At 40.1% G+C, this 144,179-nt stretch overlaps 1 protein-coding gene across 1 annotated transcript; it reads left to right on the forward strand.

Annotated features, from left to right (window-relative positions):
* The first annotated feature begins 9,377 nt into the window (after positions 1–9,377).
* Positions 9,378–113,919, forward strand: Pth2r (parathyroid hormone 2 receptor). Its single transcript, NM_031089.3, has 13 exons — positions 9,378–9,669; positions 20,082–20,184; positions 37,075–37,185; positions 37,300–37,415; positions 51,951–52,048; positions 57,651–57,840; positions 58,990–59,143; positions 62,903–62,963; positions 68,012–68,075; positions 79,962–80,056; positions 108,781–108,919; positions 110,761–110,802; positions 112,843–113,919. Exons 1-13 carry the CDS (start codon positions 9,595–9,597, stop codon positions 113,233–113,235), a joined length of 1,641 nt encoding a protein of 546 aa, NP_112351.2. The 5' UTR covers positions 9,378–9,594; the 3' UTR covers positions 113,236–113,919.
* The last annotated feature ends 30,260 nt before the right edge of the window (positions 113,920–144,179 follow it).

The raw sequence follows: 144,179 nt of genomic DNA on the forward strand, positions 1-144,179 counted from the left end.
GAGGTCAGGGCTTTTAACTGCTGAGCCATCTCTCCAGCCCCGACCTTTGATTCCTAATGTTCTTTAAGTCACATAAATCATGCATAAGACTAAGCTCACCATCTTAGGTGTCCCATTAAAAATGTGAGTTTTGGCTGAGTTAATCCCAGCACTCAGGAGGCAGAGGCAAGCAGGTCGTCCCATGAGCTTTCCCATATTGTTCTGTTCACTGTAATGAGCCACGGTGGAGGCCATAACAGATGCTGACTCCCGAGTTCTCATCACCCAGCCCACAAGTAGTGATCCTGGCCCTCCCCGGTGTTGAATGTTTATGGAGCGATGTATTTGAGGTCATGCTCCATCCCTATAACAGCCTTCTCCCCAGTAGACAGTGGAACTACAAATGTTTATGCTAATGCCCCCAGCCCTTCGTATTTGCTTACGCCTCTCTACAGGGGAGGCTTAAACCTACCTTAATTGTCCTGAAGAAAATAAAACTTTTCAGTAGGCTTTCAGTTTTTGTCACCTGAAAAAAATTAAACTCTTCCTAAAACCCATCATATTGGGTGATTTGCGGTTTTGCAGATCATGCCGAAATATGGGTTAATAAAATAAACACTATGTCATGGTTAATACATCCAGAGACTGGCGACTTTTTTTTTTTTTTTGCATTTGAAGACAGAAGGAAGTGTAAATTTTAAACAGCAATGCCTCCAACCCCCAAATGTCACCTGGAGTGGGTTGTCACAGACATTTCGCTTTTTCAATATGGTGCTGTAATGTCCTGAGAAATGCTGAAGCATTGCACCGTTATTAACTTAGTCATCTGTACCTCTCTTTGAGACTGTGTGCAGTGAACTCGTGTGTCTGCCTATGATTCAGGGCTGTGTGCTTTTGTTTGGGGCATAGTAGTAACTATTAGCATTGCTCTTTAGGATAGCTACTTAGATGCCAATCTTAGCCAGGTAATCTAGTAAATTGTGCTACTCAGATCACTAAGGGATGGATTAAAATGGATCGTATTTGTGGTTATTTTTTAAAAATATTGCCTATTACTCTTAAAGCCGCTTTCATGGATTCATTTTAACCCAGAGAAAGTTATTTTAGAAATGGAAAAATCAACCAAAAGTTTATTTATTTATTTTGCTTTTTTTTTTTTTTTTTTTGGAAACAGGGTCTTGCTATAGCTTAAATTGGCCTGGAGGTTCTTATGTAGTACGGGTTGGTCTGGAATTCATTCTGATTTTTCTTCAGCTTCCCAGGGAGACTGCTCCTATCCATGCCTGAAAAATCACTCATTTAATCAAAATATTTTGCAGTTTTATCAGTAAGAATCCAATCTATAACTGCTAGGCACCGTCTCTTTTATTTCTAAACTATATTTCTATTTTTCTGGAGATGTAATTTAGGTATGTTATTGTCAACTGGTTAAGATATTATTTTTTCAGGAGATTTGGTATTATGGAATTTATACATTTCAAATGTTTCTCTATAAACAGAAAAGCTTTATTTGTGAAGAAAATAAAAGCAAATTTCATAGCAGATCTCAACAGATATTTGACAATAGTTAACCTCATAGTTCGAGACTAGAAATCAGTGGGATTCAATACAGTCAGGGGACCTGGTTCATAAGCATTATACTCTTCAGCGCATTGAACTCCAGCAAGCACTTATGGGATTACTCTAGCACGTGCTATGGTACGAGACTTTAGATGTATGTGTATATATGTTCTATGAGGGGAGATCACCCGTATTGTTTCATTCACTGGGCTTAGTCAAAGTCTCACGATCAATTTCAAAGTCTTTATTGAGTGTCTATTTTATCCCCAGTCTTCAATTTTGCATTCTTCGAGTCTTCAAGTCCTCTTTAGCTTGGCACCAGTGTGTTGATGGAAGGAGTTAAGTAGATATTGTGCCCTAAAGAAACTATACTTCTTCTTGAAGTGGTACCTATTTTAACATAGCCGACATCACTAGCATTCTTTTGGTGTCTGTTCTGGCTAGCTTTATGTCCTTCGGCATGAGCTAGAGTCATTTAGGAAGAGAACCTTAGTGGAGAAAATGACCTCACCCAACCTCACAGACTGGCCTTTGGGCATTCCTGTGGGGAACTGTCTTGATTGATAATTAGTGTGGGAGGGCCCAGCTTCCAGGGTGCTTCAGTTCCTGTCATTTAATCCTGTGTTGATTTAATGATACTGGGATGTGGAAGTACAAGCAAAATCATCCTTTTTTTTTCCCTCCAAGTTTCTTTTGGTCATGGTCAAGCAACGGAAAGCTAAGACAGCATCAAGACTAACAAAGCGTTTAAAGTATCATCTTGTTTTATCCTCTTGAAAATTCTTTCATCCTTTGACTTCCAATGTCAGTCAGACCAGTCCTTTCAGCATTTTCTCCCATATCCTTTCCTGTCTTTCCCAACTTATCTTTATTCTCAGAGCTTACCTCTCTTCTCTTCTCTGTTCCAACTGATATTACAGGATCCATCACGTTCCTCCAAGTTCTCCATTTGCAAATGCTCTTCCCTTTATCTTGAAGGCCTCTTCAGGATCCGGTGATCCACCCACAGCCACTGTCTACATTCAGTTCTGGTATTTCCTCTGGAATTCCTCTCTCTTACCCACACAGGGGAAAAAGGATGCTCACTGATTCCAGGGACCCCTCTTGCAGGCACACTGGGAAAGAACAGACACCTTCTCCTTGTTGGCGTTCAGTGTACAGTCTGGTGTGTTGTGCTTATGATCACAATTCCTTCTTTTGGATAGCTGCTTCTGCTCCACTGGGATCTGGTCTGCAAGAACAAATGGAACAGGCTTTCTTACAAAGGGAAGTTCCTTCTTAGCCAGGCAACAAGGGACCTCCAGCTCTTCTCATCTTGTTCTTCCAGACATTGAACTTGCCTTTCTGTTTTTACACTATGTACAACATACTAGGCTCAATGCTGAACTCATGCTTTCTGGGAAATGCACTCCCTTAGCACACAATCTGAGAAGCGTTTCATATCATCTCCATTTCCTCTTGGAAACTGTCTTAGTCACCGTTCTACTGCCGTGAAGAAAAGCCATGACCAAGGCAACTCTAATAAGGAAAGCATTTAATTGGGCTTGCTTACAGTTACAGAGGTTTAGTCCATTAGTGCATTCATGGCACCAGAGGGACAGCTGAGCACTAGCTTCAACATCAGGCAGAGAGAAACATGCATGGCTTGGCTTTTGAAACCTCAAAGCACACTATCAGTGGTACATTTTTTTCCAACAGGCTACACCTCTCTTTCCTTCCTTCTCTTCCTTCCTTCCTTCTTCTCTCTTTCTCTCTCTCCCTCCCCCTCTTTTTCTTTCTTTCTCTTTCTTCTCCCTACCAGTTTTCCCTTCCTCTTCTCCTCCCAGTCCCTGTCTAGTACCTTCCCTTCCCTCCCCTTCTCCAACTCACTCCTTCTCTCTTCAGAAGAGGGCAGGCCTCCTGCCCATGGATATCAACCGGTCATCGGTCATCGAATATCAAGTTGTAGTTAAGAGTAAGCACCTCTTTTACTGAGGGTGGATGAGAAAAGAGTCCCAAAAGCAGGCTACAGAGTCAGAGAGAGCTCCTGTTCCCACTGCTAGGAGTCCCACCAGAAGACCAGCTATATAACTGCTATACATGTGCAGAGGACCTAGGTCAGTCCTATGCAGTCTTCCTGATTGAAGGTTCAGTCTCTGAACCCCTATGGGTTCAGGTTAGTTGATTCTGTTGGTATCCTTGACCCCTCTGGTTCTTGTAGTTCTTCTACCCACCCCCTTTTCTGTAGGATTCCCCAAGCTCCACCTAATGTTTGGCTGTGGGACTATGTATCTATTTCTATCCATTGTTGGATGAAGCCTCTCTGATGACAATTGGGCTAGGCATCGATCATGAGTATGACAGAATATCATTAGGGAACATTCCATTGACTCTTTTTTTTTTTGCCAGTAATGTTTAGCTTTATCCTAGGTTTGTTTCTGGGCTATCCAGCCTCTGTATCTTGGCTCTCCATGACAGGAGTGGGCTCCCTCTCATGGCATGGGTCTTAAGTTGGTTGAAGGTCATACCTCTTAATCCTTTCCGAGCATTGCCACTCCCTAGTGGCATTCAAATCTATGAGCTTATGGAGCCCTATTTACTTAAAACACCTCAGAAGTTTCAAACTAACCTGTCTTCCCTCTGTGCCACACAGCTGTGTTTTTAAGCTACATTACTTTGTTCATGTTGATAATTATTCTTTATATAATAACCATTATAGTTCATTGTTTATCCCTATTCATTTCTTATAGTGAGCTCTTTTTGTGTCTACAAAGTACCTTGTATAAGTAGTTTGGCTCCTTAAGTCTTAAAAATCATAATCAAATTATCCTTTTCAAGGCTTCCTGAACATTCTTATAAAGTATGATAAACAAGTAGATTGTTTAGTGTTCTATCTTAATCTGTCTTCACATTCAAGGACTGTTACTTTTGTAATGAAGTTAATTTCTCCTCTCAGTGTTATTGGATACATTATTGGGAGCATATGCCTACCTGTGCTGAAAGACTCAAAAGGAATTACCCAAGATATGTCACACTGCCTGAAATGTGACGAATCCTTCAACAAAATAAGAAATCTCTTTCTAAGGGATGGTTTGATTGGTAAGTTATCTCTGTTGGGGAAATGAAAATTTGAGTGAGGGGGCACTTTCCACCTTTGTGAAATTCCTGACAAATGTTAAGGGTAGCATAAGGTAGGAAGTCAAAATGGTGGTCAGGGCTGAGGTATTCACCTCCTGTTGTGTTCTATCTACAAGTCACTGCTTTCTCAGTTGAAGTTTTCCTATGTAAATGGGTACCGCCACTAAAGTAGAACCTTGGTTTACTTATATTTTAGAGGGTTTTTTTGGGATAAAGTTATCTTGTTGATATGTTTTTCAAAATTTATGCTTATAAAAGAAATTTCTAAAATAAGAAAACTTGAAAGTATGAGGTAATATTTTGGTCAGCCATTTAACCTCTGATGATTGCTCATTCAAACAAATTTTCATGTAAACTTCTTTTCTTGGGAGATTATTCTTATCCTTAAAGGTATTTTTATGGCAAAAGGGCATAAAAAAGGGCAGGAATGATTGAAATCCTGAAAGTTGAGAGCTATTTCAAGCACTAATATTCTAAGATTATGGTGTGTGTGTGTGTATGTGTGTGTGTGTGTGTGTGTGTTTGTGTGTGTGTATGTATTTGGGGGATGGTTCTATGGCTCATAAATTCTGGATAAAGAATGCATCACCTCTGAGAAAGTCATATGATTTTAACAAGAAAATCTGGAGTTGAAAGGATGCACAGAGTGAACTTTCTGCCCAGCCAACACTGGACAGGACTCACCTGGCTGCAGGTGGTGTAACGATTAGGAAACCACATTATTCTCATGGTCTATATTAGAAGACAGATAGGCTCTTCATACCATGAGGAGTTTGGTGGTGGACAGCAACTAGTCACCTCTGCTGTCTAACACACAACCTCCAAACTTCACGGGGCTCAAAAGTCTATGATTCAAGCAGAACTGATGCTTCCCCTGGCATTAGCTGAGGCTGTTCAGTTTGAACTAGAGGATCTATTTCCTTTCATTTTGAGTCATTTCATATGAATGGATGTTTGCTTGCATATATGGATATGTACCAAATTTGTGCCTGCTGCTCCCAGAGGCCAGAAAAGGATTCTGTATCTCCTACAGGGGAGTTATAGATGATGTGAACTATGGGTACTGGGTACTGAACCCTTCCTATGGAAGAACAGCCAGTGCTCTCAACCTCGGAGTAAACTCTCTAGGCCACAGAGATTCACTTCTAATAGGGCTGTTCTGTGGCTAATGGATTGGTGCTAGTGATGTGTGGCTAGAGATCCACACATCTCCATATTAGGATGGACATATGAGAATGTTGGTTGTCTCTATTTGGTTTCTCTGTGGACATTTTCCATTTCCTTGCAGCATGGTCATGAAAGACCCATCATGAAAGTGGATCCTAAAGGTTCAAGTTGGAAGCTGATGGTTTTCGTATGGCTGGGCTAAACTCTACTGCAGTTTCAAGTCTGAGCAATCTTAGAGCTCAGATGGGGAGGAGACTTAGACCACCAGCTCTCACAGTGAGGTGTGTGTTGGAGGATTTGGAGGACATACTTGAAAACTATAGATGGAGAATGAAGGGGAAGCAAGGCCTTCTGAGGGGAGCCAGCTTGAGGTATCAGATGGCTTGTTAGCCAGTAACAAGAGATTTCTTACATAAATATTCAAGAAACAAATCCAAGACTTTTGTTATTTCACAAGTTAGGGCAACTATGGATTGAAGGGAGGACTGCCAAATGCACACTTGTCTAACTTTTTAATTTTCCTCAGGCTTTATCTTGGCTGAGTTGGGCCCTGTGTTTATTAGTTATGTCCTTTAATCCCCAACAGAGAAACTTTAAGATTTGCTATGGCTTCCTTTTCATTATGTTTTCTAAAGCTACAAGTTAATTACTGAGTATTTTATAATAGGCTTGGTAAATTGCTAATTATAAGTTGTATTTGATAGGCTGTACGAAGGTATTGACAGACAGTAAGCTTGCTGCCATCTGGGTAACTGCATGGTGAAGCAGGCAGTCATTTTTGATGGCCACCTTTCCAGATGAGAAAAAGGCATTTGCCTGTGAGCTACTCACATCAGTATGGACTCTAGACAGAAGCATTTTCCTTGTGGAGCCCCCTTTCCTTACAGATAGATAGACCTGGCCCATTCCTTCTTTTAAGTGCCTAGGATTCACCCTGCTTTTTGTTGCTGTTGTCTTTTTCCAGAGCTCCAGGCAGAGAACCTCCAGGACAAAGGCTCAGATATTACAGTGAGGGAACTGGCAAGCTATTTGCTAGAGGTCTTTGACATCTGGGATTGATGAATGGGATCCCTCTGGGTAAATGGCAAGAGGCTCTGCTCACTCAGCTGCAAATCCCACTTAACCCTTCTAGGGAGCTGCAGTTGGGATTTAGAGGGTGCTATCAAACTTTTATCCTTCGAAATATCTTCCCCATTAAAAAGATAGATTCCTCGGCTAAGAAGACAGTTTGGCTGGCTAAAGGAAGCATGACAACCCCCAGAGCTCATGTGGAAAGGTCTGGGAGGGATGGTGTGTACTTGAGATCCCAGTGCTCAGGAGATAGGAGACATGTGTGTCCTTACAGCTGGTTACCCAGCCAGTTTGGCCTTCTTGGTGAGCTCCAGGCAAATGAGAGACTTTGTTTCAAACAAATACAACAAGAAAACTCTCTCTCTCTCTCTCTCTCCCTCTCTCTCTCTCTCTCTCTCTCTCTCTCTCTCACACACACACACACACACATGCATGAGGAGAAGGAGTCATCCTCACATAAATGAATATGCATGCACACCTATACAAGAGATAGATTCTCTAATAAATGATGCTGTATTTATTCATTAGTCTGATAGGTTCTTTTTAAAAAGCTGCCTTTTTTTTTTATTCTCCAGAGCCTCCAGATTATTTGCATTTTGCTGCTTAGAAAATCCCGACTTGTGAAGAGCGGAACCATAGATGGAGAAGCCAGAGCTGTGTGCAGTAGACCACAGGTCTGCACTAGCATTTGTGGTGACAAGATAAAAGTGGGCTTCATGCACCGCTGGCTCCCATTGCCCTAAGAGTTTTAAAGAAGTTGGCACCATAATCTTACAGAAAATCTCCCCACTTTACTGAAATAGCAGAATCTTCTGGAAGACTTCTTGCCCCTTTGTAGTCTGACTACTTAGAGACATATTTTATTCTATGACTTAAAAAAAATCTTCTCGAAGAGATGAAATTTTTTGAAGAAGCATGTTTCCACTTCCTTGAGTTTAATCTCGGTGTGTGTGTGTGTGTGTGTGTGTGTGTGTGTGTGTGTGTGTGTGTGGTCACTTGTATTTTGGTCAATGAGAAACTATTTTGTTATTTCAAAAATGTTACATTTTTATGTAGAAAAATTTTTGGTGTCCAATGTAGGACAGTAGGAGTTTTACATGGATACTAAGTACTTAGAGAACCTGTTAAATTGCCATTAAATTGAATACTTTAAATAAGCTAATCAAAAAATTATAAATGGTACAAAAGAGTGAGAAACAATGTTTGATGAAAAGATTCTACATTTTCCAGTTTATGCAAAAACCAAGTATGCAATATTTTGGCATAAAATCAATAGAAGAAACTATAAAGTGGTGAGTTAGCTCAGTGGTAGACTCTTACCTCGCATCTGGAGGCCCTGATTTGATCCATAACATTGCAAAACAAAACACTGATAGATTAAGATACACTAGAAAGAAAAAAAAAACACTTGTCATCGATTAAAATATTAAAAGTTAAGGTGAGAATAAAGGTGTACAACCATAGCAGCAGTTATACAGAATATTGCAAATATAGAAAAGATTCTTCTGTTCACCATGGTCCTTTGCCCATTCATAGATTAAGTTGTCACAACCACCACCACCACCACCACCGCCACCACCACCACCACCAGTATTAACCATAATAAATACACTTAACTGAGCATCTCCTTTGGGAGTTGACCATCAACTCCGCAGAACAAAATTACCATCAAAGCGAGTGCAAGAAGCTAAAGATTTTGGGAGTATTTGCCTTTGCTTTGAGCACACCTTCCTGAGAGCTGCATTGAAGTGATTGAAAGCAATATTTGATGATTGATCGACACAAAAAACCGTGTTTGAGGACAATTATGACAGTGCTTCGGTGAGCTCGAAGGAAAGGAGCTGCATTTTACTGCACCATTCCGTCCTGATTAGAGACTACCAAAAGACCCCTTCCCCCCCCCAAAAAAAAGAAAAAAGAAAAAAGAAAAAGAAAAACGCAAAACAAACCAAACAAAAAGTCAACAACTCAACAAAACGTTGCTAGAAATAACTGAAACATTTGTTTGGGACTATGAACTTTCTCAGAACTGAGTCCTTTTCTCGTCAAAATGCTATTTCTCATTAGTAATGTGTGTGGAAAACACACACACACACACACACACACACACACACACACACACACACACACACACACACACACAGAATTCACCACCCCTCCCATACCTACCAGCCTCCATCCCTCCCTACTCTGGGCATATCATTGTAGTGAGGAGAAAATGAATCAGAGAACTTGTGCAGTGAGTAGCTGCAGAGACTGACCCTACAGGCCTCGGAAGCCTTTGTCACACTGGCGTCTTGGTGGCAGATGGTCAGTGCGCATCTGGGTAGGAGGAAAGTTTTGGGCCACTCCTCTGAGGACTCAGAACCCAGTGCAGCGAAGCAAACACATCAAGAGTCAAGCCTGGCTGCAGGGATCGCAAGGCATCTGAGCTTCTGGGTTGCGGACTGAGTGACTGCTAAAAGATTCGCCCGGGTCCTCCGCCCCCTCCCGCAGCTGTCCTCTGTAGAAGGCGGGACCACCCAGAGCCCTCAGGACCGGGATTCCCAGACTCCGGGCGCAGGCAGCCAGACCCCCGAGAGTCCTGGTTGTGCCTCCAGCTGCCCAGCGGCGCCTCGCTCCCCATCACAAGTTTGGTCCATACTGGATAAGTAAGCTAGTCTGGGATACCGACTGCTTGTGCCTTAGGAGGGTTTGGACATGCCCTGGCTGGAAGCTTTACCCTACATCTGTGGATGGCTGATTCTCCGTAGCTGTCTCCTGGTTGGAGCGCAGGTAAGAGCTGGGGTACCGGAGCCTGCTTCCCCAGCCGGAGATGCAAGCTCAGGGCGCGCCGCACTACACACGTCCACATCCTCTTTAGGCGGGAGGTCCCAGCTCAGGGCGTCGGACCAGCATCTGGCGTTCAGGGATCCGGGAGTGCACAGCTGGAAGGGGAAGAACTTTGTTCTTCCATATAATCCCCAGGGTACTCGCTTCAACCACTACATTGTTTGTTGTCAATCCACCATCGGATTTGAGAGCGTAAAACTTCTTGAATCGATGGTACAGCGTAAAAGTGTAACTGTTTCTCTCTCTGATACAGAAGCATGCATTTAAGCAAAGGAGCTAGACAGAATAATACCTCGTTAAATACAGCTCGGGTCTTAACGTTGAATAGCAGTGGTTGTAATTTTCTTATTGCCACTGTCGCTTAGGGGTTTTCTGGGAGTTCTTTCACAATGGGTCTCTTTAATGTGCACGGAACAATTCATCCTCAAATTTAGAAGTTGTAGAATATGTAAGGCTCATCGTTTTATTTATTTATTCATTTTTCAAACGAACTGGAAAGATACTTGCAGTGGTGTGTGTTCTGTGGTTTGAGTCCTGTGGTTTAAAGCATATTCGAGGTTATATATGTCCGGTTCGATAGAGGGCGCACATTGACCGCCAAATAAAGATTCAACTGGTTTTTAAAAAATTCCTTCCACAAAGTTAAAAGCACCCATGACTGTGTTCCGGTGGTACTTAACATGATGTCTTATCTTTAAATGACCAAATTAAATTTTAATCATCATTCAAAAGATACAGTTGAAGAAAATCCCAATCTTCCTTAGTAGTAACTACATAGAATCAGAAGGTAATTTTAGGAAGTATCTTTCCTGAGAAATGCTAATCTTACTTAGCAGGATCAGGGCATTTCATGCAGACTTATTGTGTTATGAAAAACGAATGAGTAGTGTATCATACAATGGGTGCTTAAAAATAGGTTCTCTTAAGTTTGAAAGACGCTCCTAAAACAGCAGAAGGAGCACACATGTGTGAGGAAAAGCCTTCTAGATTGGATGACGCATTTCCATTAGAGTTATAGAACCCTGGTGATCTCTATGGTGTCGTCTACATTTCTGTCTCATGAGTCCTTGGAAACTATGTTAAAACCACTACCTACCTGTGTAAGCAGATCTGCTCTGACCATTTCTTTTTACTCAGTATTCTAGGTTGCTTTCAAGAAATTCACGATGTTAGTTAGCACAACGAATAAACAAATCACTGTGAAGTCATGAGCAGATTGTTTCAATTGCCTTTCGCTTTCAATAAAACAAGTAGGACCTTCAGCCTGGGCACTACAGCCTTTTTGGGCCACATACCCATTTCTTTTGGGGTTGTCTCCTGTGGTGACAGGACATCCAGCAGAGGCTCTGTACTCTGTCCACTAGAGGCCAGTGGCACCCCCTTGGCCCTTACAGTAGCAAATATTTGCAGATATTGCCAGATGTCTTTGGGTGCTGAAATTCCTCCTGGTTGGGAATTATTTTTTAACACTGATTTTGATGTCTTTTTTTTCTTTCCCTTCTCAGTGTGTGTGTGTGTGTGTGTGTGTGTGTGTGTGTGTGTTTGTGTGTGTGTGTGTGTGTGTGTGTGTGTGTGTGTGTAGGAATTCAAATTTTCATAGCCTGCAGTGTGATGACATCATATACTAATTTTTTAATCTTTAAAGAAAAACTGTAGTTTTAAACATATTTATATGTCCTCTGACTTTCGGGTTTTCATCTTAAAAGAACTATATTGAACTATTTTAAAGTAAAAATTTGGTAACTCAGCTTATTACTTTAGTTTGTGGTTGTCATACACTGAAATTTCATTAGTTACTTGGAAGAATTATAGAGATGAAATGCACTGTGGGTATTATTTATCCAAGTGTTACCTATTGATTCTATTAGCTAAAGCATAAGTGATGAGGTGTTTTTGAAAAAAAATGAATGATGAATATATTTCTAGCTATGCATATATTTAAAAATTATAAGACATTGAAAAAATACCAAATAAGAATCATCTAAAAAGAATGAACTGGTATAGAATAGATGTTTAATAGTCAATTGACATTGGCTCACATCACAAAGTAGGAACCATAGACCAGGGCTCATCAATTCTTATGAAGATGGCTATGGGTTTTGTAAAGAACTAGTCTTGTTTGAAGGCACAATTCAGTACCCATGCATTCGTACCCTGATGTCATTACAGAGTCTGGCAGTGCATGTCTTAAAGCCAGATGATCACATGACTTTGTTTCCTCTTCTATGCCAGTGAGCTCTCAGGAAAGAGACTTTGAGATGAAGATAGGGGAGTAAGGCTTGTTGAGGGAGGGAGTGGTGTCTGTGGAAAATGAAAGGACCAGGAACAGGAGAGCGTTCATATGTGATGCTGGCTCTAGGTCAGACTGTGCACAGCGTTCATTCTGTGAAGTGGATATAGAAGATCATGGAGTCTAGACAAAACTTCCAAAGTAGCTCATTCCATGGAAGGAAGTATGTAAGCCTGTACAGTACACGGTGTGAGCAGAGACCAATGTGCTGTTTCTATTTATTTATTTATTTATTTATTTATTTATTTATTTATTTATTTATTTATTTATTGTGGCCGCTCTGAATGGGGTGCTAGCATTGCTGTGGGCGTTCTCAGGGGTCAGAAGGAGGGAGAACAGCCTCAGGAACTTGGAGAGCTGCATTCATATCTGTCTGCCTGCAGTAAATCCTCGTGCACATACCTGGTTCTCTGTATTTTAATTGTCCCCTCTTGTGCAGTGAGACAGGGGTCTGTGAACTCTATTGACCTACCCTGAAGATGCAGTCTCCTGGCAGGTCAAAATACAATAGTCCACGACTCCATTTCCTCAGTCACTAAATGTCCAATAATAGTATTTTTTGTCTCCCATTTAATTCCCACAAGAACTCCATAAGACAGGTGCTGTCATTACTTACATTTTTATACATGAGGAAAGTGGCTGAGAAATGTCAGAGAATGTACAAATGCAGATAGCTGTCCTTAAAGCATTTACAGTCTGGCTTTCAGAGCTCCCATCCCCTGCTGTGAGCTCCCATTGTGGAGGGCAAGGTAGCACAGCTCAGCTAATTTCTGTGCCCATAGTCCCTCTGTCCAGTAATGCTCACTCCTGATATGTTGTAGCCCGTAGAATTTCACATTTTGGTCTATAAGGAGCACCAAAGCAGGACTATGCTGCTTTAGAATTGGGCACAGCCTGAATGTTCATAATGGAGCACTGTGCATAGCAAGAAGCAATGGGGTTAAATGTGCCCTCACCAGTTTGATGTTACAAAGCAGGAGATGTGACAGAGAAGCCATGGGCGAATGAGGAAATACCATTTACATATGTTAAAACACATATAATGGAAAGCAGTAATGCACGCTGTATAAACACGTTCAGATAAAAATGTATGTCTCACATAACACATGTGGGGGATAGCGAAATGTGAGTGGGAAATAAGGAAGAGAGAGGACAAATCAGCACATGTGGTCACTGTGTACTGTGCACCTCAGCCTCTGGGGGGCGCTGTAAGAGATGGAAGTATCAAGGAGGCATCACTGGTAGATAGAGCCATGAGGAGAGCCCTAGGATGTGAGCAGCTAGGGCACTCTTTTTAGCAAGATCAAGCAGAAGTGTGACTGCTGATTATCTCCCCATTGTGCAGATTGCTATAAGCTCAGTTGCAGTTAGGCAGGGGAATTTTTTTTTTATTTTTGGTTTTTGTTTGTGTTTTGGGTTTCTTTAATCCTCCCATCAACAACCAGAACTCTTGCCTGGTAACTTCTGTTTACAAGGAAAACTGGTGACCCTGGGGGGCGGGGGGCAGATTCTGGTGGATTTCCCAATGGCTATGCTAACTCTGGGCCATCTCTACAGCTTAGTAGCCCAGAGGCAGAGATGGAAGGGAGCTATACTTTGAGTTTTCTTGGTAATATATCAAATTATTTTTAATTTCTGAGCCATTTTCTCAATTTCTTGGAACTAAATCTCTAACATTCCCAGGCAACACCCACACACTGTTTACTTTCCTGTCTCTGGCCTCAGTTGAGTTGGTCATCAGCAAGGACACTGGTTTGTCTTTTCTCTTTCTTTTTCTTGTTACCACTCTGGGTCTCTCTCTCTCTCTCTCTCTCTCTCTCTCTCTCTCTCTCTCTCTCTCTCTCTCTCTCTCTCTCTCTCATCTTCTCGGGTCCAGATGCCTGTACTCCACTGCTGCTGCTGTTCTTGGTGGTCATCTCATGGTACTGACATCTCCAAAATACTGTTGCCCTCCTCTGCAACTAGGCTTCACCAATAGCCTCTCACAGGCTCTCTTCATGGTGTCAAACCTCAACTCCTCTGCATGACTTCTTCAGTCCTGGGCAACTGAGTCGTTTGCAACTGAGGTGGCACTTTCACCAATGGCCTTCCATGGCCTCTCACAGTGCCGAGACTCAGCTGCTCTTCATGACCCTTTCATGCCTTTAAGCCTAGTACCACCTGGGTTACTCTTACACATTACCAAGTCCAGCCATAGCACAACCTTGGCTATCTCTGGAACACAGACTCTTTGTGCTTTCAGAAAACACTTCCCGGAAGATTTCACCGCAATGATGCTGGTCTCTTCTTAATCACAATCTCTTCTTTTCACAATCAAAAGGAGCAACAGCCCTGATAAAAGTCTTTAATCTTCCCTCTGAAATTTCACAAGCTAGGCCTCCATTGTTGTACTGTTCTCAATGCTATCTTCCAAACTCTTACAGATCATCCCATAGAGCTCTTAACACCCAATGGCTCTTCTAGCCCAAAGTTCCAAAGTCCTTCCACAGTTCTCCCCCAAACATGGCCATGTTTTCACAGGAATACCCCACTCCCGGTACCAATTTGTTTTAGCCAGGGTTTCTATTTCTGCACACATCATGACCAAGAAGCAAATTGGGGAGGAAAGGATTTATTCAGCTTACACTTCCACATTGCTGTTCATAACTAAAGGAAGTCACAACTCAAGCAGGTCAAGAAGCTGATGCAGAGACCATGGAGGGGATGTTATTCACTGGCTTGCTTCCCCTGGCTTGCTCAGCTTGCTTTCTTATAGAACCCAAGACTACCTCCAGGGTTGGTACCACCCACAAGAGGCCCTCCCCACTTGATTACTAATTGAGAAAATGCCTTACAGCTGCAACCTATGGAGGCATTTCCTCAAGGGAGGATCCTTTCTCTGTAATAACTCCAGCTTGTGTCAAGTTGATACATAAAACCAGCCAGTACACTTCTAATTCCTATGTTTCCCCTTGGCAGCTCAGGACCCATTTGTGCAGCCCTCTGGGTTGTTCTTTCTTGGATCAGAGCCCAGGGCGCTCTCCTTGCTTCTCTACACCTCTGTGTCTCTCCTCTCTCCACACTCTCCTAAAGCATGGTGGAGATCACTTCCTTCTCTTGCCATCCCCAAGTCCAGGAATCCTAAAATCTCTCCTTTCTCTGTCCTCCCCAGCTATTGGCTGCTGGCATCTTAATTTACCAATGATTTAAAACCAAAATCATATTTGCTTTTTGTGTAGATTCTGGAAATCTGAGAGTACCTTCCTAATAAAATACAAATGCCAACTCATGAAAGTTCAACTCAGCAGGTGCCCTGAGTGCCTCTCATACTCCAGTCTGGGAGAATCCCTGGAGACAAAGTCAAACACTGGACCATGTTTCCCAAAAGATCAGGTTTAATATTTAAAAAGATGCTTCTAAATTTGAGTCAATGCCATAAACAAATTTGTAGTGATGACAGTTCAGTAGGAGGGGAGATGAAACCAACCCGTGTCTTATTCTCAAATTGCTACCTCTTGTGTATTCTCTCTCAGTCTGTATAAAAGTCTGGGTCACAAATAACACTTATACTTTACAATATTGGCCAGTGTAACATTTTACCCTCATTTGGATCTGACTTTGCTGACAACACATAGATTTTCTCTTTTAGAATCCTTCGCTTTTTCCCAGAACTGTTGACTAAATTGCTTAGACATCTGATCTATTCTAAGAATAATTTCTGTTTGACTTCTTTCCTTTCACTCACAAAGGCTGATAGTCATATCCTTATATTGGAAAATGTGGGAACTAAGGCATCACTCCTGTGTTCAGCATTAAAAATAATCTATGTACTTACTTTCTCTCTCTCTCTCTCTCTCTCTCTCTCTCTCTCTCTCTCTCTCTCTCTGTTATGTCTTTGTTGAGTGTATACCTACATGTGTGGGGAGATGCATGCCTCTGGCTACACCTTGAAAGATCCCCGAAGGGAGACCCTTACTCAAGTCTCAGGAAGTAGCAGACCCCAGACACAAAGAGACCATTTTGGATGTAATACACAAAGGTGAGGTTTATTACGGAGATCTATTACGGAGATCTATTATGGAGATCTCCAGGTCGACACATATGCCACGCAGAAGACAGAGGTGTCAACCCCGAGTGGCTGGGAGAAGGGCTTTTTAAAGGAAGAAGTCACAAGCTCCAGGAGATGAGGGGATGTCAAAAGGAAATACCAAAAATGTCACAAGGGGAAACTCTCAAAATCACAGGACTGTTCTTAAGACTCTAGGGTTTAAATCAGGGGAAAGGTCAAGCATTCTCCTGAAAACAGATCTTGATTGTCCTTTAGGGTAAATGTTTGTCAGAGTTGATGAGGATCTGCCTCTGAAACACATCTGGTTAGGCGTGGCTGGCAGGTTTCCTGGAATACTCTCTGCAGGACACAATGGCCGGAGGGCACAATGGGGGCTTGAACAAACATCACAGGGGCAGAACAGAACCCATTACTCATTTACTCACATCCGGTGATAAGTGGGAGGGTCAGTGAGTCTGAACCACTTCTCCTGAATTTTTAACAATCTGTCTTCCTGAGTCAGATCCTGTTGCTGAGTTTTGAGCTAATTTAAAACTCTATCTTTCAACCTCTAGATGTCAGCTGTCCTTTATGATTCTTTATTTGAAGCAGAGTTTCCTTAGACTCAGGTCTTTCATTGTCTCTTCTGGGTCAAAAGCCGGCAAGTCCCAGGGGTGGTCCTTCCCTACTCAGAGCCATGGTTGCAGGTGTGAATAGGATACCTCTCTTGTTGCCTCGGTGCTGGTATTCAAACTCAGGCATCCCAATTGCCTAGTAAGCACTTTGAGTGATCTCTCTAGCCTTACTGGCTTCTTTTAGTTTTTTTCAAAGACTGTAGAAGACTATTTAATTTTCAAGTTCTTATGCTAAGTTTTTCTTCTGTTCTTAATCAACACACATAGTTGTTACTATGGTGGGTGTACAGAATTTTCATTATTGTATACAAGTTTATAGTTTGGTGACTATATTATTAATAATGATTTTAACTAATTGCTTTCAAAATTGACCTTCTCATTTCTTATTGATATCAGCCATGTTAGTTTTCCTAGTCTCTACTTTCCCCTAGGATGGCACAACTGTGCTTGATGGCAGATGTGTTGCTTCAGGGTAGCACTAGTGACAAATGGCTTGGCCATTGGCCATTGATGCTATTATGTGCCCATCTATAATTTGGCCCACACCCTGATTCTGTAATCTCAAATTCTGTGAGCTAACTGCCTGAAGGAAATGATCTCCTTGACAATTTACCATGTCTAAAATTAGGTCAACATTGTTTGTATATTAGTACCTATTGACTGTCATTTCCAAATGGGACGAACTTCATGGTCATAGAGCATATCAGTAATCACCATGAGTAACAGAAGGAGCTCCATAAAGTCCTCTTGGGAGTCCATATCTTTCCACAAAGTAACTGGGTTGCAACAGGCATGTGTCTAACCGCTGCATTTCATTTTTTCCCAGAGCAACAGTAGAAGGTTTTGAGCTCTGACATAATAAAGGACTCAGATTTCTTTGGGCTACCCATACATTTTCTTTTTGCCTAAATCTGAGTCCAAGACAAAAATGGTTTACATCTCCATTTATTATCTATCTATGTTAATGTTAAGCTAATATATACTTTTAGTTATATGATATGTAAGATTTTATATATTAAAACTCTCTTACACACAGATACACAGAGAGAGAGACAGAGACAGAGAGACAGAGAGACAGAGAGAGAGAGAGGGGCTGATAACTTGAAATTGTTAGATTATGGCAAATGAACTGAGGGCCACTGTTTTGGCTCTTGAGCTGTCTTGAGCATGCTACTCTGTGATGCTGTCAACACTGTTCCAGGTGTAGCTGCAGAGAAGTAATTGTTATAGAAACTTTAAGAACTAAGCCATCAGGTGACAGCCTCCGAATACAGTCAGATATCCCTGGTGTTCAGAAAAAAAATGGGCTTTTAGGAGTGAGAGTATCTAAGAAACCAGCACTTGCAAATGGTAAAGTAAATTAGGTCAACATGGGATTCAGTAGCATAAGAACCACACTTAAATAGCAGCATTAATGTTGATATACTAGTTTTGAAAATGGTTTACATGGGGAATGTAAAGTATTGATGAGTTTGATCATATATCATTTTCACATTTCTGAAGTGTTCTAGTACTGAAACATTTTTACTTATCAATTTTATCTAATTAGCTACCTTGAGTAATTTCACAACTAAAACCAAACATGCATTCACTCTACAGATTACATTTGTGATATAAATGGTGATGGAGTAGTACATCTTACACAGGTGCATGTCCTGAAGCATTGCCCTAACTATTCCCTAGGCAACAGCCATTGAAAATACCTATTTTCTTATATATTTTGTATCTTTCATCAGGCAGTGAAGGCAGTGCATAAAGGTAATTTTAAGTTAAGATAATTTAAATTCTCAAACTTTATTTTAAAACTTCATTCACTTAAACATAAATTGAGAAGCTATTGTCTGACATCCAAATATGACCTATAACCTACTTCTTTCTGTATATAGGTTGAAAGCTATGAACATCAGCTTTACGTTTTTAATGTTTGAATAAAGATCAAAGGAAAGATCTAGGTTAACTTCAACAATGAAGCATATTGATTCTAGGTGCTGTTGCTATGGTGCTTTATGAGCGGTGCCTCACTTCTGTGGTCTTCCATTTCTAAATATGTTACTTCAAGCCAGTCTCAATCAAAAACTGGATACATCATAACTAAGGACTTTATGTAAAATACCCAATCAATGCTTCTCACAACTGTGAAGATAATTAAAAATGAGGAAGTGCAGAAGCCTAAGAAAACATCATGCATTATGCTGTGTATTTTGATGAGATGCTGGAACATAAAACACTAAGAGCTGTCAAATAGGGGTTTCTCTTAGACTTTAGGTCTCTGACACTGGAATTCAATTTTATTTCAAGTCACAAATGGTCACAACTGCCCAGAACAAATGACTGCCTGTTTTATTAAATGTAGCACTTTGTTGTGGATGCAAGTTATAGACACTGAGGAGGAAGCTTCGTGCCTATGTTTTAGCTACACTATCAGTTTCATGTCACTCTGAGGTGAGGAACGGCGCTTGCATAAATGTACTCTGTGTCCTTGATAGTATGTGCTCTTCTTCCTTCATAAAGCATGTTATTTTCATATGAAAGTAATAAATAAGGATGAGATGGATAAGGGATACATGGGTGCATATATTACCATTAGAAAGTCCCCAGTTTTAAGGCAAGGAGGTAGATATCATTTAGAGTAACCTATTTCTTTCATAGACAAATAAACCCAAAGTCATGTTGCATGTTGTATCCAGCTTTCACTGATAATTTTTATGATAGAGCTTCTATTTCTATGTAACATAACTGCCATGCTGTGAAAGAATTAGTGATGTATTATGTCCTGATAATGTACTAGGTATTTTCACTGTTTATTATTTATTCTAGTTACATGAATTTTTAATTACAGTTTAGAGTTTCCTTATGTTTTCTGGTGGCACATTTAAAATTTTCAAAAAAGCGTTGATATATGAATTAGTTATCCTTTTATTACTGTGATCAAGCACCAGACAGAACACACTTAAGAGAGGACTGATTTATCTTGGCTCACAGTCTCAAATGGCTTGGTTTGCATGGTTGCTTAAATCCTGTGCAATCTGGTAAAACAGCACGACACCACAACCCTGTGGTTGTTTTGAGATGTTCACTTCACGGCAGACTAGGAAGCAGGGATGAGTTAGGAAGTAGTTATATAGATAATATACTCCTAAGGACCCACCTTGGGTGACCAACTAATTCTTTCAGCTCTACCCCATCTGTTAAGTTCTAAAGTGTCCCCAAGTGGCACCATCATCTGGGACCTAGCCTTCTTTAGTTCACGGGCCTATGGAAGACAGTGGATATTTGAATCACAATAGTGTATTCTGACGGGGGACTGTTTCTGTTAGCTTGATTGGGAATATCTCATCATCAGGAGGGCGCTATCCTACCTTTAAGATGATGGGGGATGATGGTGTGTCCTTTGCTTCCACAGCTGGATTCTGATGGCACCATCACTATAGAGGAGCAGATTGTTCTTGTTATGAAGGCTAAAATGCAATGTGAACTCAACATCACAGCTCAGTTCCAAGAAGGAGGTAATGATGCCAAGAAATGTCTTTTCTTTGCATTCTTCACCAGCACAAAAATCACAAGAGTCCTCCTTACTGTTAGGGAGGTTCTCATCAATCATCTTCTGTGTTTCCATGTGGAAGGTATGTAGAAAGAAGAAAGCTCTCTGTCTCTTTACCACACACACCTTCCTCTCCTATGAAAGAAAGGACTGTTCTGATTAGTGAGTTTGGGAGTATGTCAACTGGGTATGTGCATATCTGCCTGCTCTATGGATTTGTCTATTGTGCGGGTTGAGTGTGTTGGCTTGCTCTTGACTGTGCAGTGAGTGGGGAGGAGGAGGAGGAGACACAGCTCCTATGGATACCATCTCGTCGTAGGTTTGAGATTGCAGCTCAGACCAGCCCTGAAGCCACGTTCTACTAAAAACTTTTAAAATAAAATGATAATTTAACTTTCAGGAAAATGTATCACTTTCTGAGTTTTCAAGTCATCTCTTACTTATTTCTAAATTCATGTCCGAAAAGGGGGTTGATTTATTGAGGCCGCTAAATCCCACCTAACTGAATAAAGCAGTGTCTCTATAGCTATCCATACCTCATGTGGTTTTCAGGTTAATATCGGCTTTACTGGTTCATGGTTTGCAAATGCTCAAAAACTGTGACTGAAAATTTTCCATTTATCATGATCAAAAGATGTAGTCTGCGTGATGGTGACTTATCAAAGTGTGTTGAGACTTGGTGACCTTTACTGTAGCCATTCTGGATGAATGATCTATGTGGTTTTCAAAGGAATGTATGTGGTCCAGTTTCCACTGGTGTTTTATCGGGTCCTCCAGGTTAAGCTCACCAGTTATGGTGTTCATATATCCTGTATCGAGAATTATCACTTGACCTATTATTTCTTAAGATATATGTTTTTATAATAGCATGATGGTGAAGTTTTCATTGAAAAGTTCATTGAATGTTTCTCAATTCACATACTTTGAAACTGTTACTAAATATGTTCAAGTTTAGAAATTTATTTCTAGTGCTTAAACATGTTATCAATATAAACAAGGCTTCTACAACTCTATGGATACTTACAATTGGAATATTAAAATTATATATACTTAAACATTCACATTAAATTAGTAATATTTAATCAACAACAATTTATTTCTTGCTTTGATAGTTTAGTGTAACTTTTCCAATCCTTTAAAAATGTTTTAAATGTGCTACAATGTACACAACTTTAAACTTACCTACATCTAAGTTTACTGTTCAAGTACTAATATCTTCTTTTTGTTTGGTTATGAGATAGGATTTCTCTATACAGCCAGGAACTCACTATATAGATCAAGCTGACCTCAAACTCGTTGAGATCCACCTTCCTCTGCCTCTCAAATTCTTGGATTAAAGGTATGTACTATCATACTCAATTAGGAATATTTTATGTAAACAGTTCACACATGAATTTTTCCTTATTTATTCTGATAATCTTGGTCTATTAAATAAATAATTTAGTTCAATTATCTTAATTATGAGTGCTTATGTGGAACATTTGAATTTAACTCTACCATCTCATTTGAACTCCAGAACCCCTCCTTCCCATTTCTTCTCTCTAATCTTCTTTGGAATTGACTGGATTCCACCACACATGTGCCTTGTGCCTGTGGAGTTCAGGAGATGGCCTCAGACCACCTGGAACAGGAGTTATAGGTGATTGTGAACCATCTCTCCATCTGTACTTCTGCTTTCTTTATTCTACCCTTCCCTAACCTCTACAGCTAATTATTAGGCACTTAATTTCTTTAGTGGTTACCCTAGAATTAAAAGGTGTATATTTAATTTAGAAAGTTTAAAAGTTACCCTAATTTCTTCTTTCCATATAGTATCAGTATATTGGGGCACTCATTGTTTTCAAATTGTAAGCTATAGTCACACAGGATTTTAGTTTGACCTTAATTTTATATTATTTTCCTCTCTTCCTCATGTATTTTTGTCTTATTGGAATGTGCTTATTGTGTTCTGAGGTTTTGCTGGCTTAGAGATGACTTTTTCAGTTATAATCTTAATATATATATATATATATATATATATATATATATATATATGGATCTATGATTCTTGATTGAAGTGCATCTGTTAGTGTTTGAACATACTATCTTACTTTTTTTTCCATTTCTTTTTTTTTTTTATTAACTTGAGTATTTCTTATATACATTTCGAGTGTTATTCCCTTTCCCGGTTTCCGGGCAAACATCCCCCTCCCCCCTCCCCTTCCTTATGGGTGTTCCCCTCCCAACCCTCCCCCCATTGCCGCCCTCCCCCCACCAGTCTAGTTCACTGGGGGTTCAGTCTTAGCAGGACCCAGGGCTTCTCCTTCCACTGGTGCTCTTGCTAGGATATTCATTGCTACCTATGAGGTCAGAGTCCAGGGTCAGTCCATGTATAGTCTTTAGGTAGTGGCTTAGTCCCTGGAAGCTCTGGTTGCTTAGCATTGTTGTACATATGGGGTCTCGAGCCCCTTCAAGATCTTCCAGTTCTTTCTCTGATTCCTTCAACGGGGGTCCTATTCTCAGCTCAGTGGTTTGCTGCTGGCATTCGCCTCTGTATTTGCTGTATTCTAGCTGTGTCTCTCAGGAGCGATCTACATCCGGCTCCTGTCGGTCTGCACTTCTTTGCTTCATCCATCTTGTCTAATTGGGTGGCTATATATGTATGGGCCACATGTGGGGCAGGCTCTGAATGGGTGTTCCTTCAGTCTCTGTTTTAATATTTGCCTCTCTCTTCCCTGCCAAGGGTATTCTTGTTCCCCTTTTAAAGAAGGAGTGAAGCATTCACATTTTGATCATCCGTCTTGAGTTTCATTTGTTCTAGGCATCTAGGGTAATTCAAGCATTTGGGCTAATAGCCACTTATCAATGAGTGTATACCATGTATGTCTTTCTGTGATTGGGTTAGCTCACTCAGGATGATGTTTTCCAGTTCCAACCATTTGCCTACGAATTTCATAAACTCGTTGTTTTTGATAGCTGAGTAATATTCCATTGTGTAGATGTACCACATTTTCTGTATCCATTCCTCTGTTGAAGGGCATCTGGGTTCTTTCCAGCTTCTATTATAAATAAGGCTGCAATGAACATAGTGGAGCACGTGTCTTTTTTATATGTTGGGGCATCTTTTGGGTATATGCCCAAGAGAGGTATAGCTGGATCCTCAGGCAGTTCAATGTCCAATTTTCTGAGGATCCTCCAGACTGACTATCTTACTTTTGTTCTAGATCCTGTTGCTACTACTGTTGAGGCAGTTTTCAGTCTTTGATGGTGATCTGTTTCTCTTCTTTGCTTTTTAAAAGAACTTCTCTTTGACTTTTATGTTTTCAGTTTCACTCTGTATCCAGGTAGGAAGTCAATGGATTTTCTGAATATAAGAAACTGGGTTACCAAAGATTGGTTCTATAGGCAATCTTCAAAACGTTTGGTCCTGGACTGATGGCATTATTTTGATAGGCTTTGGAAACTTGAGGAGGAAAACTTAGCTGGCAGAAGGATGTCATTAGGCATGTTTTCTTGCTGTTGCTGTCTTCCATTGTTGGTGTCCCTATCCTTCCACTGGGGGTTCTGTCTGGCTACAGAGGGTGGCCTCCTCAGGTTCCATATCCCCATCGCTATTCTTCTCAGCTAAGCTCACCCACATTGACTCCTCTGAGTATCTCCTATTCCGGGTCACTGACATCCTAGAGATTCCTACTCTCTGACACCCCACCCCACCCCCAGCTGTAGACTTCCATTGCCCTCTGGCCTTCTCTTCTGTCTCTCATCACATTTGATCCTGCCCTGCCCCATCTTCCTCTCCATCCCCTCTCCTACCCACATTCTTCCCTTCATCTGCCTCCTATGGCCATGTTATTCTCCCTTCTAAGTGAGATTGGTCACTTTTGTTTTGACCTTACTTCTTTTTTTTTCCATTATGCTTCCATTTTTATTTTCATACATATTCATTATATGTTGATGGGTTCCACCATACATCAGGCTGTTTCACTGTATTCACCCCATATCTTGCTCCGCCCACTCCTACCTTTTCAGTTTTTAGTTGCCTTCAATTCCCAGACAACTTCACTTCAGCCTTTGTGACATACATTCATAAACTATATAGTCTGTATAAAAGTAGGATGCACAAATGATAAAAAGCCTGCAGCATCCACCTTTCTGAGTCTGGCTTATTTCGCTTCACAGGGGAACTTGTACTTGAATCAGTTTTTCTGCACACATGATGCTTTAGTTTATTACGGCTGAATCTCACTCCTCTGTGGCATGCACACCCCATCTCCTTCAGATGCTCATCGATTATGGATACCTAGGCTGATCACGAGACTGGGATGCCGTGAGCATTGCCGCCATACACATGTCTGTCCTGTGATATCTCATAGTCCTTTGGGTACAGATCCAGAAGTCCAAGTGATCACAAGGTAGTTCTAAACGACAGTTGTCTGAAGAACCTCAATCTGACTTCCGTGACTGCTGCGGTAACCTACCAGGACTTACCCTTTCCTAGCCACTCTGACCAGGGGATAACGGGATTTCAACTTAGTTTTAGTTTCATTTCGTTGGTGAGGAAGCAGTTTGTTTACCTTTTCAGAATCACCTTCAGGTTTCATTCGCAGAACCGCCGATCAGATTGGTTTTCTTTCTTTCTTTTTTTTTAATCTGTATATATATATATTTATATTTATATAAAAAGACCAATAATAGCAGTGTGTTATGCATCAACAGCAGCAACAGCTTTTCCAGGTTCTGCAGTCATCTGAACAAAACTGTAGAGACATCCAGCACACTCCATTAAAAAAAAAAGTAAAAAAACAAAACCCGAGAAAACAGCACAGTTGTGTTACTCTTGTGGTACCTGGCACCATTTTTTTTTAAATTAGCTTCTCAATCATCATCTGGAAAGAAAACATTCTGAGCAACATCATTAAAAACAGCTCTGATAAAGCGCGGTCACTACTACGTGTCATAAAGCAGTTGGCCTTACTTCTTGTTTAGCTGTTTTTGGGTCTGTGGAGTGTAGTGTGGGTAATCCTGTACTTCATGGCTAATATCCACTTATAAATGAGTACATATCATGAGTACATATCACATCTCATGACAGTGATGGAGGACTTTAAGAAGGACATAAATAAGTCCCTTAAAGAAATACAGGACAACACAGGTAAATGAGTAGAAGCCCTTAAAGAGGAAACACAAAAAATCCCTTAAAGAATTACAGGAAAACACAACCAAACAGGTGAAGGAATTGAACAAAACCATCCAGGATCTAAAAATGGAAATAGAAACAATAAAGAAATCACAAAGGGAGACGACCCTGGAGAAATAAAACTTAGGAAAGAGATCAGGAGTCATAGACGCAAGCATCAGCAACAGAATACAAGAGATAGAAGAGAGAGACTCCGGAGCAGAAGATTCCATAGAAAACATTGACACAACCATCAAAGATAATGTAAAACTCAAAAAGCTCCTAACCCAAAACATCCAGGAAATCCAGGACACAAGGAGAAGATCAAACCTAAGGATAATAGGAATAGAAGAGAGTGAAGACTCCCAACTTAAAGAGCCAGTAAATATATTCGACAAAATTATAAAAGAAAACTTTCCTAACCTAAAGAAAGAGATGCCCATAAACATACAAGAAGCCTACAGAACTCCAAATAGATAGGACAGGAAAGGAATTCCTCCTGTCACATAATAGTCAAAACACCAAACAAAGAAAGAATATTAAAAGTAGTAAGGGAAAAAGGTCAAGTAACATATAAAGGCAGACCTATCAGAATTACACCAGACTTCACACCAGAGACTATGAAAGCCAGAAGATACTGGTCAGATGTCGTACAGACCCTAAGAGAACACAAATGCCAGCCCAGGCTACTATATCCAGCAAAACTCTCAATTAATATAGATGGAGAAAATAAAATACTTTAGGTAAAAACAAAATTTATACAATATCTTTCCACAAATCTAGCCCTACAAAGGACAATAGATAGAAAACTCCAACATAAGGAGTTAAACTGTACCCTAGAAAAAGCAAGAAAGTAGTCATCTTGCAAAAAACCCAAGAGAGCCACACAAACAGAATTCCACCTCTAACACCACCACCACTGCCACCACCAACACCACCACCAACACCACCACCAACACCACCACCAACACCACCACCACTGCCACCGCCAACACCACCACCAACACCACCACCAACACCACCACCAACACCACCACCACTGCCACCGCCAACACCACCACCAACACCACCACCAACACCACCACCAACACCACCACCACTGCCACCACCAACACCACCACCAACACCACCACCAACACCACCACCAACACCACCACCAACACCACCACCAACACCACCACTGCCACCACCAACACCACCACCAACACCACCACCAACACCACCACCAACACCACCACCAACACCACCACCAACACCACCACCAACACCACCACCAAGACAGGAAACAGCAATCACTGCTTCTTAATATCTCTTAACATCAATGGACTCAATTTCTCAATAAAAATACAGAGACTAACTGACTGGATATGGAAAGAGGGCTCAGCATTTTGCTGCATACAGGAAATACACTTCAGTGACAAAGACAGACACTACCTCAGAGTAAAAGGCTAGAAAACTATTTTCCAAGCAAATGGTCCCAAGAAACATGCTGGAGTAGCCATTATAATATCAAATAAAATTGATTTTCAATAAGAAGTTATCAAAAAAGTTAAGGAAGGACACTTCATATTCATCAAAGGAAAAATCCACCAAGATGAACTCTCATTCCTGAATATCTATTCTCCAAATGCAAGGGCACCTATATTCATAAAAGAAACCTTACTAAAGCTCAAAGCATACATTGTACCTCACACAAGAATAGTGGGAGACTTCAATACCCCACTTTCATTAATGGACAGATCATGGAAACAAATAGAGACACAGTGAAACTAACAGAAATTATGAATCAAATGGATTTAACAAATATTTAGAACATTTCATCCTAAAACAAAAGAATATAACTTCTCAGCACCTCATGGCACCTTCTCCAAAATTGACCATATAATTGGCCACAAAATGGATCTCAACAGATACAAGAAGATTGAAATAATCCCATGCTTCCTATCTGATCACCACGGACTAAGGCTGGTCTTTAATAACAAGAAAAATGACAGAAAGCCCACATATACATGGAAGCTGCACAATGCTCTACTCAATGATAACTTGGTCAAGGAAGAAATAAAGAAAGAATTAAAGACTTTTTAGAATTTAATGAAAATGAAGCCACACATGGTTAATGAAAATGAAGCCACCCCAATTTATGGGACACAGTGAAAGGAGTGATAAGAGGAAAATTCAGAGTTCTGAGTGTCTCCAAAAATAAGCTGGAGAGAACATACCCTAGCAGCTTGATAGCACACCTGAAAGCTCTAGAACAAAAAGAAGCAAATACACCCAAGAGGAATAGACAGCAGGAAATAATCAAACTCAGGGTTGAAATCAACCAAGAACAAACAGAAGGAACTATACAAAGAATCAACAAAACCAGGAGCTGATTCTTTGAGAAAATCAACAAGATAGATAAACCCTTAGCCATACTAACCAGAGGGCACAGAGTATCCAAATCAATAAAATAAGAAATGAAAAGGGAGATAACAATAGAATCTGAGGAAATTAAAAAAATCACCATATCCTACTAAAAAAGCCTATATTTAACAGAACTGGGAAATCTGGATAAAATGGACAATTTTCTAGGCAGATACCAGGTATCAAATTTAAATCAGGAACAGTTAAACCATCTAAATAGTCCCATAACTCTTAAAGAAATAGAAGCGATTATTAAAAGTCTCCCGACCAAAAAGAGCCCAGGACCAGATGGGTTTAGTGGAGAATTCTGTCAGACCTTCATAGAAGACCTAATACCAATACTGTCCAAACTATTCCCCAAAATAGAAACAGAAGGAATACTATGCAATTCCTTCTATGAAGCCACAATTATGCTTATACCTAAACCACACAAAGATCCAACAAAGAAAGAGAACTTCAGATTAATTTCCCTTACAAATATTGATTCAAAAATACTCTGTACAATTCTCGCAAACAAAATTCAAGAACACATCAAAACGATCAACCATCATGAACAAGTAGGCTTCATTCCAGAGATGCAGGGTTGGTTCAATATATGGAAATCCATTAATGTAATCTATTATGTAAACAAACTCACATTATAATCTCATTAGATGCTGAGAAAGCATTTGACAAAATTCAACACCCCTTCATGTTAAAAGTCTTGGAAAGATCAGGAATTCAAGGCCCACACCTGAACATAGTAAAAGCGATATACAGTAAACCAGTTGCCAATACCAAACTAAATGGAGAGAAACTTGAAGCAATTCTACTAAAATCAGGGACTATACAAGGCTGCCCACTTTCTCCCTACTTATTCAATATAGTACTCGAAGTCCTAGCCAGAGCAGTAAGACAACAAAAAGAGGTCAAAGGGATACAAATTGGAAAGGCAGAAGTCAAAATATCACCTTTTGCAGATGACATGATACTATACTTAAGTGACCTGAAAAGTTCCACCAGAGAACTCCTAAACCTGATAAACAACTTCAGCAAAGTGGCTGAATATAAAATTGACTCAAACAAATAAGTAGCTTTCTTCTACTCAAAGGATAAAGAGGCTGAGAAAGAAATTAGAGAAATGACACCCTTCACAATAGTCACAAGTAATATAAAATACCTTGATGTGACTCTAAGCAAGTGAAAGGTCCATGTGATAAGAACTTTAAGTCTCTGAAGAAAGAAATTGAAGATCTCAGAAGATGGATAGATCTCCCATGCTCAATGATTGGTGGTATTAGTATTGTAAAAATGGCCATCTTGCCAAAAGCAACCTACAGATTCAATGCAATTCCCATCAAAATTCCAACTCAATTATTCATAGAGTTAAAAAGAGCAATTTGGAAATTCATTTGGCATAGCAGAAAACCCAGGACAGCAAAAACTATTCTCAACAATAAAAGAACTTCTGGGGGGAACCATCATCCTGACCTCAAGCTGTACTACAGAGTGATAGTGATAAAAACTGTATGGTAATAGTACAGAGACAGGCAGGTAGATCAATGGAATAGAATTGAAGACCCAGAAATGAACCCACACAACTATGGTCACTTGATCTTTGACAAAGGAGCTAAAACCACTCAGTGGAAAAAAACATAGCATTTTCAACAAATAGTGTTGGTTCAACTGGAGGTCATCATGTAGAAAATGCAAATCAATCTATTCTTATAGCCATGTAGAAAGGTCAAGTCTGAGTGGGTCAATGACCTCCACCTAAAACTAGATACACTCAAACTAATAGAAGAAACCAGGATTGCAAGCTGGTAAAACCACTCTGGAAATCAGTATGGAGGTTCCTTAGAAAATTGGACATAGTATTACCTGAAGACCCGCTATACCACTCAAGGGCGTATACCCAGAAGATGTTCCAACATATAACAAGGACACATGCTTCACTGTGTTCATTATTTTAATAGCCTGAAGCTGGGAAGAACCCAGATGTGCTTCATCAGAGGAATGGATACAGAAAATGTGTACATCTACACAATGAAGTACTACTCAGCTATCAAAAACAATGACTTCATGAAATTCATAGGCAAATGGATGGAACTAGAAAATATCATCCTGAGTGAGGTAACCCAATCACTGAAAACCACACCTAGTATGCATTCACTGATAAGTGGATATTAGCCCAAAATGCAATCCACAGATCACATGAAGGTCAAGGAGAAGATGTCTAAAGTTTGGATGCTTCAGTCCTTCTTACAAGGGGCAACAAAAATATTCATAGGAGGAGATTCGGAGACAAAGTTTGGAGCAGCAACTGAAGGAATGGCCTTTCAGAGACCGTTCCGTCTGGGGATCCACCCTATATACATACAGCCACCAAACCCAGACAATATTGCTGATATAAAGAAGTGCATGCTGACAGGAGCCTGATATAGCCTGTTTTCTGAGAGGCTCTGACAGAGCATAACAAACACAAAGGTGAATGATGGCAGCCAACCATTGAACTGCGAATGGGATCCCCATTGTAGGAGTTAGAGAAAGGATTGAAGGAGCTGAAGGGGCTTGTAACCCCATAGGAAAAACAATAATACCAACCAACCAGACCCCCACCGAGCTCCCAGGGACTAAACCACCTTCCAAAGAGTACACATGGACAGACTTATGATTCCAGCTGCATATGTAGCAGAGGATGGCCTTGTTGGGCACCAATGGGAGGAATAGCCCTTGGTTTTGCCAAGGCTTGATCCCACAGTGTAGGGGAATGTCAGGGTGGGGTGGGGTAGGAAGGGGTGGTTGTATTGGTGGAGGAGCATCTTCACAGAATAAGGGGAAGGGGGACGGGATAGGGGGTTTATGGACGGGAAACCGGGAAACCAGGAAAGGGGATAACATTTGAAATGTAAATAAAAATATCCAATAAAAATATGAAAAAATGGGTAATTTATAGATAATAGACTTTATGAATTAACTTATTACCAGTCTTGAGAAAAATGTTCTTTATAAAAATTTGACTTTCTAAAACACTTAAATAAGAATCATTTCAAATAAATAAGAGATAAACTTAATTTAGACAACTTATTGTTTAGGCTTGTAGTTACACCATTTTTGATTAGAATTTTCCTGTCACTCTTTCTTACTTATCTCTAAGTCTCTCTGAGTTTAAAAATGAGGGATCTCTGTTGGGAATGATAGTTTTGTTTCACATTTACTCATCAGTGTTTGGGAGCATCTTTTGAGGATATCGACTTTATAGCAGGATGCACCATATCATACTTGTTTCATAGCTTTATCATGTCCTAGACTCGTTGTTCATTACTCAAATACAGTAAAAAAACAGCTTAGTGTAGCTTCTCAGTTAAGCCCTAAATACAGGGATCAATGCCCCTACAGAATACTTTCTGTCCTCATATTTATTCCTTTTACTTTATGGTCCATGATATAGGAGAGAAAATTGTTTTTTATATAAATTTGACTTTTATATGCGTCTTACAAGACAAGTGCTGGCTCTTCCTTCCTTCCTTCCCTCCCTCCCTCCCTCCCTCCCTCCCTCCTTTCTTCCTTCCTTCCTTCCTTCCTTCCTTCCTTCCTTCCTTCCTTCCTTTCTTTCTTTCGACAAGGTTTCTCTGTTAACAGCCCTGGCTATCCTGGACTCCATTTGTAGACCATGCTGGCCTTGAACTCATAGAGATCTACTTGCCTCTGCCTCCCTACTGCTGGTATTAAGGGCATATGCCACCAAGCCCAGTGAGGAGTACATTTTCTGAAATGTCACTCTGAGAGTATCCCAAAGGGAAACGTTCAATTTACCATTAAAGAGCACTCAGATATACATGTCTATTAGCAAGAAGTAGCACATGAAAGAACTTGAAGAGTTTATTATTAGTATGCATGAGGGACAAATGAATTGTTTTCTATGAGGTCTCTCTGAGTGTTGACTGTAATATATTAGAGATTATCTAGCCTATCCCAATCTTCTGTGTCTCTCTAAACATTGTATGAGTATTACTGTGTGCATCCAGGGTGTAGTTTCAATAGTAACCACTGAAAACCATGGTTAAGATGTTATTCTTTGCCCTGTGGGCTTGATGGGTTTCATGAGAATGGTAGACATACTTCAGAATGGTACATAATTTTAACAGTAGAGACTCAACTGTGAAACACTTGCACACATCTCAATCAGTGAGGGGTCAGACAAAGTTTCTTGGGCACATAATCACCATATCTTAAATCTAAAGGGGTAAGAGTTAGGTGAATATAGCAAAATTGATTTAATCAATCAATCAATCAATCAAACAAACAAGCAAGCATTCTAGGAAGAGGGATTAGGGCACAACGATTAGTAAATATAAATTAGTAGCAGACTATAGAAATATCACATAGAAGATTAAATTATATGAATGTATTAATCTGTGTAACACCTGATATTTGTGAATATGTACATTATGTACATGAATAAATAGTAAAAGAGAAGATCTTATTTTACAGTCTTTCTCCATACAGAAATAATATAGAATGAAATGTGGTCAAACTTTGGCCATCTTTCAATGAAAATACTTAATTATATGTATAATTAATTAAAACACTCTGCACTTTAATGTTAAAATCTAGACTGACATTTTGAATTTATTAGCTAACTTAAGAAATTTTCAGTTTCAGTGATCTTAAAGTTGAAAAATGGATATAAAAATATTTAGAAAGAGGCTGTTAATGTTACTTATAACCATTGTAAAGCTATATAAAAATCATGAACTAAAATAAGTATTATAACACACCAACAACTATCAATTCTATGTTATAAGTGTATAGTATTATTTTTTTATTTCTGAAAAAAATTTGGGACTGGCAATATGCCTCATAGCTTAAGAGCTGTTTTTGCAGAGGACTCAAGCCCTAAGGCCTACATAATGACTGACAAGCATCCATAACTCTAGTTCAATTCTTAGTGCCCACATAATGGCTCACAACCATCTATAATTCTAGTGCCAGGGGGTCTGAGCCTCTTCTTACCTCCTTATGTACTGCACATATGTGGCTTACATTCATGTGCCCCAACAGACAGACAGACACTAAATGTTTAAAAAGTTTATAGTAAGAACATAAAAATTCAAATGTTTGTGAAAGGTAAGTGAACTGTAAATACAAATGCCTAGTCCTAAAGTTACTGGAGATTTAAGAACACAAAACAAAGGTTTTATGACCTCTGGTCCTTCTTCTAAGTATGATCTTATTTTGTTATGAGTAACTCAAGAGCTAAAAGGAGAAAAGCTGGATTTTCTGAATTTTAGACCATTCTGTGTAAATATCATGACTGAACAAGCTTCAGCAATAATTAGCTTTGCTTGGGATATAGAAGGGAGTGAGACTTATAATAAATGGTGTTAATTTATAAAAATGAGAATGATGAGGGATTAGTAATTAGTGTTGTGTCAGATAATCCAAGTATTTCTCACAGGATGACCAAGGAGAAGACATTAATTAAGGGATCCACATTGGATGCTTGAGGCGGAGGCTTCCCTAGTCTTTCCAACCTTTTGTGAATATTTATTCTTCTTCTCGTCAAGGAGCCACCAGAGACATTTACATGTTCTGTAAAAAATCTTGTTTTAAGGGCTGTTGGTTTTCTGAATTTGGGGGAGAGATCTGAGGCTGTGTTCATTCATCTATGGGGTAGCCTTTTGTAGAAACCAGAAAAATTTCTTAAGACCTAAGAAAATTCCTTTTCATGGCTGTTCTAATACTGAACAATTGTACAATATACTGACCCATAGATTTGACACTTATATGAAGACTTTAGTTCATCATGTAACTGACTTCAAAACAGCACATGATATTGCAGCGTGCATTTTTCCAGACAGGAAAATAAGACCATGCTTCCAGGTCCAGTTTGTGTTGGCCGTGAAGTGTATATTAGGTACATATTGATTGGACAGAGTAGTGTTAACCTTCTGAAACAGTAACATACAACCAGGTGAAATAAGCTTATACAGAAAAAAGGATTATTTTGCCTCACAGTCATAGTTTTATTCTATGACTGCTTGCCTCATTGCTTTGGGCCCATGGCAGGAAAACAGAGCAGAAACACATTATAAACCAATACTACTCAACTCCTAGAAAGAGGAATGAAGGAACCCTGGTCATGTCATCCCTTCCAGGGCATGTTCCCAATCCCCAGAAGATGCACTGCTGGGCCTCCCCCTTTGAAGTTCCCACTGCTTCTCAATCACATAGCTATGACTAAGTTCTTGCAGCTTTGTCAGGCATTTAAGATCCAAACTTTGGCAATGGCCCAGCTTTGCAAAGACACATGCCTTACTAACAACAAAACAAATGGGCGGGCAGTCATGGAATTCTATCATAGTGTAAAAGAAACTGATGGGAGATTGAGTAGTTAGTCACTGTGACCAACAAGAAAAATCAAAGGGCCATTACCACATCCAGCAACAGCAACAGCGTAAGAACCACATCATCATCATCATAATCACCACCACCACCATCATCACCATCATCAACATCATCACCACCACCACCACTATCACCATCATCAACATCACCACCACCACCACCACCACCACCACCACCACCACCACCACCACCACCACCACCATCACCACCATCACCACCACCACCACCACCACCACCACCACCACCATCACCACCACCATCACCATCATCACCATCATCATTAGCAGCAGCAAGAGCAGATGCCATAGGAAGAGAGGCAGGAGCAAGAGGCACTGGGATGAATTCCCGGGTTGCCTGTGGTGTGTGAAGTCAGGCTGTGATTGTGTGAGGGGAGTGAGGTTGCTTCCACTATTCTTCTGTGAGAATAGTGTGGGTGAATGAAGACATTTTCTTTTCTTATCCCTTCAACAAGACACAAAGCAGATAGAATGTTTTTATATGACAAGTAGACCCTGAGAAATTATTCCAGGCTGCTGCTGAATTATTATCGGGGATGTCGGTGTTTGCATGAAGCTCTGTTGGGCTGACCTTCAAACCAAACAACTGGATATGAGGAGTGTTAACTAATACATGTGATAGCAGAATAACAGAGTCCCTAACTAAAGATCTCCACTGCTAGCCCCTGGTGGTATGGCCATGTATGCTATGCTACATAACCAAAGGGACATTGTAGATGGAATTAAGCCTATGTACATTAAAATGTGGAAGTTATTCTGGATTATCTAGGTTGGCACAATATAATCATCTGGTCCTTGCAGAATCAAGGCCAAATCAGTTGAGTTGTAAGTAAAGGAGAACTGAGAGAGATTCAAGATGCAAGAAGGATCCAGTCTACACTGTTGACTGTAAAGAGGAAGGAAGGAGGTCAGGAGACGATGTCACCTGCTTTCTGAGCCTGGGCAAGTCCACTGCTAACAGTCAGAAAGACATCATTTTTCCAGTGGAGGAACTGAATGCTGCCCACTATTGAAACGAGCAAACAAATATGCCTACCTTCTGAGTCTCCAGGAGAGAGCACAGGCTGTCAGCTCTTGGTTTTGCCCTTGTGAGTTCATAAGCAAAGGCTGTACTGAGCTGGGGTTCAGACCTTGTTTAAAACTGTGAAATTTGTCATGGAAAATGAATGCGGCACTCACAGCAAGTGTCTCTGTTGGGGATGTGGGGGTGTGAGCTAGCTGACAAGCTTTCTTCTTGGTAGTTCAGTATATGACCAAAGGAAAGAAGCCCCGAAGAGCACAGCATTGATGGCAAGCATTGGTTAAACCCCACTCAGTGTCAGGGGTTGTGCCAGGAACATGCGCTAGACGAAACAGACAAAAGAGCTCCACCCTCAGGTTTCTTCAACTCTGTGACTTAAGAAAATGATAGAAGAAAAAAAGAGACCCATATAACATTGGGAGGTGTTGAGAACTGTGGAAGAATGACAGCAGGAGATGGGGTGCAATTTTAAATTGTGAATGTTTACTCAGAAGTTAACATTTAAAAAAGAGTCTGGAGGAGGTAAGGGAAGGAATATTGAGGTAAAGAGGAGGAACAATGTTGAAACCCTAGAAGAGTAGGCTGAGCTGAACCTGGACATGTCAATGACACATCCTGGGGAAGGAAGATCCTTAGTGTCTTCCGACACAGCCAGGAAGTAGACTGTGGCTCAGTGAACTACGGGCGGGGGTTGGGGGGGGGTTGGAGGTCAATGTGATAAGAGTAAATGTGAGTGCATTATTAGTACCAAGAGTTTGAATCAGGTATCATAGAACACTCAAACATGTAACAGGGAACAGGAAGTAGATTTACCTGCTAAGCAGGCAGAAAACACAAGAGAAGCTAAGAATTCATTATGAGCCTGTGGCTTGAGGCTTGTGCTTAGGAACACTCTGGGGTGTATAGACTCTCTACTGCAGACTTAACATTTTCCAGACAGTTGAATCACCCTAGAAAGCTTCCTACCCTGAAACACAACATATTGCAGGACCTTCCTGTGTCGGAGAGGGAGCCGAACACTGGCTAGTCTTTTGAAGTCAGTCTTCAGCTGTATCCTAACCTGCTGAATTCCCACACTTTACACAGCTAATCATAAGACTCACAAAGATGGTGGTGGGGATGACTGTAGAAATTTTTCCTCCAGGAGGCCAGTTGTCTTCCAGAGAGGGTTAGGGGTGGAGAGAGAAAGAAGAGGAAGAGGAGGAGGAGTGGAAGAGATGGAGATAGAGAAGGAAGAGGAGGGACAGAAGGAGGAGGTGGAGGATGTGAAGACGAAGGAGGAGGAGCAGGAGGAGGAGGGAGTGGGGAGAGGGAATATGCAGTGAGACTGGTTTGCTGAATACTCATCCAGTAACTCTAGGGGTGTGGAGTACTTGGGAGGTTGTAAGAATGATGGGATTGTATTCATCTTGAGAAGTGTAGATCTATGACAGTTGTGCGTGAGGTGAGCACAAGACTAACATTGGTATAAGCCTACACCTTGAATCACTTTTATGTACCACGATCTTCAACAGCAATTAAAAAAAAATCTCAGGTAAAATTGTACCTACTACCTGGACAGTTGGAAGAAATATGCCACAGCTCTTCACAATGTTTCTTGAACATTAATTGCCATTGCTTCTGTACTGAGTATACTGGAATGATTTAGATACTTTAATTTAGCAGATCAAAGACTCCTGCTAAAGTGCCTGAGAGGAGACCAAGCAGGTGATTTGGGGGGACACTTGCATCTCATCTTCTTCTTTAGTTTCTAAACTTGCTGGTTTGTTTTACATTTTACCCCAGGGACTGAGCTGAAGTTTTCTGTGTTGAAAATATTTGTTCAATGTTGTTTTCTTGTCTTTCTTTATTTCCTTTTCTCATCAGAGGGCAATTGCTTCCCAGAATGGGATGGACTCATTTGTTGGCCTAGAGGAACGGCGGGGAAAACGTCAGCTATGCCCTGTCCTTCATATGTTTATGATTTCAATCACAAAGGTATTGCACGTTTCTGGGCTGATTGATTGTGACCGGACATTTACTCTTGTCTTTGCTGTTTAATAACAGACATGTGGGGAACCTGCAATCTCAGTGTCTTTCTTGTCTTTCCAGGAGTTGCTTTCCGGCACTGCACTCCCAATGGAACGTGGGATTTTATTCATGGCTCAAATAAAACCTGGGCTAACTATTCAGACTGCTTTCTGCAGCCTGATATCAACATAGGAAAGGTAATAATGTTTCTATGTTTGTGAATTCCCAAGGAGAGCAGAACAATTTTTTAACACAATTTTTGCTTGTCAACCATTATATACAAAATCCTTTTTATTTAATGATGGGAAGATTATGAGAGTTAGAATCTCTGTTAGAGTCCTTTCAGATGTACTTGAACCTTTCTGCTGTTTCCCTTATGTTTGAGTTCTCTCTCTCTCTCTCTCTCTCTCTCTCTCTCTCTCTCTCTCTCTCACACACACACACACACACACACACACACACACACACTGTTTATTATGTTACCTTGTTATATTATATTACCTTGTTATATTATATTACCTTGTTATATTATATTATTCTATATCATGTTATAGTGTATAATATACAAATAGGTAGTGAGCAACATGATTCATTCTTAATTAACTATGACTGGCCAATCCCACCTCACTATATTCTGAAAGATCTTTTGATTTTAGTGAAGTGTGTTCCATCTCAGCAGACTGTGGTTGATGGTTTCATTTTAAGTGACAAATCAGAGTTGTGCAGTTATACTGAGCAAGGGTCAGCATTATAGGTCTTCTAGTACAATACTGTCCTATCACAGATGTGAGTCAACTGTGAGTCAGTGGAACAGTGTGGGCCCGGGGGACAATTTGCTGATGACAGGGTAGAAGGGCTAAACTATAGTGTCTTAGTTTCCTATTAGAGTAGTTTAGGGCAACAACCATCCATTAATGGGAAAACATTATATTTGGTAGTTTAAAAGTCTCAAATAAATTCCATTCACTTACAGCTGATGAGCAAAAGTGTGTGGTGACACATGCCTATGAAGCTGGGAATGACTGTTGTAAGCTGCTGTCTGTACGAGAGCTTTTATGAGGACCACAGACCAGGCCGTCATGTAGAAGCTCTGTGAGGAGAAAGCACTGTAGAGGGAAGTGTTTGAGGTGAAGGACTCTGTGCAAATAGAGCTTCCTTTCTTCTCTCCTATGAGAGTCACCACCCCACCCTTTAGTTTTGTACTTCTAGGTTGAAGCTTAACCCATGCTGACACTGAGGTGATTAATATGAGATACTACAAAAATCATTTCAGTCCTTGACAGGGGAAATAAGTCCAATCACTGATAACTAAAGGTAAAACCACCAATCAGATAACTGATGGTGCTTTTAAAATGCCGATAAAATGACTTGAGTGAGAAAGAAAATCAAAGATGTCATACTGACAAGTCCTGTGCCTGTGCTCATCTTCTCCTGTGGATGAAGCAATGACAAAGGCCTATCTCTCACAGTTCTTACATGGCCATCCATCAACATGACTTTATTTGCGCAGAGCTTCAATCTTTCAATCATTCCTTGTGAACAGTTCTTACGTGGCTGTTCATTGATGTGGCTTTATTTACACAGAGCTCTAATCTTTCAACCATTCCTTGTGATTACAGTGCTTTTGAAGAAGTATAATAGTGAAGGGTGTTTAAGGAAAATAGATAAATACTATTTTCCTCCATTTTCATGTGTGTGTGCATGTGTTTATGTGTGTGTGTGAGGGGTGTACACATGCTTGTGCGTGCCTGTGTGTACTTGTGTGCCTATGCATGTGGAGTTCTGAGGTAAGTTTTGAGGTACATCCCTAGTCATTCACCCACTTTCTTCATTGAGTCTCGCTCTCGCAGTCAAACCTAATGCTCACTCACCCAGGGCTTTTAGGGATCCAAACTCTGGTTCTTAACACTTGTCCAATAAATGCTTCAAACACGGAACCATTCTACAGTCTACAGATGTATTTTCTACTTCACATGAAAATTACTTGAGTTTATTAGGAGGTAAAGAATATTGTGAGCATTAAATAGTTATGTTTATTTAATAAAAAATGCAGAGGATTTGGCTAGGAAGAAGGCTCAGTGCTAAAGGACTTGGTTCATGATGACATACTTTGGGTCTCCAGCACTCTGGCTGGGGAAGGCAGGATGTGTCATAACTCAAGTGCTGTGGATTGGAGACAAATGGATCCTTGGTGCTCGTTGGCCAAACCACTGTAGCTAAAATGTTGAGCTCTAGGTTCAGATTATATCAAAAAATTACATATATGAAATTAGGCAGAGCTTGGGGAATCTTGTGGAAGAGAAGGAGGAAGGATTGAAGGAGCCAGAGAAGTCAGGGACACCCCAAGAAAACCTACAGAATCAACTAACCTGGGCCCAGAGTGGCTCACTGAGACTGAACCACAAACAGAGCATTCATGGGACAGACCTAGGCTCCTTACACATATTTAACAGATGTGTAACTTGGTCTTCATAGGGGACCCATAAACAGGGACTGTTTTGACTCTGAGTCTGCCTTTGGGTCCCATTACCCTAACTGGGCTGCCTTGTCTAGTCTTAACAGAAGATGATGCACTTCTATTGTAACCTGATATGCCAAGGAGGGTTGATATCCCTGGGAGGCCTCCCTGTCTAGGAGGAGAAAAGGAGGGAGGATGGAAGAGAGGAGGAGAGAGGGAGGGACTGGGATTGGGATGTAAAGTAAAGTAATTATTAATGAAATACTTACTAAAGAACAAATTTAATTAACAAAAGAATAATTAAACTTAATTGTTTGAAAAAAAGAATTCAAGAAGACTCCAGACACCAACCTCTGACATCCATGAACGCATGCAGGGGTTAGCTATTCCTGTTAGAGCCTGGTGTATTAACAGGAGCTTTCTGTAGAAAGCATCATGTAAGCTATCTTGTCTAATAGCTATATCCAACTTAGAATGCAATTAGCAATTTATATTAAACATCTCAAAGGGCCGTCATGAATGCAGCTTTCCTGTTATTATAGAAGGTGTAGTCTCACAGCAGAGTTCCTGGTCTCCTTGCTCTTAAAGTCTTTCTGCCCCCTCTTCCATGTTTTCTGAGCTTTAGTGCTCGAGTTGTGTTGTAGATGTTTTTACGCGGGAACAACATGGTCGAGTAAACAGAGCTGGAACAATTCCAACACCAGCTGACATGTCAGTGTCGATGAGGGAAATCTCCTAGGACTGCACTCTTAGATAAAGAGTGGCAGAGATTGATAACTTCTGAGCGAGGGAGGAGTAATCTTCCTCAGGGATGACTGACAATCTGATACCAGCCCTAGATGGTTAGCCCTAGAAACATACGCGCAGGCAACAACACTGAATGAAGCCAGCAGGTTGTACATATATGCTTATTCATTTGTATGTATAGTAGCAACAGTGGTTAAAGAAGAAGGAGCCATGAATTTTAAGGGGAAGTGGAAGGAATGTGAGGCAAGAGAAGGGGGTAAAAGATGTAACGATATTTTAATTAAAATTTAAAAAGTAGAAACAAAATCTCAAAGGGTCATACTCTTAGATGTCATAAACTAACTTCTGAGATTGATGATAAAGAGTTGAGTAGGGAAGTTGGTTTGAAAAAAAAAACAACTTCATCAAAGAGTTAGTTGTTATACTGTTTATTATGAATAACTTAAGTTGTACTCCAGATCAGCAGTTTGTAGAACCCTCAAGAGACTGGAGGCCCCAGGAAGTTTAGAGGTCTGGTGAGGTGGCTGGGGTGGAGACATCCTTGTGGAGACTGGGGGGTTAGGGTGGGAGAGGGGAGGAGGTATGGGATGTGGAACAGTACGGGCGCGGGGTGTGAACAGGGAGGGAAATAAAATCTGGAGTGTAAAAATAAATAAATAAATAAATAAATAAATAAATAAATAAATAAATAAATAACTTTTAAAAATTAAAAGAAAAAAATGAAAAGAAAAGGAAGAGGCCCCTGGGGCCATTTATCTGTGGGTCACAGTAAAGAAAGCAGGAAAGGATAAAATCATTCAAAACAACTTTTAACAGACAAGAACCGGTGTAAAGGCTTAGAATTCCAAGGACTAAGCCCTTGGGGCCTTTACCATGTGGAGCACTGAAACTTGCCAAAGGCTGGGGCAGTGACAGATGTGATGAAAAGTCTCTCCAGATACACACAGGACTGACACAGATGAAAGGTTTAAGTTCTCTAAAGTCATGGGGACAGAGCACAGAAAGTGAGAGGGTCCCTTGGGGCACATGAAACTCTCATTAGGTATATGATGATGACTGTGTAGCAGGTAGGACGCAGGAAGAAATACTCAGGCCACACATACAGGGCTTCTTGAGCACAAGACTGAAGCCTGACAAAGGAGCTGAGAAAGGTTTTCATATGAAACAAGACAATGGCTGGCTAATGAGTGTCTCAGAGCAGCAGGTGGACAAAAGTCCCAGATGCAGAGAGAATATGAGGCTGATCTCTGATGTCTTCCACTTATTTTAACTCTGGACATTCTAGCAGAGCAAGAAAGGACGAGATAATAAAAGGCATACACATCGGAAAAGAAGTATCTTTGCTTGTAATTGCAGATGATATAATCTGATAGAAAAATCTCAGAGTCCAAAGAAAAAAACTACTAGAGCTAGTGAATGAATCCAGTAATGTTTCAGGCAAAAAACAAAAACAAAACAACAACCCCCCCCAAGACCCTCAACAAAACAAAACAAAACAAAACAAACGAACAACCCAAAATGCTTTATACTGAGGGCTTACCTACATTGATAAATTACCCAAAAAGAACAATAACAAAATCTTATTTCCATTCACCATCTGACATGAAATAGAGATAAGTTACTCAGGGGAGTTTAAGAACTGTACATTGAAACTCTAAAATGCTCATGGAAGAAATTGAAGGTACAAATAGGTAGAAAGGTAGCCAGTAGTCATGTATTAAATGAATTAATATTATTAAAATGTCCATAATAACCAAATTGATTTACAGATTTAATCAGTTCCTATGAAATTTTTAGTGACTTATCTTTTTACTCTGTAAATGGATGAAGCTATTTTAAAATTTATATAACCTAACGAAGTACCCCAGATAGCCAGACTATTTTGCCTGATAACAAAGCTAAAATATTTACATTTTCTAACTTTAAAATGCATAAAAAAAACTTAGTGACCAGGGCTAAATGATATTGGCATGAAAACAGACATACAGACCTATGGACTAGAATAGAGACATTAGAAGTTAATTTGCATATTCTTGGCCAATTAAGTTTTGAGAAAGGTGCTCAAAAACACATAATGAAGAACAGACAGTCTTTTCAGTAAATGTTGTGGGGGATGTTACATACCACCATGCTGAAGAATACAAGGGCTATTATCTTGTATACAAAAAGAAAGTCAGGCGAGCTGACTGTGTAACGCCTGAAAGTGTGAACCTAGTAGACTAGCAAAAAGGGAGCAACTTCATCAGACTTATAGGGAAAACGAGTTTTTAAATGGAGCTTCCAAAACCATAGACAATAGCAATACACACAAAAGAGATCCACATAACCAGGGGAATAATTAACAGAACAACAAGACAACCTACAGAGTGGAGAGCACGCGTGAGAACCATAAGGGAATCTGTCCATCCAGACATGGCATGGCAGACTACTATTCCCAGCATTTGGGAAGAAGGGATAGCAGGATTATGAGTTCAAAGCCAGCATGGCCTATGTAGTGAGGACCTCCCCTGCCAAGGGCAGATCAAAATACATAGGGAACAAGGACAAGTCAATGTAAGAAATAAGCAATTATTTTGCAGGCTAATGTGGTGAATCGACATTTCTCAGAGGGCAAGAAGCCAATGTAAAATGTAGTGATTTATTATCAGTAAATGTAAATTAAAACTACAATGGCAGATATTTTGTATTTGTTAGAACAATTATTACCCAAAAGACAGAAGCTTAAGAAAGGGGACCCAGGTGTACTGTTCATTGGTAGGAGTGTAGATTAATATAGCCATTATAAAAACAAGCATGGCAGTTCCTTAAAAAAATTAAAAAAAAATCAAATGTTACGTTTTCCAGAAGTCCCACTATGGGTACATACCCAATCATATACTGGAGGGACACTTCTCACTCATGTTCCTTCTAGCCTTAGCTATCTGATTGTCAAGCTACAGAACATCTTCAGAGTAGCCAGGAAGCAAAAGCTGTCAGAGCAGGCATGAAAAATACCCATACTCCAAGCTGGACTTAAAAAAATACCATTCTCATACACCGTACAATAGATTTTCTATAGGCTGTCTTTCAGACAATGGGATTATATTGACATTATAGACTACTCATTAACTCAAAAGTCAAAGCTTTGACAGCACACACCAAAGTGTCATCAAGATAGAATAGAAATTAGTCTAAAAAATAACTCTCCTTAATTTCCTTGACTGAAATCCTAGATATGTTTTTGATTCTAAAATGATTAATAATTAAATCAGTAAGTTCATGAACAGCTATCAAATAGTTGAAAGTTGCATGACTCACAGCAAAGTTCAAACTGAATGAATAAAAGTGCGAAGTATATGAAAAGCCAAATGTGAATTTAGAAAGTTTTAATATTGATGGCCTACTTAGGAAACAAGATTATTGAAAATTTGAGGTTTTTCCCATGCAGGAGTACAGTTTCTACATTCAGTTGATAATGTTATATCTAAAACAAACATTAAAAATACTATGCGAAATAATAAAATACATGGGCCCTGGACCAGTCCATGTATGCTTTTTGGTTGGTGGCTTAGCCTCTGAGAGCTTTGAGGGGATCTGGTTAGTTGATATTGTTGTTCTTTCTACGGGGTTGCAAACCTCTTCGGCTCCTTCAGTCCTTTCTCAGACACTTCCATTGGGGTCCCCAGCCTCAGTCCAATGATTGGATGTAAATAGCTGTCTCAGTCAGCTGCTGGTAGAGCCTCTCAGAAGACAGCCATGCTAGGCTCCTGTCTACAAACACAACATGGCATCAGTAAAAGTGTCAGGCCTTGATGCCTGTGCATGGGATGGATCTTGAGTTGGATCACTCTTTGGATAGACTATCTTTCAGTCTCTGCTCCGTTTTTGTTCCTGTATTTCCTTTAGATAGGAACAATTCTGGGTCAAGAATTTTGAAGATGGGTGGGTGGCCCTACACCTTGAATGAGGGCCATGACTATCTACTGGAGGTGGTTTCTTCAGGTTCTGTCTTCCCACTGTTGGACATTTTGACTAAGGTCAACCTCAATGGATCCTGGGAGCTTCTCACATTCCTGGTGTCTGGGACTCTAGAGGTTTTCCCCACCCTCACTCCCCACTACTGCATATTTCTATTTATTCTCTTGACCCTCTGGGCTTTTCTCCCGTCTTCCTCCCCATACCTGATCCTTTCCCCTCTTACCTCCCCCTCCCCTCTCCCACCTAGGTCCTTCCCTCTCAGTGCCTCTCATGATTATTTTGTTTCCCTTTCTAAGTAGGATTGAAGTATACACACTTGGACCTTCCTTCTTGTTAAGCTGATAGTCTATGAGTTATATCATAGGTAGTCTGAACATTTTTGCTAATATCCATTTATCAGTGAGTACATACCATGTATGTCCTTTTGAGTCTGGGTTACATCACTAAGGATGATATTTTCTAGTACCATCCACTTGCCTGCAGAATTCATCATGTCCTCATTTTACTAACGGAGTAGTAGTCTGTTGTGTAAATGAACCACATTTTCTGTATTCATTCTTCAGTTGAGGGACATCTGGGTTGTTTCCAGTTTCGGATATTATTAAGGCTGCTATGAACATAGTGGAGCACATGTCCTTATGATATAATGGAGCATCTTTTGAGTATATGCCCAGGAGTGGTATAGCTGGGTCTTTAGGTACAACTACTTCCAATTTTGCCAGACTGATTTCCAGAGAGGTTGTACCAGTTTGCAATTCCACCAGCAATGTGGAATTCCTTTTTCTCCACATCCTCACCAGCATGTGCTGTCACTTGAGTTTTTGATCTTAGCTATTCTGATTGGTGTAAGGTGGAATCTCAGGGTTGTTTGCATTTTCCTGATGATGAAAGACATAGAACTTTTTTTTTTACGTGCTTCTCGGCCATTCGAGACTCCTCTGTTGAGAATTCTGTTTAGCTATGTACTCCATTTTAAAATTGGGTTATTTTGTTTTCTGGAGTCTAACTTTTGACTTCTTTGTATATTTTGGATATTAGACCTCTATCAGATGTAGGGGTAGTGAAGATCTTTTCCAAATCTGTAGGTTGCTGTTTTGTCTTATTGACAGTGTCATTTGCCTTGCAGAAGCTTTCAGTTTCATTAGGTCCTATTCATCAATTGTTGATCTTAGAACTTGAGCCATTGGTGATCTGCTCAGAAAATTATTTCCCTGTGCTAATGTGTTCAAGGCGATTTTCCACTTTTTCTTCTATTAGATTTAGTGTATCTGGTTTTATGTTGAGGTCCTTGATCTCCTTGGACTTGAGCTTTGTACAGGTGATAAATATTGATCAATGTGCATTCTGCTACTTGCAGACTTCCAGTTAGGTTAGCACCATTTGTTGAAAAGGCTGTCTTTTTCCCACTCAGTGGTTTTGGATTCTTTGTCAAGGATCAAGTGTCCATAGGTGTGTGAATTTATTTCTGGGTCTTTGAGTCTATTGATCAACGTGTCTGTCTCTGTACCAATGCAATGCCATGCATGAGCCATGCAGTGTTTTTTTTTTTTTTAATCACTTTTGCTCTACAGAACAGCTTGAGGTCAGGGATAGTGATTTCCCTTGGAAGTTCTTTTACTGTTGAGAATTGCTTTTGCTATTCTGTTTTGTTTTGTTTTGTTTGTTTGTTATTCCATGTGAAATTGAGAATTGCTCTTTCCATGTCTGTGAAGAATTGAATCACAATTTTGATTGCTTTGAGTCTGTAGATTGCTTCTAGTAAGATGGCCCCTTTTACTATGCTAATCCTACTGCTCCATGAGCGTGGGAGAATTTTTCATCTTCTGAGGTCTTTGTTCATTTCTTTCTTCAGAGACTTGAAGTTCTTGTCATAAAAATCTTTCACTTGGGGTTGGGGATTTAGCTCAGTGGTAGAGCACTTGCCTAGCAAGCACAAGGCCCTGGGTTCGGTCCCCAGCTCTGAAAAAAAGAAAAGAGAAAAAAAATCTTTCACTTGCTTGGCTAGAGTTACACCAAGATATTTTATATTATTTGTGACTATTTTGAACGGTGTTGTTTCCTTAATTTCTTTCTTGGCCTGTTTATCCTTTATATGAAGGAAGACAATTGATTTATTTGCGTTAATTTTACATCTAGCCACTTTGCTGAAGTTATTTTGGGGTGGAGAGGGGGAAAGAAGGGTTTATTCAGCTTACACTTCCATACTGCTGTTCATCACCAAAGAAAGTTAGGACTGGAACTCACCAGGTCAGGAAGCAGGAACTGGTGTAGAGGCCATGGAGGGATGCTTGCTTCCCCTGGCTTGCTTAGCTTTCTTTCTTACTTTTTTTGATTCTTTTTTTTATATTGGAATTTTAAAAATTTACATTTCATATGTTATCCCCTTTCCTGGGTTTCCTCAGAAACCTACTATCCCATCCCCTGCACTGGGGTATTGAGTCTTGACAGGTCCAAGAGCCTCTCCTCCCACTGATGTGGGCCATCCTCTGCTACATATGAGGATGGAGCAATAGATCCATCTCAGTGTCCTCTTGGGATGGTGGTTTAGTCCCTGGGAGCTCTGGGGAGTTTGGTTGTTTGATATTGTTGTTCTTCTTATGGCATTACAATCCCATTCATCTCCTTCAGTCCTTTCTCTAACTCTTCCATTGAGGACCCCTTTCTTAGTTCAATGGTTGGCTGCAAGCATCCACCTGTGTATTCGTCAGGCTTTTGCAGAGCCTCCCAGGAGACAGCTATATCAGGCTCCTGTCAGCAAACACTTCTTGGCATCAGCAATATTGTCTGGGTTTGGTGGCTGTATGTATATGGGATGGATCCCCAGGTGGGACAGTCTCTGGATGGCCTTTTCCTCAGTCCCTGCTCCATTTTTTGTCCCTGCAGTTCCTCCCATGAATATTTTGTTATTCCTTCTAAGAAGGACTGAAGCATCCACACTGGTCTTCCTCTTGAGCTTCATGTGGTCTGTGAATTGTATTTTGGGTCATCTGAACTTTTGGGCTAAATATCCACTTATCAGTGAGTGCATACCACATGTGTTCTTTTGTAATTGGATTACCTTGCTCAGGATGATATTTTCTAGTTCTATCCATTTGCCTATGAATTTCATGAAGCTATTGTTTTTAATAGCTGAGTAGTACTCCATTGTGTAAGTGTAGCACATTTTCTGTGTCCATTCCTCTGATGATGGACATTGGGGTTCTTTCCAGCTCCTGGCTATCATAAATAAGCTTGCTATGAACACAGTGGAGCATGTGTCCTTGTTATATGTTGGAGCATCTTTTGGGTATATGTCCAGGAATAGTATAGCTGGGTCCTCAGGTAGTACTATGTCCAGTTTTCTGAGGAACCTCCAGACTGATTTCCAGAGTGGTTGTACCAGCTTGCAATCCCACCAACAATGGAGGAGTGTTCCTATTTCTCCACATCCTTGCCAGCATCTGCTGTCACCGGAGATTTTGATCTTAGCTGTTCTGACTGGTGTGAGGAAGAATCTCAGGGTTGTTTTGGTTTGCATTTCTCTGATGACTAAAGATGTTGAACATTTCTTTAGTTGTTTCTTGACCATTTGATACTCCTCAGCTATGAATTCTTTGTTTAGCTCTGTACCCCATTTTCCATAGGGTTATTTGATTCTTTGGAGTCTCTCTTCTTGAGCTCTTTGTATATATTGCATATTAGCAATATGCAATATCAGATGTAGGGTTGGTAAAGATCTTTTCCCAATCTGTTGGTTGTTGTTGTCCTATTGATGGTGTCCTTTGCCTTCCAGAAGGTTGGCAGTTTTAATGAGGTCCCATGTGTCGATTCTTGATCTTAGAGCATAAGACATTGGAGTTCGGTTCAGGAAATTTTCCCCTGTGCCTATGTGTTTGAGGCTCTTCCACACTTTCTCTTCTATTAGTTTTAGTGCATCTGGTTTAATGTGGAGATCCTTGATCCACTTGGACTTGAGTTTTGTACAGGGCAATAAGAATGGACCATTTGCATTCTTCTACATGCTGACAGCCAGTTGAACCAGCACCATTTGTTGAAAATGCTGTCTTTTTTCCACTGGAGGGTTTTAGCTTCTTTGTTGAAGATCAAGTGACCATAAGTGTGTGGGTTCATTTCTGGGTCTTCAATTCTATTCCATTGATCTACCTTTCTGTCTCTGTACCAATACCATGCAGTTTTTTTTTTTATCACTCTTGCTTGGTAATACAACTGGAGGTCAGGGATGTTCATTCTGCCAGAAGTTCTTTTATTGTTGAGAATAGTTTTCACTATCCTCAGTTTCTTATTATTCTAAGTGTATTTACAAATTGCAGTTTCTAACTCTATGAAGAACTGAGTTGGAATTTTGATGGGATTTGCTTTGAATCTGTAGATTGCTTTCAGCAACGTGGCCATTTTTACTATATTAATCCTGCCAACCTGTGAGCATGGGAGATCTTTTCATCTTCTGAGATCTTCAATATCTTTTTTCAGAGACTTGAAGTTTTTGTCATACAGATCTTTCACTTGCTTGGTTAGAGTCACAACAAGGTATTTATATTATTTGTGGCTATTGTGAAGGATGCCTTTTCCTAATTTCTTTTTCAGCCATTTTATCCTTTGTGTAGAGGAAGGCTACTCATTTGTTTGAGTTAATTTTATATCCAGCCACTTTGCTGAATTGTTGGTCAGATTTAGGTGTTCTCTGGTTGAATATTTGGGGTCACTTAAGTATACTATCATATCATCTGCAAATAGTGATATTTTGACCTCTTACTTTCCAATCTGTGTCCCTTTGACCTCTTTTTGTTGTCCAATTCCTCTGGCTAGGATTTTGAGTTCTATATTCACTAGGTAGGAAGAGAGTGGGCAGCCTTGTCTGGTCCTGGGTTTTAGTGGGATTGTTTCTGGTTTTTCTCCATTTAGTTCGATGTTGGCTACTGGTTTGCTCTATATTGCTTTTACTATGTTTATGTATGGGCCTTGAATTCCTGATTTTTTTCAAGACTTTTAACATGCAGGGGTGTTGAATTTTCTCAAATTCTTTCTGAGCAGCTAATGAGATGATCATATGATTTTGTTTTTTCTTTGAGTTTGTTTATATAGTGGATACATTGATAGAATTCTGTATATTTGAACCATCCCTGCATCCCTGGGATGAATTCTACTTGATCATGATGGATGATCATTTTGACGTGTTCTTGAATTTTATTTGTGAGAATTTTATTGAGTATTTTTGCATCGATATTTATAAGGCAAATTGGTCTGAAGTTCTCTTTCTTTGCTAGGTCTTTGTGTGGTTGAGTATAAGAGTAATTGTGGCTTCATAGAAGGAATTTGGTAGTGTTCCTTCTGTTTTTTTTTCTTGTGTAATACTTTGGACCATATTGGTATTAGGTCTTCTATGAAGGTCTGATAGAATGCTGCATTAAACCTATGTGGACCTCAGCTTTTTTTGGTTAGGAGACTTTTAATGACTACTTCCATTTCTTCAGTGGTTATGGGACTGTTTAGATGGTTTATCTGATCCTGATTTAATTTTGGTAACTGCCTAGAAAATAGTCCATTCCATCCATATTTTCCAGTTTTGTTGAGCATATGGTTTTTTAGTAGGATCTGATGATCTTTTGGATTTCTTCAGATTCTGTTGTTATGCCTCTCTTTTCATTCCTAATTTTATTAAATTGAATAATGTCTGTGTGCTCCCTGGTTAGCCTGGCTAAGTGTTTATCTCTCTTGTTGATTTTCTCAAAGAACCAACTCCTGGCTTTATTAATTCTTTTTATAGTTCTTTTTGTTTTTACTTGGTTTATTTCAGCCCTAAATTTGATTATTTCCTACTATCTACTCATTTTGGATGTAGTTTCTTCTTTTTGTTCTAGAGCTTTCAGATGTGCTATGCAGCTGCTAGTGCATGCTCTCTCCAGGTTTTTTTTTTTTCACTCAGAGCTATGTTTATGTAGGCTTTTTGTTGTTATTGAAGAACAGCCTTAGTCCATGGTTATATGATATGATGCATGGTATATTTTCTATCTTCTTGTATCTGTTGAGGCCTGTTTTTGTGACCAATTACATGAAGTGTTGTATTTTATTAAAAGCCTTTTCAGCATTTACTGAGATGATCATTTTTTTTTTGTATGAGTTTTGCTTGAGTTTGTTTGAATGGATTACCTTGATGAATTTTTATATATTGAATCATTCCTGCATACCTGGGATGAAGCCTACTTGATTGTGTGAATGATCTTTTGATGTATTCTTGAGTTCGGTTTGCGAGAATTTTATTGAGTTGATTTCATCCTTTAAAATATGATCCAACTGTGTACTATTGATAAGAAACTAATCTGAGTATAATAATTTACGTATGTTATGAGCATTCCATGGATATTACTCAGCAATAAGTGAGTAAAATCAAATTAGTGACAGACATGACAACTTGAATATGCCTCAAGGCCTCTGCATTTAGTCTTTTAAAGTCTCAGTTGGCTTACACAATACCATAGAACACAAAATTGGAAAACAGATTTGTAGTTCCCCAGTGTTTGGATGCTGGAGAAGAGGAGGCTAGACATGGCCACATATGAGCAAGTCCTTTTCACTGATGGATGTGTCTTGATTTCAATGTTAGTCAAAAAGTGTTCACATGTAAAGAGTAGGTCCAGCTGATCTAAAGTTTCAGGATCTCCATGACACTGGACCACAACAGGATAACCAGGAGGAGTCTCCATGAACATTGGTGAGTTGGCAGAAGCCAGAGGCCTCAGACCAGACCAATGATTCATTGAAATGAACATTTTCAAGAGAAGATGTGTGGACAGAAGGATATACTGTGGGACACACTGTGACATAGTACGGCTTTTGTTTTAATTTTTTGTCTGTGTGTTTTTAGTTTCTTTTGTGGGGGAAGTTGCAAGGGCAGAGGGCAGGTACAAGTGGACATGGAGATGAGTGGAACTGAGGTGCAGGATTTGAAGCTCACAAACAGTCAATAAAAAGTTGAAAAAAATGTAAGAATGTGTCCACATGTGGTAACATTACCTGTGATATCACTTGGTACAATGCAATTATGTTGAATTTTTGGTTTTGTATCTTAGTATAATTATGTTAGATATAACATTAAAGGATAATGGATGGAAAGTACATGAATTGCCTTTTACTATATTTTCCATTTTCTTGATTCTACCATTTTTAAATAAAAAAAATAAAAGGAAATGAAATATAAAAAACATGAAACGGTATCGAAGATTATGAAACACATTTTGTTGACAACAGAGCATACATTTTATAATTTTTAGGCCTAAGAACACTCTGGAAGAATATGAAGTGTGTGAAGAGAGAAAGCTAATTTGTAGTGACAGAAATCGAAATTGTGGTTGTGGGTGGGTGGACAGTGGGTGGCTTTTTCACTAGCAAGGGGTTTGAATGAACTTGGTGTGTTAAAACATGTCAAGTAGCTTGTCTTAGATTTGTCCATTTTATTGCATGTAAATTACAGCCCATAAAAGCTAGAGAGAACCAGACATAATATTCCAAATAGGATGTAATTGTTTTCAATCATTTTTCTTTTACATATGTTGACTGTCTTCTCCCCCTATAGCAAGAGTTCTTTGAAAACCTCTACATCCTGTACACTGTCGGCTATTCCATCTCTTTTGGCTCCTTGGCAGTAGCCATTCTCATCATTGGCTATTTCAGGTAAGTAGCTGCAGTTGCTTTCTCCCAGAAGGAGTGTTCTAATGTCCATCTGTAGAGCACATACCGCATACACAATCTGTGGTCTCTAACCTTTTCCTATAGAAATTTGTTTTTTGAGCTAAAGTCTCATGTAGCCCAGGCTGACCTCAGATTCACTGTGTGACTGGTGGTGATCTGATCCTAATCCTGCATGCCTCCACTGGGATTGTAGTCTATCTACATACTATACCTGGTTTATATGGTCCTAGGGATTGAGTCTCAGACTTTATGAGTGCCGTGCAAGCAGCCCGCCAAGAACAACTTCACTCTTTAGCTAGTATAAGAAGTTTAGAGACACCCACTGCTAATTGTCTTTGACAATTCATTCTCAGTTTTCTAAAATCTAAACGCATTAAGTGTGTGAAGTCTTTGTGCTAATAAATCTTTATCTCGATCTATTGGTTTGCAAAGTGGTTGGTACTGCATGCAATTTTACAATAACATTCATTCTTGGAGGAGTAACTCATTTTTCCAAAATTATTTTGATTCAACTGTATGAAAGTATGTTCTTTTTAAAAAGAATTTGAATATATTTATATTTACTAACTATGAAATTTGAAAGAAAGTCTATTTAGTGATCTCTGCTACTGCCTAATTGGTTTTTTTCATTTTTTATTGGTTATTTTATTTATTTCAGTTTCAAATGTTATCCCCCATCCCAGTTTCTTCTCCACAATCCCCCAATCCCCTCCCCTCTCCAGCCTGCCTCTATGAGGGTACTCCTCCATCTACTTCAACCTCAGTGCCCTAGCATTCCCCTACCATAGGTCATTGAGCCTCCACAGGACTGAGGGGCTCCCCTCCCAGTGATGGCCAACATAGCAATCCTCTGCTACACATCCAGCTGGAGCCATGGGTTGTCCCCCACCCTCCACTGTGTACTCTTTGGTTGGTGGTTTAGTCTCTGGGAGCTCTGGGGTGGGGGAGGGCTCTGTTTGGTTGCTACTGTGTTCTTCCTATGAGGTTTCTCCTTCAGTCCTTGCCCTAACTTCTCCATTGGGGTCCCTGTGCTCAGTCCAATGTTTGGCTATGAGGATCCTCATCTAATTGGTCAGGCTCTGGCAGAACCTCTCAGGACATAGCTATATCAGGCTCCTGTCAGCAAGTGCTTCTTGGGATCAACAATAGTGTCTGAGTTTGTGGCTGCAGATGGGATCGATCCCTAGATGGGACAGTCTCTGGAGGGCCTTTCCTTCAGTCTCTACATCGCTTTCTTTTCCTGCATTTCCTTTTGACAGGAGGAATTCTGGATTAATATTTTTGGGGTGGGTGGCCTCATTCCTCAAACAGGGGCCATGCCTATCCACTGGATATGGTCTCTATAAGCTCTCTTTCCCTTTTGTAGGATATTTTGACTAATGTCCTCCCTGTTGGGTCTTCTTGGTTCTGTGGCATCTGGGACTTTCTGTGGCTACCCCCCAGGTCCCCCTCCCTCACTGCTCCATACCTCCTTTCAAAATCCTGACACTCTGTACTTCTTCCCCATCTCTTCCCTTATCTGTACTGCTCCCCCATTTTCATTAGCTTCCTCTCTTCCTTTCAGATCCCCCTCTCCTTCTACTTTCCAAGATTATTTTCTTCCCCCTTCTGAGTAGTACTGTAGCATCTGTGTTTTGGTGTGGTCTTCTTTCTTCTTGGGTTTCATATAGTTTGCGAGTTGTATCATGGGTATTCAGAGCTTCTGTTTAGCTAATATCCACTTATCAGTGAGCAAATACCATGTGTGTTCTTTTGTGATTGGGTTACCTCACTCAGGATGGCATTTTCTAGTTCCATCCATTTGCCTATGAATTTCTTGAAGTCCTTGTTTTTAATAGCTGAATAGTATCCATTGTGTAAATGTACCACATTTTCTGTATCCATTCCTCTGATGAGGGACATCGGGGGTTCTTTCCAGCTCCTGGCTATTATAAATAAGGTTGCTATGAACATAATGGAGCATGTGTCCTTGTTATATGTTGGAGCATCTTTTGGATGTATGTTCAGTAGTGGTATATCTGTGTCCTCAAGTAGCACTATGTCCAGTTTTCTGAGGAACCTCCAGACTGATTTCCAGAATGGTTGTACCAGCTTGCAATCCCACCAACAATGGAGGAGTGTTCCTCTTTGGCCACATCCTCACCATCATCTGCTGTCACCTGAGTTTTTGATCTTAGCCATTCTGACTGCTATGAATATCAGGGAATATGGGTGATTTCCCCCAGAAGATTTTTATTGTTGAGAATTTTTTGCTATCTTGAATTTTTGTTATTCCAGATAAATTTCAGAATTGCTCTTTCTAACTCTGTGAAGAATTGGGTTGGACTTTTAATGGGGATTGTGTTGAATCTGTAAATTGCTTTTGGTAAGATGGCCATTTATATTATGTTTATCCCGCTGATCCATGAACATGGAGGTCTTTCTGTCTTCTGCGGTCTTCAGTTTCTTTCTTCAGAGATTTGAAGTACTCGTCAGTCAGATCTTTCACTTGCTTGGTTAGAGTCACTCCTAGGGATTTTATATTATTTGTGACTATTGTGAAGGGTGTCATTTCCCTAGTTTCTTTCTCAGCCAGTTTGTCCTACTGATTTGTTTGAGTTAATTTTGTATCCAGTCACTTTGCTGAAGTTGTTTAACAGCTGTAAAAGTTCTTTCATGGATTTTTTGGGGTCACTTAAGTTTACTATAATATCTGCTAATAGTGATAATCTTGACTTCCTCCTTTCCAGTTTGTATCCCTTTGATCTTTTGTTGCCTAAATGCTCTAGCTAGAACTTTAAGTACTATATTGAATTGATAAGGGAAGAGTGGGCAGCCTCGTGTAGTCCCTGATTTTAGTGAGATTGTTTCAAGTTTCTTTCCGTTTAGTTTGATGTTGGCTATTGGCTTGCTGTATATTTCTTTTATTATATTTGGGTATGGACCTTGAATTCCTGATCTCTCCAATACTTTTAGCAGGAACGGATTTGTGTTTTGTCAAAGGCTTTTTCAGCATCTAATGAGCATGTGATTTTGTCTTTGAGTTTGTTTACTTAGTGGATTTGTTTGATGGACTTTTGTATATTGAGCCATCCCTGCAACCCTGGGATTAAGCCTACTTGATCATGATGGATGATCATTTTGATGTGTTCTTGGATCCTCATTTCAAGAATTTCATTGAGTATTTTTGCATCAATATTCATGAGGGAAATTGGTCTGAAGTTTTCTTTCTTTGTTGGGCCCTTGTGTAGTTAGGTATCAGGGTAACTGTGGCTACAAAGAATGTATTGGGTAGTGTTCCTTTTGTTTCTATTTTATTAAATAGTTTGAGAAGTGTTGGTATTAGGTTTTCTTTGAAGGTCTGATAGAAGTCTGTACTAAAACCATCTGGCCTTGGGGATTTTTTTTTTTTTTTTGGTTGGGAGACTTTTAATGCCTGCTTCTGTTTCCTTAGGGCCTACAGGACTGTTTAGATGGTTTATCTGATCCTAATTTAACTTTAGCACCTGGTATCTGTCTAGAAAATTGTCCAATTCATCCAGATTTTCCAGTTCTTTTGAGTATAGGCTTTTCTAGTAGAATTTGATAATTTTTGAATTTCTTCAGTTTCTGTTGTTAGGTCTTCCTTTTCATTTCTGATTTTGTTAATTTGGATACTGTCTCTGTGCCCTCTGGTTAGCCTGGCTAAGGGTTTATCTATTTTATTAATTTTCTCAAAGAACCAGCTCCTGGTTTTGTTGATTTTTTTTGTATAGTTCTCCTTGTTATTACTTGGTTGATTTTTTATTATTTCCTGCCATCTATTCCTCTTGGGTGTACTTGCTTCTTTTTGTTGCTGAGCTTTCAGATGTGCTGTCAAGCTGCTAGTGTATGCTATCTCCAATTTCTTTATGGAAGCACTTGGAGCTATGAGTTTTTCTGTTAGAATTGCTTTTATTGTGTTCCATAAGTTTGGGTATGTTGTGTCTTCATTGTCATTAATTTCTAAAAAGCCTTTAATTACTTTCTTTATTTCTTCCCTGACCACATTATCATTGAGTAGGTAGTTGTTCAGTTCCCATGTAGATGTGGGCTTTCTATTGCTTATGGTGTTGTTGAAGACCACCAGCCTTATTCCATGCTGATCTGATAAGATGAATGAGACTATTTCAATCTTCTTGTATTGGTTGAGGCTTTTGTGTCCAAATATATGGTCAATTTTGGAGAAGGTACCATCAGCATCAGATATTGAGATGCCTCTTGCCATCTGATTATCTCTGGTGTTAGCTGTTCTTGCTGTTCTGAGATCCTGGTGTGTCAGAGCTCCTGGGAGTCAAGCTTTCTCTAGGTGTTGCAGGAATGGGTAGGGAGCCAGAGTCCTGGGTCCACTTCAGGCACAGGTGCAAGCCAGAAGGAATGTTTGCCTTTGGGTGGGTGGGCGTTCCTGCTTCCTGGTTCCTGTGGGGGCCCCAGTTAAGATGGGTTTTGGGGCAGATATTTTGGCCTCACCTATGATCCTGGGTGTGTCAGAGCACCTGGGAGTCCAGCTTCCTCTAAAGTATGTTCTAAATTTTTTGATATCTGCTCAGCAAACTGTATTACATCTGTGACCAACAAAATACTATATACTTTAAATTGACACAAAATTTTGAACAACAAAGTTGAACTGTGCCACAGAACAGCATGTATAGGATGGTTCTACTACATACACACAGTCAGCTGTGAGTCTACATCCACACAATTGGCTATGAGTCTACATTCGCACAGTAGGCTGTGAGTCTATGAATCGAGGAAAGAAGTAGTAGATTGTACTCTAAGTGCCCCGAAGGAACACACAGTGATTTGTACAATGTGAACCAGTGTGTAGTAGTTTGGGAGGATAGAAGTGGGAGAAGAAAAGTGTCCTACTGAGACCTCAGTGATACCTAAGTATAAGATGTAAGCAGAGATCAGATAGGGTAAGAATAATCCAACTATGTCTAAGACAAGAAATAGTTGGTTATCCGACTGGTGAAATCCAAGTTAAGAGTGGCATGAAACACACACACACACACACACACACACACACACACACACACACACACACACACACACACAGAGAGAGAGAGAGAGAGAGAGAGAGAGAGAGAGAGCGCACTCCCGCACTGTATTGATACTATAATATAACATAGGCTGATAGTTTAGCAAAACAAAAATTGGATTCCAATGTTGGTAGGTCAGAATATATTTGAAATGAATAGTCACAAAGTTACATTTTAATTTTAGAATCAAGCCTTTTTTTCTTTTCTTCTTTTTCTTCCTTTTCCCCTTCCTCCTCCTCCTCCTCCTCCTCCTCCTCTTCCTCCTCCTCCTCCTCCTCCTCCTCCTCTTCCTCCTCCACCTTCTTGGGGGTGGGGATGTCAGGCTCAATCCAAACCATTTTTCTTAGAAACCCAATAATAAATTTTCACTTTTGAGTTTACCATGTTTTCCTGTGTGTGTGTGTATGTGTGTGTGTGTGTGTGTGTGTGTGTGTGTGTGTGTGTGTGTGTTCATGCACGCATGTGTGTGTTTGGGCTCATTGTGGGTATTTTCTTCTTCTGTTCTAATTCTATCCAACCTAAGTGATTAATGTTTTCTCACATAGGCGGTTGCATTGCACTAGGAACTATATCCACTTGCATTTGTTTGTGTCCTTCATGCTGAGAGCCATGAGCATCTTTGTCAAGGACAGAGTAGCCCAGGCTCACCTGGGAGTAGAGGCACTGCAGTCTCTGGTGATGCAGGGTGACCTTCAGAACTTCATTGGAGGACCATCTGTGGACAAATCTCAGTATGTACGTGTTCCCGTTTTCTCTCAGTACAGAATTTTTATAAATAAGTTTCACATCATACTCCACCAAACAAAGATTTATTAAGTCGTTTTGTGTTATTTTGCTTCTTTAAATTAATTAGATAGGCTATATTACATATATATTGTAAGTTTATATACATATCATATATGTGTATGTAATATATATATGTCAAAGAAAATTCTACAAAATGCTTGTATGTAATGGAATCTGACGTAAGGGTCATGGTAGCTGTCAAGGTTACCTTTAAAAGTAAAATCTCATTAGCAAAAACAGAAGCCTGAGGTTTAAAAGGCTACCATATTCAGTTCCCATATTCTACTCTTGAAGTCTTGACACAACATAAAACTCCAAGGCATGTGACTTTTCTCTTAAATATCCCAGTCTTAAGAGTTTAGAGTCACACAATAGTTCAGTAAATTTGATCATGGGGGGTATTGGGGGTGGGAATTAGGCACTTAATTATAGTAGGTTGATTTTCTCCATAATCCCAGGGAATGACAATCTGTAGCCCTGTTTCCCTTTTGACTTTGTGTCCTGTTGTTTGATACAGGCCTAGCCTGTGATTTGTTTTTCCCAGTGTTGTGTAGTCAAGTGTCAGGGTACTGGATGAAGCAAACTGAGGTAGTCTAGTGAAGGTTAACTGAGCCCACCTCAGCTCAGCAGAAGTGTCAGCCCTTATATCAACCCTCAGATGTGAAATATTTACTGGTTTCTGTTATTAGTACTTGGTGCAATTAATTTTGCTAGGGTAGTCACGTGAGAAACCCAGAATGAAACAAATTTGTCATAGAAACATGACTAAGACTAATATTTTTCCTCATTTTTTATTCTTCTGTTTTTTCCTGATAAAAAATAACTATGTTATCTTTATAAAAAGAAAAATATGAAATTTGATAGCCACTAAAAGAAAAATATGCTATTTTAAAAGCAGAATCAAGTCTGTAGTCTGCAAAGTCCTATGTTAAGACAACTTGATTCTGATCTTTCCAACATTCTTAGTGTTCTCATGAATTAAGATGCTTTTAATTATCAGAAGGTAAGTGGAAGAACTATTTATTTTAGGGGTCTCAGGGTGGCATCCAGCACAATAAAATGTCCTAATTCAATGCACTTCTGGTTCATTCACAACAGGTGGGGTGCAAGATCGCTGTCGTGATGTTTATTTATTTCTTGGCTACAAACTATTATTGGATCCTGGTGGAAGGGCTCTACCTGCATAACTTAATCTTTGTGTCTTTCTTTTCTGACACCAAATACCTGTGGGGCTTCATCTTGATAGGCTGGGGTAAGCACTCGTGTCCCTTTCCTTTTACTGGTTATGGAACTGAGTACATCATGCCCTGTCCACCACCAGCCCTCCCCCAGCTATTTCTTTTAAAGAATCCCACTCATCTTACCTTATTACTTTTCTTTTATTTAATTGTTCATTAATGAAATTCACTTTTTAACATCAATTCTATCATTCTCCTGGTAGTAACAAACTTTTCAAGCTTAAATTGTGGTTAGTGTTTCTAGGCCAAGTTCTAGCTGTGGAGGAAGCTGGGAAGACTTGTTAGCTGTACTCTGTTCACTCCATTCAGGCCCGTGCCTTATGCCAGGTCTGGTCTGTTAATGATTTCCTCCTAACAGTTTTGAAGTTTGAATTTATAGACTATAGCAGTATCTCTGATTTGTGTTTCTAGGTCAAATAATGAGAGTGTCACAAAAGCATATTTTTACTTCATTGAACACAGAAAGATACAAACAAATTATAGAGCCTTACAATTCATGGATGGTGATTATTCAAATTACTTTCAGTAGAGTATATTTAAAACATGATACTCAGCTCACATTTCCCAAGTGACTTACCAGGGCCCAAGCAGTTATTGGACCTGGCAAGACTTCAACATGAGACAGAGAAAAGGATTTTGTGCACTTGTTAAAATTTTAGGGTAAGGAAAGCTCAGAGAAGCACCCCGGAGATTTAACAACTGCAGACAGACCTAAGCTGCTACATTAGTGTCTGAATTATGAAGAGCTCAGCAGAGAAGAAGAGCACAATTTAGTCTCAGGTCTAAATTGGAAGACTTTTTTCCCCCCTCCCAATGAAGCAGGAACACTCCTTTGCCCATTTTGCCTTAAATTGTCATGGCAGCTGAAAATGTGAATTACTGGAAAGGAAACGTTTGGTTAACTCACTGAAGGTCTTTAGGGTGACAAAATGCAAAGCTGTGGTCATTTTGAGGTGGTGTTTGTAGATATGTGAGTTCCTGAAACCAGCTTGCTTGTTCACTTTCTGAATTTCTACGTCGATCATGTGCACTAGAAGTTCATGTTTCTCTAATTTCTTATGGCTCGATAAGAAAGAGGTTCAGGTCTCCCCACCAGCTCTTTACCTGAGCTCGTAACACTCAGGGCAGTTCACCTCTGTTCAGTTACATTTGGGAATTCATCGCAGCCAAACCTTGGTGGAGTGAAAAAGAATCAAGGTTTCCTGTTTCTCTTCTACTTTTTATGCAAGTGTAGGTGTCTAAATTTCTATTACAACTTTTCTTAATTTTCTCACGATGGTTTTCTCATTGGGACGATGCCATAGTAAATAAGCGAGGTCTTTTGAGATCTCCATATCATGAGGGAGGTTTAAGTACACTAAAGTACATAGGGTCCTCACAGACACCAATACATGAGCATCTTTTATCCAACATTAGGTTGATTTAATCTGCACAATGCCACACAATTATAAATTCTGTAGCTAGTATCTCTTCTGACTCTCTTTACAATGCCAGTCCTTAAAAGATATTCTCGATCAGTGGTTCTCAACCCTCCCATTGCTGTGACCCTTTAATGCAGTTCTTTATGTTGTGATGACCTCCAACAATAAAATTGTTTTCATTGCTACTTCATAATTCTAATTTTGCTACTGGTATGACTCATAATGTAAATATTCAGGACATTTGATATATGACCCCTGTGAAAGGGATTTTTGATCCCCAAAGGGGTTGCCACCCACATGTTGAGAAATATTTTTCTAGGCATATTTAATGGAAAGAATAGCATTAGCCGTCTAAGACTGATTCCTGGATCCTAAAGCTAAACTCTTAAGAAGTTCATATCTTGTTGGTTAACAGATTGTGTCCTCATGATCTTATTTTTACAAATCCATTCTTCAATGCTTGAAAACATGATGGTGGCTTTGCATGTAATGGAAATAATTCACAGAGAATCTAATTGCATATCTTCTCTCAGTGACATGATATATTGGCTTTATTGTAGAAGGGAACTTGACTGCTTTTTGTTTATTGTTCATTTGGGCCAATTATGGTTTTAGATTCTCTCCAGGTAGGCAAGTACTCAGAAACCTAGAACTCATGTTGTAGTGATATTGGGCTACTCTACTTACATTAAGGTTTTAAAATACTAATTTTAAATGAGGCAAAGGAAAGTTTTTAATCTGAAGAGGAACCAAGGCTTATCTGAGTGTTACTTTTTAATCTAGTATTGGATTAGATAAATGTTAAAGTGATTGCTTTTATACTGAGTTTGATTACAAAGTTGTAGAAAGGGGCCTGGAGACTGACCAGCAGTTAAGAGCTCAAATCCTTCTTCCAGAGAACCTGAGTTCAATTCCTATTACCCATATCAAGTGGCTCACAACAGCCTGGGACTCCAGCTTATAGGGACCCAATGCCTCTGATCTCTGCATGTACCCATACACACATGGCTCATGCCTTTACATACACATGTTTACACAGTTAAAGACAAATCTTTATAAACAACGCAGAGAGGAGTAAACATAAATAACGACCCCTTTTCTCTTTTAACCCCACAATCCTTACTCCTCTCTGTCCTTGCTTCATTTTCCCCACAAATGATACTTTATTCTTCTTTCCATTCATTCTTTCATCTATGTATCTTTCTACATTTTAATTTTAAATTTAGTGGGTTTCATTCTTAGCTTTCACCATTATGAATAGGATACTTAGCTTTTATATGCTTAATTTTCAACTGTCAAAAGAGGTGCCAATGTCTGTTTATTAGTATATAAAGTACTTATTCTAGTTATTCGATATGCTTGTGGACATGTTGCCATCCTTTCATTGTAGAACATATGCACATCCCGTGTTCCTTTTGAAAATCATCAGCAGGTATAAATACTTCACCACCTGTACATAATGTGTTTCCTGTGTACAATGTGACCTCAGTCTAGCAAGTGGTTTTCAAGTGTTCGTTTGGTGGTAAATTAAATATGGACGTATCTGCGGACATCCCTATGTTCCTTTTGTGTCCAGCAGCCAAAGCTGGATAAAGATAGATGGAAGCAAGCAAACAATTCTGGAGATCTGGGAGCGCCTGCTTCGGGTGCAGGCTTCATGGCCAGTGGCATGGTGTTGGAGAGTAGGTTATGTAAGAGCAAGCGGATGCTGAGAAAGGAAGCCAAGGATACCCGTCTCACTTTATAAATACCTGTTTTCTGAGTCGTCAGTTCAGTCTCTTGAGTGTGGACAGATGTTTCTGTTTGGAGTTGGGGACTTATTTGGAGCCAAGAAAGGACAAACTTTCTGAAGTTCCTGATGTCAGAACCTTTTGGTAGCTTCTTCTTCTTCTTCTTTAAGAATGTGGAAACATTCTAAATGTACCATTGATTGAACAGTACAATGTTTTTAAGACTACAGCTTCTCCTATCGTTTCTCTGTCCTTGTTGACATGTTCCTTGAAAGCAGGCCTGCTTGTGGCTAGTCAGAGTGGACTATCCTCTGCATGGTTATGGCTCTGTGAATTTCAGTGTCCTTGGAGTGTGGTTTCCTCCTCCATCCCTGCCAGGGAAATTTAACGAAATGTCATCACCCTCAGACTTCCGGGAGCAATTTGCCCTTTAGGCTGCCACTCATTCCTCTAATGAACAAGGGGGCATTAAGAACATGTTTCTTATTGAAAACAGTATTTGTCGTGTATCTATTTATTAACTGCTAATATTACTGTCACATGAGAAAAAAAAACAACAAGCAAACAAAACAATTTTTGATCTGAAAGTAAATATGGGCTCCAAATCTTTTTCTGTTTTCAGGATTTCCAGCGGTATTTGTTGTGGCCTGGGCAGTAGCACGAGCCACTCTGGCGGATACCAGGTTAGTGGAAATCAAAATGGGGTGGGGCTTTTTGAGGACTCGGTTTCTGTGGACTCTGGCTTTCACTTGGCTGCTCGTGCTGAGGCTGTGATCCTTTGAGGGAGTCAGGCGAAGTTGCCTGTATGCAGTGGGAGAAGCTCACGCATTGCTGGGAAACTGGAAGCAGTTTGGCAACTAGGTTAGAGGACAGAAAGGCTCACAGACTGGATTAAGTTGCTGAAATTCATGCTTTATGTAATTGATTTAAAAACTGTGATGACCCAAACATGACAATGCCCATCTTTCTTAACATTCCACACTCAACTTCTGAGTTTGCATTTTTGTATGTTTATGTGTGTGTTGCTGAGGCTTGAACCCAGCCTGGCTGTAAAGTACACCTTGAACCCTGAGCTGGAGCTCTTGATATTTCTCTGCATCTTGTTTATTTGGAAATAAGCACACCAGACAAATTTTCAAAAGGTACTTGGAACATTACTGGAAATACAAAAGAAGTCTCTTCCTGCCTTAAATTCCATCAAGTGTTACCAGACTAGGGGAAGTTATGCTAAGTGATAAAATTGCAAAACCAGTGCTTGGTTCTATTTACTTCCAAAGCCAGCAACACTCCACCAGATACTTGAGTTGGTTAGTTTTAAACACACACTTGCTCTAACTTTCAGTGAAGAGAGTTCTCACTGAGGAATTGTTTTGAGAGGCCAAATCTACTTCTTGGGATCAGTCTCCATCTTAAAGAGAAACTTGACCTGTAGCTGATCTCAGGCTATACTCAAGCACCAGGAAGGACTCCATGGCCAGAGTTACTCCCTAGTTACTTCTTAGCAGCAGTCAAAGACTAGTTTGATTGTTTCAGACGTGTACCAGGCCGTTCACAGTTCTGCTTGCTCACCATGTTCTATATTTTGTCCCGATGAGGACTCGGGGCTACACTCTCCTGTCCTACCGAGTCAGAGGCAATGCAGCCCAAACTCAAGTTTGTAAATAAAGACCGTGGTGCGTCTTTTGGGGCTCATGAACACTTCCAGGCACAACAGCTTAAATTAGGTTGGCCCAGGAGCATGTCTACAGGAGATTACCTTAATTGATGAAGGAAGACTCTGATGACTGTGGGCAGCTCAATTCCTTAGGCAGGGGTCCTGAACTATAGCAAAGAGAAGAAATCTAGCTGAGTATCTAGCACACAAGCGGGCAGCATGGGTCCATTTGTTGCTCTCTGACTACGGATGTGATGCGACAGGCTGGTTGGATTCCTGCTTTGGTTTTTCCTCATTGATGAACTGGGACCTAGACATGTGGTTTATTCAGCTCACACCCTAATATCAATCGGGACCACAAAAATGGAATAACCTAATTGTGGCACCAGTCTGCTCTCAGAACAGGCTTTTTATAAGAAAAAATCAGGATCAAAAGTTTAAAAGGCAAGGAGGGGAGCAGTACTATGTTTTGGCTTACTAGACAAAGTACTGTCAGCTAACCTTTATCTGATCGGTCCTGAGTGCGGGGTGGTGGATGGGTGGTGAACAGGGGAATTTTCCAACACTGAGATAACAGAGCGTGAGTATTATGATCATAACTTTTGGCTTATTAGTAGCATTCTTCAGTGTCAGCCACAAAACCCACAGTGAGCTCATAGAGAGGTGTAGGAGGTTCTGAACGCCTGGTGGTCAGCTCTGACTCAAGCCATAACAGTTCACAGTGACTTTTAACTTGATGGGTCCTACATAAAGCTTTGTGGGATTCCTTAAGAGGAACAAAGCTCTGGATGTACAGAAGAGAATATAATAGGATATGTGATCAGCATGAATTTGTTCTGAGTCACGTCATTTTTCCGTGTGTCAGTGACTGGCAGGCATGGAACAAAATGGGTACAGCTATTCTGGGGGTGGGGGTCAGGCCACAACAAAACATTTTAGCATTTGCATAATTTCCAGGGCCTAGTCTTTCTTCTCTTCTCTATTTTTATTTAATATGGTGGAGAGGGAAAGGGAGGGGCAAGGGGAGAGGGAGAGAGAGACAGAGACAGAGGAAGAAAGATTCACTCACTAGTTATTTATGGTAGGATGATACAGGTTTCAGTGTTGGTGTAGAAATTCCCACTGTCTTGTCAAACCTTTGAGCCTGATACTACAGCATTCAGAACTTTATTTCCTAGAGTGTTAAGCTCTATTTAAAAACATCTGAACAGAAGTTAGTCCTCAGCTGTGTATGATGTGGGGCATTGAAGAATTAATTTAAAATAGTTATAGCATTTTCTTGAAAATGTCTGAAATCTCACTTGCCTCTCCTATTGTGTCAAAAAGAAAATTTGAAACTTTGATACCCTAACCTGTAGAAGTCAAATTTTTGATGTGTTTAGAGACAGCCAATTTTGACCTACTTTCAAATATAGTAATTTTTTTAGAACTAGAATTGTGTGCTTGAATCTCATATGTTAGGAGACACGGTGGTAAAATGTCATCGAGGCAGAGAAAAAAAGATTGTGAGGATATTATCAAATGCTCAAAACTGGAATGAAAATGTACGGAATCCCAGCTTTGCAGCTGGTAGAGCACGACTTTTGTCCCTGATGAAAGCTTCTGAGGGTAATGCAGCCATGATCTGGGCAGCTCAGCTAACAGTCTTTTATCGTTCTTGTGTATTGAGTAATCTGAAAGAGAGACACCTGTATACAGTTCTGTAAATGTTCAATTTGATGTTCAGCATCACAATTCTGTGTCTTGATTTCCATGCCAGTAAGCTTCCAAGTTCACTGGCTGAACAGACTTCAGCTGGGCGGGGCCAGAATTAGTTTGATGTGGGAGTCTTGTTGGTCTGCAAGTTACAGTCTTGTAACAGAATACGTGTGACTGATACCAATATAGAAACCTACTTACGCACTTTCATATGCATATTCAAAAGGAAAATAATTGCACAGCAGCATATAAATTACATCATTTTTTTTGTGAGTTAAGTGAGTTAGTGTTTTTGTTCTGAGACTTGTGTTTCTTGCTTCTGTGACTAAATGCTAAGAAAGCAGGAATTACTTTGGTTCACTGAGGGACATGCTGCAAAGGTGGGTGCCATGCTTGCTCTCTCCTTTTTATTCAGTTCAGGACTCCAACCCATTGAATGATGCCAGTCATATTTGGGGAGGTCTTCAGAATTGAATCACTCAATTGAGAAATGAACAGGCATGACCAGAGGTTTGTCTTGTAGATGATTCTAGATCACATCAAGCTGATAATCAATATTAGTCAACACAGCTTTCTGTTACTGGGGATTAATACTCAAGACAATCAACTTAAAACAGGAGAAAGTTTATATTGGACTCGGAGAAGAGGTTTTGATCCATGGTTGTTTGGCCTTGTTGGCCCTATCTAGTCCATAAACTAAATAGGCTATTTAGTTTATGGTATCTGGAAAGAAAGGGGGCACAGGCTTCCAGTTTAACCCTTAAAGACATTCTCCTAATAAGTCAACTTCCTTTCAGTAAGTCCCACATTGTAGGGATCCTATCACCTCCCAGTAACACCACACTGGGCCTTTAACACATGGGGTTTTGGAGGGTAGTTTAAAATCCAAAATACAGCAATAAGTGAAAGTAAGACTTTTGAAGGATGTTTGATGAAAGATGTTTGTATTCATTTGGAAATGCATAGGCACTATGAACATATTTAACAAAATGAGAGAACGTGGGTAAGGACAAACCGTCTCAGTATCTGTCTTCTATTTTATGGGTTTAGAGGTGGGATTGTATTAATTATACATGAAATCTATGCTTTAAAATATATAGTTGTTAGTTATGGACTGAAGATATTTTGCCTTTTAAAGTTGTTGAAATAGCATTTCATTGTCTATAACTTATTTATAAAGTATAATTTCTCAAAAAGTTTATCATCTAGACTTTGAAAAAATTAATGTTATGTACTCCAAATTCTTCATACCATTTACCATTGGTATGATCAATACTGAGTTTTGTCTGAGTAGAAAGAAATGCAAGCCTTTTATTTACATGTCTATAAGTTTAAAATAGTTGTTTCAAGTGTTACACTAAACTTTCAAGTATAAGTAATAATGAAAACCCCGTGTGTACTATTTAATCTAGTGTATGACTTCTATGGGTACCACCAGATTAGGTGATGTTGAGCTAAATTTGAATTTAATTTATGTAATTCAATAAAGCAAATATTTAATGGCTGTATGTATTCTCTATAGTGTTCTAGGCCCTTAGGGTACCCCACCTTCTAACATCTCCCCACAATGATCTCTGCCCATGTATTATTTAAATTCTAGTTAGGAATTAGAAACTAATTCTAACAAGTAGCTAAATTATGGGGTATCTTTTAAAATTAATGCTATTAAAATAAACTGTAAAAGTGAAATATAAAATCATAGGTCATATACAAATGTGAAATGAACAACTACCAAAAATTTAACACCTTGGTAATGAGGACCTAGGAAGATGTTAAATTGGTTCAAATGAGGTATCAATGAGCCATTTATATTCATGAAATTTAATACCGAAAATTTACAAATAAATGCAAGAAACTCAGCAGCATTCAATAGGACATAATGAGTTATAGTCCGTCAATGACAGCTGAGTTTTTATTCCTATGAAATTTTTGTTCAATTTTCTGACGTGTTTCTATAGATAATAAGCTACAAAATAAAATTGCTCTACAGAATAAAATTGCTCTAAATTCTGAAAGAGGTTTTTTTTTTTTTTGCCAACAACTTTAAAGTTATTATGTCTTATTTCAGTGCTAATTAAAGCAAAGTACCACCGTGCCACACTTAGATGACTAATTGTTTTGTGGGTTTAGAAACAAGATATTGGACCTGACTACTATAGAAGTAACGCTCTAATGTTATAAAAACTCGTATATAAGTTTTCTCCCAGTAAGGAAATAAATGGGGGACCTATAGTGTTTTCACTGGTCTGGGTACCTCATGATAAGAATTTTAATGCTCTGTTTGTTTCTCCAAAAGAAGCTGGGGCTAGCACTGATTCTCATTTATTTAGTTTGGCAAATTTAATCATTAAGGTTCTTTTTTTTCCCTTTTCATCTTAGGTGTTGGGAACTTAGTGCTGGAGACAGGTGGATTTACCAGGCTCCAATCTTGGCGGCTATTGGGGTAGGTGTAAAGTTTGTGTAGCTCTAATGAATAATAAATGAACAAATGAAATTGCTACTAAAACTCTGGGCAAGTTTGCCTGTTGCTTTACTGTACAGTAGGATTTGAGGAAATTTCACAACGTGTCACAATAGCTCGGAGACGCAGGGTTGGGGGTCAGACCCTTAGTTGTGGCTGACACTGAGACGGGTGCCGAAAGTGCTTGCCATTGTATGAATCAGGGTAACTGGGAAGCTCCTGGAGACAGTTTTGAGGCCCGATTACGGATGTTGTGACTATTTACATGTATAGGAAATTTTAAGGCCCTAATTTATAGCTTCCTTTTCATCAATTGCATCTGGATGTAATGCTCTCAACACCTATCAGTAAACTGAGGTGGTGAGGAGGAAAGGGTGGAATGGTGGAGCAGGGGAAGAAGAGGATAGGATTGTGGGAAATTTCTGTTTGTTGCCCTTGCTCTGTGGAGACTGTTCGATTCCTCAGGAAGAGATACTCTCCAAGACCCCGTCTACCAGGTAACAGGGAAAAAGGCTAGCACTCGTGTGTTTTGCGTGAGACCTGTGTTTAAATGTTTCTACTGTGTATTGCATCTGGGATGCAGTGAAAAACAAATTTATACAGCCGGGCCAAGAAGACCCACTTTTCACGAAGACTTTATGGCATCAGCCTTTCTGTGGTTTGATGAAGATTTGCTAGCCAACATTCTCTTGGTGTTCTTGTATGTTATCCAAGATGGTAAAAACACAAATGCTCAATAGATATTAACATATCAGAAAGTAACGTAAAAGCCCAGTTTCTTCGTTTACCCTTCTCTGATCATGTTTCTTCTCTTTCTCTGTCCCTCCCTTTCCCATTCCCATCCTTTCTGCCCCCTGCCCCGCTCCCCTTCTTCCTGACAAGTGACCTTTCCCGGCCTATGACCATACTGAATCCAGATGAGGTGCAGTTGATATGTCTGGTCTCTTCTAGACAATCAATAGGAGTTTATTTTGCTTCAGGAAAATTGGAAGGACAGTAGCACAGATCAGAAAGAAGCCTCGCGGGAGGATATGGTTGTTTAGAGTGGGAAGCGAGATGGTGCAGGGATAGGTTCAGGAAGGCAGTTCTTAGCTTACTTCCATGTTGACAAACAGACCTGCGTCTTAGCTCAACAACTGTGTCTGGATAAAAGAAAGAGTGACTTTAATAACTCTCACCTTTTACAGTAAACTCAATGGTGCCCTGTCAATCCAGTGACACCTGAGCTGCGTCATGTTTCTGAAACAGCATCTGTAACCTGAAGGGAACCATTGACGGCCTGTTCTTCTCTGCTCTGACTTCTCTTTTCCCACCCAGCTCTCTGTACATCTACATTGCCAACCTTTGTCTTGCCCATGCTTCAGTTTCTTCTCTGAGCATTTGTTCCTTCATGTCTTACTATTGTCTTTTTGAGAAGTGACAATGTCTCTCTTACTACTTTTGTTCTTTCAGTTACTGTCCCAAAATGGACCTGTGTTCCATACAGCAGCCATTTGGTTTTTTTCATTTAAAAAAATGAAAGGCATACTAAGTCCAAGAACTCTTTATAGAGTTGTTGGTATTGAAGTAAAAAATAGTGAGCTACTGAGCATTTTCTTTTTTAAAAAGTTGTTTTATTATTATTATTATTATTATTACTATTATTATTATTATTATTATTATTATTATTATTTTACTTATTCACTTTATGTCATGCTCACTGCCCTCCTCCTTGGGTTCTTCAGTATGTTAAAAGACCTATCTTATATTTCAGAGATGAGAAGGTATTTCAACATCTTCTTAGGTAAGTGGTATGAGAAAAAGGAGGAAAGGAGACTCCCCTTCATTTTCCCACCGAGAGTGAAGTCATTGACTTTTATTTGTTCATATTCTTACTCCTAGCAGAGTAAATATAGGCCTTCCAGGTAGTTTCAATGCAAAACCATCTTTCAGAGACTTCTAGGGAACTTTCCTGCAGACTTTTCTCCTGGGTTTCCAGACTTTCCGTGATTTCTGTGCCAGGCATCCCATGTCCTATAACCTGTAAAAGGAAGAGTGAGTCCAGAGTTCCCTCATGGGGCTCACAGTCTCTGAAATGCCTTAGTTTTTAATACACCTTGAGAGCTTCTTGGAACACAGTAGCCATTGGATCAACGGTAGTCGAAAGAACCAACCACTCATACAAAGTAGATGTCCTTGGGGACTGAGGCAGAGGGAAGGCAAAATAAGTGCAGGCAATGTAGAGGTTCCCAGTCTGTTTCAGGAGACCATTTTCTTTTTTCTGTCTAGGAAGGGAAAGGACAGTCCTGCAGATAAATGTCATACAGCCTCACGACACAAACAAAGATCATACCCTGTATTTTGACTCCATATTTATTTCACGTGCACACAAAACATGCCAAATTCTTCCTGGAGAAATTATTGGGAACACAATCTTTCCACTTCAATGGGCACATTTATGCTTTAAAAAATATGTTAGCTTTACAATGTCATGTTTGTTTTCTTTATGGCCTAGCATCAGAGTACAAATGGCATTATGCAAACAGTCATGCTTCCTGTGTACAGCCACACAACTACAGCACAGACTTTCCCGCCCAAATTGGCTCCCTAGCCTAATTCTGCATTTGGCTGTTGTAACAGTGCAGTTTCTCTTAATGGAATGCTTGTATGTCCGAGAGTAGAGTCAGCGAGAACGAGGTCAGAATTTCTCATTGGCATACCGAGCAAACTAATTTAAGGGAATAAAGGCATTCTGGGAAGTCAGAAGAAGTGTATCAGAGAACCCAGGCTTCCAGACGAACACTGACTTCAGCATGAATGTGAAACCATCAAGTTGATTTTGAAAGGGTAGGACTGAAAAATCAAGCATTGTCCTGTTCTGTTTTATTTTCCCATTCATTAAAATGATTAAGAGAGTCAGTGAGTCATTTGAAAATAATGCTGTGGAATGAAAATGAACATTCCCCAATGTGGCAATTGATTATTAAACCCACTGTTTTAATGTTGATGAGTATGGTTTTAGAATTATCCCATATAATAGCTCCAAAATACATGGGGAATATGTTCTAATTAACAGCAGATAGACCAGGCATGAAAATGGTACTCACCTCTAATCCTAGCACTCTAGGCTGATCAGGAGGATCAAAGTTCAAGGTCATTTTCATTGGGCTTGATAACTCAAGGGTCAAAGTTCAAGGTCATTCTTGTTGGGCTTGATAATTCAAGACCAGTTTGAGATACATGAGATTGTGTCTCCAAAAAGTAAAAGCAAACAAGCAAACCAGAGCAGGATGTATGTGTAGATTCTGGGCTTTCCAGAGCTTCGTCAGAAGGCTCAGTAATGCCCAACCGGAAGAGGAAAGCAGCAGGCAGGGCCAGGCAGGCCTGGAAGAATTGATGAAACACAGTGATAGATTCCATAGGTACTCAATAAGATGGGGCTCTCTGAGACACCAAGTCCTGTATTTAAAGACTGTTTCAGTGGGAAAGAATTACAAACCTAGAGAAACGAAGATTGATTGAGAGAACAAGCAGACTTGCGTTGAGACTCTTCAAGATGGCTTTGAGGAATCTTGTTGGGTAGAGAGTGGCTTGGGTATCACTAGAAATCTGAGACCTTGATTTCATGTGTTATGAGAAAGTAAAAGAGGAATAGATGATATCTGCTTCTATTTAAGCATCTCTTCATTCAAGGTGTTTTCTGTCCCAGGAATGAAGGCGCAACTGCAAACCACATAAAGCGTTAGTAGATGGGAGGAGAATCGCCACTGAGCATCTTTGCTTACCTTTTGCCTTTGATATTGATCATTTTATTCGTTTATATTTCAAATGTTATCCCCTTCCCAGTTATCCCTCCACAATCCCCCTCATCCCATCTTCCCATCCTTTCCCTCTATGAGAGTGCTCCTCCACTTTCTCACCCACTCCTGACTCACTGATCTAGCATCTCCCTATGCTGGGGCATCGAGCCTCCACAGGACCAAGGGCCTCCCCTCCCATTGATGCCAGATAAGGCCCATCCTCTACTACATCTGCAGCTGGAGCCATGGGTCCCTCCATGTGTACTCTTTGGTTGGTGGTTTAGTCCCTGGGAGCTCTGGGTGGTCTGGTTGGTTGACATTGTTGTTCTTCCTGTGGGGTGCAGTGCCCTTCAGCCAAGCACCTTTTCTATATTATTGTTTTAGATAAAGTATGGTGACACATGGAGAAATTTGGAGAAAATTAGAGATTGGAGTTCTGTCGTGTTTTTTTTTCCAGGCTGGCCTTGAACTTGTAGTTGAGCATAGACCTGGACTCCTGACTATCCCACTTCTACTTCTCCAGTGCAGAGATTAAAGATAGAATCACCACACCCATTTTTGTCTTAAGAAAAACCCCTATGTTTTATTTATTTGTTTGGAAGTCAGGCAGGGGGAATGCATACGCTATGCTTGTACAGAGGGCAGAAGACAACTGGGGCTGGTTCTGCCTACCATGTGGACTCTAAAACAATTCAGATGATCAAGATAGGCAGAATATACCTTTTCACTCACTGAGATATCTTGATCCCTCCCCTACCTTTTTTTTTCTGTGATGCTGGGAACCAAACCCAGAAATTTATATATGCTGTTTGAACATTCTACCCACTGAGCTATATCCTCAGTCTGAAATAGAAGTTTTGAAGAGAAAATTCTGGAAGCATCATGTGGTCATATTAGGTGAATTTATTTGGAAGGGCTGATTCCTGTCTTAGAGAGGCTGGTTATTGACCTTAAACACACAGTATGGTTTGACTCTGGTGTCGGTAATGGTATTTTGAAGGTCTTTTGCTTTCCAAAGGATACACTCTACTCTTGATGCTTGTCTCTGAGACCTAAGGGAGAAAATCCTAAACTATGCTGCTGTTGTAACTAAGGGAGGTCAAAGCCAGCAACCTGTGACTTGAAGCCTGTGCTTTTTGTAGCTTTCTGGCAATCAATCTTACATATTCCATTAATGGAATGATTTCTTTGGAGACCACATGAAGCCTGCATGTATTTTTCTGTATAGTGTGTTGCCTTACCTTCTTAGCTGAATTAGAGTGTGTATGCCCAATAAAGTGAACTTTTTTGAGAAGGAAAGGAGAGGGAGAGGGGGAGGAAGAGGAAGAGGGAGAGGGGGAGGGAGAGGGAGAGGGAGAGGGAGAGGGAGAGGGAGAGGGAGAGGGAGAGGGAGAGGGAGAGGGAGAGGGAGAGGGAGAGGGAGAGGGAGAGGGAGAGGGAGAGGAAGAGGGAACTGTAGTTCTATCTGTCCTGTAACTCACTGTGTAGGCTAAGCTGTCCTCCAACTCACAGATATCTGCTTGCCTCTGCCTCAATTAAAGGTATATGTTACCAGCCAAGTGAACATTTTCTTTTAAATGAATCAAGAAAAGTAAATGTAACTAGTGTATATAAATGTAAATTGGTCACTAGATGGATAGAGATTTCTTCCAGAATCTATCAATTTCTTCTTTCTTTCCCCTCTTTCTTTCTTGTGTTCCTTCTTGTCCCTCTTTCTGTATAGAGTTTCTGCATATCTCAGTCTGCCTTTGGACACACTCTGGAGTGAGTGCTTTTCTTTTCCCCTCAGTTCTGAGTTCTCCTTGCATTGGAGGGACTCATGTGATGCAAACTTCTTTTGTCTCCTCCATCTTTCTTATCTCTGGGGAAATGAGTTGAAGCTCTAGTCATGAATGTAAGAAATGGAATTGGCTTCAGGTAGCCTATCTTTTGTTCAAGGAGTTTGCACTGAGCAATGTTTTTTGAATCTCCAGGGACAGCATTGCCCATCAGCATCCTATGCCCCATTGGGGAGATCTCCACTATTTACAGGGTTCTTTAACTGGTCCACCTAGTGAATAAACCCAGCATACATCATCTAGCTCAGATGTGAGTAGCAAGCAGGCATCTGGTTAACTCTGACCATAACCTTCACCCTTTGTTGCAACACATGTATGTCTCAAAGTCAAATGCTATATAATTCCCATTAGAGACCCCCCCCCAAATGCAGTCCATCTACTCACACCACAGAGTAGCTTATTTCTCAATATGTTGGACATGAAGAATGTTTTTACTTTATTTATGGGCATGTTGTTATGAATTACTGAGCTTTTAAATTATAAGTAATACATTCCCCATTATAATACTACAATTGATTTTACAATAAATATAAATACAAAATGCATAGTCCATTTCTTGTTAGTCTGTAACTCAGGGACAGCTCCTATAGTATATATTAGAGCTTGAATTTTATTTGTGGTGCTATTTTGGGATATTTAGGAAAGACTCTGGAAGGAAGATTTTTCTTTAGGAAAAATGTCAGAATTGAAAATACCAAATACAGATACTAAACTGTATCTCTATAAAGCTCTTCTTTACCAGTCTTCCTTATCTCCACCTCTTGATTTTGGAGGTTGACTCTCCTGTGACTAGAGTTGGGGGAAAAGGAACCATTGACTTAAGGAACAGAGAGTAGATTATACCTGTTTATCTTCCCTTCGTATTTTAAAAAGTAACCAATATAGTATTTTAAAAATTCATCATTTAAGATTTTCCTAAAAGTGTTTATGAGAGGTGCCATTCTGTTCCTTCTGTTAGAATTCTCTGAGAGATCTTCTTTACAGGTATGTAGAACAAAACATTCATGAGATGACAAAAAACTTCTGAAAATCTGAACTTTGTATTAAATGCAGTTTTTTTCAAAGTAGACCATGAGTCATCTGAAGAGTCTGTCTGTATCAAATACAGAGGCTGGCCCATAGCACAATGATGCTATAAACATCTAGATAGGTATGAATACAGACCAATAAAAGTGGCTCTGAAGAAGTACTCATTCCCAATCCACATTTTCCTAATTCTGAGCACCATGTATAATGTGAACTATGAACTCTGCAAGCTCTCACAGTCACATTGATTTATGCAGGGTTATTTAAATGCGAAGAGCTCTACACTAGCATTGTCAAATTACCATCAGGAAAACATCTTCTAGATGGTTCCTACCTTGAACATGTTTTTGACCTTTAGATTATTTTTAAAGATTTCTCAGAACATGAACCACAGACTACAGAAAAGTATACCTACAAATTCAAATGCATCAGTGAGTGGCCAGCTCTGATTTCTTATTTCAGTTCTTTGGTTCTTTTTTAAATGCCAGCTATAGGTTGCTTGAAGACTGAGGTATAGATGATGTACTGCTTTATTACCAATCTACAATATCACTTAATTTTATCTACTATATGAAAATTAGTTTGTCATACTAACACATCTGTAGTCTTAGTTCTTGAGAGACAAAGGCAGGAGGCGTAGGAGCTCAAAGCCATCTTTGGCTAGGCAGTGAATTCAAGACCAGTCTGGGCTAGAGTCAGAACAACACAAGCCAGACATTTCCTGCCAGCAACCCACAGAGCAACTAAAGAAAACTAAACTAGGTATTGGAGACACTGAATAGCTTACATAATATGGCTTGATTGTTTTGGCATTTAAGTGGATCAGAAGTATGCCTCACTGGCTCACTGGCAAGGGACTGGGCATGGAATGCTAGTGCCTATGTGTCTAGCTTATGTGTAGATTCATAAAGATCTAATGGTACCTTGATGTAAAGAAATGGGGAATAAGATTATCTGAAAGACAGTGGATTGTAAAAAAAAAAACCCAACCCAACCCAACCCAACCCAAACCAAACCAAACCAAACCAAACCAAACCAAACCAAACCACAACAGCAACAACAACACGAAAAACAATTGCTGAATTAGATCAACCTGTATACTTTAAAGATGTTTTAACAGCAGAATGGGATCAGGGAATATGTTGCACTGGGGAAGGGGTTTTGCCTATGAAAGACTATGAGTTCCATCCAAATTAATAAAGATCCATTCTGAGTAAGAGAAGACATGACTCAAGGAAAGAATTGATACAGAAAGACAACAAGGAAGATGATATAGAAAGCTGATTCCTTGCATGGGGACAGCTCAACAAACCAGCTGAAGAAGTACATATGGTTCATCATACTGGCAGATTGGAAATCCTTGATGCTGAAATGGACATTTTCCAAGGGACAGATGATTGGGAATGCAGTTATGAAGGATCATCATATCAATTAATTTTCACAAATACATTTGGACTATTAAGTTTGTGGAACTGATGACCGTTTCTATTGTAAATAGTAAAACTGTGTATAATTTTTAGGTTAAATAGAAATGGGAAAGAGATAGAGGAATCTTGATTCAGCAACATGGCTGCTCTGGCAAGAGATCATATCAGAAGAATTTGTAGGTTTGTGTGATCCAGCCAGAATGACATACCTTTAACCCCTCTGGATAGAATACAGACACAGTGTTAGTACACACCTTTAATCCCACACAAGGAAGGTAAAGTTAGTTTGTAAAAGGATGCAGCCATGTTTGAAAGTGACATCTAATTGAGGGAGAGACAAAGTGATAAATCAGAGAAAGATTTGACAGAGTGAGTCAGAGATAGGATATGCCCCAGTCTCACTAGAACAGACAGGAAAAAGAGGCTACTTAAGAGCAGCACAGGGTAGGTCAGGAGGGGCAGTTTGGGGGTTGAGTTTAGATAATGCAGTTGAGTTTGGCTAAATTCAGTTCAGAGGCAGTTTTTACTTGGACAATTATACAAAGATTGTACAATTATATAATTATACAATTATATAAGCAAACATTTCCCCCAAGTACATTGCATGAGCCATGCAGGGACTCTATGTGATTCTCACTTACAGCAGCAACAGCAAGAATAGCCTTCATCACTGAAAGGTTATCATAATAAATGACAGATGCCACTGTCCATTTGTTCTCCTTCATTTCCCTCGTTATAATCAAAAGTTATATGATTGAACTTTTCTAACACCAGAATCATGTTTTTATGGCTATAGAGATTTTTTCTTTACATCCTTGTTTACAGCTTTTCTTCAGGAAAAAAAAAACAATTCACTCACTACCTCCCAATTCCATGTTCTCTGTGTAAGCACCTTAGCCCCACACACTTAGAGGCACCATCGGGAAGGCTCTTCCAATGTAGCCTCAGCTGCTGCATCTGTTCTCCTGCTCTGTTGACTCCCACGTTGCTATTTATTCTTCTGATTTAAAAACTTGGTTATAGTTTAGGTCCTTTACAATTTTTTTATTAAACTATCCTATTCTCAAAGAATTTTGTATTTTTTAAAAACATAGCAAGTTTAGCAGTGCTTACAAAGAATTTCTACCTACAGGAATATTCAATGAAAATGCAACTTAAAATTCATGTCTCCCAGGAAAGTAATGGCCCCTCATGGAATCAGGTGTGGACACCACCCATCAAGGACCAAATCCACATTGAAAATGTGTTACCTTTGAGAGTGCATTCAAGGGACATACACAAAGTACACTGTATATATGAACTCATTAGTATGCCTTTTGGCTTTGTTTCTTTGCCCTTTCCTGTTCTCCTTTTAAAATGTTAACTGAAATATACACATTTGCTTACCTATATACATGTATACATTATAGGCTGGCATATGAGTTGAGGGAGAACATGCTTTTTCTTTTTTTTTCATTCTGACGTAGGGTTACTTCACTTAACATCATTATACATTCTAAGTCCATCAAATTTTTTTCCTGAAAAATTTGTCAGTTCATTTTTCTTCAGAGTCGATATATCAGATCTTCAACACAAAATCTGTTGATGGGCGTCTAGGTTGGTTCCGTTTCTTTTCTATAATGATGACAATCGCAATAAACATGGGGATGCAAATGTCACTGTGGTGGGGAATGGCCTTCCCTGGGATGCGAGCATGGGAGTGGAATAGTTGGGGTACATGATAATTTTATTTGTATTTTTTGAGAAACCTTCAAACTTATTTCCCTACTTGCTCTCTTAATTTTCACTCTACCTGCCATAAGTAGTGAACGAGGCTTCTTCTTTCCCCTCATCCTCTCCAACATTTATTATTAGCCTGCTTGTTGATTGGCTGTTTTATTTCCTTGGTATTTAGTCTTGGCAATTTTTTTGTGTCTGAGGTGTAGTTGGTAAAGATTTTCTCTCATCTGTGGCCTGTGTGCTGATTGTTTCTGTTGCCATGCTGACACCTTTTATTTGCTGTAGCCCCATCATTTGATTCTAGGGGCTCGTTCCTATGCTATTAAATTCTGCTCAGAATGTTCTTGCTGACTCCATTGTTTTGAAGAGCATTTTTTATGTTTTTATCTAGAAGCACTATCTCATATTTAAATTTAATTTTAAACCAATGAAATCCTTTATGGCTTCAATTGTATTTGGTGGGTTGAGCAATGGAATGGCAACAGTAAGCCCAACTGTGTGTTCTACATTAGCACTCTGCCACTCACTGGCTGTGTGGTCACATGCAGTGTCACCTGCTCTGCATCTGTGAAGCGATGACGATGATATGTTTCCTAGAATCATTGTAGAAATTAAAAATGTCTTTGTTTTTGTAAAAAAAAATCAGGATATTATATAACCAATAACACCTCCTAGTTACTCTATATTCAATAGTTTCCTAAAGTATTTAGAGCAACTTGTTGGAATTTCATGCAGCTATCCTTACATGTATCATTATATTTATATACATGTGTGTATTTTCTTTGAAACTAACAACTTCTGCTCAGGCTTGGTTTTTCCTAATTCTTATTTTTTTTAAATAGTCTATTTGTCCATCCTTAAATATATCTTCTCTTTTATTAAACTGTTGGGTTAAATGTTGGGTTAACTTCCCAATCAGATTTATTTTGGGGTTTTCAGAATTTATCTTTGATGTATGACATAGGACAGAAACCTTGGTTCTGGACATATTTATACAGTAGAGCTGAGGGATGCACTTCTATTATAAGGATTAAGGACTGACAAATGACAGTGCACAGCTGGTTGTGTTCCCACAGCACCTTTTGGCTCAATTCCTAACACATAGCCTCTTACACAGTTGCTATGATTCAGCCTTTCCCCGGCTCTCCACCCCAGACCTTGCATCACCAGGAACTGTTTTCTCAGGTAGAGAGGAAACTCTGTAATGTGAAATAAACATGACTGTTTGGAAAGCAATCCTCATGGAAATCCTCGACTCTCATGCTGTGTATTTTTAATGCATCTGAAGAGAGCAAGAGTGTGGTTGTCTAATATATCATAGAACCATGTAGATGGCTTCAAATTCCAGTGAGTAGCTGGGTCACCCAGGTCAAATCTTTTTGAATTGGAAAAATTGGGTCCTTATAATGGTACACAATAAAAATATCTCATATTCATCTGAAGCTTAGAGAGTGTTCAAGAAATGCATGGTTAGTCTAGGAGCACTTTCCTCTGGAACCAACTCTATGCCATCTCCCTTGTTTGTAGGCAGAACTTGATTCTCTCTAGTAGATCCCACACCTATCCCTTTTCAAATTCAATATAACTTTCTACCCCAGGGGCCTTTTCTTATACAGTATCTTGCCTATGAAACATCCTTAACCCAGTACATTTCACGCATTGTAGTCAAGAATATTATTCTCTGAACAATTCTATTACTCCTCTTCACGAATACAGAGGAAGAAGCTAGGTTTTAATTTCAGTTTTAAAAATGGTAGTCCCATTTATAGAATAACTTATTTTTGTCCCAGCAACCTTCCATGTGGCTTCATCTGAACTTTGGAAATTGGATTCTGGTAGATAATTCTCTGATAATTTTGGTTTCTAATGCTACTAAAAATTTATTTTTTTCTTTTTAATAAAAATGAAAGCAAATCAAGAATCAGTAGCTTTTACTGTCTTAGCTCAGATTCTGCATTCAAATTTATGGAGTGGACAATTTTTAGTCTTAATACAAAGAAGTTCAAGTTATTTAATTTCTATAAATGTTTTGAAAAGTTGTTTAATTTTTGTGTGGTATTATCTTCTTTTGTCTTTCAGCTGAATTTTATTCTGTTCCTGAATACAGTTAGAGTTCTTGCTACTAAAATTTGGGAGACCAATGCTGTTGGGCATGACATGAGAAAGCAGTACAGGTAATACAGAGAAACTTTCATCACAGGAAACATTTTGCTTGCTATTTAAAGAATAAAACATCAGCTAGTCTTTAGGGGACTTGCTCTATGATTGTGTGTTTTTGTTTAATTCACTTACATGATTTGTTAGAAGCAAGTATCTACAGTCAAGATGCAAATATTACCAAATCTTCTTCCTGTGCCTGAATTCTCTGTATATTTTGTCTGTTACTAGCAGGCTGTTAATTTTCTACAAATTGTACGAATTGACACAAAAGCCTCCTGGTGAGTATCTTAGGTGGTTGTCTAAGTTGAAAATATGCCCTTACTGAAAATAATCAAGTGGGTGCATTTGTTTTATTACACCTAATCTTTGGTGAATTGATAGCTCTCAAATACAAATTTTAAGAACTTTTCAAACCCACTAATTAGAGGAATTTTATTACTTAGTCTTTCATGAAGAAAAGGACAAATTGAGTGTTCATAATCTCTATCAAGTCATTTTAAGGGAGTGCCCATTCCTGCTTGTGATCATTTTGATAATTCTGAGTACTAATGGCCTCTATCTAATTAAACTCACATGTCTAGTAATCAGGTGGATGGGGACTAGGTTTCATATTGCTTAAATAAATTAACAACTTCTGCCTCAGCTTACTGTGAAGTCCTGTCTCAAGAAAAAACATGGAAGAAAAAAAAACATGTTCAGAATTTTGATTTTATTTCACAAGCATCCTCCAAGTTTTTGCTGGTTCCTTCCCCTCTGAGATGGAGTCAGCCTTTGCTGTCTAGCAGCAAAGACTACATGTTTGCCCAAGAGTTTTGAGAAACTTGGGTAAGGAAGGAGGATGATGAATAACATCTAAAAAAATCCCAGGGGATTGTTTCTTAAAATAATTGAAGAGAACAATTTATTAAGAATTTAAGTAAGGTATTATTCAGAATTCAGAATAACTTTTAAATAATCTGATGTCCAGAAATATTTTAAATTTCAATGTTGTTCATTAGAGTTCTATGTCTTGCCTCACAGGACTCAGGGAATGTAGGTCTTCAGCTAACTGGCTATTTTTCCATAGCTGAAACATATTTGGTATTCCTAATATTGTGTCCAGAGTTAAGCCACATATAAATACACAATGGGAAATGTGTTTCTTTCTTTTTTTTTTTTTATTAACTTGAGTATTTCTTATATACATTTCGAGTGTTATTCCCTTTCCCGGTTTCCGGGCAAACATCCCCCTCCCGCCTCCCCTTCCTTATGGGTGTTCCCCTCCCAACCCTCCCCCCATTGCCGCCCTCCCCCCATAGTCTAGTTCGCTGGGGGTTCAGTCTTAGCAGGACCCAGGGCTTCCCCTTCCACTGGTGCTCTTACTAGGATATTCATTGCTACCTATGGGGTCAGAGTCCAGGGTCAGTCCATGTATAGTCTTTAGGTAGTGGCTTAGTCCCTGGAAGCTCTGGTTGCTTGGCATTGTTGTACTTTTGGGGTCTCCAGCCCCTTCAAGCTCTTCCAGTTCTTTCTCTGATTCCTTCAACGGGGGTCCTATTCTCAGTTCAGTGGTTTGCTGCTGGCATTCGCCTCTGTATTTGCTGTATTCTGGCTGTGTCTCTCAGGAGCAATCTACATCCGGCTCCTGTAGGCCTGCACTTCTTTGCTTCATCCATCTTGTCTAATTGGGTGGCTCTATATGTATGGGCCACATGTGGGGCAGGCTCTGAATGGGTGTTCCTTCAGTCTCTGTTTTAATCTTTGCCTCTCCCTTCCCTGCCAAGGGTATTCTTTTTCCTCATTTAAAGAAGGAGTGAAGCATTTACATTTTGATCATCCGTCTTGAGTTTCATTTGTTCTAGGGATCTAGGGTAATTCAAGCATTTGGGCTAATAGCCACTTATCAATGAGTGCATACCATGTATGTCTTTCTGTGATTGGGTTAGCTCACTCAGGATGATATTTTCCAGTTCCAACCATTTGCCTACGAATTTCATGAACTCATTGTTTTTGATAGCTGAGTAATATTCCATTGTGTAGATGTACCACATTTTCTGTATCCATTCCTCTGTTGAAGGGCATCTGGGTTCTTTCCAGTTTCTGGCTATTATAAATAAGGCTGCAATGAACATAGTGGAGCACGTGTCTCTTTTATATGTTGAGGCATCTTTTGGGTATATGCCCAAGAGAGGTATAGCTGGATCCTCATGCAGTTCAATGTCCAATTTTCTGAGGGACCTCCAGACTGATTTCCAGAATGGTTTTACCAGTCTGCAATCCCACCAACAATGGAGGAGTGTTCCTCTTTCTCCACATCCTCGCCAGTATCTGCTGTCACCTGAGTTTTTGATCTTAGCCATTCTCACTGGTGTGAGGTGAAATCTCAGGGTTGTTTTGATTTGCATTTCCCTTATAACTAAAGATGTTGAACATTTCTTTAGGTGTTTCTAGCCTTCGGCATTCCTCAGCTGTGAATTCTTTGTTTAGCTGTGAACCCCATTTTTAAATAGGGTTATTTGTTTCCCTGCGGTCTAACTTCTTGAGTTCTTTGTATATTTTGGATATAAGGCCTCTATCTGTTGTAGGATTGGTAAAGATCTTTTCCCACTCTGTTGGTTGCCGTTTTGTCCTAACCACAGTGTCCTTTGCCTTACAGAAGCTTTGCAGTTTTATGAGATCCCATTTGTCGATTCTTGATCTTAGAGCATAAGCCATTGGTGTTTTGTTCAGGAAATTTTTTCCAGTGCCCATGTGTTCCAGATGCTTCCCTAGTTTTTCTTCTATTAGTTTGAGTGTGTCTGGTTTGATGTGGAGGTCCTTGATCCACTTGGACTTAAGCTTTGTACAGGGTGATAAGGATGGATCGATCTGCATTCTTCTACATGTTGCCCTCCAGTTGAACCAGCACCATTTGCTGAAAATGCTATCTTTTTTCCATTGGATGGTTTTGGCTCCTTTGTCAAAAATCAAGTGACCATAGGTGTGTGGGTTCATTTCTGGGTCTTCAATTCTATTCCATTGGTCTATCTGTCTGTCTCTGTACCAATACCATGCAGTTTTTATCACTATTGCTCTGTAATACTGCTTGAGTTCAGGGATAGTGATTCCCCTGAGGTCCTTTTATTGTTGAGGATAGCTTTAGCTATCCTTGGTTATTTGTTATTCCAGATGAATTTGCAAATTTTCTGTCCAACTCTTCGAAGAATTGGATTGGTATTTTGATGGGGATTGCATTGAATCTGTAGATTGCTTTTGGTAAAATGGCCATTTTTACTATATTAATCCTGCCAATCCATGAGCATGGGAGATCTTTCCATCTTCTGAGGTCTTCTTCAATTTCTTTCTTCAGAGTCTTGAAGTTATTATTGTACAAATCCTTTACTTGCTTGGTTACTTTATATTATTTGGGTCTATTATGAAGGGTGTCGTTTCCCTAATTTCTTTCTCGGCTTGTTTCTCTTTTGTATAGAGGAAGGCAACTGATTTATTTGAGTTAATTTTATACCCAGCCACTTTGCTGAAGTTGTTTATCAGCTTTAGTAGTTCTCTGGTGGAACTTTTGGGATCACTTAAATATACTATCATGTCATCTGCAAATAGTGATATTTTGACCTCTTCTTTTCCGATCTGTATCCCCTTGATCTCCTTTTGTTGTCTGATTGCTATGGCTAGAACTTCAAGAACTATATTGAATAAGTAGGGAGAGAGTGGGCAGCCTTGTCTAGTCCCGGATTTTAGTGGGATTGCTTCAAGTTTCTCTCCATTTAGTTTAATGTTAGCAACTGGTTTGCTGTATATGGCTTTTACTATGTTTAGGTATGGGCCTTGAATTCCTATTCTTTCCAGGACTTTTATCATGAAGGGGTGTTGAATTTTGTCAAATGCTTTCTCAGCATCTAATGAAATGATCATGTGGTTCTGTTCTTTCAGTTTGTTTATATAATGGATCACGTTGATGGTTTTCCGTATATTAAACCATCCCTGCATGCCTGGGATGAAGCCTACTTGATCATGGTGGATGATTGTTTTGATGTGCTCTTGAATTCGGTTTGCCAGAATTTTATTGAGTATTTTTGCATCGATATTCATAAGGGAAATTGGTCTGAAGTTCTCTTTCTTTGTTGTGTCTTTGTGTGGTTTAGGTATAAGAGTAATTGTGGCTTCATAGAAGGAATTCGGTAGTGCTCCATCTGTTTCAATTTTGTGGAATAGTTTGGATAATATTGGTATGAGGTCTTCTATGAAGGTTTGATAGAATTCTGCACTAAACCCGTCTGGACCTGGGCTCTTTTTGGTTGGGAGACCTATAATGACTGCTTCTATTTCCTTAGGAGTTATGGGGTTGTTTAAATGGTTTATCTGTTCCTGATTTAATTTCGATACCTGGTATCTGTTTAGGAAATTGTCCATTTCCTGAAGATTTTCAAGTTTTGTTGAATATAGGCTTTTATTGTAAGATCTGATGATTTTTTGAATTTCCTCTGAATCTGTAGTTATGTCTCCCTTTTCATTTCTGATTTTGTTAATTTGGACGCACTCTCTGTGTCCTCTCGTTAGTCTGGCTAAGGGTTTATCTATCTTGTTGATTTTCTCAAAGAACCAACTTTTGGTTCTGTTGATTCTTTCTATGGTCCTTTTTGTTTCTACTTGGTTGATTTCAGCTCTGAGTTTGATTATTTCCTGCCTTCTACTCCTCCTGGGTGTATTTGCTTCTTTTTGTTCTAGAGCTTTTAGGTGTGCTGTCAAGCTGCTGACATATGCCCTTTCCTGTTTCTTTCTGCAGGCACTCAGCGCTATGAGTTTTCCTCTTAGCACAGCTTTCATTGTGTCCCATAAGTTTGGGTATGTTGTACCTTCATTTTCATTAAATTCTAAAAAGTTTTTAATTTCTTTCTTTATTTCTTCCTTGACCAGGTTATCATTGAGTAGAGCATTGTTCAATTTCCACGTATATGTGGGCATTCTTCCCTTATTGTTATTGAAGACCAGTTTTAGGCCGTGGTGGTCTGATAGCACGCATGGGATTATTTCTATCTTTCTGTACCTGTTGAGGCCCGTTTTTTGACCAATTATATGGTCAATTTTGGAGAAAGTACCATGAGGAGCTGAGAAGAAGGTATATCCTTTTGCTTTAGGATAGAATGTTCTATAAATATCCGTTAAGTCCATTTGGCTCATGACTTCTCTTAGTCTGTCGACATCACTGTTTAATTTCTGTTTCCATGATCTGTCCATTGATGAGAGTGGTGTGTTGAAATCTCCCACTATTATTGTGTGAGGTGCAATGTGTGCTTTGAGCTTTAGTAAGGTTTCTTTTACGTATGTAGGTGCCCTTGTATTTGGGGCATAGATATTTAGGATTGAGAGTTCATCTTGGTGGATTTTTCCTTTGATGAATTTGAAGTGTCCTTCCTTATCTTTTTTGATGACTTTTAGTTGGAAATTGATTTTATTTGATATTAGAATGGCTACTCCAGCTTGCTTCTTCTGACCATTTGCTTGGAAAGTTGTTTTCCAGCCTTTCACTCTGAGGTAGTGTCTGTCTTTGTCTCTGAGGTGTGTTTCCTGTAGGCAGCAGAATGCAGGGTCCTCGTTGCGTATCCAGTTTGTTAATCTATGTCTTTTTATTGGGGAGTTGAGGCCATTGATATTGAGAGATATTAAGGAATAGTGATTATTGTTTCCCTTTATATTCATATTTGGATGTGAGTTATGTTTGTGTGCTTTCATTCTCTTTGTTTTGTTGCCAAGACGATTAGTTTCTTGCTTCCTCTAGGGTATAGCTTGCCTCCTTATGTTGGACTTTACCATTTATTATCCTTTGTAGTGCTGGATTTGTAGAAAGATATTGTGTAAATTTGGTTTTGTCATGAAATATCTTGGTTTCTCCATCAATGTTAATTGAGAGTTTTGCTGGATATAGTAACCTGGGCTGGCATTTGTGTTCCCTTAGGGTCTGTATGACATCAGTCCAGGATCTTCTGGCCTTCATAGTTTCTGGCGAGAAGTCTGGTGTGATTCTGATAGGTCTGCCTTTATATGTTACTTGACCTTTTTCCCTTACTGCTTTTAATATTCTTTCTTTATTTTGTGCGTTTGGTGTTTTGACAATTATGTGACGGGAGGAGTTTCTTTTCTGGTCCAATCTATTTGGAGTTCTGTAGGCTTCTTGTATGTCTATGGGTATCTCTTTTTTTAGGTTAGGGAAGTTTTTTTCTATGATTTTGTTGAAGATATTTACTGGTCCTTTGAGCTGGGAGTCTTCACTCTCTTCTATACCTATTATCCTTAGGTTTGATCTTCTCATTGAGTCCTGGATTTCCTGTATGTTTTGGACCAGTAGCTTTTTCCGCTTTACATTATCTTTGACAGTTGATTCAATGATTTCTATGGAATCTTCTGCTCCTGAGATTCTCTCTTCCATCTCTTGTAATCTGTTGGTGAAGCTTGTATCTACAGCTCCTTGTCTCTTCTTTGGTTTTCTATATCCAGGGTTGTTTCCATGTGTTCTTTCTTGATTGCTTCTATTTCCATTTTTAATTCCTTCAACTGTTTGATTGTGTTTTCCTGGAATTCTTTCAGGGATTTTTGTGTCTCCTCTCTATGGGCTTCTACTTTTTTATTTATGTTTTCCTGGAATTCTTTCAGGGATTTTTGTGTCTCCTCTCTATGGGCTTCTACTTGTTTATTTATGTTTTCCTGGAATTCTTTCAGGGATTTTTGCGATTCTTTCAGGCATTTTTGTGATTCCTCTCTGTAGGCTTCTACTTGTTCTCTAAGGGAGTTCTTCACGTCTTTCTTGAAGTCCTCTAGCATCATGATCAAAAATGATTTTGGAACTAGATCTTGCTTTTCTGGTGTGTTTGGATATTCCATGTTTGTTTTGATGGGAGAATTGGGCTCCGATGGTGCCATGTAGTCTTGGTTTCTGTTGCTTGGGTTCCTGTGCTTGCCTCTCGCCATCAGATTATCTCTAGTGTTACTTTGTTCTGCTATTTCTGACAGTGGCTAGACTGTCCTAAAAGCCTGTGTGTCAGGAGTGCTGTAGACCTGTTCTCCTCTCTTTCAGTCAGTTATGGGGACAGAGTGTTCTGCTTTCGGGCGTGTAGTTTTTCCTCTCTACAGGTCTTCAGGTGTTCCTGTGGGCCTGTGTCTTGAGTTCACCAGGCAGCTTTCTTGCAGCAGAAAAGTTGGTCTTACCTGTGGTCCCGGGGCTCAAGTTCGCTCGAGGGGTGCTGCCCACGGGCTCTCTGCAGCGGCAGCAACCAGGAAGACCTGTGCCGCCGTTTCCGGGAGCTTCAGTGCACCAGGGTTCCAGATGGTCTTTGGCTTTTTCCTCTGGCGTCCGAGATGTGTGTGCAGAGAGCAGTCTCTTCTGGTTTCCCAGGCTTGTCTGCCTCTCTGAAGGTTCAGCTCTCCCTCCCACGGGATTTGGGTGCAGAGAACTGTTTATCCGGTCTGTTTCCTTCTGGTTCTGGTGGTGTCTCAGGCACAGGGGTCCTGTCGCTCCTGGGCCCTCCCCCACGGTAGCCCAGAGGCCTTATACAGTTTCCTCTTGGGCCAGGGATGTGGGCAGGGGTGAGCAGTGTTGGTGGTCTCTTCCCCTCTGCAGCCTCAGGAGTGCCCACCTGACCAGGCGGTTGGGTCTCCAAGATGGCTTACTCTTAAACTTTGAAATTCCTCTCCAATAATTTGAATAGTATTATAAAGAGCATCAATCCATTGTTCCAAATGCCTAAATCTTCTTGAATACTCAAAACATTAGAAACATTTTTTTGCTGAATGATTAACAAAAGTAGCTGTCTTAACTTCTTGTGTCAAAGCAATTGCAGAAGCAGTGGTACTATCTATTAGCGGACTAACCTCTTGCTTCTGCTTAAAGCATGACTCGCTCAAAATACCAGGGTCCTGTAATACTCATAAGCAATAAAACAAAAGCTGGTTGATAGACCATCAAACAGACATGTCAGATTTCAATACATTAACAAAATTAGAAGGTGTATAATCAACACAACTTTCATTAAATACTGTGGAATAAACAAAAGTAATTTTAACATGACCAATTAATAAAAGATTAGGAGTTTTAACACATGCACTAACATTCGTTCAAAATCCAGATCCTGTATCAACTTTATCCACTGCAAATGTAATTTCATACAAGGCAATGTCCCTGAAAATGTCCTAGATCAGTCTTCCAAATGAAGACTGTTATTTCCAATATTGGTTTGATTTCTAGACCTGTCAATGATTGAATTAGAATAACTGGTCACATTAAAGGAAAGAGTCATTATAACTTCTCTTATTTGATTAATTTTTTGAAGCCAGTTTCCACAGTCTCTATGTTCTCTGTCCCACAAGGTCTAAAAGCTTGAAGCAAGGCAGCATGCTCAATCTGGGAGATAGGCAAGCAAAAAGTGGGTCAGGAACATATGTCCAATATAGCTTTCCATTATCCTTGCCAGGGCACTCAGCAAGCTTATAGTTAGCACTGTCTTTTGTCCCAGCATCAGCATGTCTCACTAATCACTCTGGCAGCTAGCACACTCCTGAAGCATCCTGAGGACAGAACCCAAACATGTCCTCTTCCCCATATTAATACCTGATCATGATCATGCCATATGCCCATTAAATGGACACTTCCATTTCTCCTAGGCAGAAGTATGCCTAGTTATAGGGTGCCATAGACACTCAGAGAGTTCCTTGGCATCCAAGTTTTAAAATTAAAAATGAAAAGAGCATTATTTAAATAATTGTGTGGTATATAAGAATATAATTCCCCCATTTTATTTTATGAAAATATTGTTTTAAAGTTTCTCAATACCTATTTTACAATCCCTTGTCCTTCAGGATTATAAAGAATTCCAGTAATATGGGTAATATTAATTGCTGACAGAACATCTCAAATGCTTCACTGCAATAGCTAGTTCCACGATCTGTTTCAGTCTGACTTGAAACACCAAGCATAGAAGAACAATGTAGGCAATGGCTAATTACATTTTTAGTTGCTTCTCCTGTTAAAGCAGCTACAACCAGAAAGCCTGAAAAGGGGTCAATAGTCACATGTACATATCTTAGTTTTCTAAAATCAGAAATGTGAGTAACATCCATTTGCCATAATTGATTAGGTATAATAATTCCTAGGGGATCAACACCATTATGTGGTACAGGAAGAAATTGAAGACGAGGACAAGTATTTACAGTTTGACTTGCACATTCTCTAGAAATATCAAATTATTATCTTAAACTATTACTATTTTGATGATGTAAAGAATGAGATTGTTTGGTTCATTGTTCCTGGATAAGGCCTAAAATCTGCCTAGTATACAAATTTGCTGTGACATTGCCCTCAGTAAGGGGTCTAGGCAATCCAATATGAGTTCTTAAGTGGCCTATAAAGTAAGGAATGAACAGTATGTTTTCTTAAGTTTAGTTGGATTTTGCAAAATTTGAGAACTAGCAATATCAAAAGGAGGAACAATTTCAATTAATTGAAAACCTATCAGTATACAAATTGAAAGCTTGATTTTTTTCAACATTTCAAAAACAGTGGCTACCGCCCATAACTCAATAATCTGTGCCAAAGCAGGGGAAACTCAAGAGAATAAACATGTGATCCAAATACATATGGTGCCTTCTCACTAGATGAGCCATCTACAAATACAATAAGTGCATTTTCTTATTGTATGCGTAAATTTCCAGGAAATATAAAAGCATGGAGAGAGGAAAACTATCAATTTTGCCTAAAAAGTTTGCACATGCAATAGGCCAAACAGCAGTATTCTGCAATAACTAATTCAATTGCTGTTTGGAATAAGGATATTTTATCAGGTTCTTAAGATACTATTTCCAAAATACTTTCATGATTCTATCCTACCATTCTGTATTAACACAGTAACATCTTCACAGTAGGGTGTTCAAAGTTTACTTGGAGAGGAAAAAAGATATATCCTCATTATTGCTCCCTTTTGCCAAAGGACTGCTGTGGGTGTATAGCAAGAACGCAAACAGCCAACAATTGATCATAGTCTATATAATGTATCTGTTATTGACTAATAGCTCCCTCCACTTTCTGCAGAGCTATTCGTCCCTCATCATTGACTGATTAATTGTTGAAGGGGATTAGGGTTTGCATCCCCCTTAAGAATATCAAATAGAGGCTTAAGTCCTCCTGGGGTGAGGTCCTAGCCAATTAACATCTTCTAGAAGCTTCTAAAAACAATTTAAAGTAACTAAACTATCTTTCTTATTTGAATTTTCTGTGCCACAATTTGTTTAGGATAATAACTGATGTCCCAAATATTGAAAAAGATATTGCCTTTGAATCTTTTCTGGAGCAACAGCTACTCTAAAAATTTAAAGCCCATTGTATAAGAGCAAAGGCTGGTATTGTAGTTAAACTCTTTCAGAGGGATGCTAATAAAGTATCTATATAATGGATAATATACATTGGAAGATTCAAAGTCCTAACTTCTTGTATTGAAACAGTGACAAATTTTTTACATAATGTGGGGCTATTAGCCATTTTTTCCCCAAACACTTCAATGATATCATTTCATGGGCTCTCCAAAATTACAAACAAGCTCACTAAATGCAAACCTTTTAAAGCCACCAGGATGCAAAGAAACAGTATAAAAACAATCCTCCAAATCCATAATAATTCTATATGCATTTCCTAAAATGGCAGTTGGAGTAAGCAAACAGGCTGTAATGGTTTCACAAGTTCTACAGCCTCATCAACCCTTTGCAAATTCCTCAGCAATCTCCACCTGCTTGATTTTTTAATTAGTTACAAATATGCATAAGTTAGAATCCTGAGCCTGTAACTGAACTGCAAACTGCAGCCAATGGAACACAGGCAGTTTAACCACAATCTTCAACTTTCCCTTGCAACACCAGAGCACAGACACGTCTTTGAAAAGCAAAACTTAACCTCCAACAAACAATTCAGTCGCTCCAAAATGACCAAGCGCATCAGTCCCATGCTACAAAGTTTGACTGCCAATTCCTGCACATGAATGCTCGATGGTGCAGGCTCTAATACCTCAACAAAGAGACACTGCCCTAAATCCTGTCTTTTATAAATCTGGTTTCTAGGATAAGAATTAAATCAAATATTACCCGATTTAGAGGTATTTTTAGAGACCTGTTTCCCTGAGTTGGCTCATGCCACATGCATGCCACATTGTCTGAATGACTCCAGCCCTGGGTTACCAGTTTTAAGCTAACTTTCTGTTACCAATGTTACAAATTTTTAATCATACCCAATAACTCATAAGCCAATAATCTATAGCCAAGACATGCAGAACATATTTATACTTTTAAAACCAGTTAAACAAAAGTGAAGTGGCTACACACATCTTATATATTTAGACCAAACACAATTTTCTTCCGTTTTCTAGCTGTAATTTCAAGAGAGGAGCACCTTGTCACCTGTTGAAGCCAATAAACACAATCACAGAGATTTTTTCTAGGAAAAACAGCTAGCACCTCCCTTACCATAGAAGTCGAGAAGCTGCTGGCCCCTTCAAGAGTGGCTTGTGCAGACAGTCAACCTCAGGCAAGGCTTCTCCAGCTGCACTAGACTCCTATCTACAGGTACAGGGCTCAAAAGGCCAATTGAGGTTTTTTTTTAATGAGTTAAAACTAAATTAAGGGGTGAACAACCAGCAGATAAAATTTTAACCATTTTTTCTTTTGACCATGAAACATAGAACGTTCAAGCAATGAAACAAAAAAACACAGACATAAACTGACAGACATGGGCAGATTGGTACACAATAGACAGAGAGGGAAGAGAACCAGATGATGTTCCCCCACAGGGATCCAGATATCCTTCCTAAGGGACCCAGAAGCAGAAATAAGCATTTCTCCAATAGGAGCCAGCAAGGAGGCAGGACCTTCTTCTCCTGACCTCCTTCTGTCTCTAGGAGAACTTCAAAAAAGCACCCATTTTCCTTCTCTTTCACCAAAGCATCCCTGGAGAGTCTAGGAGGACTGCTTTTCACAAACCCGTTTTCTCTTATGTCTAGGGTGTAAACTGTCTCTAGTCAGAATCCAAAGACTAAAAGCATCTATGAGAATTATCTTTGCTTCTCTAGATTTTAGCATAACTCTAAAGAACACATACACAAAAGCACTTTACCATTACCTTGTCCCTTTTTACAAGGTTTATTTACCACAGGCACAAATCTTCTTTACTTTCCTTCACATGTGCTTTCGTTTTTTTTTTTTTTTAATTAACTTGAGTATTTCTTATATACATTTCGAGTGTTATTCCCTTTCCCGGTTTCCGGGAAACATCCCCCTCCCCCCTCCCTTTCCCTATGGGTGTTCCCCTCCCAACACTCCCCCCATTGCCGCCCTCCCCCCATAGTCTAGTTCACTGGGGGTTCAGTCTTAGCAGGACCCAGGGCTTCCCCTTCCACTGGTGCTCTTACTAGGATATTCATTGCTACCTATGGGGTCAGAGTCCAGGGTCAGTCCATGTATAGTCTTTAGGTAGTGGCTTAGTCCCTGGAAGCTCTGGTTGCTTGACATTGTTGTACTTTTGGGGTCTCGAGCCCCTTCAAGATCTTCCAGTTCCTTCTCTGATTCCTTCAACGGGGGCCTATTCTCAGTTCAGTGGTTTGCTGCTGGCATTCGCCTCTGTATTTGCTGTATTCTGGCTGTGTCTCTCAGGAGCGATCTACATCCGGTTCCTGTAGGCCTGCACTTCTTTGCTTCGTCCATCTTCTCTAATTGGGTGGCTGTATATGTATGGGTCATATGTGGGGCAGGCTCTGAATGGGTGTTCCTTCAGTCTCTGTTTTAACCTTTGCCTCTCCCTTCCCTGCCAAGGGTATTCTTTTTCCTCATTTAAAGAAGGAGTGAAGCATTCACATTTTGATCATCCGTCTTGAGTTTCGTTTGTTCTAGGGATCTAGGGTAATTCAAGCATTTGGGCTAATAGCCACTTATCAATGAGTGCATACCATGTATGTCTTTCTGTGAATGGGTTAGCTCACTCAGGATGATATTTTCCAGTTCCAACCATTTGCCTACGAATTTCATAAACTCGTTGTTTTTGATAGCTGAGTAATATTCCATTGTGTAGATGTACCACATTTTCTGTATCCATTCCTCTGTTGAAGGGCATCTGGGTTCTTTCCAGTTTCTGGCTATTATATATAAGGCTGCGATGAACATAGTGGAGCACGTGTCTCTTTTGTATGTTGAGGAATCTTTTGGGTATATGCCCAAGAGAGGTATAGCTGGATCCTCAGGCAGTTCAATGTCCAATTTTCTGAGGAACCTCCAGACTGATTTCCAGAATGGTTGTACCAATCTGCAATCCCACCAACAATGGAGGAGTGTTCCTCTTTCTCCACATCCTCGCCAGCATCTGCTGTCACCTGAGTTTTTGATCTTAGCCATTCTCACTGGTGTGAGGTGAAATCTCAGGGTTGTTTTGATTTGCATTTCCCTTATGACTAAAGATGTTGAACATTTCTTTAGGTGTTTCTCAGCCATTCGGCATTCCTCAGCTGTGAATTCTTTGTTTAGCTCTGAACCCCATTTTTTAATAGGGTTATTTGTTTCCCTGCGGTCTAACTTCTTGAGTTCTTTGTATATTTTGGATATAAGGCCTCTATCTGTTGTAGGATTGGTAAAGATCTTTTCCCAATCTGTTGGTTGCCGTTTTGTCCTAACCACAGTGTCCTTTGCCTTACAGAAGCTTTGCAGTTTTATGAGATCCCATTTGTCGATTCTTGATCTTAGAGCATAAGCCATTGGTGCTTTGTTTAGGAAATTTTTTCCAGTGCCCATGTGTTCCAGATGCTTCCCTAGTTTTTCCTCTATTAGTTTGAGTGTGTCTGGTTTGATGTGGAGGTCCTTGATCCACTTGGACTTAAGCTTTGTACAGGGTGATAAGGATGGATCGATCTGCATTCTTCTACATGTTGCCCTCCAGTTGAACCAGCACCATTTGCTGAAAATGCTATCTTTTTTCCATTGGATGGTTTTGGCTCCTTTGTCAAAAATCAAGTGACCATAGGTGTGTGGGTTCATTTCTGGGTCTTCAATTCTATTCCATTGGTCTATCTGTCTGTCTCTGTACCAATACCATGCAGTTTTTATCACTATTGCTCTGTAATACTGCTTGAGTTCAGGGATAGTGATTCCCCTGAAGTCCTTTTATTGTTGAGGATAGCTTTAGCTATCCTGGGTTTTTTGTTATTCCAGATGAATTTGCAAATTGTTCTGTCTAACTCTTTGAAGAATTGGATTGGTATTTTGATGGGGATTGCATTGAATCTGTAGATTGCTTTTGGTAAAATGGCCATTTTTACCATATTAATCCTCCAATCCATGAGCATGGGAGATCTTTCCATCTTCTGAGGTCTTCTTCAATATCTTTCCTCAGTGTCTTGAAGTTCTTATTGTACAGATCTTTTACTTGCTTGGTTAAAGTCACACCGAGGTACTTTATATTATTTGGGTCTATTATGAAGGCTGTCGTTTCCCTAATTTCTTTCTCGGCTTGTTTCTCTTTTGTATAGAGGAAGGCAACTGATTTATTTGAGTTAATTTTATACCCAGCCGCTTTGCTGAAGTTGTTTATCAGCTTTAGTAGTTCTCTGGTGGAACTTTTGGGATCACTTAAATATACTATCATGTCATCTGCAAATAGTGATATTTTGACCTCTTCTTTTCCGATCTGTATCCCCTTGATCTCCTTTTGTTGTCTGATTGCTATGGCTAGAACTTCAAGAACTATATTGAATAAGTAGGGAGAGAGTGGGCAGCCTTGTCTACTTCCGGATTTTAGTGGGATGGCTTCAAGTTTCTCTCCATTTAGTTTAATGTTAGCAACTGGTTTGCTGTATATGGCTTTTACTATGTTTAGGTATGGGCCTTGAATTCCTATTCTTTCCAGGACTTTTATCATGAAGGGGTGTTGAATTTTGTCAAATGCTTTCTCAGCATCTAATGAAATGATCATGTGGTTCTATTCTTTCAGTTTGTTTATATGATGGATCACGTTGATGGTTTTCCGTATATTAAACCATCCCTGCATGCCTGGGATGAAGCCTACTTGATCATGGTGGATGATTGTTTTGATGTGCTCTTGAATTCGGTTTGCCAGAATTTTATTGAGTATTTTTGCATCGATATTCGTAAGGGAAATTGGTCTGAAGTTCTCTTTCTTTGTTGTGTCTTTGTGTGGTTTAGGTATAAGAGTAATTGTGGCTTCGTAGAAGGAATTCGGTAGGGCTCCATCTGTTTCAGTCTTGTGGGATAGTTTGGATAATATTGGTATGAGGTCTTCTATGAAGGTTTGATAGAATTCTGCACTAAACCCGTCTGGACCTGGGCTCTGTTTGATTGGGAGACCTTTAATGACTGCTTCTATTTCCTTAGGAGTTATGGGGTTGTTTAACTGGTTTATCTGTTCCTGATTTAACTTCGATACCTGGTATCTGTCTAGGAAATTGTCCATTTCCTGAAGATTTTCAAGTTTTGTTGAATATAGGTTTTTATAGTAAGATCTGATGATTTTTTGAATTTCCTCTGAATCTGTAGTTATGTCTCCCTTTTCATTTCTGATTTTGTTAATTTGGACGCACTCTCTGTGTCCTCTCGTTAGTCTGGCTAAGGGTTTATCTATCTTGTTGATTTTCTCAAAGAACCAGCTTTTGGTTCTGTTGATTCTTTCTATGGTCCTTTTTGTTTCTACTTGGTTGATTTCAGCTCTGAGTTTGATTATTTCCTGCCTTCTACTCCTCCTGGGTGTATTTGCTTCTTTTTGTTCTAGAGCTTTTAGGTGTGCTGTCAAGCTGCTGACATATGCTCTTTCCTGTCTCTTTCTGCAGGCACTCAGCGCTATGAGTTTTCCTCTTAGCACAGCTTTCATTGTGTCCCATAAGTTTGGGTATGTTGTACCTTCATTTTCATTAAATTCTAAAAAGTTTTTAATTTCTTTCTTTATTTCTTCCTTGACCAGGTTATCATTGAGTAGAGCATTGTTCAATTTCCACGTATATATGGGCATTCTTCCCTTATTGTTATTGAAGACCAGTTTTAGGCCGTGGTGGTCCGATAGCACGCATGGGATTATTTCTATCTTTCTGTACCTGTTGAGGCCCGTTTTTTGACCAATTATATGGTCAATTTTGGAGAAAGTACCATGAGGAGCTGAGAAGAAGGTATATCCTTTTGCTTTAGGATAGAATGTTCTATAAATATCCGTTAAGTCCATTTGGCTCATGACTTCTCTTAGTCTGTCGACATCACTGTTTAATTTCTGTTTCCATGATCTGTCCATTGATGAGAGTGGTGTGTTGAAATCTCCCACTATTATTGTGTGAGGTGCAATGTGTGTTTTGAGCTTTAGTAAGGTTTCTTTTACGTATGTAGGTGCCCTTGTATTTGGGGTATAGATATTTAGGAGTGAGAGTTCATCTTGGTGGATTTTTCCTTTGATGAATATGAAGTGTCCTTCCTTATCTTTTTTGATGACTTTTAGTTGGAAATTGATTTTATTTGATATTAGAATGGCTACTCCAGCTTGCTTCTTCTGACTATTTGCTTGGAAAGTTGTTTTCCAGCCTTTCACTCTGAGGTAGTGTCTGTCTTTGTCTCTGAGGTGTGTTTCCTGTAGGCAGCAGAATGCAGGGTCCTCGTTGCGTATCCAGTTTGTTAATCTATGTCTTTTTATTGGGGAGTTGAGGCCATTGATATTGAGAGATATTAAGGAATAGTGATTATTGCTTCCAGTTATATTCATATTTGGATGTAAGGTTATGTTTGTGTGCTTTCATTCTCTTTGTTTTGTTGCCAAGACGATTAGTTTCTTGCTTCTTCTAGGGTATAGCTTGCCTCCTTATGTTGGGCTTTACCATTTATTATCCTTTGTAGTGCTGGATTTATAGAAAGATATTGTGTAAATTTGGTTTTGTCATGAAATATCTTGGTTTCTCCATCAATGTTAATTGAGAGTTTTGCTGGATACAGTAACCTGGGCTGGCATTTGTGTTCTCTTAGGGTCTGTATGACATCAGTCCAGGATCTTCTGGCCTTCATAGTTTCTGGCGAGAAGTCTGGTGTGATTCTGATAGGTCTGCCTTTATATGTTACTTGACCTTTTTCCCTTACTGCTTTTAATATTCTTTCTTTATTTTGTGCGTTTGGTGTTTTGACAATTATGTGACGGGAGGTGTTTCTTTTCTGGTCCAATCTATTTGGAGTTCTGTAGGCTTCTTGTATGCCTATGGGTATCTCTTTTTTTAGGTTAGGGAAGTTTTCTTCTATGATTTTGTTGAAGATATTTACTGGTCCTTTGAGCTGGGAGTCTTCACTCTCTTCTATACCTATTATCCTTAGGTTTGATCTTCTCATTGAGTCCTGGATTTCCTGTATGTTTTGGACCAGTAGCTTTTTCCGCTTTACATTATCCTTGACAGTTGAGTCAATGATTTCTATGGAATCTTCTGCTCCTGAGATTCTCTCTTCCATCTCTTGTATTCTGTTGGTGAAGCTTGTATCTACAGCTCCTTGTCTCTTCTTTTGGTTTTCTATATCCAGGGTTGTTTCCCTGTGTTCTTTCTTGATTGCTTCTATTTCCATCCTCAATTCCTTCAACTGTTTGATTGTGTTTTCCTGGAATTCTTTCAGGGATTTTTCTGTCTCCTCTCTATGGGCTTCTGCTTGTTTATTTATGTTTTCCTGGAATTCTTTCAGGCATTTTTGCGATTCCTCTCTGTAGGCTTCTACTTGTTCTCTAAGGAGTTCTTCACGTCTTTCTTGAAGTCCTCCAGCATCATGATCAAAAATGATTTTGAAACTAGATCTTGCTTTTCTGGTGTGTTTGGATATTCCATGTTTGTTTTGATGGGAGAATTGGGCTCTGATGGTGCCATTTAGTCTTGGTTTCTGTTGCTTGGGTTCCTGTGCTTGCCTCTCGCCATCAGATTATCTCTAGTGTTACTTTGTTCTGCTATTTCTGACAGTGGCTAGACTGTCCTATAAGCCTGTGTGTCAGGAGTGCTGTAGACCTGTTTTCCTCTCTTTCAGTCAGTTATGGGGACAGAGTGTTCTGCTTTCGGGCGTGTAGTTTTTCATCTCTACAGGTCTTCAGCTGTTTCTGTGGGCCTGTGTCTTGAGTTCACCAGGCAGCTTTCTTGCAGCAGAAAATTTGGTCTTACCTGTGGTCCCGAGGCTCAAGTTCGCTCGTGGGGTGCTGCCCACGGGCTCTCTGCAGCGGCAGCAACCAGGAAGACCTGTGCCGCCCCTTCCGGGAGCTTCAGTGCACCAGGGTTCCTGATGGTCTTTGGCTTTTTCCTCTGGCGTCCGAGATGTGTGTGCAGGGAGCAGTCTCTTCTGGTTTCCCAGGCTTGTCTGCCTCTGTGAAGGTTTAGCTCTCCCTCCCACGGGATTTGGGTGCAGAGAACTGTTTATCCGGTCTATTTCCTTCAGGTTTTGGTGGTGTCTCAGGCAGGGGTCCTGCTGCTCCTGGGCCCTCCCCCACGGGAGCCCAGAGGCCTTATACAGTTTCCTCTTGGGCCAGGGATGTGGGCAGGGGTGAGCAGAGTTGGTGGTCTCTTCCGCTCTGCAGCCTCAGGAGTGCCCACCTGACCAGGCGGTTGGGTCTCTCTCTCACGGGGTCTGGGAGCATAGAGCTGCTGTGGGCCGGGATCCGCGGGTGTGGGACTTCCCCACATGTGCTTTCAATAAGGTATCCTTCTCTGTATCCTGCTTACTGGCACTCCAACGTTGAGGCTCCATTTGATCAAGCCAGCTCAGTCAGTCAACAGGTTCTCCAGGGTAGGAGTGAGGATTAAAAAGAAAAACGACAGACAGCATTTAACTTAACTCCAGCCAGTTCTGATGCTGAAGCCAGCCATTGCAACTCTTATACAGAAAAGATTTAACTGGGCCTGGCTTACAATTCAGAGGTTTCATTCGCTATTTTTGTGCTGAGAATCATAGTGGCACATGGACAAACATGGTAGTGGAGAGATAGCTGAGAGTTCCGCATCTGGATCCACAGGGAGCAGGGGAAGATACGTAAGCCATTGGGCTTGGCTTGGGCTTCTAAAACCTCAAAGCCCATCCTCTAGTGACACTTCCTCTAACAAGGTCACACCTCCAATAATACCAGTCCCTGTGATTCTATGGGAACCGTTTCCACTCAAACAACATGTAATCACCAACTATTTTGGTATTTTTCAAACTTTTATGAAAGGTTTCTCTTTTATTAGCTTTATCTCATACATATTCACACATCTTTTGTAAAGGAAAGCAATACAAATTTAAAGCAACATTAAATGTCTAAGCAGTGGTATTTAACGTGGTTAATAAACACATTTCCATGCAGATTCCTCTGAAAGACTAAAGACATTTTCCAGGGATATTATAGTCTCTCCAGAAGAACGTCATGGAACGAGCTTATCATTTGACATTCATATGCCCATGTATTCTCTGTCTCCCTTTCCTCCCCCCTCTTCTTTACATACCACACACACAGACAAACACAGACACACACAAACACACACACACACACAAACACACACACACAAACACACACACCACATGCACAAACACATGCACAAACATACATATACACATGCACAAACATACATACATACACACACATGCACGAACATACATGTATATACACATACACACACATACACACAGACATTCAAAACTTACACTTAATCTCTTAGATGATCTAGATTATATAGTGCAGGCTTTGATCCTGGGTCCAGTTAGTTATTCTCATTTTATATTAAAAAGCCAAAAGGTAGGGCGGGTAAAGAAGCAATGCCTTACACGTCTGACAGTCGGCAGGTGTTAGGAGCAATCACCTATGGTTTCAGCAGTTTCTCTGGCTTTACTCTGTTGTAGGTAGCGAGAGCTTGTCAAATAGGCAGTGCAAGCTGTTCTTCAAACTGCTAAAGAAATCAACAAGGCAGTATCTAATAATTGATCTTTTATATCTTATCCTATGCTGTTCCCTCCTCTTCATCTTCTACATCTTATGGATTTATCTTAAAGACATGGGTTGGTACTGGCATGTCATCTGAATTGCCTCTTGCTTGTACTTCCAGCCTGAATCCTTTTAAATGCCCTTTTGGCATTTTTCTCACACTATTCCTGCCTCCTTTTCAGTGTTAATCCTCTAGGACTTTGGAGGACGATTGTTGCCAATAAATATTTCATTCTGAAGAGTGACTAAGCTTTCCTGAACAATAGTTACACTCTACGTGATCTGAGCAGAGAGCTGTCCATGATGAGCTTCCGGATGCCTTACTGCAGAGGCATCAGTGGTCATGGACCCTGTCAGAGTCATTCCCAGAAGGACTGGTAAAAGTACACGAGTTCTCTTATTTCTTGAATCCCATGGATGTGAGGGTTGCTGGACCTTGCTTCCTATGAGCACATCTAAGTTAGAGGTCAAGGATATTGTGAGTGTAATTACCACTGCAGCAGATCCAGTAGGTAGAGCTAGGAGCTACTGTTCTTTTAATTAGTTTAGTATAGATGGCCCTGTGAACCAAACATGCCCCGTTCCTTTTGCTGGTCAGGCTTTGGTTATTTATTCCCACTCTAGGGTAAGTAACCTGGCTTGCACGTAAGCATATGCAGCAATCGTGACATAGGTAAAGGAGCACATGGCTGGCACTTACCAAAGCCAGCATTTTAAGACATGTCTTTTTTAGATGAAGAGCTTTATATGGTCAGTTCCCATCATATTTGTCCTTGTTTCCCCATCCCTAAAGGTTCATGATGGCTTTAATTCCTTGTCACATTGTGGGAGATCCTTTCCAGAAACATTTCATGGCAAAGTCTATGCATTACTTGTATTAAAATAATACTTAATATTATCAATATTAACCAATTATCAGTTATAACCAATATAACCAATATTAACCAATGTTTTTCTCACAGTTCATAATTGTTCTTTTGTCATCTGGTCTCGCATCCATAGGCCATTACTAGAAAGGCCCATCTCTAAAAGGAATCACAGTCTGTTTTATCAGCATGGGCAGTTCCATCACAGTATGATGAGGTCCAAGGGGTGATCAATGGATGGACTTCCATAGGGTCAGAAGGTTATCAGGAGGCAGAACTGTATTGGAGCTGAGCTGTTGTCTTCATTCTGAGGTTGTTTTGAGATAGTAAGTTTTAGAGGTTAGTCCGGATCAGCTCTCACAGTTCACAGCAGCCTTTATGTGGGTGTGGGGTTTATTCACATGTTGGCATCTACAACTTTAAGCTATTTTCTGTGTAGCAGCAGCGAAGTTTTTCAAATTTCCTGGAATCCCATTGGGGAGGCATAACTGCAGTTCCAAAGACTTTCAGCGGGCTGAGAGGCCTGGGAGATGCAGACTCTCTGGAAAACTGGGGCCTCCAGAAATGTTTACAGAATCTTTTTGGAACAAGCACTCTGATGCCAATGGGAGTGGAAGAGAAAAAACGTCACTAGTGGATCAAAGCCAGGATAGCTCCTGCAAGACCGATTCTGAGCCCAGTTTGTATTCTCATCTTATATTCTAAAGCCACAAGGTAGGGCAGGCAAGCAAGCAAGATTTTACAGTTGTGTATGTGGCAGTCAGCAGGTTGATGAGGAAACAACCCATTGCTTCAGCTGTTTCTCTCAGGTAATTCTGTTCCAGGTAGCAAGTGAAGTCATGCTTGGTAAATAGACTGCACGTGCAAGTGCTTTAAGTAAATTACTAAACTAATCAATATCCAATAATAAGGTCTTCTATACCTTATTTTAATCTACTTTAACAAGTAAGAGGAGTTGTCAGAACTTGGAAAATACAAGTATGAAAGGGTTTACTGATAAGAACACTTGAATGTTTCCTCTGACTGGACTTGTTGTTCAATGTCAAACAAACATCATATTTAATACTTAGGATAAAACTAATACAGTATGGCAGCAAGGCAGACAGATTTAAAGGTGAATAATCACCAATGGAATAATTTTCCATGAATATTTTATTTCTTTGGGCTTCTAGCCATAGCTGGAAATGGTAACATGTTTTTCTTACAAGGAGCAAGGTGACTACAGGGTGCTATAATAGCATGGTCCAAAATTTCTAACAGTATTGTTTGTTACATTTCACTCTTGCAAGAAGGGAGAGAAGTAAGGAAGGAAGACAGAGCGACTGAGATCTCGTAGAATTTTTTTCTTAAAGTGAGGGAAATACACGAAGAAATGAATTCATATTAAAACTATTTACATAGCTATGAGAGAAAGCTTCATTTAAGGGGAGGAGGGATCAAGAAAGGCTTAGAATACACGGGAGCCTGCAGCCATTTTTGTTTTAACTAAACATGATTCACCAAAGAAAACTAGAGATCTTTCCATACTCATTTACTTGGAGAATGATGGGGGCCAGACAATATGAGGACCGGGCATCTATTTTCTGAAGACAGGACACCATGTCTTCAAACCACTTGATTCCTTTGAATTTCTCTTGTATATGGAGCTGTCATCATGCTCCCAGCAAGCCAGAAAACTCATATCAGTTGCCACATACCTGGTCATCTCATTAGATGAGCTGTGTCTTTGTGGAAAGTTAAGCTATAAATTTGTGCAGCGTGTATAAGTGACCACATAGTCACTAGTAAACATCAGTGCCAAGAGTTGCTGGTGCCCAATCTGCTATGAGTACATTTGCTAGTCATATGCTCTGCAGGATAAATTAAAAAGAGGATGTAATAATGTATATATGTATATATATATATATATATCCATTACAGTTCAGACATTTTATTTAATTCCATAATTAATGAAGCAAGAGATGAAACATTTTACCTGGTTCAAAAGAGCACATATAGTTAAGTAATGCATGCTGGAATGAATATATAAATGGATGCAAACTGCAAAACTTGTTAGTGTCTACAAAGCTACAGTCAGTGGCCTCTACAATCTGCTGAGTATAATTTGCATGCTTTACTGTGGGAGACAGATGACTATGCTGGTCCTTGGGATCCCTTGTTTTTGGTATCGTTTCTGTGGGCAAGATTTACGATGACTTTGTTAATCTCTCCTTGATTAGGTTATATTATATGACTAAGAAAGTGGACTAGTCACTCTTTGACTATTTTATAGAAACTCCATCCTGGAAGCCTAAGAAAGTCTATAGTTTGAATATACAGGCAAGCCCATGGGGTCCAAGTGACTCTTAGCTGAGAGCCAAAAGAGAAACCTACAAATTCAATGGAGGTCTTTAGAAATCTGAATGAGTTTACAAGGGAACCTTAGGTCCAGCTGTGAACCCAGCCTTAGCTGAAAACTTAACTTCAGTCTTGAGATCCTGGAGGCTAAGAGCTAACTATGTTGATAAGCACTTGTAGCACAGCATAGCAGTGGAGTAAATGGGCATCATTTAAGGCAGTAACTTTGTGGTACTTTGTTATACAACACACTGAAGATGAATCCAATTATGGTTTTTACAGACCATCTTTTATCTCCACAGAACTGTAAAATAGATTAGTCATAGGCAAGAGGAGAAAACTTGAAAGACAGAACTAATAGGATATCAAATGGATTTCATTGCCTGGTGCAATTTTTCTCTGATCTGTATTAAACTGAATGGTGATAAAACTTTTGCATTTGTGGCCATTTTATGATCTATCGCTCTGATTTAATTTTACATTTGAACCTTGGTTTTGGTTCCCAGATACAAAGAAGTAGGAACGATCAAAGTTAGCTTGATTCTGAAAGCACTCTCCAGGGGCATTTACACTGCATCTTAAAAACAGAAAGTAATTTTCTTCTCAGAGAGATGTTAGACAAGAGTTTCAAGGCTGTGCAAGTGCAGTTAATGCAATTCCTGAATCTAACTAGATCATATCAAAATGCCTTAGGTGTTCACAGCATCATTTCCAGTCTTCTAGTCACAGGAACTCGAAGGCTCACTGCCCAACATTCGGAAGGAGAACAAGTACAGGCAGGTCCCGAGGGCTGAGAGTGTTGGTCAGGTCTGAAAGATTCACTGCTTATCACAATGATGTTTTGAGTGGACTGATAAGGAATTCTGAGATTGAAGAAACTATTGTCAAGACAAGTTGGGGCTCAGACCAGTGAATGAAAAAAAACCCCACAGGCTATAGAGTGAGGGGCAGGTAGCTGACCAGTTCCAAGGGAATGTGATTCGGACACTACTGAGACACTAGGGAGGTAGAGAACTCCAGACATTTGAGCTGGACACCTCCATGAAAACCCGTGGGTACTCCAAGAAGCAGGCAATGATGGGAAATGTGCTGGTAGAAATGGTGACTCCCAGAAACTCTTAAGATACTATAGCCTTTTCAGACTTATAGACCTCACTTATCTGTAAGACCGGATAAAGGAATCAGAATTCTGTAGGTGGCAAACATCAAGGATAGAATCTGAATCAAGTTCTCATTAGCTAGTGAGACCTTGGCTCACCCACACAGGTTGTTTTCAAGAAGAAAGATAATAAATAAATAATGCATTTAGAGGAGAGACTGGCAAGGACAGAAGGCAAAGTTGTTCAAGATTCTTGATGTAAACTATTCATGAAGGCAGGGTGGGATGTTGAGAAATGAAGAAGTGGGCCACATTTGGTCATTTCTTGGATCAGAAGTACAATTAAAACAAAAGTCACCCCAAACGGGAAGATGGTGCGCTTGGTATCCTGGCTACAGAAGGAATGGGTTAGTGACTTTCAACATCACATTTTCTGTTTCATTATCTGTAGGCCAGGAATCTGGGTGCTGGCCCTTGGCTTCTGGCTGTCACAAGGCTTCAACTAAAACATCAGTCAGGGTGGTGGGCTCATGAGGAGGGTGGAGTGAGGAGGCTACATCTGAGATTGTGTGACTACTGGTAGATTTGCGTGCTTATCTGCTGATGTACAGATACTACTGTTTCTCGCCACATGAGCCTTTTAGTAGAATAAATCACAGCATGGCAGCTTGTCTCACTATAGAGGGCTAGGAAGATGGCAGTTAGAGTCTTAGGCAACACCAACAGAAGCCACATTCTATCACCATTGTCCTAATCCACTAGAAGAAAATTCTTTACTCAGGGAAAGAACTGACAAGAGCATACTAACAGGAGGTGGGAATAGTTGGGGGCCACTTTAGACTAAACCCTGTCTGTACTGAACAGGGTTTCCTCAGAAGAATCAATAGGGATGACAAGATTTGCACAAGTGTACAGGTGGATAGATTTATGAGTAGATAGTTATTGATAGGTGGATAACACTTGCTCAACTCATTCTCATGGCTATAGAGGCAGAGAAGGCCTGTGGCAAGCCTTCAGCAAGCCACAGTTCCAGGCCTCTTTTTAAGTCCTAAGTCTTACAATTAAGGAAACAAATGGTGTAGTCCTCTGCCACAGAAGGATACCCAACAGCTCAGCAGCCTACAGGTGCAAGTCCCAGATCCAAAGGCTGCAGAACTTGGAAGGCCCGGAGGCAGGTGAGCAGTGTTCCAGATGCAGAAGAGGAAAAGCACACAGATCTTTCCTCTGCCTTCTGACTCTGTCAGAGGGTCTGTTCTCTTGGTGCGTTTCAGCTACCTGCCCCTCATCCACCATTCCCCACCCCCAACCTGTAGTCTTTGATCCACTGTTTCCAGTTCTTGTCACGTGCCTTTCCTACAGTTCCTTCAGTCTTAGGACTCCACATTAGTACATTTCTTTCAAGACAGCAACACTGATCAGACTGCCTGTACTTGTCCTGAATACTTAGCGAGCCTCAGGTGGTTAGTGAAACCTGACTGATCCATATTGAGCTCAGCTACTCATCTACCCATCTCCTGTGGAGGTGCCTTCATAGACACACCAAAAAGAATGCTTACCAGTTTTTAAAAATACTATTCATAGGAAACTGACACCTAAAACTAACCACCACCATCACATTGGAAAACCCAGGATTGCTTCACATGTACAAGAGCATTAGGGTGAGACCAGGGCAAGGCAGAGGTGGTTCATGCCTTTAGTCGCAGCATTGAGGCAAAGGCAGAGGCAGAGGCAAGATCCCAGTGAGTTTGAGGTGAGATTCAGGCCAGCTAGAGATACAAGATGAGACCCTTTCTCAAAATCAAGATAGATAGATGATAGATAGATAGATAGATAGATAGATGATAGATAGATAGAATTAAATACAACTATGGGTAGTTTGACATGAATTATTTGACAGCAAATATTCAGAACAAAAGGAAGAACTGACAACACATTAGCCCATAAGGAAGGACTGACCACAGTGTCTCATAAAGAATTGTGAAATATCTCCAAGAGTAGTTGATTTTTAAAATTAAGTTAAGATTTAAAATTTCATATATAGGTGCCATATTTACATCATTCTCCCCTTCTCTTTCTTGTGCTCCTCCTACTCCATTTCAAATTCAGAGAGAAAACGCTTTTCCTTAATTGTTATCATTAATTATCATTAATATTTCTTAATCCTTTTGCACACAGAGAATAAATATATAAACATAACCTGCTGAATGTGGTTGCTATTGCTCACGTGTATATGTTTTTAGGGTTGTCCACTTGGTATTGGGTAACATCAGAGGGCTCTTCCCTGGGGAAGACTAATTCACTCTCTCAGCAGCCATTAGTTGCCTGTAACTCTTCATCCAGGGATGGGTCTCATGGGATTTCTCCCCATCCATGTTGGGATGTCAACTGGCCTTGTACCTGTTCAGGTCTTATTTAGGCAGCCATATTGCTGAGGCTTCATGGGTGTGGCTTCCCTTCCATATGGGGAAAGCACAGTCTTGCAGCAGACTTCCTGGTCTTCTGGTTTTTACAGTGTTCTGTTCCTCTTCCTTAGTGTTCCCTGAGCCTCAGGTGTGGAAGGGAGGAAATGCTTTAGAAAGTCTCAAACATAGAAGTTAAAGGTGACTTAGGACAGTGACAAAGGCCACTCAATAGCTTTATAAAAACAGCATCTTATCATCAAGAAGAGGAGACATGTGATTAGAGAAACTTAGGGGGTACTGCTTATGGGGAGTGAGAATCAATGGCCTGGCTTACTATACAATGACAAGAAGCAGCACTGGGGAGATACGGCTCAGTGGGGAGGAACACTTGCTCTGCAAGCATGAGTTCCCAAGCCTGAATCCCAGCACTTGTGTAGAGCTGGGCATAGCTGCACATAGCGGTAACCACAACAGTAGGGAGTAGACACAGGCAGATGATGAGGGCTCACTGGTTAGCCAGCTCTGCTTTACTGGTGAGCTTCAGGGTCAGTGAGAGGTCAGGGTCTGTCTCAATAAACAAGGTAGAAAGAAATAGAGGAAGACACTAAATATCCTACTTGGGCTTCTGCATGTTAGTGTCAGGGCCTATGCACCTGCCCACTCATATGCGTGTATTACATAGACCATACATACATACAGACTACACACACACGCGCGCACACACACACATACACATGGACACACATACATGTACAGGTGATGTGGCTATAATCACTCATAGCCACAAGTTACATATGCTCCCCAAACAATCACTACAAAAACATATTCTTCAAAAGGAGATTAAAATCATTACACAAACGGAAACATGATTACACAACATGATTACTAATTACATATTCTTCTTTTGAAACCCACACCTAACTAAACATTTCCCATCTTTTCACAAATTCATCCTAGCCTCAAGTCAATAATTCTTTTGTCATTGATTGACAAAGTTTAAGCAAGCCAAGTCTATTGTAACTAATTTTCTCCTATGCTGGCTTATGACAGTTTGTATTTACCAAGATTCAAAGCACTTATTTTGTGTTTTATTTTTGAAACCCTATTCAGATAATCTGGCCAATCATTTGTTCTCTATTCTCATTCTCACAATAGGATCATTTACTCTGTTCATAACTCTGCCTTTTCATGGTGCACACAGAAAACTGTGGCCATAGCCTTAGATAACAAGATCAAGGGATTCAGAAGGAATGTTTTCTTCGGTCATTAACCTGTCTTAAACCTGTTTTCCTGTCTACAGGTACAACTATGTGGTTGTACTACATGAAAGTTCACTGTGTTCCTTTTCTGGCCTGTGCAGCCTTCGCTACTCTCCAAAGGGGGGTACCGTCTACTCTTAGTTCTGTCCTCATTATGTCTTCCTGGCAAAACCACCTATACTATTTCCTTAACCTTTCTTATCAATTACCCTAACTTCCCAACACTATTTAAATCAAATCAGAAATTCTGTAAAATCATTAATTCATATAATCAGTATTATCTATGAAAGTTCATCTTTATATTGATCTGCAGAAAAATTGCCCAAGAGAGTGGGAGGTCTCCCATGAAACAATCATACCAGACTACAGGCTGTTGTGGTCTCCCCATGCCCATTCACACCATGTTATATATAGAAGGAATATATCAATGAAAAACATGAGAAGGCATAGCAGCAGTAAGAAGCAATCCAGGGATGAACTCCCCAGGGCCATGCCTCTCCATGGTACATCCAATGAAGCTGTGCAAAATGATGGACCATCTCCAGGAAGCTCATTTGCCCATTGCAGCAACTTCCTACACATACACCCCTCCCACACCATACACACACACACACACACACACACACACACACACACACACACACACACACACAGCCCAACCAATCAATAGAAAACACCCTTGAAAGTGGAGGACGAGAATAGATAGCCTAGCAGCAGCAGAGGAGTCCGTTCCTCTGAGTACCACTAATGTTCATTTCTCCAGTAAATGCTTCTCCTGAAGGCTTCTGAAGTCAGTTAATAGAACACCTTGTGTTCTCTTCCAGGAAACTGGCTAAGTCAACGCTGGTCCTGGTGCTGGTGTTTGGTGTGCATTACATCGTGTTCATCTGCCAGCCGCACTCCTTCTCGGGGCTCTGGTGGGAGATCCGTATGCACTGCGAGCTCTTCTTCAACTCCTTCCAGGTGAGCAGCAGCACCTCTGGCTTGGGGCTTATGGTTACATTTTGCTCATGTCCTTGACCCCTCTCTCTGCCCTTCTCTTTGACTTCGTGTACTTGTATTCTAAGGCCAGGAGAGAACACTATTTTCTGGCTCTTATTACGTTCCTTCCTGGGGTTAGGTTAATTCTCTGACCTCAGAGAGAAACCAGTATGGAGCTGTTTGACAGAGGGACAAGCCTGGGTAGCAAGATAAGAATGTACATTGTTGGGAAACACTGCTGGAGAGCAGAGTCAGTCATTCTGGTGTGTGTATAGAAAAATAAATGAAATTAAAAGAAGACAAAGGCAGGAAAAAGGGAGACAGGAAAGTAAGGTAAACAGAGGAAGAGGCTGACACCACCCACTTCAATTCAATATGAAGAGGATGACTGTAACCTTGCAGGTGGACCAGTCTTCATGCCTCCTTCCCCCAACATTGATTCTAGTGACATATTTATTCCAGAGGGAATAACAGAGTTTGAGACATATATTAGTGACTGTGGCCTGAGAGCAGGGATTGAAATTACCCTCATGGAGGTGATTATGTGAGTATTTCATAGTCAAACAATGGAAGCCATAAAGCACATCAAATATGTTGGTGGAGATATCCGCTAGGTGAGTTATGACAAAGATAGAACCTCTCCACTGGTTTCAGATGAAACCTGATGGTATTCTTAGCTCTTAGTCCATAGGAGCTAGGGGCTTGCTTAATCAATACATTCTGAAGGTTTTACCTGATGGTTAAAATGATGTAGGTCTGCTACAAGGTGGGCAATAAATGACTCTTCAGGGAGCTGAAGATAGCCTAAGATGCTCTGGGCTCTTAATCAGCAACATTCCAACTCTCCAAAGCCACAAGGTTCTAATAAAACTGCAGAATCTACAACACAGGGAATATCAGTTCCCCACAGCCCAAACAATGGAAACTTTTCCATTTGATTTCACTTGCCAAAAACTCCAAAGGTTTCCTGGTGCACCCAGTATCAACTGTGTGTTGTTTTCTGCCATGCATAGCCCTGCAAGGGCTGGAGCCTGGCAACACCCACTGGATCTCCCACTGAACTCATGGGGCATAGCTTCAGCACTTGTGTTCGGAGTGGGGTATCACACTCTGTTTTTTGTCTCTGAATGCCACCCCCATTTTCCCCTGTCTTCCTCATCTTCCTCCAGTTGACATCTTATTCTTGTCACTCTGATCAGCTTAAATGCCACCACAGAGAAGTCTTGGCTGTGTTTCTGACGTGATGCGCCTGCCCATTGTTCCCTCTATCACCAACTTTACCTGCAAGACCCTCATCACCTTGTGTCTCTCATGAGCTTGTTGCTTATATTCTATCCTGGTCTCATCCCTTCTGGAACTGTCTTGTGTACATTCCCACCCTATTGTGCTGAACCAGTCACTCTTAGCACAGTGTTTACGCTCGATGGATATTTCACAGTCAAGGAAAAGGTTCTTTGTGCTTTACCATATCTATGTTGGTAGCTTCTAGCAGTTATAAACCTAGTTAACCAGACAGGGGATGAGTTCTCTGTGGTCTTTGAGCAGCAATATACACAAAACCGCATACTAGGGATTGGTTCTTTGTACATCTCTGATTAGCTTACTCAGTTACTTGTTTGGCTTGACTGAAACCAAGGGAAGCTCACAAATAAATGTAATAGAAATACAAACATTGGGAAACACCAGGAGAAAATGATTTGTGTATTTTTTTTTGGAGGAAATTATCAAAAGCCAGCGGGTGAATTTTGACACAATTCTTGTGTCTTTTCCTGCTATGGGTTTCATGAATTGCTGCCCAGCTCACATCCTCTTTTTCTCCCCAGGGATTCTTCGTGTCTATTGTCTATTGCTACTGCAACGGAGAGGTAAGTGTGAAGATGCCAGGGGCCACTGAATTGAGAGATGCTCTCAATTAATATTCGTTCTAACCCATTTTGTGCTTTTATGACAGAACACAAGAAATGTAGTGATTTATAAAGAAGAGTGGTCTGTTCCTTACAGTTCTGAAAGTAGGGCTGTCTAATGTCAAGGAGGCCATATGTGACCAGGGTCTTCTTGTCACATTATCCTGTGATGGAAGGCAGAGGCAAGAGCTCATATCCCTAAGAGCAAGAGACCAAACCCATAACTCTGAGCCCTTTTCCAATGGGTATGGCACTTGTTATTCTAGTTAATTCTAAATCAATTCTGCTTAATGCTAAAACCTTTGGCTCTCACCAAGTTCTATAAATCATCAATAACATTCCTAGAATGAATCAAAACGAAAACAAGTTAAATTCAATCAAGGTAGGTAAGTTTTGCACTACAAGCTGAGGATGGGGTCATCTTAATCCATTTGGAAGTCTCCAGAAAGAAGGAACTGCACATTACATCATCATGTGGATGATACTCAAGACCCTGGGGCTCTCAGAGTGTCCTGCTGTTTCAGGGTTTCTCTTTTTGCTCAAGTCCCAGGAGGATAAGGTCACTTGTTACTGCAGCGGATCACCAGATGCTTTCAAGCACATTGGATTCTGGGGGGTGTTGGTCCCTGCATAAGGAGCTTGAGTGGCAACTTAGCAATGCCCTGACTTACTGCTGTGTTGTTTTTTTACCTTAATTTGCTGCATGGCTAAGCGTGTTGGTGGCTTATTTATTTATCTAGTTATCATTTGTTTATTCCTTCAGGTGACACCAACTTACAAGCTTTTGCTTCCCCTGGGTCTTTGCTTCCTCGTGCTGCTCTCAGGGAAGCCAGTCCATAGGACATTTTGGTAGCAGGCACGGAGTCCAGATCCCCATTTAGTCAGATTGTGGTTGCAGGGCTTGCTTCTCTCTCTCTCTCTCTCTCTCTCTCTCTCTCTCTCTCTCTCTCTCTCTCTCTCTCTCTCCCTTCCTTGTTATTTTCCCCCCGTGCTGATTGCTCATACAGGTTGATAGCATCTTAGGGCAGTTTCCTTCCAACCCGAGTACCCTCCTTAATATTCCTCCGCCTTGGGTGGTGTCAGAGTTTATCTAGTACCTACTGAGAGTTGAGGCAAAGAGCTGATCTGTGTTCTCATCCAGGCAGAGAGAAATTTAAAGGGAGAATGTGGGAGGTTGGTGTTTGAGGGCTCAGAGTCAGACACCGAAAAGCACAGGCAAGAGCTGTTTGGGGTTCAGGGGTCATGGTTAGCTGGCTGTATCAGCTCAGTTAAGGCTCCACCCTCGTACAGAGACAGGAATGCAGAAGCTCCCGCTTCTTGATGGTCATAGCACGCTCGTGCGTGAACACACACATACACACACACACACACACACACACACACACACACACACACATACACATGCAGACAGAGACAGAGACAGAGACAGAGAGAGACAGAGAAACACACACAGAGAAACAGAGAGTTAATTCTGAGTATCAGGAGAATTTGTGGGTCCTTTGCAGTAGGTGGGGGATTTTATCAGGTATGCTTGTGAGAACCAACTGTAGAATTTCTCTGCAGCTTTAAGCTTTCTCAGACAAAAGCTTTAAGGAGGAGTGAAGTTATCCCCATGTCATGCAGCAAGACTGTGTTGCTGGTAGCTCTTTGAAGCTTTGGCCTCTTCAGGGCAAGGTTTAGATGGTAGCGCCACGGGCAGAATCCTGTGCTTCCTGCTGCCACTGTTTATCTCTTATTTCTCCTCAAACCCACAATTCTTTCTTCCTTTTGATAAGACAGTTATTTGTATCGTGGCACTTCAGCTCTCGTTTAAATACTAAAAATAACATTAATTGGGAAGGGCTTTGAGGTGTATGGAATGCACAAATCTGAAGAGTCCCTGGCACCGAAGAGGGCCCCAGCCAGTGGCTACCATCACTGAAATCTAAGCAAAGTTCTTCATGACACGGGTGCGGGGCTCCCTTTTGGTTTCTGATGGGATTCGTGTTTCTTGTGCTGTAGGTACAGGCTGAGGTGAAGAAGACCTGGACTCGTTGGAATCTGTCCATCGACTGGAAAAAGGCGCCGCCTTGTGGCGGCCACAGGTACGGCTCGGTGCTCACCACTGTCACACACAGCACCAGCAGCCAGTCACAGATGGGACCAAGCACACGCCTGGTGCTCATCTCTAGCAAACCCGCCAAGACTGCCTGCAGACAGATCGACAGTCATGTGACTCTACCTGGCTACGTCTGGAGTAGTTCTGAGCAGGACTGTCAACCACAATCTACCCCGGAGGAGACTAAAAAAGGTCATGGGCGACAGGAAGATGATAGTCCAGTGGGGGAGTCTTCCAGGCCAGTAGCATTCACCATAGACACGGAAGGATGCAAGGGAGAATCCCACCCTATCTGAATCACCATTTGCAGCTCTTGTGGATTGGCGGATCTGGCTGTGTGGGAGGACCTAAGTTGGAAGACTGGAATTCTGAAATAAGGCGTCGCTTAAACATTTCCAGTTTCTATGAGTGGGTTTTTTTTATAATACTTTCTCTGTGGTTATTATTATTTTGCTTTTATTGGATAAGAAAGGTTTCAAACGCCTGGCTCTACCTTTTTTTCCCCTCATTAATGTCACCCCGAATATGATGAGGATATTTAGTTTGCATCATTTTCCTTTCAAGAAATCACTAACCTTTATGTTTCGCATTTTAATGACCTTCTGCTGTCACATTCATTTTGTCTATGTACTGGAACAATCTAAGAAAGTACATTGGAAAACTAAAATTCTAAGACCAACTACATTGGAAAATCAATTGGACATTAATAAAGCAATGCATTTCTGACAGTTATGATTGATTCTAGGAGCAAAGAAAACCATCCCATTCTGCTTTTGAATGTTTCCTTGTGTGACGAGTCAAACATGCTCTTTGCTCTTTCTTGTAAACCATGACAAGTCAAGAGTTTTCCCAGTATTAGAAAGCTGATGCTGTATGGCCTCATTTCTGCTAGCCCACAGGGCAACTTGTCTTTTTCTTTGTTTTTCTCTTGTTTGCTGTGTTACAGATGGTGTGCGGGTTACATTAAAAGTTAGTTTTAAAGATACATGTTTGGTCTTAAGAAAACCTTCTACTGTTGCACGTTGTTCTTGAGTCAATGTTGTCTTCTCAAATCTACAGCTCTCCACACAGAGCTCCTAGGCTGTGCCAAATTTGGAATTTCAGTGTGTTTCAGTCATGTAAACATTTACTGCGTGCATGGAGCAAGGATTCTGCTGGGATTTTACAAGCATTGACTCACTGCAAGTTCCGGAGTGGGCTTTTACGACTGTCACTGTTTTACACAGTGACTCACAAAGCAGATTAACTTACCCGAAGTCATTGAGCGAGTGTGGGTTCAGATACAGTCTATTGACTTCAAGTCTCATGCGCTCACAAGTTTTATTACACACACACACACACACACACACACACACACACACACACACACCATTCACCAATGAAATAGTTTATGAATTCCTTCTGGGTAAGAATGCTTCAAGATCCTATATTACAATACAGCTTAGTGTCTGACTCCCATCAAGTTCCCACTCATGTAAATGACAAGTCTATATAAAAGCTATCAGAACAGTGTATTTCTAGCTAAAACATTACAGTTGCAGCTGCTATTTCCCACTCTACTTCAACAATGTTGCTATGATTTAGGTACTCTGATACATACAACAATGTCACTTATGAGGAAGATACTCTGAGAAGTACAACAATGTTACTATGGTGTAAATACTCTGATACTTACCTTCTGTCTTTTTGACCTTCTCTGGGTCATAGAAATGGAGTAATTTCCTATGCATTTGGCTTAAGAAGATGCCACTATACTTATTAAATACACCCAATGCAATTCTACATTGTTGCCTCTTGCCAGTCTTTTCTACTTTGTGGGTTCTTCTTTTCCCCAGCCTTTATACCCGGGGACACCCCTATCGCTAGATAGAAGAGAATGATAAAGGGAGATAGAGATCCCTAAATCTAATTTCTTTCCTTTGGTTTCTTCTTTGAGCACAATTATTAATAAACAACAAACAACCCACAGGTCCCCCAAATGGTCACCAACCACCAACTGTGCCTCTTGGGGCCCTAGCATTTATAGACCCTCTGAAAGGTTCCCATAATTCCAAACATCCGCATAATCACAGAAACCATCTGCAGCTGGCAAAACCACACCTCTCCTAGAGCACAAGACCAATCATAGTCAGCTTCTGCAAAGTAGCTACATATCCCCCCACATGGGATTAAAAGAAAAACATATTCTTAATATATTTCTGTTTTTTTTTAAGGAAACCAAAATTCCAGATTTCTCATTACAGTTTTCTCTCTGAGCTGCCTGCCATAAAGAGATATCCATCGTGAGCCGAGTCAGAGATTAAGTTCAGTTCTATGGCTAATTTTATGCAGAATTTTATATCTTACCTTCTTTTATATTTCAGTTGACCCATTTTAAAGGTGAAGAAACTTGTAATTCAGTTGGTCAAAAGAGATGCTATGATAGATAAGAAAAACCACAGAGAAGCACTGGTGACCTCATCTGGAGAAATGCTCAATGACATATTATTCTTATTATTGTCACTCACGCTTTTATTTTGTCTTCTTATAACAGGACTTGGTGATTACTGTAACACAAAAAGGGATTTAGAAGAGTTAAATAGAGATATTTCTCTCTATATATATTTATTTAAATTTCTATAATCTATATATTTAGAATAGCTATATAGAGAGCATGGAAAATGACTTCCTAGCCTGCTCCAAATTCTAAGGCTAGGCCACAATATATTTATATGTAACAGGCATGAATAGAAGAAAGTCTGTCTTTACGTCTCATGCCTATGCTTATTAATTTGGAAATACAAGAAGTTCCAGATGCAAGAGATTTAAGTGGTCGAGTAGATCACTGGAGTGTGGGTCAATACTCTTAAATGACTTACTGAAACAAACATTAATACTATATTTCTCTTGCAGTCCATTAAGAGTTTGACATTAGTCCCGTGGGAGGGAGAGCTAAACCTTCAGAGAGGCAGACAAGCCTGGGAAACCAGAAGAGACTGCTCTCTGCACACACATCTCGGACGCCAGAGGAAAAAGCCAAAGACCTTCTGGAACCCTGGTGCACTGAGGCTCCCGGAAGGGGCGGCACAGGTCTTCCTGGTTGCTGCCGCTGCAGAGAGCCCGTGGGCAGCACCCCACGAGCGAACTTGAGCCTCGGGACCACAGGTAAGACCAAATTTTCTGCTGCAAGAAAGCTGCCTGGTGAACTCAAGACACAGGCCCACAGGAACAGCTGAAGACCTGTAGAGAGGAAAAACTACACGCCCGAAAGCAGAACACTCTGTCCCCATAACTGACTGAAAGAGAGGAAAACAGGGCTACAGCACTCCTAACACACAGGCTTATAGGACAGTCTAGCCACTGTCAGAAATAGCAGAACAAAGTAACACTAGAGATAATCTGATGGCGAGAGGCAAGCGCAGGAACCCAAGCAACAGAAACCAAGACTACATGGCACAATCGGAGCCCAATTCTCCCATCAAAACAAACATGGAATATCCAAACACACCAGAAAAGCAAGATCTAGTTTCAAAATCATTTTTGATCATGATGCTGGGGACTTCAAGAAAGACGTGAAGAACTCCCTTAGAGAACAAGTAGAAGCCTACAGAGAGGAATCGCAAAAATGCCTGAAAGAATTCCAGGAAAACATAAATAAACAAGTAGAAGCCCATAGAGAGGAGACACAAAAATCCCTGAAAGAATTCCAGGAAAACATAAATAAACAAGTAGAAGCCCATAGAGAGGAGACACAAAAATCCCTGAAAGAATTCCAGGAAAACACAATCAAACAGTTGAAGGAATTAAAAATGGAAATAGAAGCAATCAAGAAAGAACACATGGAAACAACCCTGGATATAGAAAACCAAAAGAAGAGACAAGGAGCTGTAGATACAAGCTTCACCAACAGAATACAAGAGATGGAAGAGAGAATCACAGGAGCAGAAGATTCCATAGAGATCATTGACTCAACTGTCAAGGATAATGTAAAGCAGAAAAAGCTACTGGTCCAAAACATACAGGAAATCCAGGACTCAATGAGAAGATCAAACCTAAGGATAATAGGTATAGAAGAGAGTGAAGACTCCCAGCTCAAAGGACCAGTAAATATCTTCAACAAAATCATGGAAGAAAACTTCCCTAACCTAAAAAAAGAGATACCCATAGATATACAAGAAGCCTACAGAACTCCAAATAGATTGGACCAGAAAAGAAACACCTCCCGTCACATAATTGTCAAAACACCAAACTCACAAAATAAAGAAAGAATATTAAAAGCAGTAAGGGAAAAAGGTCAAGTAGCATATAAAGGCGGACCTATCAGAATCACACCAGACTTCTCGCCAGAAACTATGAAGGCCAGAAGATCCTGGACTGATGTCATACAGACCCTAAGAGAACACAAATGCCAGCCCAGGTTACTGTATCCTGCAAAACTCTCAATTAACATTGATGGAGAAACCAAGATATTCCATGACAAAACCAAATTTACACAATATCTTTCTACAAATCCAGCACTACAAAGGATAATAAATGGTAAAGCCCAACATAAGGAGGCAAGCTATACCCTAGAAGAAGCAGGAAACTGATCGTCTTGGCAACAAAACAAAGAGAATGAAAGCACACAAACATAACCTCACATCCAAATATGAATGTAACGGGAAGCAATAATCACTATTCCTTAGTATCTCTCAATATCAATGGCCTCAACTCCCCAATAAAAAGACATAGATTAACAAACTGGATACGCAATGAGGACCCTGCATTCTGCTGCCTACAGGAAGCACACCTCAGAGACAAGGACAGACACTGCCTCAGAGTGAAAGGCTGGAAAACAGCTTTCCAAGCAAATGGTCAGAAGAAGCAAGCTGGAGTAGCCATTCTAATATCAAATAAAATCAATTTCCAACTAAAAGTCATCAAAAAGGATAAGGAGAGACACTTCATATTCATCAAAGGAAAAATCCACCAAGATGAACTCTCAATCCGAAATATCTATGCCCCAAATACAAGGGCACCTACATACGTAAAAGAAACCTTACTAAAGCTCAAAACACACATTCCACCTCACACAATAAAAGTGGGAGATTTCAACACCCCACTCTCATCAATGGACAGATCATGGAAACAGAAATTAAACAGAGATGTCGACAGACTAAGAGAAGTCATGAGCCAAATGGACTTAACGGATATTTATAGAACATTCTATCCTAAAGCAAAAGAATATACCTTCTTCTCAGCTCCTCATGTTACTTTCTCCAAAATTGACCATATAATTGGTCAAAAAACGGGCCTCAACAGGTACAGAAAGATAGAAATAATCCCATGCGTGCTATCGGAACACCACGGCCTAAAACTGGTCTTCAATAACAATAAGGGAAGAATGCCCACATGTACGTGGAAATTGAACAATGCTCTACTCAAGGATAACCTGGTCAAGGAAGAAATAAAGAAAGAAATTAAAAACTTTTTAGAATCTAATGAAAATGAAGGTACAACATACCCAAACTTATGGGACACAATGAAAGCTGTGCTAAGAGGAAAACTCATAGCGCTGAGTGCCTGCAGAAAGAGACAGGAAAGAGCATGTGTCCGCAGCTTGACAGCACACCTAAAAGCTGTAGAACAAAAAGAAGCAAATACACCCAGGAGGAGTAGAAGGCAGGAAATAATCAAACTCAGAGCTGAAATCAACCAAGTAGAAACAAAAAGGACCATAGAAAGAATCAACAGAACCAAAAGTTGGTTCTTTGAGAAAATCAACAAGATAGATAAACCCTTAGCCAGACTAACGAGAGGACACAGAGAGTGCGTCCAAATTGGCAAAATCAGAAATGAAAAGGGAGACATAACTACAGATTCAGAGGAAATTCAGAAAATCACCAGATCTTACTATAAAAACCTATATTCAACAAACCTTGAAAATCTTCAGGAAATGGACAATTTCCTAGACAGATACCAGGTACCGAAGTTAAACAGGAACAGATAAACCAGTGAAACAACCCCATAACTCCTAAGGAAATAGAAGCAGTCATTAAAGGTCTCCCAACCAAAAAGAGCCCAGGTCCAGACGGGTTTAGTGCAGAATTCTATCAAACCTTCATAGAAGACCTCATACCAATATTATCCAAACTATTCCACAAAATTGAAACAGATGGAGCACTACCGAATTCCTTCTACGAAGCCACAATTACTCTTATACCTAAACCACACAAAGACACAACAAAGAAAGAGAACTTCAGACCAATTTCCCTTATGAATATCGACGCAAAAATACTCAATAAAATTCTGGCAAACCGAATTCAAGAGCACATCAGAACAATCATCCACCATGATCAAGTAGGCTTCATCCCAGGCATGCAGGGATGGTTTAATATACGGAAAACCATCAACGTGATCCATTATATAAACAAACTGAAAGAACAGAACCACATGATCATTTCATTAGATGCTGAGAAAGCATTTGACAAAATTCAACACCCCTTCATGATAAAAGTCCTGGAAAGAATAGGAATTCAAGGCCCATACCTAAACATAGTAAAAGCCATATACAGCAAACCAGTTGCTAACATTAAACTAAATGGAGAGAAACTTGAAGCAATCCCACTAAAATCAGGGACTAGACAAGGCTGCCCACTCTCTCCCTACTTATTCAATATAGTTCTTGAAGTTCTAGCCAGAGCAATCAGACAACAAAAGGAGATCAAAGGGATACAGATCGGAAAAGAAGAGGTCAAAATATCACTATTTGCAGATGACATGATAGTATATTTAAGTGATCCCAAAAGTTCCACCAGAGAACTACTAAAGCTGATAAACAACTTCAGCAAAGTGGCTGGGTATACAATTAACTCAAATAAATCAGTTGCCTTCCTCTATACAAAAGAGAAACAAGCTGAGAAAGAAATTGGGGAAACGACGCCCTTCATAATAGACCCAAATAATATAGGGTACCTCGGTGTGACTTTAACCAAGCAAGTAAAAGATCTGTACAATAAGAACTTCAAGACACTGAGGAAAGAAGTTGAGGAAGACCTCAGAAGATGGAAAGATCTCCCATGCTCATGGATTGGCAGGATTAATATAGTAAAAATGGCCATTTTACCAAAGGCAATCTACAGATTCAATGCAATCCCCATCAAAATACCAATCCAATTCTTAGAAGAGTTGGACAGAAAAATTTGCAAATTCATCTGGAATAACAAAAAACCCAGGATAGCTATGGCTATCCTCAACAATAAAAGGACTTCAGGGGGAATCACTATCCCTGAACTCAAGCAGTGTTACAGAGCAATAGTGATAAAAACTGCATGGTATTGGTACAGAGACAGACAGATAGACCAATGGAATAGAATTGAAGACCCAGAAATGAACCCACACACCTATGGGCACTTGATTTTTGACAAAGGAGCCAAAACCATCCAATGGAAAAAAGATAGCATTTTCAGCAAATGGTGCTGGTTCAACTGGAGGGCAACATGTAGAAGAATGCAGATCGATCCATCCTTATCACCCTGTACAAAGCTTAAGTCCAAGTGTATCAAGGACCTCCACATCAAACCAGACACACTCAAACTAATAGAAGAAAAACTAGGGAAGCATCTGGAACACATGGGCACTGGAAAAAATTTCCTGAACAAAGCACCAATGGCTTATGCTCTAAGATCAAGAATCGACAAATGGGATCTCATAAAACTGCAAAGCTTCTGTAAGGCAAAGGACACTGTGGTTAGGACAAAACGGCAACCAACAGATTGGGAAAAGATCTTTGCCAATCCTACAACAGATAGAGGCCTTATATCCAAAATATACAAAGAACTCAAGAAGTTAGACCGCAGGGAAACAAATAACCCTATTAAAAACTGGGGTTCAGAGCTAAACAAAGAATTCGCAGCTGAGGAATGCCGAATGGCTGAGAAACACCTAAAGAAATGTTCAACATCTTTAGTCATAAGGGAAATGCAAATCAGGACAACCCTGAGCTTTCACCTCACACCAGTGAGAATGGCTGGGATCGAAAACTCAGGTGACAGCAGATGCTGGCGAGGATGTGGAGAAAGAGGAACACTCCTCCATTGTTGGTGGGATTGCAGACTGGTAAAACCATTCTGGAAATCAGTCTGGAGGTTCCTCAGAAAATTGGACATTGAACTGCCTGAGGATCCAGCTATACCTCTCTTGGGCATATACCCAAAAGATGCCTCAACATATAAAAGAGACACGTGCTCCACTATGTTCATCGCAGCCTTATTTATAATAGCCAGAGACTGGAAGGAACCCAGATGACCTTCAACGGAGGAATGGATACAGAAAATGTGGTACATCTACACAATGGAATATTACTGAGCTATCAAAAACAACGAGTTTATGAAATTCGTGGGCAAATGGTTGGAACTGGAAAATATCATCCTGAGTGAGCTAACCCAATCACAGAAAGACATACATGGTATGCACTCATTGATAGGTGGCTATTAGCCCAAATGCTTGAATCACCCTAGATGCCTGGAGCAGACAAAGCTCAAGACGGACGATCAAAATGTGGATGCTTCACTCCTTCTTTAGATGAGGAAAGAGAATACCCTTGGCAGGGAAGGGAGAGGCAAAGATTGAAACGGAGACTGAGGGAACACCCATTCAGAGCCTGCCCCGCATGTGGCCCATACATATACAGCCACCCAATTGGACAAGATGGATGAAGCAAGGAAGTGCAGACCGACAGGAGCCGGATGTAGATCGCTCCTGGGAGACACAGCCAGAATACAGCAAATGCAGAGGCGAATGCCAGCGGCAAACCACTGAACTGAGAATGGGTCCCCCGTTGAAGGAATCAGAGAAAGAACTGGAAGAGCTTGAAGGGGCTCGAGACCCCAAAAGTACAGCAGTGTCAAGCAACCAGAGCTTCTGGGGACTAGGCCAGTACCTAAAGACTATACATGGACTGACCCTGGACTCTGACCCCATAGGTAGCAATGAATATCCTAGTGAGAGCACCAGTGGAAGGGGAAGCCCTGGGTCCTGCTAGGACTGAACCCCCAGTGAACTAGACTATGGGGGGAGGGTGGCAATGGGGGGAGGGTTGGGAGGGGAGCACCCATGGGGAAGGGGAGGGGGGGAGGGGGATGTTTGCCCGGAAACCGGGAAAGGGAATAACACTTGAAATGTATATAAGAAATACTCAAGTTAATAAAAAAAAAAGAAATGTAAATAAGAAATACCCAGTTTAATAAAGGTGAAAAAAATAAATAAATAAAAAAAGAAAGATGAAAAAAAAAAGAGTTTGACATTAGAGATAACACTTATTGTCCAAGATAAACATGGACCCTTTAGACCAAATAACTATTAACTGTTCTGTTAAATAACACAAGAAATGCATTTGTTTTACAGCATATAATGGTGTAAATATATCCAAATATCCAACAACCTTGATTTTAAATCCTAGGAAGAAGATGGACAGTATTTGTGAATTTCTGTAAGATACTTGGACTCATACATTGATATTAAATACTCAAGAACGAAGCTTGGATAATGTGGGCACATTAACGTCACTGAAGACATTAGCATCAAAATCCTCAGATCTGGTGATTGTATCAGATTCCATGGGGAAGGCAAACAAAAGTTACAAACAGAATTGAGACTTGCTGATCAGCTGACTTGGAAACTGGGGGGTATGATGTTAGATCCTCTGGGCAGAAACTACTTACTCATAGTGGGCCTTAAGAGAAGAACAAAAGCAAAGACCTGGGAGGGAGGCAGAGCGATGTGGTATGGATTTGGCCAATGGCTTTTAGAGGCTGGAAATGGCAAAATGCTGGCTTCTGTGGAGCTTCCAAGGGGGCCAGCACCTTCACTGACATCAGCCAGATCTCTTCTGACTTCCCACTATGGAAGTGTACAATAAAATGGGTTGTTCTAGGATGCTGGGTTTGTGGTAATTTATAATGATGACCATAGAAAATTATGACAGAGATTTAAATTGTTTTCTAACAGGAATTGACATCTTTGCTGTTTTTTTGGAAGTGAATTCCTGGGTCAGTCTTTACTGTGTTTCATATGCTACACTTAAAAGGACAGAAAACTGCCTTACTTGTCACCTTACTTACTGTAACTTACACATTTAACAATTGCTTTTTCCTGGAAATTCAGCGTTGATGTTGTGGGACAGGACATTTATACTATTTCTAGGTGACACATCCTTGCACTTAAAAGAACCTCAAAACTCCATCACAAACTCGCAGGTTTGAAAGCCTTTCGCTAAAGTGGCAGAATACAAAATCAACACATAACATCAGTAGCTTTTTCTGTACACTAAAACTAAAACTTGCTGCGAAAGAAATCAGAAAAACAAAAGCAAAACCCAAAATCTATTCACAATATCCTTAAGCCGGCCCACAAGTCAAGCCTAACCAGCAAAACAAACAAAAAAAAAAAACAGGAAAAAATCTGACCGAAGAGACCATGGAGTGCCAGAATGAAAGTCTGAAAACATGGAAGAAAGAATTGAAGATATTACAAGATGAGAAGATCCTTGATGCTCAGGGATATGCAGAATTGATAGTGTGAAAATAGCTGTATCATTAAAAAGTGATTTATAGATTCAGTGCAATTCTAATGACATTCCCACAGAGCTAGGGAAACAACCCTGAAATTCATATAGAGGCATAAAGGACTCCAAATGTCAGCATAATGCTAAACAGAAAGGGCAAGGGTGGAGGTATCGCAATATTGATCTCAAATAATACTCCAGAGCCATAGTATCCAAACCAGCATGACACAAAATACACAAGTAGACTAGACTAGAATAGACTAGAGGTTCTGGACACAACACAGTCAATTAATTTTTTTGAAGAGTTTCCAAAAAATGTACCAAGGTAAAAACGTTTTCTTTTGGCAACAAACCAAAACAACATTAACAACAAAAAACTCTAGCATAGTTCTATGGAGATTCTGTCCCACCACCATAAGGCTGAAAAAGACTATGTTCAGAGATCAAGTAGGGCACATTTGTGCTCATTGTTACACAACTATGATGCCATTAGCCCCACTTCAAGGACTCAGGTGCAGGTATAGACTCTGTATGCTTGGCTGCAGATCTAAGGGCAGAATCAGTTGTATTTTGCCTCAGTAGCATTGATCTTTTACTCTTGCGATCTTTAAAAACTTACTTTAACAGAGTTTAATAGTAAACCAAAATCAATAGTGAGAAAGAATGGGTGCAAACCAAGCCATTCTGATGGTAGAAATACCAATTATCTTAAGACTTTGGGAAATCAATAATAATGAGACTGTATTTTTACCTAAAAGCATTTGATGTCACAGTATCTCAGGACTGTGAGGATAAAAAAACATAACTTCTGAATTTAAATTCTCTTGCATTGCAAGCAAACTACGTAATTAAATGTGAACAAATGAATCCTGTTCATAGATTACCCATTGTATTATTGTAAAATGACCTTGAACAATCTTATCTTTTAATTACTCATCCCTGTGACATTTAAAGATAATGTTTATGTTGGTTTCTCCTCACTTGCTCTTATAAAAGCTTCTCAATGGAAGAATCTCCAAACGGCAGAGGCTAAGTGCAATGGGTAAGCTTTCTTGCCCTTCACCAACTCTTAATTTAATGCCATTAACATTTAAATCCAGCCCGTCTAAGGCCTAATCTCTTTTATAACCACGTTTGATTTTGAGAGCTTATGTGAATTATTTGATTAGTGATTTAAACAGCAAAGAGGCTGTGACGGGTTCCTTTTTCTTTTTTTAATCACATTTGCTCACATCTTTAGTGATGGAGGACGGAAGATAAAGGCACTTTTATCTATATGCTTCATATTGCACAACAGAATCCGCACAGACATGTTGTTCGCTTAGTATGTGCACGCTGTTCATGGCTTGCTGGTTCCGAGGTAACTCTCCAGCCCTGGTGACCCTGGAGGAGTGCAGGTTTAATTTTTGGCAGCCACTAACTAGATTAAGGATTTCAAGAAATGTCTCAGCCCAGATATCCTGCAAAGGCAGGAGAGGATAAAGGCTATGCCAAAAAGTCATAGACACCACAATTCCAGATACGTGGCTGACTTCCGGCTTGAGGGATTAGCCATTGGGAAGATTGGCTGCCATTGTCTTATCTCCTGTGTCACCATCTGGCTAGAGATGCCTAGCTGTAAGCCAGGCCTCTGTCTCTCCTTGAGGTGTGAACTGGCTTTGTCTTCACATTGCCAGCTCTCTACACAAAGTAAAATTACAGGCACAGTTCTCGTTCTACTCACTTGTGTTTGTGGTGACAGGCAGTATGAATGTCAGCATCCTGTTTATATCAGGGTTTATAACTGATTATTAGTGATGATGTTTCCAGAAACCACTTTCAATGACCCCCAACCCCCTTCCCAGAGCATTGCTGTGTCTACAGTGGCAGTCGGAGCAGGTGAAAGGTGCCTCTAGTTCACTTTATCATTCCAGTACCATTTCTGTTGGCTGTAGGCTATCTTATATTTTCAAAGGTGGTATGACTTGGGAAAGAATGCCTGCCCCAAATCACAAAGACTCTGTAACATTACTGTAAGCATAAGAACTGCAATGCACAACTGAACCCTGCTGTGTCACATTTTGAGTACTTTTTTTTTTTTTACATTTTATTTTATTTTTTTATTAACTTGAGTATTTCTTATATACATTTCGAGTGTTATTCGCTTTCCCGGTCTCCGGGCAAACATCCCCCTCCCCCATCCCCTTCCTTATGGGTGTCCCCCTCCCAACCCTCCCCCCATTGCCGCCCTCCCCCCACCAGTCTAGTTCACTGGGGGTTCAGTCTTAGCAGGACCCAGGGCTTCCCCTCCCACTGGTGCTCTTACTAGGATATTCATTGCTACCTATGGGGTCAGAGTCCAGGGTCAGTCCATGTATAGTCTTTAGGTAGTGGCTTAGTCCCTGGAAGCTCTTGTTGCTTGGCATTGTTGTACATATGGGGTCTCGAGCACCTTCAAGCTCTTCCAGTTCTTTCTCTGATTCCTTCAACGGGGGACCTATTCTCAGTTCAGTGGTTTGCCGCTGGCATTCGCCTCTGTATTTGCTGTATTCTGGCTGTGTCTCTCAGGAGAGATCTACATCCGGCTCCTGTCGGTCTGCACTTCTTTGCTTCATCCATCTTGTCTAATTGGGTGGCTGTATATATATGGGCCACATGTGGGGCAGGCTCTGAATGGGTGTTCCTTCAGTCTCTGTTTTAATCTTTGCCTCTCCCTTCCCTGCCAAGGGTATTCTTGTTCCCCTTTTAAAGAAGGAGTGAAGCATTCACATTTTGATCATCCGTCTTGAGTTTCATTTGTTCTAGGCATCTAGGGTATTCAAGCATTTGGGCTAATAGCCACTTATCAATGAGTGCATACCATGTATGTCTTTCTGTGATTGGGTTAGCTCACTCAGGATGATATTTTCCAGTTCCAACCATTTGCCTACGAATTTCATAAACTCGTTGTTTTTGATAGCTGAGTAATATACCATTGTGTAGATATACCACATTTTCTGTATCCATTCCTCTGTTGAAGGGCATCTGGGTTCTTTCCAGCTTCTGGCTATTATAAATAAGGCTGCAATGAACATAGTGGAGCACGTGTCTTTTTTATATGTTGGGGCATCTTTTGGGTATATGCCCAAGAGAGGTATAGCTGGATCCTCAGGCAGTTCAATGTCCAATTTTCTGAGGAACCTCCACACTGATTTCCAGAATGGTTGTACCAGTCTGCAATCCCACCAACAATGGAGGAGTGTTCCTCTTTCTCCACATCCTCGCCAGCATCTGTTGTCCCCTGAGTTTTTGATCTTAGCCATTCTCACTGGTGTGAGGTGAAATCTCAGGGTTGTTTTGATTTGCATTTCCCTTATGACTAAAGATGTTGAACATTTCTTTAGGTGTTTCTCAGCCATTCGGCATTCCTCAGCTGTGAATTCTTTGTTTAGCTCTGAACCCCATTTTTTAATAGGGTTATTTGTTTCCCTGCGGTCTAACTTCTTGAGTTCTTTGTATATTTTGGATATAAGGCCTCTATCTGTTGTAGGATTGGTAAAGATCTTTTCCCAATCTGTTGGTTGCCGTTTTGTCCTAACCACAGTGTCCTTTGCCTTACAGAAGCTTTGCAGTTTTATGAGATTCCATTTGTCGATTCTTGATCTTAGAGCGTAAGCCATTGGTGTCTGGTTTAGGAAATTTTTTCCAGTGCCCATGTGTTCCAGATGCTTCCCTAGTTTTTCTTCTATTAGTTTGAGTGTGTCTGGTTTGATGTGGAGGTCCTTGATCCACTTGGACTTAAGCTTTGTACAGGGTGATAAGCATTCTTCTACATGTTGCCCTCCAGTTGAACCAGCACCATTTGCTGAAAATGCTATCTTTTTTCCATTGGATGGTTTTGGCTCCTTTGTCAAAAATCAAGTGACCATAGGTGTGTGGGTTCATTTCTGGGTCTTCAATTCTATTCCATTGGTCTATCTGTCTGTCTCTGTACCAATACTATGCAGTTTTTATCACTATTGCTCTGTAATACTGCTTGAGTTCAGGGATAGTGATTCCCCCTGAAGTCCTTTTATTGTTGAGGATAGCTTTAGCTATCCTGGTTTTTTGTTATTCCAGATGAATTTGCAAATTGTTCTGTCTAACTCTTTGAAGAATTGGATTGGTATTTTGATGGGGATTGCATTGAATCTGTAGATTGCCTTTGGTAAAATGGCCATTTTTACTATATTAATCCTGCCAATCCATGAGCATGGGAGATCTTTCCATCTTCTGAGGTCTTCTTCAATTTCCTTCTTCAGTGTCTTGAAGTTCTTATTGTACAGATCTTTTACTTGCTTTGTTAAAGTCACACCGAGGTACTTTATATTATTTGGGTCTATTATGAAGGGTGTCGTTTCCCTAATTTCTTTCTCGGCTTGTTTCTCTTTTGTATAGAGGAAGGCAACTGATTTATTTGAGTTAATTTTATACCCAGCCACTTTGCTGAAGTTGTTTATCAGCTTTAGTAGTTCTCTGGTGGAACTTTTGGGATCACTTAAATATACTATCATATCATCTGCAAATAGTGATATTTTGACTTCTTCTTTTCCGATCTGTATCCCCTTGATCTCCTTTTGTTGTCTGATTGCTCTGGCTAGAACTTTAAGAACTATATTGAATAAGTAGGGAGAGAGTGGGCAGCCTTGTCTAGTCCCTGATTTTAGTGGGATTGCTTCAAGTTTCTCTCCATTTAGTTTAATGTTAGCAACTGGTTTGCTGTATATGGCTTTTACTATGTTCAGGTATGGGCCTTGAATTCCTATTCTTTCCAGGACTTTTATCATGAAGGGGTGTTGAATTTTGTCAAATGCTTTCTCAGCGTCTAATGAAATGATCATGTGGTTCTGTTCTTTCAGTTTGTTTATATAGTGGATCACGTTGATGGTTTTCCGTATATTAAACCATCCCTGCATGCCTGGGATGAAGCCTACTTGGTCATGGTGGATGATTGTTTTGATGTGCTCTTGGATTCGGTTTGCCAGTATTTTGTTGAGTATTTTTGTGTCGATATTCATAAGGGAAATTGGTCTGAAGTTCTCTTTCTTTGTTGGGTCTTTGTGTCGTTTAGGTATAAGAGTAATTGTGGCTTCGTAGAAGGAATTTGGTAGTGCTCCATCTGTTTCAATTTTGTGGAATAGTTTGGATAATATTGGTATGAGGTCTTCTATGAAGGTTTGATAGAATTCTGCACTAAACCCGTCTGGACCTGGGCTCTTTTTGGTTGGGAGACCTTTAATGACTGCTTCTATTTCCTTAGGAGTTATGGGGTTGTTTCACTGGTTTATCTGTTCCTGATTTAACTTCGGTACCTGGTATCTGTCTAGGAAATTGTCCATTTCCTGAAGATTTTCAAATTTTGTTGAATATAGGTTTTTATAGTAAGATCTGATGATTTTTGAATTTCCTCTGAATCTGTTGTTATGTCTCCCTTTTCATTTCTGATTTTGTTAATTTGGACGCACTCTCTGTGTCCTCTCATTAGTCTGGCTAAGGGTTTATCTATCTTGTTGATTTTCTCAAAGAACCAACTTTTGGTTCTGTTGATTCTTTCTATGGTCCTTTTTGTTTCTACTTGGTTGATTTCAGCTCTGAGTTTGATTATTTCCTGCCTTCTACTCCTCCTGGGTGTATTTGCTTCTTTTTGTTCTACAGCTTTTAGGTGTGCTGTCAAGCTGCGGACACATGCTCTTTCCTGTCTCTTTCTGCAGGCACTCAGCGCTATGAGTTTTCCTCTTAGCACAGCTTTCAATGTGTCCCATAAGTTTGGGTATGTTGTACCTTCATTTTCATTAAATTCTAAAAAGTTTTTAATTTCTTTCTTTATTTCTTCCTTGACCAGGTTATCATTGAGTAGAGCATTGTTCAATTTCCAAGTATATGTGGGCATTCTTCCTTGATTGTTATTGAAGACCAGTTTTAGGCCGTGGTGTTCCGATAGCACACATGGGATTATTTCTATCTTTCTGTACCTGTTGAGGCCCGTTTTTTGACCAATTATATGGTCAATTTTGGAGAAAGTACCATGAGGAGCTGAGAAGAAGGTATATCCTTTTGCTTTAGGATAGAATGTTCTATAAATATCCGTTAAGTCCATTTGGCTCATGATTTCTCTTAGTCTGTCTACATCTCTGTTTAATTTCTGTTTCCATGATCTGTCCATTGATGAGAGTGGGGTGTTGAAATTCTCCCACTATTATTGTGTGAGGTGCAATGTGTGTTTTGAGCTTTAGTAAGGTTTCTTTTACGTATGTAGGTGCCCTTGTATTTGGGGCATAGATATTTAGGATTGAGAGTTCATCTTGGTGGATTTTTCCTTTGATGAATATGAAGTGTCCTTCCTTATCTTTTTTGATGACTTTTAGTTGAAAATTGATTTTATTTGATATTAGAATGGCTACTCCAGCTTGCTTCTTCTGACCATTTGCTTGGAAAATTGTTTTCCAGCCTTTCACTCTGAGGTAATGTCTGTCTTTGTCTCTGAGGTGTGTTTCCTGTAGGCAGCAGAATGCAGGGTCCTCATTGCGTATCCAGTTTGTTAATCTATGTCTTTTTATTGGGGAGTTGAGGCCATTGATGTTGAGAGATATTAAGGAATAGTGATTATTGCTTCCCGTTATATTCATATTTGGATGTAACGTTATGTTTGTGTGCTTTCATTCTCTTTGTTTTGTTGCCAAGACGATTAGTTTCTTGCTTCTTCTAGGGTATAGCTTGCCTCCTTATGTTGGGCTTTACCATTTATTATCCTTTGTAGTGCTGGATTTGTAGAAAGATATTGTGTAAATTTGGTTTTGTCATGGAATATCTTGGTTTCTCCATCTATGTTAATTGAGAGTTTTGCAGGATACAGTCACCTGGGCTGGCATTTGTGTTCTCTTAGGGTCTGTATGACATCAGTCCAGGATCTTCTGGCCTTTATAGTTTCTGGCGAGATGTCTGGTGTGATACTGATAGGTCTGCCTTTATATGTTACTTGACCTTTTCCCTTACTGCTTTTAATATTCTTTCTTTATTTTGTGCGTTTGGTGTTTTGACTATTATGTGACAGGAGGTGTTTCTTTTCTGGTCCAATCTATTTGGAGTTCTGTAGGCTTCTTGTATGCCTATGGGTATCTCTTTTTTTAGGTTAGGGAAGTTTTCTTCTATGATTTTGTGGAAGATATTTACTGGTCCTTTGAGCTGGGAGTCTTCACTCTCTTCTATACATATTATCCTTACGTTTGATCTTCTCATTGAGTCCTGGATTTCCTGTATGTTTTGGACCAGTAGCTTTTTCTGCTTTACATTATCTTTGACAGTTGAGTCAATGATTTCTATGGAATCTTCTGCTCCTGAGATTCTCTCTTCCATCTCTTGTATTCTGTTGGTGAAGCTTGTATCTACAGCTCCTTGTCTCTTCTTTTGGTTTTGTATATCCAGGGTTGTTTCCATGTGTTCTTTCTTGATTGCTTCTATGTCCATTTTTCATTCTTTCAACTGTTTGATTGTGTTTTCCTGGAATTCTTTCAGGGATTTTTGTGACTCCTCTCTATAGGCTTCTACTTGTTATTTATGATTTCCTGATATTCTTTCAGGGATTTTTGTGTCTCCTCTCTATGGGCTTCTACTTGTTTATTTATGTTTTCCTGGAATTCTTTCAGGCATTTTTGCGATTCCTCTCTGTAGGCTTCTACTTGTTTATTAATGTTTTCCTGTGTTTCTCTAAGGGAGTTTTTCACGTCTTTCTTGAAGTCCTCCAGCATCATGATCAAATATGATTTTGAAACTAGATCTTGCTTTTCTGGTGTGTTTGGACATTCCATGTTTGTTTTGGTGGGAGAATTGGGCTCCGATGATGCCATGTAGTCTTGGTTTCTGTTGCTTGGGTTCCTGCGCTTGCCTCTCGCCATCAGATTATCTCTAGTGTTACTTTGTTCTGCTATTTCTGACAGTGGCTATACTGTCCCTATAAGCCTGTGTGTCAGGAGTGCTGTAGACCTGTTTTACTGTTTTCTTTCAGCCAGTTATGGGGACAGAGTGTTCTGCTTTCGGGCGTGTAGTTTTTCCTCTCTACAGGTCTTCAGCTGTTCCTGTGGGCCTGTGTCTTGAGTTCACCAGGCAGGTCACTTGCAGCATACAAGTTGGTCTTATCTGTGGTCCCGAGGCTCAAGTTCGCTCGAGGGGTGCTGCCCAGGGGCTCTTTGCGGCGGCAGCAACCAGGAAGAACTGTGCTGCCCCTTTTGGGAGCTTCAGTGCACCAGGGTTCCAGATGGCCTTTGGTGTTTTCCTCTGGTGTCCGAGATGTGTGTGCAGAGAGCAGTCTCTTCTGGTTTCCCAGGCTTGTCTGCCTCCCTGAAGGTTTAGCTCTCCCTCCCATGGGATTTGGGTGCAGAGAACTGTTTATCCGGTCTGTTTCCTTCAGGTTCCGGCGGTGTCTCAGGCAGGGGTCCTGCCGCTCCTGGGCCCTCCCCCACGGGAGCCCAGAGGCCTTATACAGATTCCTCTTGGGCCAGAGATGTGGGCAGGGGTGGGCAGTGTTGGTGGTCTCTTCTGCTCTGCAGCCTTAGGAGTGCCCACCTGACCAGGAGGTTGGGTCTCTCTCTCATGGGGTCTGGGTGCAGAGCGAGTACTTTTTTTTTTTAATGTTTGTTTTCTTTTACATAGAAACTATATAAAATAGGACTTATTTAAATAATACTATTTCCCTGTTTAGAAAAATCTCATTTTTATGACTTATTTATAGGAAAAACAAGACACACTTAGATTGAGATTTTTTTTTTTTACAGGATGCTTGGCTGATGCTCTGTAAGATTAGTGTTCATGACAAACGGAATCTGGAATGACTGCAGGCCAGAGACTGGAGAAATGTGATTGTGCAGACAGAGCAAAACTCAGACACTAGGATCGTCTAGTCTGTGACTGCAAAACTCAGACACTAGGATCGTCTAGTCTATGACTGCAAAACTCAGACACTAGGATCGTCTAGTCTATGACTGCTAAACTCAGACACTAGGATCGTCTAGTCTATGACTGCACACCACACCTACTTCACTTTTGAGAATGATTAGCAGTTACCAGATTCTTTATTGTCATTTGGGGGGAAGTCTTATTGGCCCCAAATCTTTTGAATGACATTTTGCCTTTCATTCTAGTGGTCTTTACTGACGGGTAGCTTGTAAACTGAAGGACTTCATAGCCAAGTGTGGAAATTTTATTGAAATTAAACCCATAAAACTCGCTCTCTCTCTCTCTCTCTCTCTCTCTCTCTCTCTCTCTCTCTCTCTCTCTCTCCCTCTGAAGAAATGTACAGATTCTTCTTCATAACATTTAAAGCTAGATGCTTCAACCACTGAACTGTCAAGTGAGCAGAGGAAGAATTCACGTTCTTGGCAATTAGGAGTCAGGAAGCCATGGGCAGGTGGGGGAAGGGAACACACTTGGAGATCTACAAGCTTCCCCACAAAGTGTGAGGTGTGAAGGAGACTTGCAGTGCAGTAGGATGGAAAGAGGGCGGAAAGCTCTTATTCCCCAACCATAAAGGTGGTGAAGAGTGCCAGACCCTTTAAATAGCAAGTGTGCATGTTCCCTTACAACTATAAAGACATTGCTTTTTTACAGTAGTTTTAGATTCTCAGCAAAATGGAGAGGAAGCTTTGGAAGTATTTATATATCTCTCCTTTAGCTGTTTCCCCAGATCCAGTCCCCAGTCTCATTCCCAGCTCTGCAGCAGAACACCTATGGCAGCCCTTTCTGCCCTTCTGTTCTCATCTTCCAGTGGCTTCTACACACTTTCTCCTTCTAACTTCCCCACAACTCATTGCTTTGTCCTAGCCCTCAGCTATAGCAGGCAGCCCCTATTAATCTAAGGACAGCAAGTAGGCTGAAGGGAGTCACACACCTCTCCTTCTGCTCCTCCAGATCAAATCCCCAGTGTCACCTCCAGCTCTGCAGCAGAATACTTGCTGTGGTCTTCTTTTGCTTTTGGACCCCATCCCCAATGGATCCCAAAGATCTCCTCCAAGCTTCCTTCCCCAAACTCTTCCCACTATCCCAGCTCCCAACACCAGCAAGCACTCCCTGGAGACACACGAAGTTAAGTAGGCCATGGAAACAGGTGAGCCAACGGAAGACCTTCACCACTTCCTCCCATCCTCCAAACCCAATCCCCAGTGTCATTTCTATCTCAGCAACAGAACGCCTGCTGCCACCTCCTCTGCCCGCATCTCCTGTGGACCCCACAGACCTTCCTACCTGAACCTGCCCCACCCCTTGTTGCTCTTCTCAGTCTTCCTACTCAGTCTTCCCTCCAGCAGGACACCCTGTTCAACCGCAGACCATTTAGGGCAGGGACTCAGGTAGGCATCTGCACACTTTCTCCCTCTCCTTCAGTTCCTCTAGATTCAAACTGTCAGTCTTCCCAACCTCTACAGCAGACCCTTGGGGGTAGTCTTTCTTTCCCTGTCTTCTGTGATTCCAAAGAGACAAAATAAGCAGATTTTGGTTTCCTCCTTCCTGTGAATTCCTTTAGATCCTTAGCTCATTCCTGAATAAAACTGTTGAAGACCTAAAAATGGAAATAGAATTAAAAAAGAAAACATAAATTGAGGAAATTCTGGATATAAAAAAATTAAGATATTGGATAGGAATGATAGAGGCAAGCTTCACTGTCAGAATATAAGAGATGGAAGGGAGAATCTCAGGCATTGAAGATATAAGAGTAGAAATGTAGAAATAGTATAAATACAACAGTGAAACAAAATATCAAATCTTAAAAACCTCCTGACACAAAACATCCAGGCAATCTGAGAAACAATGAAAACACCAAACCTAAGAATAATAGGTGTATAGCTACAGTATACTTATATAATAAATAAATAAATCTTTTTTAAAAACAGAATAATAGGTGTGGTGGTTTGAATACATTTGACCCCCATAGATTCATGTGTTTCAATGGTTGGCCTACACTGAGTGGCAGTATTAGGAGGTGTGGCCTTGCTGTAGTAGGTGTGGCCTTGTTGGAGGAAGGTTTCACTGTGGAGGTGGGCTTTGAGGTCTCATATATAAGTTCAAGCTACACACAGTGCTTAAGAGAGCCAGCCTTCTTCTGGCTGACTGCAGAAGACATTCTCCTTCTGGCTGCCTTCAGATCAGGATGTAGAATTTTCAGCTATTCCATGCTGTTATGTTTCCCACCATGATGATAATTGACTGACCCTCTGAAATGTAAGCCAGCTCAAATTAAATGTTTTTCTTTGTAAGAGTTGCTAGTTGTTTTAGCTGGTCTGCTGTAGAAGCGGGAATCCTGGTTCCAACAGATGTGCTGGCAGGTAAGGCAAGGACATTCTTTAAAAGCCTTTACTCCACCACACTGAGAAGATCGAAAAGAAATCGATAGTTTTCTCAACAGGTACCAGTTAACAAGGTTAAATCAAGATCGCATGAGCAGTTTAAATAAACTTATAATCCCTACATGAAAAAGAAACATTCACTAAAATCTCCGTATGACAAAGGAAAAAAAAGGCCAAAAGACAAATTGTTTTAGCACAGAATTCTACCAAATTTTCAAAGAAGAGTTAATGTCAGTGCTCCCCAAAGTATTCCACAGGATAGAAATACAAGGAACATTGCCTGATTCAGTTTATGATGTCAGTCACCCTAATATGTGAACCATATAAAAATCCAACAAAGAAAGAATTAGAGACCACTTTCTCTTATGAACACAGATGCAAAAACACTTTACAACAAAATACTTGCAAACTAAATCTAAGAATACATCAAAAAGGTCATCCACCACGATCAGGTAAGCTTCACCTAGAGATCCTGCCAGGGATAATTCAGTGTGATGGTTTGTATTTGCTTGGCCCAGGGAGTGGCACTATTAGAAGGTGTGGCCCTGTCAAGTAGGTGTGGCCTTTTTGGAGTAGGTGTGGCATTGTGGGTGTGGGCTTTAAGAACCTCATCCTAGCTGTCAGGAAGCCAGATAGATGAAGATATAGAACTCTCAGCTCCTCCTGAACCCTACCTACCTGGATGCTGTTATGTTCCCACCTTGATGATACTGGACTGAACCTCTGAACCTGTAAGCCAGCCCCAATTAAGTGCTGTCATTTATAAGACTTGCCTTGCTCATGGTGTCTGTTCACAGCAGCAAAAGTCCTAACTAACCCCAGCATATATAAAAATCAATAAGAATCCATCATATAAACCATCTAAATAAAAACACCACACAATTATCTAATTTGATTCAGAAAAAGTCATTGTCAAAAACCAAACACCCCTCCAAGATTCACCCTTGGAAAGATCAGGGATACAAGGGACAAATGTAACCATAATAAAGGTGATCTACAGCAATCCCATAGCCAACACCAAATTAAATGGAGAGAGGCTTAAAGCAATTTTACTAAGGACAATACGAGGTTGTCCATACTCTCAATGTCTATTTAATATAGTACTTGAAGTATTAGCTAGAGCAGTAAGACAACTGAAGGATAACAAGAGTATAAAAATTGGAAGGGAAGAAGTCAAAGCATCCTAATTGAAGATGATATAACAGTATATATAAGTGACCCAAAAAATTCCATCAGGGAACTCCTACAGCTGATAAACACTTTCAACAAAGTAGCTGGACACAAACCTAACTTTAAAAAAAATCAATAGCCCTCCTATATGCAAATGACAAATGGGCTGAGAAAGGAATCAGAGAACCAGCACCCTTCATAACAGCCTTAAGATGTGTTTTCTGCTCTTGTATTTCCATGTTATAGATATACTAACATCCCTGAGAACAGTCACTGAAAACCCACAATTATGAGTTTACTGAGAATGTGACTAAAGCTTTAAATACCCTTTTCACTTTTTTGACATAGCACACATGAAGGCTTCTCTTGCTTAGTTACCGTCTGACTAACTGGATATGCAGTCAGTGTAGGGCACATGTAAACTGTGACCAATATCTAAGGTCCCTTAGTAGAGGGCAGAGCCATCACTAACTCGGAATATGATTGTGACGGACTCTGCTCATCATTTCCACCTGGCACTTTAGACCTTAGTAAAAAAAAAAATCAGTAAAATACCCTTCAATGCCCAAGCAGCTTCATCCTGATTACCTCTTATCTTACAAATTTGGTTGTATGTTTTATTAGGTAGTAGAATTGCTGATTACAGATACAATTAAGGAAGTCTATTCATTCGTCTTAGGAGCAATAACGACTAAAATCCCGTTTGAACTATCAGTAGTCGTCACGTATGATCTAGGTGGGAATAGTTCTTGCTTACAAAAGGGCTCCATGGAAAGTAATTCTGATCCTCTAGAGTATCAGTTACTGCAACTGTCTGAAAAAATCTGTAATAAAGTAAAGATATATGAATTCACACCCTTGATTCTTACTACCACAGCCTATGAATACAACATCACTCCTTCACACACTGGGAACCTGAGACAGATATAAAATAGCTTTTCCAGGAAAATGTCTTACTTGATAAACTAAAAGTCTTCATTAACTGTGCAAAGTTGGAAATTAAAACTACTTATATGAAAGTAGCTGGAGATAGGACAGGAAAGCATGATGGCCAGCATAGTGTTTGAACAGGCCCATGGCTCTGCCACCCTTCGAACCCCTGTAGAGACCCTTGTATCTCCCTGGGCAACCATTCCTCTGCAGCTCCTTTGGCTGTACCTTGACACGTTGGAGACTTTACTGAGAAAAGTTCCAGCTGCGTAACTGACCCTGCCTCAGCTGGGATGACCCTAGGTGGGGGCCATGCTTTTCCATCTTCAGAGGCATTCAGGAAGAAGAGAAACTACCCTTTAGGAGCTATAGGAGTATTCATAACTACAGAGTAATATTGATTTATTCTTTAAATTAATATTTAAGTAATCTAAGGTAATATTTAATAATAATAACACTTAAGTGATTTAAATAATATTAACCTTATTTTGTTTGGAAGTAGCAGAACTATGTAAGATAAATTAGCCTGAAGTCGTTAGGTTAAAGTATTAAGAGGAAGAACTCTCCAGAACATCTTTTGTTTGATGCACAGCACCAGTTCCCGCTTCATAATTCTTTGGACAGTAAGTTAATTAAATGTAAACAGTTTAAATCTCCAAATAATTGGGAAAATTTTATGATCAGAAAACCTATTATAAATTATTTTAATCATTTAAAAATTACTATGATTGATTCCTATGACAGCTTTTATGTCACTGTTTCACATCCACTTAAAAAGAATGTGTATATTCTCTTGTTAAAGAACAAATTTAACTGGGCAGTGGTGGCACAGCACTCAGGAGACAGGTGCAGAGGCAGGGGCAGGGGCAGGGGCAGGGGCAGGGGCAGGGGCAGGGGCAGGGGCAGGGGCAGGGGCAGAGGCAGAGGCAGAGGCAGAGGCAGAGGCAGAGGCAGAGAGGCAGAGGCAGAGAGGCAGAGAGGCAGAGGCAGAGGCAGAGACAGAGGCAGAGGCAGAGGCAGAGGTAGAGGCAGAGGCAGAGACAGATCTCTGAGTTCGAGACCAACCTGGTTTAGAGAATAAGTTCCAGGACAGCCAGAACTACACAGGGAAACCCTGTCTTGAAAACAAAAAAGAATAAATTATAATTTAACATGGACATATTACATTTGTATATAATACTGTGCTATTAATTATGGGGCACACATTATTAGTATTTTTGAGTGAAGTTTGTCAAATCTGTCTTAAAATTTCTTTAAATCTTAAGACACAACCATCCTTTATTCAATGCCATATAGTTTTTATCTGGAAATGTTCAAGAAAGCCTGCCCAGTGGACTTTCTGAGGGCAGTGCACAGTAACATGGAATTTATACCTGAACTCCCCAGTAGGTTTGTAGTGGTTTAGTTTTCAATTATAGCTTAATTATCAATAGAAACAGATTTTATCAGCAAGGGAAAAGCTAGAGCTATGGACTTATAAGCAGTGGCAGAGGCCTAAACTTCTGGAATTAATAGGTGAAAGTATCTTAGGAGTTGTATGCACTAACACACAAGATAGGAAAAATACTGTTTAAATAGAGCCATATGCTCTAGGAGAGGAGACAGAGAAATTATGAAAAGGCTTACTGATTTATCTCATAATAAGAATACATAGATGTTCTCCTAGTTAGTTTTTTATCCACTTAACACAAGATGCACTCATCTGGAAACAGGGTACTCTAATTGAGAAAGTGTCCCCTTTATCAGATTGTATGCAAGTCTGTGGGACATATTCTTGATTATTTACTGTTGTGAGCAGGCTCCAATTACTTGGGGAAAGCTACACGTGGGTAGGCAGTTCTGAGTTGTATTAGAAAGCAAGCTAGGTAAAGCATGGAGGAAAAAGCCAGTTAGCAGCACTCCTCTTTAGTCTCTGCTTCAATTCCTTCTTCCAGTTCCTGCTTTGAGTTCCTGCCCCTTTGTGATGGACTACAACTGTAAAATAAAACTTCCCCTCTGCAAGCTGCTTTTGGTCATAGAGTTTTACACAGAGCATAGCAAACTAATTAAGAGAGATGTATATGTCACATACATCTTTATTTCAAGTGCTAAAGTAGTAGACACAGGGTTTCCTTAAAATATTTCAGCAGTCAAGTCTAACCCACGGGTTGGCTGAAGAGCAAATTACAAACGTAGACTAGTGGGGTTCTTCTGATATTTTTTGGTAACTCAGTTTCACAGTTCACAAGTATGAACTGTGTAGATGACAATGTTGGCTTACAATGACCAAAAGCTAGAGATTACTGGAAGAGAAGAATAATATATTGTGAAATTTGCAGCATATACAGAATTTTTTCATGTTATTTAATTAAAAATGTGTGATGTTCACTCTTAAAAAGTAGTGAGCAAAAGGAGTCATGCCAGGCATGTTAGGGTTCTGGTAACTAGGAAAGAATTTCTCAAAGACTAAGTACTCAGGATAAGTAACATTGAATAAAGACTCAATTGTAGAGTGGCTGCCTAACATGTCAAGACACTGTTTTCGAATCTGGCACCATAAAAAGAAGCAGACACTTCTGTTAGGGTTAAATGACCAGCATACAGTCACATTCACTCTGTAGAGAAATGCACACTTCCCTAAAACTCCCAGGATGTAAGGATTTTGGAAAGTTTAGAAATTTCATCTCTGTCACTATTATTTGGTGTTTAGCAAGTTAAGAAAAGGGTTACTAACCCATGTGTAATATAGTAATCTTTTTAGAAAAATCATTCTCTTGAAGAGAAAGTAGAAAAAAATATCTACACAGCCAAAACTATTTTTAACACCCAAATGAAAGCTAGTTGAAGAGAGGAATTGAATCTTTCAAGGCAAGTCATTACAATTCAAAGAAATATCTGACCTCACGCTCTGCAGTAATCTGTCCCACAGCTTTCACGTGGGGATAACAGACAAGATAAGACGTGTTTCTTCTGCTTCTGAAAAGAGGCTGTCACTTACGGTGATAGGTAGCTAGAAGGTATTCTAAGTCACCATAAAGTGTTGAATCAAATTTGTGCCAATGTATTCAGAATATGAACACGAGTAGAAATGTAATTCATGGCAAATACACAGTTAACTTTGGAGTAGATATGTCTTATGCAGTTAATGTGGAACAGGCATATCTGTGCTAAAATCTGAAAGGTAGTTTCCATTATCAGGTGGGCTCGTGGGTAAGAGTTGTAGAAAATACCAAAGACAATCATTTTAGAGTATAGGTAGACACTTAAAACCTCTAGTGATGCCGTGTGGTCATCAACTACCTAAAAGCATAGTTCCAAGTCCAAAGACCACTTCATAAAACCCCTAGTGCCAGAGATGACAAGCCTTCTTTTGAGTTGTTGTCAAGGGCTGTCTGAGAGACTCCCAAAACATACAGCATGCTGTTGTTGCCTGTTTAACCCCAGAGGGAGAAGCAAAGTCCCTATTTCTGAAGATCTGATACAATTCAAAAAAGTGGCCCAAAACCCCTGAGCTGGAAATGACCTGAATGCCCCCTCCCTGGAGGGAGGCTTTTTTGGGACCAGAAGGCATAATGCGAGATTTCAAAGGAGGGAGGTAACCAAGAGTACTACTTGGCTGTGATGTCTATGAACCACACCAACAACCAAAATGGCACCATAACCCTATAAGTACAGTAGTCGCATACATATCTTGGGAATAACCAACAGATCACTAATTAGACTTAAAAACCCTATCGTCAACAGTGAAACCAAAGATACTTAGTCCTAGTGAAAGCATAGTGAGGAGAATCAATGACCACTAATATACTAAACTAGCATAATCCTAACAATAACCTATAAATATTTATAGCATTTATCCTTTTACCCATGGATAAGGCAATTTCTCTTTGCAGCAAAGGGAGATTATTACAGAAGATCATATCCAATCAAGAGGCAGAGTTGTGGAGTTCAGTCCAATGAAAACATTTACAAAGCACCCCAGCACCTAAGGCTCAGGATAAACTGTGGAAGAGGGGGCAGAATGTCAAAGACTACACCCATAAAGTTTCACCACGATCCCTAAACCTGAGCTGAACATGGACAGCAATAGAAATGCTTACATGGACTAGGGAAAGCCCGGAAGTCCTCAACCCTACATAAAGAACTACAGGCCAGTAATGAATGCTGAAAGCAGGAGAAAAAGTCTTTTCTAGAGAAGAGCACACCAATTGTGTATAGTCAGACCTGAAAACAAATATACAATTTATGTCATACAGTCTGAGCAGGTACACTTATGTATTTCGAAATATATATGCATATATGTGTACACACACACACACACACACACACACACACACACACACACGTGTGTGTTTTAGACCTGAAAACAAATATACAAATTACATTATACAGACTGAGCAGGTGTGTTTATGTATTTAGAAACACACACACACACACACACACACACACACATACACACACACAGGTGTGTGCATACATAATTGCACAGTATATATTAGGAATATATATATAATACATATTATATATATACACCCACACACAGGTGTGTGTATACATAAGTACACAGTATGTATTAGGAATATACATGTATATATGTTAGAAAAATTTATATATATATGCACACATAAATATATACATATACATATATATGCATATACATGTATACATATATATTATAACAATTAATAAAAACAAGTCACAAGTTTGAAAGAGAGGAAGTAGGAATAGATGAGAGGGTTTACATGGAAGAAAGGTAATTAGGAATAGTGTAATTATAATAAAATCTCAAAAAAATAAAAATTTTTCATAGATTTAGATATTCAAAGCAGGGGCATGTAATGATAACATTATATTGGAAAATGATATTTCCTTAACATATGAATGTGTATATGTTTATTTTTAAAATTTTTTATTAATCATAGGATAGAATAGGGGGTTTCAGGAGGGGAAACTGGGAAAGGTGATAACATTTGAAATATAAATAAATAAAATATCCAATAAAAATTAAAAAAAAGAAAGATGCTATTAAATATAGAAAATGCATTGAAACAAAATACCAGAATATTCATACATGTTTGTACAAAGTTGCATTAAGAATCAATAAAAAGCAGAGTTATTTTCCCTGAATCAGAGACAGGGTATTTAGCTTAGACACTTCAGAAGAATGAGGACATATGGAGAGTTGCAGGCATCCATTCTTTCTTGATCCTTCACCCAAGGATCAGGCCTTGGTGTGATGAACATGTTTAAGATGGGGATTAAAATAGGAAACATGGAGTAGAAGTTTATGGTTTGTTTTAGAAAATCAGTTGTGTCAGATGGGGTTTTGCTGGAGGGAACACATGAAGAAGTGTTTTCCTAAAGCAGACACAGGTAAAAAGATGATTTACTAAAGCAGACATGTGAAAGAACATTTTGCTGAGGCACACACGGGTGATAAGATATTTTGCTAAAGCAAGAACATAAAAGGACACATGATGAAAGATCTTCACTAATGACACACATGTATTGGTTTGCCTTACACTGTGTAGCTAAGCTCCACTAATTGTGACTCCAGAGAGAGAAATACACCAAAATACTTCTGGTGATGTTCTGTTGGTTTCTTGCTGCTTCTGTGGATTCAGGTCGATTGGCAGAGTGATCTCAGCTTATGGAGACTTGTATGCTGAGGCAACCCCCATATGAAGACATGTCATGTTTAGAGAGACTGTAAATAGGACTCAACAGACTGTGAGAGGAGCTTGCATAACTAGCTTTACAATACATTGTTGGTCTTGGGTCTTCATCTCTGCTGATATTCACTTCCTTGAGAGAGGCATGGCAAAGAACTTCTCCCGACATCCCAGCTGGTCCTACTTGCTCCCACTGACTCTTGCTGATTTGGCTAAGTCATGGTTGTTTCTGCTAGGTCATGCCACCACTGCTGATTTGTGTTTGCTATCCCAACACTACCGAAGTGGACTATTGGTATATTTATGAAGTGTTTGCAAATAGATAGCTCTGTTACTGCTGATTTCTGTAAACTGAACTGCTGATTTCCTGACAATGCAGATTAGATTTGCTCCAAAAAACAATTTCTAAACAGGTCCACTTCCCCCACATACTAATAATCCTTCTTTTCTACTTCCTCTGTTGGGTGGTGGGCTAGAAAAGAGGTTAAAACACTTAAGAACCATTATTAAAAATAGGGTTGAGAAAAGTAAAAAAAATCTACAGAAACATGTTTGAGAAATTCCATAATAAAAACAAATTCTCAGCCAGTTAATAAAAAAATAGATTAAGAAAAAGTATGTAAGCAACAAATGTGTACCAGATGTATACCTTAATTATATATCCTATGGCTATTAAAGAGAACAACACTTATTTTCTTCCTGTGGAATTTAATTAACTCTACTAAGGTCTTTGTAGGTTCAGAGTTCAGTTCTATATTTCACATAAACACTTAAACTTCGAGGGTTTACATCAGCTACAGAAAATATTCTGTCATTATGTTGTGCCCAGAAACATTCACGAACCCCAAAAGACCACCAAGGACCCCACTCTGATGTCATCACATTAGGGATTCTTTATTTATTATAAACTTGAGTTTGGGTCTACTTACAACCAACCCACAGGACAGTGTGGTGAAGCAGCCCCTAACACTCATTGGGACAGGGTTTTATAAGAAAGTGGGAAGAAGTAAGGGGGTTTCCAGCCTGGCGAGCATCTAACTGGATGCCTATTGTAAGGTGACAGGTAGGTGCTCTGAAGCAAGACCCTGGAAGATCACAAATGGTATGAAAGTGGATCTGGAACAACCAGACGAATCATTGATTGACTGCTGCTAGAAAATGGTTTGGGTGTAACTCTGGGATATGGAGCAAGGACAAGCCACAGGGTCCTTCTTGGTACTTGGGTGTAGCTTGAGTTAAGCGTCAGGTCAAGTTCTCAGGCATTTTCTTTTTTCTTTTTTTTTTTTTTGTAATTTTTGAATTGGTTTTTTTTTTTTATTAACTTGAGTATTTCTTATATACATTTCGAGTGTTATCCCCTTTCCCGGTTTCCGGGCAAACATCCCCCTCCCCCCTCCCCTTCCTTATGGGTGTTCCCCTCCCAACCCTCCCCCCATTGCCGCCCTCCCCCCATAGACTAGTTCACTGGGGGTTCAGTCTTAGCAGGACCCAGGGCTTCCCCTTCCACTGGTGCTCTCACTAGGATATTCATTGCTACCTATGGGGTCAGAGTCCAGGGTCAGTCCATGTATAGTCTTTAGGTAGTGGCTTAGTCCCTGGAAGCTCTGGTTGCTTGGCATTGTTGTACTTTTGGGGTCTCG

Source organism: Rattus norvegicus, chromosome 9 (assembly GCF_036323735.1).
Source record: "Rattus norvegicus strain BN/NHsdMcwi chromosome 9, GRCr8, whole genome shotgun sequence".
Lineage (NCBI taxonomy): Eukaryota > Metazoa > Chordata > Mammalia > Rodentia > Muridae > Rattus > Rattus norvegicus.

Excerpts from the sequence above, each read along its gene's own strand:
- Pth2r (NM_031089.3), top strand. The coding sequence starts at position 9,595 with ATGCCCTGGCTGGAAGCTTTACCCTACATCTGTGGATGGCTGATTCTC. Across the intron at positions 9,670-20,081 it reads GTCTCCTGGTTGGAGCGCAG|CTGGATTCTGATGGCACCAT; the intron begins GTAAGAGCTGGG and ends TTGCTTCCACAG. Across the intron at positions 80,057-108,780 it reads GACATGAGAAAGCAGTACAG|GAAACTGGCTAAGTCAACGC; the intron begins GTAATACAGAGA and ends GTTCTCTTCCAG.